The following is a 126,642-nucleotide window of genomic DNA, read 5'->3' as shown; positions in this document are numbered from 1 at the left end:
GCTACATCTCTCATAAACCCGTAGCATCCAATGATTGATCCCTAGTTACACTGCCGTTGCTCAGCACAATTTTATATTCTGTTTAATTTCCACAAACAATAGCTTCCTACATAGTTTCCCTTGAAATAGTGGCCATTTTAAAAACAGGGATGTCGGGTGTGAAACTCTGTTGGAGACGGGAAAGAGGAAAGAAGAAAATGCCAAGGTTTGAAAGCAATGCCTACTCAGATCTCTTTCACAGTTCGGATGCTAAGCGACTGGCAGCAAAGAGGCTTGGGCAGGAACCTACAAGGAACACACCTGTAGGCCATACCAAATTAGCAAAACATTGATTACTTCAGGGGTCCTGAGAGGTGTCTCCTCCAATATAAGAGGAAAGAAGGATTTGAACTGGATAGGCAGATGTTAAGGGATTCAGAGAAAATTTTAAGGAAGTGTGTCCTGGATTCCATATTGTCAGGACACAGGGGCAAAACAATAATTGGCAGTCTTGTGTTTCACAGGTCGGGAAAATTAAGACAGAATTCAAATTGTCGGTGTTAAAAGAGCTGACCTGGTTAAAGCGTGACCTTTTTATCTGTCCAGTTCCAAACAAGTGGCCTTCATGGGACATTATTTCTTTCCCATGAGTGCTATTTTTGTGTACCTGAAAACATCATGGCCTCACTCCCAGGGGGCTGCTTGTCACTTCCTTAGACCCTTCTTTGGACAATAGTAGTCATGCTGAGCCTGAAGGACTTTGTTCTCAGGCCATATGAGTCAGGACTCTGTTCTTGACAGCTGTAATGGTCGCCAAGGGACTAATTTTAGTTTGTCACAGATGAGTGCACTAGGGGATCCTGGAAGTCCAACCTGACATGTTTGAGACATGGAGTTTCCGCTTCAGAATTGCCTGTGTCCGTTGATAGCACTGCATTTCACCTATGTATGCCTTTTCTGTCAGCCAGGATTTCTGGAGAGATGTGAAGGCTCAGTTTTGGCTTCATTTCCTCTAAATTTAGCCTGTTGCTAAAATTCCAACAACTACCCCTTCTCCCAAGGTCTGATAGCAAATCGTGGCATTATCCCACTAAAGTTCCCTCTGGGGAAGCAGTGAGTTTATTGGTACTTCCTTACAGAGCATAGGTGAAGGGTCACCTACAGAGATGTTAGCCACCCACAAAGGGCCTCATCAGACCATCTTTTCCTATCAGAAACGACAGCTTACCCATAGCTACAGATAAAAAGCATCCCCTGCCTTATACCTCCCCAGCCTATATATACTGTAATCCATCCCCCAAAAAGCCTACTAAGGCAGATTTGAACACAACAATGCATACACAGGTGAGGGTTTGGTGACCCCCTACCTCTCCACTCCAGGAGGGAATGTAAACAGTCATCAAACTCAGCTGGAATAATCCTTTGGCAAGGGGACGCTGCTGAACTCTCTCAAAAGTGACAGCTACTTGGCTGAAAAGATAGTCGTGCGTACAGACAGCTTGTATATACTGAGTTAACTGGATGATGCGTCCACTAAAGTTAATGTGATTCAACTGTACAGTAGATGTGAAATCGCTCAGCAGTATTCAGGGTGAATAGGCAAACGCAGAAACGTGCAGCCTTCTGCCCTTGAGAGCTTCCCAGTGACTTCTCTGATCACCTCACTAGCGGGAATGAATCACAAAGATGCAATCTCAGACTGATAGAACAATAGCTCTCAGCTACGGCTTGCCACCTACGCCTTACCCTAGGCAGCACCCTTGCCTCTTAGATCTTCTGTGAATGATTACCTAAGCTCTGCCAGCCTCTTTAGAGCAGGAGAACATGGATGCTCCTCCATCCTGGCGGAGAAAGCCTTCACCAATGCATGCCCACTGACCAGAGCCAGTCACATCCCTGTAATACAGAGATTGAAGAGAAAATTTAAAAATTAAGAGCTCCTGTCCCATACTATGCTAAGCAAAAGAAGTGATCACAAAAGGGCAAACACAGTATGATTACATTCATGTGAAGTATCTAAAAGCATCGAAATCACAGCCTGGGCTAATTAGAAAGTCTTTCTCTCTCTCTCTCTCTCTCTCTCTCTCTCTCTCTCTCTCTCTCTCTCTCTCTCTCTCGCTATTATTATTATTATCTTTAATCCTTTTTACAGTCCAGTTGTTATCTGCCTCCTGTTCTGCCCTCCAACAGTTCGTCATCCCATTCCTCCTTCCCATCCCCCCCCCCCCCCGTCTCCAAGAGGATGTCCCCATCCCCCACCCCCCACCCCCCCAGACCACCCCACTCCCTGGGGACTTAAGTCTCTCAAGAGTTAGGTAGGTGCCTCTTCTCTCACTGAGGCCAGACTAGGCTGCCCTCTGCTATATATGTGTCAGGAGCCTCAGACCAGCTCTTGTATGCTGCCTGGTTAGTGGCTCAGTGTCTGAGAGATCTCAGAGATCCATGTTAGTTAAGACTACTGGTCTTCCTATGGGGTCGCCCTTCTCCTCAGCTTCCTCCAGCCTTTCCCTAATTCAACTACAGTGGTCCCTGACTTCAGTCCATTGGTTGGGTGTAAGTATTTGTGTCTGTCTCAGTCAGCTGCTTCTTGGGCCTCTCAGAAGGCAGCCGTGCTGGGTTCCTTCCTGTAAGCACAACATAGCATCAGTAATAGTGTCAGGCCTTGGGGCCTCCCCTCAACCTGGATCGAGGGGAGTGACAGTTTGGACCTGTCACTTGACCTCCTTTCCCTCGGGCTCTTCTCCATTTTTGTCCCTGCAGTTCTTTTAGACAGGAAAAATTCTGGGTCAGAGTTTTTGACTGTGGGATGGCCACTCCACTTGATGCCCTGTTTATCTTCTGGTGATGGATTCTACAAGTTCCCTCTCCCCACTGTAGGGCATTTCATCTAAGGTCCCTCCCTTTGAGCCCTGAGATTCTTGTCTCACCTCCTAGGTCCCTGGTACATTCTACAGATTCCTCCCACCTCCCACTTCCTGAGGTTGTATACTTCTATTCATTCTGCTTGCCCTCAGGGCTTCACTCCTGTTCCTTGCCCCCCCCCCATACCTGGTCATCTTCCCCATTTTCCCTATCCCCCTCCCCTCTCCCACCCATTCCCCTCCCTCCCTCTGCCCTCTGGTTTCTTCTCCCTCCCAAGTGGGATTGGAGAGTTGGCTCAGCAGTTAAAGGCTAGGCTCACAATCAAAACTATAAGACCCTTTCTCAAAAACAAAATCAAAAGCCATGATTAGTTGTTAAAAGCACTGGCTATTCTTCCTGAGGACCAGGGTTTGATTCCCAACACCCACATGGCAGCTCATCTATAGCTACAGTACCAGGGCATCTGATGCCCTATTCTAACTCTCATGGGCAGTAGGCAACTTGGAAGAAAAAGTTGTTTTTGAGGCTCAGGGTTCCAGAGGGTTAGAGCATGGGTGGCATCATGGGAGGAACCATGGCAGCCCGAAGGCAGGCATCATGCTGGAGCAGTAGTTCAGGACTCACATCTCAGTCCACAAGCACCAGGCAGAGAGAGCTACTGCGAATGATTGGCCTTTTGAAATCTCAATCCCCAACCCCGAGTGACACACCTGTCAGAACAAGGCTACACCTCCTAATCCTTCCCAAACAGTTCCCCCAACTGTGTGTGGGGGGGGGAGTATTCAAATATATGACCCTATGGCATCCATTCTTATTTGAACACCCACAACATAATAAAATAATAATAATAATAATATCTGTTAGTCTTTAACAGATAGAGTTGCCACTTGCAGAATAGAAATGCTCTGAAAATCACTTGGACAACAATGCCGGTGTTCTTTATGCTACTGAACTGTGTAGTTTAAAAGAAAAAAAGCAAGAGAAAAACAGTTCAAATGGAGCCACCAAGATGCCACACAAGCCTAAATGATTATTTGAGTTCAATCCCCAGAACACATATAAAGATGGAGGGAGAGGCCTGACTCCACAAAGTTGTTCCCTGACCTCCACATGCATGGCATAGCACATGAAGGCACATATCCATGTGGACACACACACACACACTTAAATATTTTTTAAAATCCCTCCTTGTTTTCTATGTCAAACTCTTGGATATTTTTTAAGTGGTCAGAATAGGAAATGAATAGGAAGCGAGACCAGCTTTACCCCTGTGCCACGGAGCAATCTGTGCACTCTTCTGAGGCTCTAGATGAAGAATGTGCTTTGTCTGGGCAGCAAAGCCCTAGATGGAGAAGCTAAAGTGTTCAAGCAGCTTTGTGAGGTGACCCACACTGTCATCCCAGCAGTGGAGAAGCTGGGGGCAGGAAGACCAGAAGTTGCAGGCCAGGCTGGACTACATCATAAAACCTTGTCTTAAATGAAAATTAATAAAAGACCAGCCAAAACTAAAAAGGAACCCACAGTGTAATGATTGAAATGGGTAATGTACAGAAATAGCTGGGCCAGTTTTTCTCTTGTTCAAAACTCTATTCTATTTGGGAGTAATTTTCTCCCACTTCAAGCTCCCTCATTATATACGCTTTCATTCAAAATGTTAATTCTTCTTCCTCTTGTAATTTAACCATCCACTAATCATTTCTGGGATGGAAACACATATTCCTAAGTGAAATTCTATTGAAGAGCTGAATTAAGCAGACAGTTTGTTTGTTTCTCTAATTTCTTGTCTAATGGTTAATAGAATTGCCAACGAAGAACTTTTTCAAAGTCTTAAAAAACTATCTGTGGTAATGTTTTTGTACAAGCTCAACTTTTTTGGCCAGACAGAGGTTTAAACCTCAATAAAATGAAAATGTGTGTGTGTGTGTGTGTGTGTGTGTGTGTGTGCACATACACACACGTGTACTCACACATAGCCCCCAAATGATATTTGCAAAAATAATGACTAGAATCTCTAAATGCAATGCAACTCATTTTAATTTAAGCACAAAGGAAATTAGATTCTAGTCTTGGGTTGTCTAATCGAGAGACCTTAGACAAGTGACTGAGCATAAGCCTTCATCTTTTCCCAAAATTGAGCCTGTTTTTAACACACAGGATGGACACTGGATGAAGAAACAAAAAGAATTTAATGGCAGGCAGGTTTTATCTGCAGGAGAAAAAAAATAACAAACCAAGTCAGACAGACAACCGAGTCTGGCTGGCTTTAGCTGTCATTCTGCTCTCTCCCATCCCTGCAATTTAGAGGACTATCTAACCACTGTAATTCATGGGCTCCTTAGCAAAACAACACTTTTAATGAAGTCAGCAGTGTACAAGATCAGCTAAGATTTTCCAGGACTTGAAGAGATAAAACAGCAATCAACTCCAAATTAGATCTTATTTAAACACTTTTAAGAGAAAGTCATAAGTCAACATTTTCCCCCCTGCATCCAATAGCATACTTTATCACTCTCAAAAAGAACTTTTGAAGATGGGAAAGTTATAAGTCTCCACTCCCTCCTGTCCTCATTCTGGTCTACAGAATGTAATGCATAAGTGCTAACTTAGATCCAAGACCCAGTTCTCCACTCCGTTCTGTATCCAATGTCTTCCATGTAAATGTGCATGTAGTACTCCCTCCCATAGCAGGTGTGAAGCCAGCTACTTGATTTATTGAGCTCAGTAAAACATGAAACTGTGTTGGAGGTAGAGAGAGAGTTCAGCAGAATTTTTGCTCTTGCAGAGGACCTGGGTTCGATCCTAGCACCCACATGGTAGTTCATAGCCATAATTTCAGTGCCGGGGTAATCCGACTGCCAGAGGCAGCAGGCACAGCTGTGCTGCACATACATATATCCAGGCAAAATACTCATACACATCAAGTGATATAAATAAATCTAAAAACATCCAAATGAAAATGTGAGTTCCCTCATTCAAAACCAGAAAATAGGTTGCCTTTATAAGATTTAATTTTTTAATTTTTTTAAAATTTCCTTATGACCTCCTCATACCCCCATACCCCTGCCCCTTTTGTCCCGTTGTCCCCTTCTACCTCCATATCCCCCTTCCATTTTCATGTCACATGTTTTGTTTTGTTTTGTTTTTTATCACCCATCACCTCCCTTAAAATCCCTTTCGTCCCATCTCCTAGGCCCCAGTGTAAGTAAAATCCTGACCTCTGCCTACACACATGCCCATATAACTATCCACCTATTAAAAATTCCAAATAAACACACATATGGGGATTAGAAACTGAGATCCACAGCCCATCAAGTGGTCCCTGATCTGCTGTAACTTGAAGCTCATTGGGAAAGGTTCTTTTTTTTTGGGGGGGGGGGTTCGAGACAGGGTTTCTCTGTATAGCCCTGGCTGTCCTGGAACTCACTTTGTAGACCAGGCTAGCCTGGAACTAAAAAATCTGCCTGCCTCTGCCTCCCAAGTGCTGGGATTAAAGGCGTGCACCACCACACCCGGCGAAAAGGTTCTTATCTGGACTCCACTTCATCCTTCCAGCCAGGTGTGCAGTGGCATCTGGACACCTTGAGGGAGGAAGCACACACATACCACATGTACATCTGCTTTTCTTTTCCCCGAAACTGACATGCAATGTTGTTCTCTGCTGCCTTTACACCCCTAATCCATATGCTTTCCTTCTTCGCCTCACTTCACCCCTCTTGCCCCCTTCTGTTCCCTTCAATTTGTTACTTAGTTTACCCCAGCCCTAAAGACAAAGGAAAAAAACCCACTGTGAACCCAACCAGTATTTTAAGTACCCCTGACCTCAAGCCTTCATAACTATTGATATATAAAATTTCTTCACTGGGCCAGGAGAGATGGCTCAGCATACAGCACTCATTGCTCTTGCAGAAGACCTGGGTTTGATTCCCAGTATCCACACAGCAGCTCACAGCCACCCATAATTCCAGTTCCAGAGGATCTGATGCCCTCTTCTGACTTCTGTGGGTACCAGGTACACAGTACACATACATATTCAGGCAAAACATTCATTCATAAATAAATAATATTTTAGATTAAAAAAATAAGCTAATCTTTCTTTTTATGTATGCTCTCCATGTGCGTGTGTGCATGCCTATGAGAAAGAGGGGGGGGGGAAGATTGTCTGTCTGTTTATTTGATCAGTTTGGGATTTTTCCTTTTGCCATTTTGGAAACAGGGTCTCATGCATCCCAGGTTGACCTCATACTCTCTATGTAGTCAAGGTTGGTCTCAAACTCTAGATTCTCCTGTTTCTGAGTACTGAGATTACAGGGATATGACACCAAGCCTGGCTCCTTTAGGATGTTTTCTTTTTTATTTGATTTTGTGGACCCTAAAACATTAGCATGGCTTTTTTTTTTTTTTTTTTGCAGTTTGTGTTTTACAAGAAGTGACATGTAAGGATGTAACATATGTAAGAAGATAAATACACTGCTTCCTTGCCTGATTAAGGATGCCTAAATTAGGAAAACAGTAGCACCATTCTCTTGAAATCCACACTATCAGGCCTGGGGCCTGAGACATAGGAGTAAAGCACAAGCTTAGGGGCAAAGGGACGCAGGGAAGAAGACAGGGAGTTTGAAACTTTTTCTTCCTGGGCCGCAGAAGTGTACAGTGACCCAGATTAAAACCAGGAAAATAAGAACATTTAGGGAGAGAGGGTTCGCCTAGCATGTGCAAAGACCTCGGTTCAGTCTCCAGCAATGAAAAGGAAGTTCACACAGAATCATCATAAGATCCTGCAACTCGATACCCAGCTGTATACCCAAGAAGACTGAAAACATGTGCACACAAGATCTTGTCATTAAAGTTTAGGGCAGGGCTGGAGAGATGGCTCAGCAGTTAAGAGCACTGACTGCTCTTCCAGAGGTCCTGAGTTCAAAGCCCAGCAACCACATGGTGGCTCACAACCATCTGTAATGGGATCAGATATCCCTTTCTGGTGTAGCTGAAGAGAACAACAGTGTGCTCACATAAAATGAATAAATAAATCTTTTTTTAAAAGTTTATGGCAGCATTATTCCCAAGAGTTCAAAACTTCAAGCAACCCAAGTTTTCAGCAACTGGGCTTTTTTTTAAGTGGTAGGGCCAGATAATGGAACACAAGACTATCATTAATAAGTAAGGTTCTGTCCAGGCAGTGCTGGCCCACACCTTTAATTGCAGCATCTGGATGGAGCTTTCCAGAAGCATAGGAATGCAGATCTCTGTGATTTAGAGATCAGCCTGATCTGCAGAATTCCAGGACAGCCAGGTCTGTTACAGAGAAACCCTATCTTGAAAAGCCAAAGGGGGCAGGTGGCTCTGGCTTGTGCTGTAGCAAAGATAAGCCCTTGAAAACACTATACTCAGGCAGACAAAGTGACTCATCCTTGGATCTGGGCCTGGGTGGTAGCTGAGTTGGTCAGCCAGCTCGCTCTCCCACATTCACACCCCCAGGGCCACATCACCAGGACCAGCTCTCTGTCTTAGTTCCTAGGCCAACTTTGGGGCCCACTCTCCACGAGTGCTGCAGCCAGTGAAGGGTGGAGCCAGCTTGGCACAGCCCACAGACATCGATATGACACAGGGTAGCAGCCCAGACCACGGATGTCCAAATGACCTTTGGTGGTTACATGGGCCACAGACATTGACACAGAGCCCGACATGATCTTCAGCAACAGAACTAGGCCAGGACCCCATCATGGCCTCAGGTGGCAGCACAGGCTACTAACATCAGCCTGTCCCTCTCCACCCTCCAGTTTCCAGTTCAGCCTCTCTACAGTGTGCACACCATTCCATGTCTCTTTTTTCTCCCATCTCTCCCTCACTTACTTGCTCATCGTAGAGGCACCCAGACCTCTGGGTGTTTTCTGTTCCTCCTGCATCACATGGCACTGGGCAGGGTGTCTTCTGGGCTGTAGCACACATCTTTAATGGCAGCCCTCGGGAGGCAGAGGTAAGCAGATCTTTTCTAGTTCAAGACCACCCTGGTCTAAGAAGAGAGACCCTGTCTCAAGAAAGAAAAAGAAACATAAAGTCAACAATGTAATAGTGACTGAGGGCATCATGTCTCCTGCAACTACAGTTACAGGCATTGTTAGCCACCATATGGGTGCTAGGAATCAAACCCTGGTCCTCTTGAAGATCAGCCATTGATGGCTCTTATCCACAGAGCCATTTCTCCAATACCCCAATTCACCAACTTGTATGGAAATAGCAAGGTACCAGAGTGAGACAGGTAAGTGCCATAACTCTCTAATTATTTGCTTTGGCAGTTCACACAGAGTTGAGCCAACACAATTAATAAATGTGCGTGGAGGGATCTGGAAGCAAGGGAAATGGAGAGCTGCTGCCAAGGGGATGGTCTCAGTTACACTAAATGGATAAACTCCAAAGAGCTGCAACCGAATTAATGCCTGTGCTTAGTGATATGGCATTTTACACTCAAAAAAATCTGTTAACACAGTAGATTCTGTGGTACATATTTTTGCCATAAAACAAAGCAGACAAAAACAAAGAGGCACAAGGAGACATTGAGAGGTGTTGAGTATGTCTATTATCTTGATGGTAATGATGCTATTGTGGAGTTTGCCTGTGTGCAAGCAAACTCATCGAATTATAGACATTCATATGTGCAGTTCTAAGTATGTCAAGTGTGTCTTAATAAAATTGTTTTCAAACTGTTATGTCATAGGCTGGAGAAAAGGCTCAACAGTTAAGAGCACTTGCTGCTCTTCCGGAGGACAGAGTTTGGTTCCCAGCACCCACATCATACCTGCCCGACACTCAAACTCTCGAGGATCTGACATCCTTGTATCCCTTCCTCAGGCTCCTGCACACGTGTGGCTAGCATGGAAGGACACATGCACGCATGCAAGCTCACACATACACACACCATGTACATATAAATGTAATTTTAACTTTTTAAATTTTTTTAATTTTTTAATGATGGTTTTTTAATGCTTTAATCTTTTTTGTAACCCACCAGAGGTAGTGGAAAAGAAAAGATACAGGGAAAGTGGACCTGTTTAGAGTTGGAGCAACTCCTGTCTTCACTTTCTTTTTCACTACCTCTGGTGGGTGGTGGGCTGTAAAGGAGGTTAAAGCATTTGAGAACCATCATTAAAAATAGGGTTTGAGGGCTGGAGAGATGGCTCAGCAGTTAAGAGCATTGACTGCTCTTCCGAAGGTCCTGAGTTCAAATCCCAGCAACCACATGGTGGCTCACAACCATCTGTAATAAGATCTGATACCCTCTTCTGGGGTGTCTGAAGACAGCTACAGTGTACTTACATATAATAAATAAAGAAATCTTAAAAAAAATAGGGTTTGAAAAAATTAAAATTATAGGTGGTGCCCAATGTGAGGAAGTAGACCTGTTTAGAAAGGTTCTTTGGAGCAAACAACTCCCATCTATGTTGTCTGGAAATCAGTAGTTCAATTCACAGATTAGTAGTGGCAGCTTCATCCCCTCACAAACACATTATGGATACACCAGCAGTCCAGTTCAGTAGAGTTGAGTTAGCAGCAGTGGTGACACGACCTAACAGAGACAGCCAGGCCTCAGCCTTGGCTCAAGTCAGCAGGAGGGACCTGGAGGGACACCAGGAGAAGTTCTCAGCTGTGCCTCTCTCAGGGAATCGAAGATCAGTGAAGACATGAGACTCACAAACATTGCACAGCTAGCTGTACAAGCAAGCCCAGCTCTGTCTCTGTCAGTCCATTAGCATCAAAGCGGGAATAGGGTAGCATCCAGGCAGGCATGGTGCAGGAGGAGCTGAGAATTCTACATCTTTATCTGAAGGCTGCTAGCAGAATACTGGCTTCTAGGCAGCTAAAATGAGGGTCTTATAGGCCACACCCACCGTGACACACCTACTCCAAGAAGGCCAAACCTACTCCAACAAGGCCATACCTTCTAATAGTCCACTCCCCAGGCCAGGCATATACAAACCATCACACCCTACAACATCACATGTCCTCCATGTGCCTTGCCTCAGCACAGGTCTTGCCTCCCCACGTGCATCTAATCAGCTCACAGTCCTTGGAAGCAGCAACAAACTGTAGTATCCCATCAGAAGCTTTTTGGTGCATTTCTCTCTATGGTGTCCTGACACATGCAGCTCAACTATGCAAAGTAAGGCAGACCAATACATGCATGTCGTTGGCAAAGAATCCTTCATCATGTGTCCTTTCATGTGCTTGTTTTAGCAGAACACCATCCAACCAACTTTCCAAAGAACCCTTAAGTTTTCACTTCATATAAATATAAGTAGAATAAATCTTTTTTTTTTTTTTGAGACAGGGTCTCAATATTCAACTCTGACTGAACTGGAAATGCAAACCAGAACTCAACCTCAACCTCACAGAGATTTTTCCCACCTCTGGAATAAAAATTAATCCTCTCTTAACTGTGTAATGAGACAAGTATGGGGTGCATGTTTGTTGTCCCAGCACGCGGGACACTGAGGCAGTAGGATCGCAAGCTGGAGACCAGCCTGGAGTACACAGCAAGAGACTCACAAAAAGCAACCAAGCGAGAACAAATTCCATTAGCAGTTTTGTGTTTCCTAGAAGAGGGTGCTGTTTCCTACCTTAGTAGCCAGACAGATGTTTTATTTGAAGTACATTCTGGGGTTACTGGACCCATATAACCAATTTATTACACCACTCTGATTGACTCTGATACGGCAGGTTTTATTTTACTCTTTCAGCCTAAGGCTTGACACTACAGCCTCCCCTGTGCTAAGCAAGCACTCACTGCATACGCTACATCCCTAGGCCCACCACGTCTGAATGTCAAAATTCATGTATTGCTTTTTTTTTTACCCCAACACAAAAACTTCTCTAATTGCTTCCTCTTTTGCTTCATCTCCTGTCCTGACTTGTCAAAGCACTGAAGGCCCTAGAAAAAAAACAGTAGCATGCCTCTCTCCTCGCTTCTGGTGGTAGCTGCCAATCCCTTACACTCCTTGGCTTGACCCAGCGTACAGTTCTCTATCTCCATCATCACATGGCCATTGCTTCTCCGTCTTCTCCTTTTGATCTCTTAAAAAGACATTATCATTGGATTGACAGCACCGCCCCCCAACCCCCGTAAGTCCAAAATACTCTCACTCGAGCATTTCATCAGTATCAGGAACTAGGCTGGTTTTTTTTTTTTCTTTCAAGACAGGGTTTCTCTGTGTCTCCCTGGCTGTCCTGAAACTCACTCTGTAGACCAGACTGGCCTCAGACTCAGAAATCTGCCTGCCTCTGCCTCCTGAGTGCTGGGATTAAAGGCATGCGCCACCACACCCGGCAGGAACTAGGTCTTGGATTTGGGGGTGGAAGTGAGGCTAGGATATGATTCAACCCACTATAGCTATCATCAGTCTGAGCCCGTTGAGATTAAGATTGTTTTGTCTATCATTTACCCTAAGTGCCTAGAATAGTATGTCCTAATGATAATGTCTTAAACATAGAAAGTGCTCAGTGGGCTTGATGAATCAATGGGTGGGTGGTGGCTGCTAGGATGAAGGCTATCATCTAACCTGGGAGGTGGACACTTGGTGTAGGCCAGAATTGGAACATATGCTTTAAGGACTCATGGAACTATAGGAACTTGATCATCATTCCAGGTAGGACTCAAAACTACAGTGCACAGCCCTAGGTGAAAAGCAGTGCAGGAAAGGATGCAGCGCTGCACACCTGTACTCCCCGCACTGAGGAGGCTGAGGTAGGAAGTGGGCCAGGAAACTAGACTAGGTCATATAGTGAAGTGCTATCCCAAAAGCAGTGGAGGTGGGGCAACACAGGACCCTTCATGTCTTCACAGCCACATAGTTTAGATTTGAAAAAAACAAAACAAAACACAATAACAACCAAAAAAAACCAAAAAGCAAACAAAAAATAATAATGTTTCACAAATCCTTGCAAATACATCCCAGATGAAGCATCTCCGGTCTTCTGAGAGTTGTTAGGTTAACTTGGCGAAAACCCCAACTGTCACAATGAGGATTGCCAGCCCGCTCTCCAATGTCTACAAATTACTAACTCTACTTCGTCATCCTAATTTGTCATTTTCCATGTGGTCTTGATTTCTTCCCTTGCCAAAAAATCAGGCCAGTTCTCACTTGTTGTGCAAGATTCCCCTAGCCCTCTTTGCAGTGTGAGTACATACCGCTGCATATTGCGCTAAACTTCTGAGATTTATAGAGTATCCCTACATTCTCCTCAGGGCCCGCGGACTCCATTTTCTTCTTATTCAATTTTCCCTTTCCTCTCCCACCCTGGTGTATAGCATGAATTCTTTCTGTCTCATGCTAAAGCAGTTCTTTTTTTTTTTTTTAATATTTTTATTAGGTATTTTCCTCATTTACATTTCCAATGCTATCCCAAAAATCCCCCATACCCTCCCCCCCACTCCCCTACCCACCCACTCCCACTTTTTGGCCCTGGCGTTCCCCTGTACTGGGGCATATAAAGTTTGCGTGTCCAATGGGCCTCTCTTTCCACTGATGGCCGACTAGGCCATCTTTTGATACATATGCAGCTAGAGTCAAGAGCTCCGGGGTATTGGTTAGTTCATATTGTTGTTCCACCTATAGGGTTGCAGATCCCTTTAGCTCCTTGGGTACTTTCTCTAGCTCCTCCATTGGGGGCCCTGTGATCCATCCAATAGCTGACTGTGAGCATCGACTTCTGTGTTTGCTAGGCCCTGGCGTAGTCTCACAAGAAACAGCTATGTCTGGGTCCTTTCAGCAAAAGCTTTAAAGCAGTTCTGTTCATAGTTAGCTACCACAATCACTACTACTCCCACCCCCACCCCTGGTCTATCACACCTTCTATTCTGAACAGGCTTGAAGGAGAGAGAGGGGAGGAGGAAGGGAGGGGAAGAAGAGGAAGGGAGAAGGGGAGGGAAGGAGGACACAGGAAAGAGATGAAGGAAGAATGGGAGGAAATAGAGAAGGAAGGGGTTGCTGGGGCGAGGAGAGAGAGAAGCAAAAGAATTACAAGGAAGGAGGAGGAGAAGAGAGTAATTAGGAACTTCTAGGAAGAACAGCCCACCAAAAGAATATGTTTTTATTTTCCCGTGTTTCATTGATAATAGGCTAAATTTTGAAGGTCTCTGGGTAGGAAGTAAACTTGAGCAAACATCTCCTGGGCCACTTGCTACAGACTTCTTCCCTTGGCTTTCTTACCAGAGCGAAGCAAGTCTCTTCTCAAGTTTATGTATCATTTAAATTGCAAACCCTAATGTTGATTTCCCCACCCCACCCCCGCCACTGCCTTGTGTATTGTCTTTTCTTGGCGAGCTCTCCTTGGCTCTGCTCGCCTGCTGTACACTGTGTACGAACTGCCGAGCTGCCTGCGCTATGTAACTGTGCCTTTTGTTTGTTCCCACAATCGGCTCCAAAACAGCTGTTGAATGCTCGTCCTTGGGATCTGGCGTCTTCTTTCAGAGACCTGGAACGGCAGACAGCGTCTTCTGCTTTTCATTTTCTTGAAGAAAAAGGAGATTTAAGAAACAAAGAAAAAGAAAAACAACGGGGAGCTGGGTAGATGCTAGTTAATGGCTTACTTCCTCCCTTTTCCTTAGTCAACAGAGTTCATACTCCACCAGCCACAGGGTTCCCTTAAGTTTCTCACCTAAGCCGAACTTCACAAGTCACTGAGGGGGTCCAGCTAAGCCAGCTTGGGAGGAGTGCCATTTGACACACTGGTGAGGAAACCATTGACAATTATTATAGTCCTGTGGTGCCCCCAGCTCCAGGAGGCCCCATCTGTTGAAAATTTCAGAATTTAAGTGTCCTTGGTAATTTGGGTATGAATTGGCCAGTGAGTTTTGCTTTAGGGCGCTTTCCTTATGGAAACTTGGCTTTCAGTGATGGACACATTTAGTACCTTGTGGCATGAAAAAGCACTCAAGAAAATCAAGACAAAGTGTCCTTTTCTGGACGGGAGCTATTGCTTAGTGTGGAATCATTGCTTCAAGGCTAACAGCTAATCAAAGCAGCCATTATTAAATGTCACGAGCTGTGTTTAAATTGCTTTTTGACCACTGGTTTTCTCACCACAGCTCTCCACGGGGGTCATCTAAAGGGAGCTTGGGAGGAGGGAGCCCTAGTAACACACAAATCCAGTGCCCCAAGCTTTGCTCCAGCTGTCCAATGAAGCCTAGGGAGGGGTTTTCAGTGTGCAGCCTAGAGCAGAGTCACTGCCTTATGAAAATCACGGCCACAGACAAGCCTTGAAAGCAGCATGTAATGTGTGGGGCGCGCCCAGTCTCATGGGTACCTGCCGTAAGTCACTTTTATAACTGTAAGCTCACTTTTGTAACTGCCTTTTAAGTAGAATTTCACTCCCTTCTGTTGGAGAGGCTTAGCCCATCACAAACCATCTTGGGCAAGCTTCGTGGTCACTTCTGCACTTCTCCCTCTCTTCCTCTTCCCTCTCCTCCATTCCTTCCTTTCTCCGACCCTTCCCCCTCTCGTTCCCTCACCTCCCATCCTCTTCCTTCCATCTCCCCACATACCCCCTGGAGATATAAACCTAGTGTTCAGTCCACACCATCTCTTTGAGACCAAAGTCCACCAAAGGTAGATCAGACTAGCCCAAAGCAGGAACTTCTTAAACCAATACATCTTCATCTGTTTAAATAAATTATGGTCCTGCCTGTCTCACCTCAGCCAGCCCTACAGGAAATAGGATCCTTAAATGGGAAATCCCAATAGCCCAGCTTCAAAAAAAAAGATGCCCCAGATCTATACTCTGACTAAGCTAAAAATGGCCACATCCTTGGTTGTTTTCTTCCCTAACACCACACAGTGAGGCTCTTGCTTCCCCACTGCTCATTCATCCAATCTGTAACTCATAGCTTGCATTCCCCAGCTTCTCCCCACACCCATGGTATTCTACCCATTCTATGTGCTTCTTGCCTCCCACCTTAATATGGCCGTTGCCTCTCACCTGCATTGACCTCACTTCAGGCCTGAATGCATTTGAACCAGTTCACACCCAGCAGCCAGAGGAAATTTTTTTAAACAGTCTCTGTTTCTGTCTGTCTGTCTCTATGTCCTTTTGTTTTGCTCAAAACAAGTTCTCAACAAGTATCCAATCTGGCCTCAGACTTAACTCTCGTGACCTCTGCCCCCCTAAAGCTGAGGTTCCAGACGTGCTGGAGGACGCTGTAAAGAAGTGGATTATGGACCACTTTTCTCTTGAACGCCTTTCAATAGTTTCTCATCTCCCATGTAATAAAAATCCCAACTACTAGCCATGGCCTAAAAAGGCCTCCCTGCTGTTGTAACTTATACCAAAAACATGCATTGCCTGCCTCTCCCAGGGACTGGCTGTCTGTCCCTGTCTTGAGCAAGCTACCCTACTCAGAGCTGCTCTATCAGCTTGACGTACCCTCTCTCTGGTACCTTACAAGACCAGAACCTTCACTTATTTGTATTCTGTCTCCCTCCACTAGATTTGAGAGTCCATGGAGAAGAGAATTTCACCTTATTTCCAGGTTATGTACTCATAGCCATAAGAACATCCCTGACACACTATAGAAAGACATGAAACATCTGGTGCTTCATTGTAAGCTATGGTGGTTCGAATGAGATCGGTGCCCACAAGCTCATATATTTGAATGCTTAGACCCCAGTTGAGAGGCCGTCCATGAAGGATTAGAAGGTATGGCATTGTTGGAGTAAGCATAGCCTTGTTGGAGCAAGTGTGTTGCCAGGCCCAGTCTCTGTTTCTGTCTGTCTGTCTCTATGTGTCTCTGTCTCCCCCCAAAATCCCCCTGCTTGCTGCCTGATGAGTAGGAGGTAAAGCTCTCAGCTATTTCTCCAGCCTACAGCCATGCTCCTCGACATGACGATAATGAGCTAAGCCTTTAAAACTCTGAGCAAGCCCCTGCCCCTGCCCCTGTCCTTTATAAGAGTTGCCTTAGTCGTGGTGTTTCTTCACAGGAATGGAATACTGACTAAGAGAGAGGCCAGCTGAGCTAGCTCTCGGGCTCACAACAAATATTTGTATCACTTAAATGAAGAACTGGGAATGGAGCAGGAGGATAAATCTGAGCAGTTCATTTTGGAGGTCACTCTCTCTGAGTGACCAGGGTTGACAAGTTTTCCCTTATACATCCACTGTGTCTATGAGCTGCTGCTGACATATTTATCCCCACGTCACTCTCACAATGTATGTTGACTTTCAAATCCAGTCATAAGTACAAGAATCAGAAATTAACTTGAGCTAAGTTAGCCCAAACAAGAATTTCTTACTGTATAGTAGAGACTTAGATACCCTGTCCTCTGTATACACACACACACACAAACACACACACACACACACAAGCACGCACAGATGTATGCACGATAATTCTGAGTTGTTATATCTCTGCTGCTCACATTTTCTGATAGATTCTGAATTTCGGATCCTCCTGGGCGTCTTAGGCTTGGAGCTGAATTGTGAGTTCCTGGAAAATGTAAAGTGTTAAACTGGTCCTGTAGGAGAGAACAAAGAGAAAAGGAAAAGTATTTGAATCTGTTTAAGGAAAGAGTAAGTATATTTTAAGCATCAAAGCATGATGCATTATTTCCAAAAGGAGAATTGCATTAAGAATAAGCACATATTTCTAGATATGGTGGTACATCAGATCCTAGAGCTCTTGGGGAAGCAGAAAAGGGAGAATTTTTGTGAGTTCAAGACCAGCCTACTCTACATAATGAGTTCCAGGGCAGCTAAGCTACAAACTGAGACCCTGTCTCATAAGAAGAAGGGGAGGGAGAGGAAGAAGAGGAGTAGGAAGCAGCATACATTTATTAGTACTGAAAGCTTAATGAGTTGTTTGAAGTTGTTGCCTTTTCAAACCAAATGACTCAGCCACCAGGCACTCCTTTCATTACCTGAACAATCTCACTCTGTCGCTAGTACAGCAAACTCAGATGATTACAACGTTATCTGACAGCAGCCTGTTTCCCTGTCCTGGTGCTCAACTTCATGGAGCATCATCTGCCCACAGGTGTTTGACTCTGTAGAAACAGAGCCATCCATATATTTTGAATTTTAAAAAATGGTTGAACTTTGGGTGTGAGGTTTTAAGTTTTTGTGGAATGATATCGTGTAAGTTACAACAATGGGCATATTCGGAAAAAAATGTGTATAGTAGTTAATATTCTGACTTTAGGGGCTGGAGAGATGGTTCAGTGGTTAACAGCATTGGCTGCTCTTCCAGAGGACCTGAGTTCAATTTCCAGCACCCACATGGCAGCTCACAACTGCCTGTGACTCCAGCCCCAGGGGATCCAGTGCCCTCTTTGGGCCTCTGAGGGTACCAGATACACACACACACCAGTGCACAAACATACATGCAGACAAACACCCATACATGTAAAATAATATGTATTTTCAAAATCTGGCTCTGTAGCCTAATGTTTCAAACCTTGGTTTCTGCCTCTTAATTGGTTCTATATAGCTTGATTTTTTTTATTATAAAAAATTGGATGTTAGCATTCCTTATATGAGGGCTCTGGAGAAGTCAGACTCATCGACATAGAAAGTAGAAGGACAAAGCCTGAGATGGCTCAGCAGGAAAAGGTGTTTGTTGCTGAGCTTTACAACATGAGTTCAATCCCTAGGTAGTTAGGAGGTCAGCTCAGAACCTTTGGAAAATTCCACCAGACCCCTCCCCTCCTGGAAGAGAAAGGTCATAGAGCACACAGGCACCCTCCCCTCTGGAAGGGAGAGGCTGACTACATTCTTCAGACTACAGGGGGTACCAACCTGCGGGTGAGGCTGCAGATGAGGGATGCCCAGAGCAAGCAGACACATTCCTCAGGGTCCTTGCTACCTCATTCCCTAAGGACCAATCAGTTTAAAAGTCACACTGTACTGCCAATCACATTGTGCCTAGTGGCTGTTGCTCTATTCTACCTCTGAAAGCTGTACAAAATTGTGCTGACATATGTAATAGTGTCTGGGTTTGGTGGTTGTTTATGGGATGGATCCCTGGGTGGGACAGTCTCTGGATGGTCTTTCCTTCCGTCTCAGCTCCAAACTTTGTCTCTGTAACTCCTTCCATGGGTATTTTGTTCCCCATTCTAAGAAGGAGCGAAGTATCCACACTTTGGTCTTCCTTCTTGAGTTTTGTGTGTTTTGAAAATTGTATCTTGGATATTCTAAGTTTCTGGACTAATATCCACTTATCAGTGAGTGCATATCATGTGTCTGACAGGACCCTGACATAGCTCTCTCTTGTGAAGTGCCTAGCAAATACAGAAGTGGATGCTCACAGTCATCTATTGGATGGAACACAGGTACCCTAATGAAGGAGCTAGAAAAAGTACCCAAGGAGCTAAGGGGTCTGCAATCCTATAGGAGGAACAACAATATGAACTAACCAGTACCCCCCAGAGCTGTGTCTCTAGTTGCATATATAGCATAGCAGAGGATGGCCTAGTCGGCAATCAATGGGAGGAGAGGCCATTGGTCTTTCTCGAAGACCATATGTCCCAGTACAGGGGACTGCCAGGGTCAGGAAGTGGGAGTGAGTGGGTTGGGGAGCAGGGTGGGGGGAGAATATAGGGGGCTTTGGGGATAGCATTTGAAATGTAAATGAAGAACATATCTAATAAAAATGCCTTAAATTTTTTTTTAAAAAAGTAATTCTGAGCTGGGAAAAAAACTGGCTGAACGGGCTGCCTGGGATTCCCACCTCTCCTTCGGGTACAGGATGGCAACCCCAGCACACTGGAACAATAAATTCCTCTTGCTTTTGCATAGATCCCAGGCTCCTCATTGTTCACTGGGAGGCAGGGGGGCGTATCCCTGGTAAGCTAAGACTCAATCTTATAGCCCCACATCACATATAGAAGAAGAGATCTGACTCCTCCAAGTTGTACTCGGACCTTCACACATGGACTGTGGCACCTGCATGCATATGTACATACGAATAAATAAGTATAACTTTTTATTTTGGTTAATTTCATTGTTTTATTCTTTTTCTATTTTTTTTATTTAGTCTTTCATTACACTCCAGATTTTATCCCTCTCCCAGTCCACATCCCACACCTCCTCCCCACCTCACCCAGTTTCCACATGGATGTCCCCACCCCCCACCCCACCTGACCTCTAAATTCCCTGGGGCCTCCAGTCTCTTGAGGGTTAGGTACATCATCTCTGAATGAACACAGACCTGGAAGTCCTCTACTGTATATGTGTTAGGGGCCTCATATCAGCTGGTGTGTGCTGTCTGTCTGGTGGCCCAGTGTCTGAGAGATCTTGGGGGTCCAGACTAATTAAGACTGCTGGTCCTCCTGCAGGGTTGCCCTTCTCCTCAGCTTCTTTCACCCTTCCTTAATTCAACAACAGGGGTAAGCTGCTTCTGTCCATTGGTTGGGTGGAAATTGTTGTAGTTCGTCACAAGGACCACAGAGACCGCCACCATTGCTGCAAAATGCATGAGGACTTTTATTGATCCAACATGTTGGGGACTCCCCTCTCAGCACGCAGGCCAGAGGAGAGACCCAGTACAAAGAAAGAACACACTTTTTATACCTTTGTAAGGGGCAGATTTGAGTAACAGGGTTCTCATTGGTGTAGCAAGGAACCCTTTCAGGCATTGGTTGGTTTGTATAGTGACTAAATAACCCTTTGGCCTAATGACTCACTTTGCTTGTCCCCATGGTGGGTTATTATGATTTGGTCAGCAAAGTAATAGTACATTAATGTCACAGCTATTAACGCCAGGGGAATTCTCACAACAAGGTCAGGGTGGTTTGTGGTCTTTGTCAGAATTCAGTGTGGGGCGGGGGGGGAGGGGGCGGGGGACAGGAGAATTGCTAATCTTGTTATGGTTATTTCTCTGAGAACAGCTAATATTGTTTTGGTAGCTTCAGGCTTAATCATTTTGACCGCTAAAACTATGCTTTTACATTTGTTTAGTCAGCCAGCTTCCTTATCAGGCTCTGCACTTGGCCTGCTAGAACAGTTTGGAAGGTCCTTTTCGAAGGGGGAAGGGACTGGGTGGTCTTGAATTCGTTTTGGATATTACACAAATATCTGCATCTGACTCTTTCAGCTGCTTGTTGGGTCTTTTGGAGGGCAATCATGCTAGGTCCCTTTCTGTGAGAGCTCCATAGCCTGAGTAATAGTGTCAGGCCTTGGTACATGGGAGCTCATGAAACTGGAAAGCTTCTGTAAGGCAAAGGACATAGCCAATAGGACAAAGCAACAACCTACAGATTGGGAAGTGTAACTTTTTAAGAAAGAAACGAGAGAGCTATCTTCCAGGGCTGATGGAATGGGCAGCTATTTAAAGTACAAAGTGACATTTTCACAAGATGAAGTGTCCAGGAGATGGGTGGTGGTAATGGTACACAGCAATGTGGATGTATTTAAAGATGCTGAACATGGAAATGACTAAGCAATAAATTCAACCACAATTTTTTTTTAAATGGAAAAACAATTACTTGGATTTAGAACACTCCCAAACAGAAACCATCTGTCTGGCTTTTTTGTTCATTCATTTAGTGTTGTGCTGTGATGCACTGTGTTGCATTTCATTGTGTTGTGTTGTGTTGAGACTATGTCACTGTTTAGCAGAGTGGCTGCAAGCTAAGCATCCTCCTGTCTTATCCTCCTTAGTGCTAGCATTAGAGGCATACACCTCCACCCTAGCCTAAAGTTGGCCATTTAAATATTCTAATACATAATAGTACTTTCTTTGATAAATTCAATAAATGTAATATATTTTGATTGACTCCATTAAGATTCTAAGCTTAACAAAAGAAAACAGGTTTAATGCCAAGACATAAAAATGAAACTTTTACTAAATTATTTCCAAAGAAATTACTTTCAAAAAATTTCTCCAAACATGCATCTTGCCTTAAAACGTCAATTTTCTCTTTACCAGCTTGCTGTTCAGTTTCCTCGTCCTTGGGAAAGGGAACTTTAGAACACATCTTAGTCATTAGAACACACTCTTGGTCAGCCAAGAAGCTCTGGGTTCCGCTGTAGCATTGTTATTGTGTCTCTGTCAGGAAGCATAGAAGAGTAGTTTAGAAATGGCTCTTACTTAGCAAATCTTCAGAGGTGCAGCCCGCTGAACAAAACTACACTCTAAGTGTAGTGGCATGGGACAAAGGGGGAGGGAGGAAGGGAGAAAAGAATGAGGAAGGGGCGAGGAGGAAGGAGAAAGGGGGAGGAGGAGGAGGGGAAGGAAAGGGAAGGAACAATCCTATAGCCTGGGGCTGGGAATGCAGTTCACTAGTATAGTGCTTCTCTAACATGCAAAAGGTCCCCAGCACTGGAAAAAATGAAAAAGAGGAGAGGGGGCATACATGCACTCATGTGCTCACATGCACACACACAGACACACACACACACATACACACACACACATACACACAAACACACACACACACCACACACCACACACCACAAAAAGGAGGTTGTGTACACACAGAAGCCACAGTTGGAGGGCTGCAGCCACCAGCTAAAGAGAGACGTGCTGATGGCAACCAGGAAGTTAAAGGTCAAGCAAGGACTCTTCCAAAGTTTCCAGCCCTGAAACACCTCCCCACACACATACACACACACAATCCAATGCAACAGAAGAGATTCCTGTCATTTGGAGCCAACTAACAAAAGCCAAGGCAGAAGCTGTACTTGCTTGGTCCCTTGTACATACTTCTTCATATGTCCCGCTCCACACTTTTATAGATTTCTCCATTTTCCATGTTATTCATTGCAAAGAAAGTTTCTGTGGCCTCTCTTCTCCCCTCCACCTCTACCTTTCAAGAGGTAATACTTCTTTTTGAGGTGACCCTTTCCTGACCCCCATCAGTCCCCAAATCAACAGGCCATTTTTTTTTCTGTTTCCACCTGCCCTCGGGTTAAATACAAATGCCTGTTATGTTAACAGAAAAGAAGAAAATGAGAATGGAACTGCAAGAAAGTTTGCCTAATTTGTAAAATGAAATGAGTTTCGATTCCAGCAGCTTATGTATTATTCTCGTGAGGACTGGGTTTACATCGATCATCTTTTTTTCTCCTGGCAGTCAAGTGTGGAATATGGCGGAGTGAGAAATGTAATTGTGTAGACATAAAAAATTGCATCTCGATACCCATCATCGGGACACTTTTCTCAAGATGCTATCTCGGTGTCCTTCAGAGCAATAACGATACCAATTGAGAACGTACAGAAGCAACTTAAGTGTTATGCCTCGTTTACTTCTGGCCTAATGTGCTTGAGAGCAGGGCTATTGCTCATGACATAAAGTTCTGTCAGAAAGACTGGAAACACTTCAAGACCATTAAAATAAAATGCCCGCCATTCCTGCTGTTCAAATATTCCTCAACTTCTAATTTAAGGCACCAACGTCTAAGAATGTAATTGTGTTATTCTCTCTGATAGCTGGAATCTATCTAAGCCAAATGCCTAGGAATTATGGACTATTGGGGCTACAGGAGTCCAGAAGACAAATGAGGTGGGCAAAACGTGTTATTTTGTACTGGCTCGTTCAACATTTGGGCTCTGTTTCCATTTATGTGTTAAAATGCAAAGACTAAAGTGTCTGAAGTGTCTTTCCTTGGCTCAATTGAAGAAGAGGTTGGGGAAATGGACAAACTGCCTGAAGATCGAAACTTAGGGGAGAGAGGGAGAAGACAGACTCACACACCTCTGCTCAGAATTATTGTCTGCACTACACTTTCTAATTGTCCTTTAACAAAAACAAAACTGAGAGTTATCACCTTAGTAAAGCAGTCTGCCTTGCAAGTGAAACTCCTCACCCTGATTAACCAGTGGGAGTGTGTGGGAGAGGGTGTGCTGGATCAGAAAAGGGCAACTCTAAAAGCAAATGCCTGGACAAGGTGACGCCTGTCCCCTTCACACGGGGAAAACCATTTCTGTCTAATGCCTGCCTCAGGAGAGATACTTTTTAGATTCAGGTACCCCATAGGTACATCAGGACTTTGACTGGGACATGATGCCAATTCAAAGTGTCACATAGTAGGAAAATGGGGAGAAATCTCAACTCGGTTTCTATTCTTTAATAGAAAGCAATACTGTAGTTTAAATTAGCAAGGCACCGCTGAACCCTTATTTAAAATGTGTTTGCAATGACATCCCAAGAAAGGAATTTTTTTTCTTGTTTAATTGCACTGTCAGTGTAGAACGCTTTCACTTAAAACCACTCTGAGGTAGACCTTTTAATAGAAAGTGACAATTTAAATTGCCATGATAGCAGCAGAAATGGTGCTTAAAGTCATTACTAAACTGATGTCGCAGTTGGCTCCAGACCAGTTTGTTAAAGCTGAAGAAAAGGTGTGGGGGGAAGGGAGGAAAGGAATGAACTGGTGAATCATTAATTCCTTTTGTATCCATTGTAATAACATCAGCTGTGATGAAGCCATCTGGCTCCCGGTGGATGGGATGTACATTTCTATTGAATTCCACATTATTCCACTCTAACGTTTACCCTGATTAATGCTGACTACTGGGGAACTGCTCCAGTCCCAAGCACTTTAGTTCTCTGCAGTGACTTTGTTTTCTTGTCTTCGCTCCCAGGGTCCAAAGAGAGGAGCTGTGGCTTCCATTTGCTGGCTGGAGTTCCAGAGCGCCTTTCTTTGCCCTTCCTAGAATCAGTCAGACTCTCTTGGCACTCCCCGCAGGTGACTCTCACTAGCTTTCTGGGAGGGCCATCTGCAGACTGAGTGAGTCCTGAAAGCCTAGGTGAAGGCCACCTAAGGGAGGCCACTGGTCAAACAGCATTGGGGGGTAGGGGCAGTGAATGGAATACTGTGAGTCAAGGTCGAATTTGAAACATTGGAGGTACAGGGAGGATGGCACAGACATTTGGAATGATGGATGACAGACAGACAAGGCCAGAAGCTGGAGCCCATCTAGGCACCGTCATAGTCTCTCACACATTTGTTTTGGAATTGTCTCTGAAACATACTCCCTTAAAAGGATATGAATCACTTGATTTTTCTAGAAATTACAGGTAAGTTAGCTTATAGGATTGCCCTTTGAAAACTATACTGCAAGCTACTGAGAAAGGCAGGTCAGTCCATAGGTCCTCAGAACCCACATTTTAATAAATAAATAAATAAATAAATAAATAAATAAATAACAAGGGCAGGAGAAATGGCTCAGGAGTTAAGAACTGACTGCTCTTCCAGAGGTCCTGAGTGCAAATCCCAGCAACCACATGGTGGCTCACAACCATCTGTAATGAGATCTGATGCCCCCTCTTCTAGAGTGTCTGAGGACAGCTACAGTGTACTTATATACATAAAATAAATAAATAAAAGTTTATAAAAACAACTTCTGGGCATGCTATCACACTTATCATCCCTTACTGAAGAGGCAGAGACAGAACAATCCATGAGCCTCACTGGCCAGCCCAGCTAGCCTACCTGCTGAGCTCCACAGGCCAGTGAGGTATGTCTTCAAAAAGGTATTGTTCCTCAAGGATGACACAGTCGAACACACAAGAATAAATTTTAAAAACTAGCTCTTCCACAGGAGGCCTACACGCGGCCGTCTGTGCCGCCGCCATGTCTCTAGTGATCCCTGGGAAGTTCCAGCACATTTTGCGAGTACTCAACACCAACATCGATGGGCGATGGAAAATAGCCACTGCCATTAAGGGCATGGGGCGGAGCTATGCTGGCTCATGTAGTGTTGAGGAAAGCAGACATCGACCTCACCCAGAGAGCTGGAGAGCTCACGGAGGATGGGGTGGAGCGAGTGATCACCGTCATGCAGAACCCACGACAGTATAAGATCCCAGACTGGTTCTTTTTTTTTTTAGATTTATTTATTTATTTTATGTATGTGAGTACACTGTAGCTGTGCAGATGGTTGTGAGCCCCCGTGTGGTTATTGGGAATTGAATTTTAGGACCTCTGCTCACTCCAGCTCACTCAGTCCCTGCTTGCTCCTGAACAAAGGTTTTACTATTATACATAAGTACACTGTAGCTGTCTTCAGATGCACCAGAAGAGGGCGTCAGATCTCATTACCGGTGGTTGTGAGCCACCATGTGGTTGCTGGGATTTGAACTCAGGACCCCTGGAAGAGCACTCAGTGCTCTTACCCGCTGAGCCATCTCACCAGCCCCCCACACTGGTTCTTGAACAGACAGAAGGATGGGAAGGATGGGAAGTACAGCCAGGTTCTGGCCAATGGTCTAGACAATAAGCTGCGTGAGGACCTGGAGCGGTTGAAGAAAATTCGAGCCCATAGTGGGCTGCTCCACTTTTGGGGCCTTTGTATCCGCAGTCAGCACACCAAGACCACTGGCCGCGGGGGCCGTACTGTGGGTGTATTCAAGAAGAAATGAGTCTCTGGGGCTTTGCTGTTAATAAATAGTTTATATACCTAAAAAAAAAAAAAAAACCCTATACACTGCAGCTGGCCATGGTGTTGCACACCTGTAATCAAAGCTGAGAGCCTGGGGTAGGAGGAATGCAAGTTTAAGGGTAGATTAAGCTATGTGGTGAGCCTGGACCATATGATGAGATTTTTTATAAAAATAAATATAGAAATATACACTGCATGCATTTTTATTATGTAAAAATTACCTCCAAGAGCCAGCAATGGTAAATGGGCTTAGTTTAAGGAAGCATACTTTGTGATTTAAATTTAAAACATACTGACAGGCTGGTGAGATGGCTCAGCAGGTAAAGGCTCATGCACATGCAATGCACACACACAAACCATTCTGTGCACATGCATAATAATACTGGTTTTTGGTTGGTTGGTTGGTTGGTTGGTTTGGATTTTCAAGATGAGGTTTCTCTGTATAGCCCTGGCTGCCCTGGGATTTGCTCTGGAGAGAGAAAGAGAGAGAGAGAGAGAGAGAGAGAGAGAGAGAGAGAGAGAGAGAGAGAGAGAGAGAGAGATTCATGTGCCTCTGCCTCCTAAGTGCTGAGATGAAAGGTGTGTGCACTAGTCTGCCTGGGAAAGGTCTCTTTACAAGATGATTTAAATGTTCTAAACCTGACCACTGAGAAAATACATACAAACAAACAGAACATTGGACTGTACTCTTCAAATGGGTGAACTGTTTCAATTGTGTTTCTTTTTAGCTGTTTACTTATCTTCTTGTACTAAGGAATGAACCACGGGTTCTGCATGTTCAGCACAATTGCTCAGCCACTGAGCTGTGTGTGTGTGGGGGGGGGGCAAATGTGTGAAGGTCAAAACACAAACTATGTGCGAGCCAGTGCTGGGTCCCAGGGACTAAACGCTGCTTGTCAGGCTTAGAGGCCAGAACCTTTACCCACTTAGCATCTCAACGGCACCCACAGTGGATTCAACGGATGGTAACTACTCTGAGGTAGCTAGAAAGACTAGGAAATCCATGGGAGCACGCAAAATGTCAACGCAAAGAGAGGAGAGAGCACACACACACACACACCTACCCGTATACAGCACAGTGTTTTGTCAAAGGGTAAGTGTGAGCTTTAGACTCTATTATCAAGTTACCTCCAGCCACCTCAGGAAAGACAATTCCAGGGGAAAAAAAGGCAGGGATCAATGTGATATAAATACACTTGCTGTGTTTTAGAAAAGCTAAGTCTTTCTTTTCTTTTCTTTTCTTTTCTTTTCTTTTCTTTTCTTTTCTTTTCTTTTCTTTTCTTCTCCTTTCTTTTTTGCACAAGTGTTTGTAAGCAGGCTTGCCTTGAACCCACCACTGCTCTAGCCTTCTAAGTTTTATTGGGGGAAATCCTGAAAATGGGGCAATGTAGGGAAACCCTGAGTGGGTGAAGTCCTGAGCAAATGTATATTTTGACATAGGCACAGTATGTTAAGGACTCAGACTAGATGGCCTATGGTAAACTGGCAAAACTGTTGCCCATATGACCAGGCTTGAGAGGGATCGCAAAACTTTTGGGAGAGGTCTGAGGATAAGGATTTATGAACATTGACCAGTGATACAAAGATTAGCAACCCTGGTTTCCCCCGGCCACGTCTAGAGCCTGAGACTGCATCCCTAGAAAGACACCCTACCAAGATTTGCTAACTTCCCCATGTGCTCTATCTAATAAACAGGCTGAGATTCCGGGTAGCCTTAGCAGTTAGAGGACCCAACCTGATCCCAGCTTCATTGCACGAGTGTTTATGTGTCTGTCCTTTCTCCATTCCCCTCAAAGCTCCTAGTCAAGGTTGCAGAACCCAGGCCTCAAAGGCTGAGGCAGAGCAGGCAGTCTCCTGTCTAAGAGTCAGAGAAGACAACCTGGTAGGTTTCAGAGAAGACAATCTAAAGGTTTTTCAAGAATCTGTGACAGAGTTAGACCTCCCTGTTGTCTTTAGGAGATATGAGATCACACAGACACACATACACACACACACACACACACACACACACACAAGTGATATTGATATCCCCAAGACTGAAACAGAAAAGCAAATAGATACCACAAAGTATGGACAGTGGGGTCAACGTAGGCCTGCTTTTATTTTAGGCTTTATTCCTGACTTTGGTTTGCAGCCAGCAGCCCAGGGTATTCACTAAAAGCAAACCTCCCTGCACATAGATGGGCTCAACAAGTAGCCCTGGACCACGGCTTTAACACAAGGTACCTCCTGGATGTTACAGATACTGATAGTTATCTGTGTCCTTGCGGGGAGGTTGTTTTACTTTTTCCCCTTTTCCAGTGTGTGTAGTGTTTGCATGTGTATGGGTGGACATGATTATGGAAGGCTAAGTGATGTCAGGGTCATCATCAATGGCCCTTCTGTCTTTCTTCATCAAGTCAGGGCCTCCCAGTCAAACCCAGAACTCACAGATATGGCTAATATTCCTAGGAAGTGTGTTCTGAAGCTGCCCTGCCTCTCCCTTCTGAGGCTGCAATCACATGAAGTTACAGGTGAGCTGCTACACTCAGCCAGCATCCTCATGGGTTCTGGGACTCTAAATTCTTATCCGCCTGCTTGAGTGTGGAATGGTTTAAGCACTGAGCAATCTCCACAGCCCACTGAGCTCAGGGCTGTTGTCACATCTTTAGCATTCCATCATATCTAGAATAAAAGAAGGGGTCAGGCAAAACACTTTCAATAAAGGCTGTTTTCTGTCAAACACACCAAGGGCATTGTACTTCCAGATCAGCCAAATCTGAGTTACTCAAATATTGGTTTTGGTTTTTGCTTTGTTTTTGTTTTGTTTTGTTTTTTGTTTGTTTTCAGAGAGATACCACCAATGGAGATGCAGAGGAAGGGAGGAGGAGAGGATGACGGTACAGTGGGGAAAGAGAGAAAAGAGGAGAGAGAAGGGCTCATGTGATGTGCACAGGGGGCAGGGAAGGCAGTGACTAGCCTGAAACCTTCAGCCAGGCAGTCTGGACAGTCTCTCCCAACTTGCTGCTGAAATCTGAAGACACTCCAGCCGAATCCCTTCTTCTTCAGAGCATCTCAGTGGTTTAGTCCTCAAGCCCTTTGCATGATTGTGCTCCAAGTTAGCTGAGAAGGCGCTGTTTGGAGAAAGCAGTTCTCAGAAAGCAAGCAAGAGCCACATAAACACGTGAAGGGAAGATCCCAGCAGAAAGTAGCCCTTGAGTTGAGAACATGCCAGGAACCTTGCTAAGTAACACTCACTGCAGAAATGGCTCAGCAGTTAAGAGCGCTGACTGCTCTTCCAGAGGTCCTGAGTTCAATTCCCAGCAACCACATGGTGGCTCACAACTATCTGTAATGAGATCTGATGTCTGAGGAGAGCGACAGTATACTTACATACATAAAATAAATAAATAAAGCTTTTTTTAAAATCTTAAAAAAAAAGTAACACTCCAGGGGGCAATTGTGATACTTCATACTGATGATGTTTCCCAACTAGTGCTCAGGTTAAAACCCAAGGCTTTGCCTATACTGAGCAAGCAAGCACTGCAGCACTGAGCAATAGCCCTTATAGGTGTGTGCTTGCTTGTTTGTCTGTTCTTGCTGCCTGGAACTCAGCCTCCCTAGTGCTGATCTTAGGACTGGAGTGTTCTGAATGAAATGGGGAAGAGTTTGAATAAAGAAATGGCATGATTTCTTTGGCTTATATTTTAACAAAATTATTGGTCACTATATGCAAAAGGGACTTTAGCTCTGTGCCCCAGTGTAGGGGAATGCCAGGGCCAGGAAGCAGGAGTGGGTGGGTGGGTTGGGGGAAGAGGGGAGGTGGAAGGGGATAGGGGATTTTCATAGAGGAAATCAAGAAAGGTGATAACATTTGAAATGTAAATAAGGAAAATATCTAATAAAAGAAAAGAAACTTTTAAAAAAAGAAAAGGGACTTCAGGAACTGTTGGAGACCAGACTATGGGAAGCCAGACCTTCAACAGCTCCCACCCTGAGAATCAATTGATCCTTTGTTGGGAGCCGAGCCACCCCCTCCTTCACACAAGGCTGATCATGAGAACCAACTGACCCTTGTCTTGGCCAGACACCTGGGGCTGTTTGAGCAGAACCAGCATCCAAAGATAAGCCACAAGATGTTTCAAGCCTGCACTCAGCATCCACCCCAGATGTCCATCCCTGTCTCTGTGCTTTGATCATTCCCCTTCAGCCCCTCCCTATTTCCTCTCATTGTATGCTTATAATCAGGCTTCCAGCCTCCATTAAAGGAGACCTTGACAACCCTTTGCTTGGCCTTGCTCCCTTTTCTCGCCTGTTTCCCTTTCAGGCTTGGTCCCCCTCGACCCCCCGAATAACTAGGTGCCGTGGGTCAGGATAAGTGGTGCCCAACATGGGTCTCAAGGTACAGACCCTCGCAGGACGGAGCCCACCCTCCAGAGAAGGTCTCTGCTATGAAGAAGCCATTTGAGGAACACTCTCGATGCTCATGAGAGAAAGACGTCTCGGTAACTTGACATTTCTCCATCCCATAGAAATGAGCCATAAATTGTCTAAAGCAGTCTTCATTGGAGACCTGAAAGCTTCTCTCAGGGAAAGGGGAGTTAAGAGTTAAAAAGAAAGATTTGATAATTTTTTTTTATTTTTATAGATCAGACATGCCCCTGGTTTATCATTGATGGGCCAGAGATCCACCATAAAAAATGGCAAAGAGTAGGCTGAGAATTAAATGAAAAATTGACCAGTCAGGGTCCCGATGCTGTCCCTGCAACTGTTTTCTCTTACTGGGGACTCATTCGTGATGGAGTGGAAGGAGCAACTGACGACCCTGATAAACAGCAACTTTTGTCAGTCACTGAATATTGTTTCTGCCCCTTGTCTCAGGCAGCCTCAGTGACCTCTCTTTCCTCCAAAAGGAACCCTTCAAAACCTTCCTCAGTCATTATAGACATATCTGAGGCCCCACCACCCAATCCCTTTATCCTTTATAAAGGGATTAGATAGATATAAAGGCTTCTCTTTATCCTCCCCTCCTGATGGGCCCATCATCCCCTTCTGATACGCCTTTAATTAATCTGGTCTTTTAAGAGACCCCCAGCCAAAGAGCCCTTAGATCCAGGGGACGCAGCCACCTTGGAGGAGGAGGCTCGTTACCATAATCCTGACTGGCTGCCACTTGCTTCAGCCCATTTCTCTTCAGGCTTGGCCTCCCTCGACCCCCGAATAACTAGGTACCATAGGTCGGGATAAGGAGCCTTCAAGATGGCTCTGTGAGTAAAGGCACTTGTCACCAAGACTGATGACCTGAATTCAATCCCTAGGACTGGGGCATTGTTGTCTGGCCTCCACACGTGCACTGTGGTTAACACACTCTCACCACTCTCACACAGATGCACACGTGCACACAAATAAAAGTAAAGGAAGTTTTAAGAGAAGGAACTACAGGTGGTCAAGGACAGAAGCAAAGACAATTTGGAGGGGTGAGGTGTATTTCAGAGATCCAGGTGAGTGGCTTGAATAAGCGCAGTAATAGTCCCAGGAAGAGAGGAATGTCCTGGTAGGAGGTCCAAGTCTGTTTATAGCTTGAAGATACCATGGAGTCAAGATTTGCTGACGAATGTATGGATGGGCTGTGAGAGATATGTGAGTGTCCTGTGGTTTAGGGCAGTTGTGATAGAGGAATCAGGGCAAAATCTAATCAGGGCTCATGGAAGAATTAAAAAAAAAAAAAAACGGAAAAATCAGAGGTGGTGAACAACAGAAAGGACCATACGGTTAGACATAGAAGCACTAGCAACACACCCATGTGCTGATGGGAGTGGTCCCGTAAACAGGAGCACAGCAGGGATTCAGGACAGGGGATGGAATTTAGCACACAAGTACTAAGTGCGCTTCCTGGTCAGGAGCATAAACGTCATTCACCCTTGTTAAGTAGGGCAAGGTGAGCTGCTAGGACTAGGACGCAGGAAGGAGAGAAAATGAGGAAAGCTTGAGGGGACAGAGAGAGAACAAAACGCTGGGCTTTGCCTGCATTTATTAAAGGCTTCTCCCAGTTCCCAGTAAAATCCATGTGCCCTGCCCCAAGTGGAGGAGAAGGCAGACCAGACTCCCAGATGTTTGCAGAATATAAGTGCTTGCCCGAGTTCCCCAGCGATGGGCCTCACTGTGAGGTCTGGGAGTGCCTCCAGGAGGCAGTGGGGGAAAGGGATTCTCCTCCATCTTATTCATTTGCTTCCTTCAGATCAAAGGGGCTATGGAAGATCAGGTTGCCAGAAGAGACATTGGTCTGTGCAGTGTCTGTGTCCCTGATTTTTGGGTTGCTATGTCCAAAATAACTGACAGAAGAGAAAGGGTTACTTAGGTTCAGGGCTTCAACGAGATTATTGTGATGAGGGGGAGTGGTTAATTACTTTTCTGTGACTGTGATAAAACACTATGACTCTTTTATTTGTAAAGATTTATTTATTTATTTTATGTATGTGAGGACACTCTAGCTGCACAGATGGTTGTAAGCCTTCATGTGGTTGTTGGGAATTGAATTTTAGGACCTCTGCTTGCTCTGGCTGGCCCCACTTGTTCTGGCTCAAAGATTTATTTATTATTATACATAAGTACACTGTAGTTGTCTTCAGACACTCCAGAAGAAAGAGTCAAATCTCATTACAGGTGGTTGTTAGTCACCATGTAGGTGCTGGGATTTGAACTCAGGACCTTCGGAAGCACTTACCCACTGAGCCATCTCACTAGCCCCAAGACAGTGACTTAAAGCACCTTACAGAGGAAAGAGTTTATTTGTGCTTACGGTTCTGGACTTTAGGAGTCCATCATGGTGGGAAGGTATGACAAAAGGCAACAGGCATGGTGATGGGCACTGAATGCTGAGAGCTTACAATCTGAACCTCAAGAATGAAGCAGAGAGCTGGAGAGATGGCTCAGGGGTTTAAGAGCACTGACTGCTCTTCCAGAGGTTCTGAGTTCAAATCCCAGCAAGCACATGGTGGCTAACATCCATCTGTAATGGGATCTGATGCCCTCTTCTGGTGTGTCTGAAGACAGCTACAGTGTATTTAGATGCAATAAATAAATATTTAAAAACAAAAAAGAATGAAGCAGAGAAAGCTGTTTTTTATAGCCAGGACCAGGTAGCCAAGAGCACAGGGCAGAATCAGGAAAGATTATAACCTTCAAAGTCCCACCTCTAATGACTTTGCCAGCTGGGTTCTACCTCTAAAGTGTCCATAGCTTTCCAAAACAGTGCCATCAACTGAGGAGCAAGTGTTCACATGTGATGCTTTGAAAGAACATCTCAGATTCGAACCATAACAAGTGCCCCAGTCTCTGAATGGCTGTTCTAGCTCTTCTATCAAAACGGGATGAGTATGTGTCTTAGTCAGGGTTTCAATTGCTGTGACAAAACACCATGACCCAAAAAGCAAGTTAGAGAGGAAAGGGCTTATTTAGCTTACACTTCCACATTAGAGTTCATTACTGAAGGAAGTCAGGGCAGGAACTCAGAGCAGGACCCTGGAGGCAGAAGCTAGTACAAAGGCCATGCAGGAGTGCAGCTTACTGGCTTGCTCCTCATGGCTTGCTAAGCCTGCTCTCTTATACAATCTGAGAACACCAGCCCAGGTAGACACCACCCACCATGGGCAGGGACCTCCCTTGTTGATCAATAATTGAGAAAATGCCTGACAGCTGGATCTCATTTGACTCAACAGCATTTCCTCAACGGAGGCTCCTTCCTCTCTGATGGTTCTAACTTGTGTCAGGTTGACACACAAAACCAGCGAAAGCAGTATGTCAGACATGGTTTGTACCTTTAATCCCAGCACTCAGGAGGCAGAGGCAGGCAGGCAGACCTCTGAGTTGAAGGCCACCCTGGTCTATATAGTGAGTTCCAGGATAGCCAGGGCTATGTGGAGAGGCAGTGTCTCAAAAACAAACAGACTTAGGGTGAGAACGGCAGTGTGATGGTGCAATGAGGAAAGAGAGACATCTTATGTTCTCCATGAAGTGTGCCTTTCAAGTGTGCCCCCACCTCGTGGCATCAGTTTCACCTGGGAAGGTGGTCCGACCCCAAACCCACTGTTATGATTTGAATATGCTCTCTCACAAATTCACATAAAAGGTCAGGCATGGTGGTATGTGCCTATAATCGCACCACTTGGGAGACTGAGGCGAGACAATCACAAGTTCAAGCCCCTGTCTCAAAAAGGGATGGGGTGACAGGGAAATTGGCAAAAGCACTTGCTGGCAACCTGAGTTTTATCTCCAGAACCTACAAAAGGTGGTAGAAGAGAATCAATCCCACAAAGTTGTCTTCTGACCTCCAACATGAATTCTCTCTCTCTCTCTCTCTCTCTCTCTCTCTCTCTCTCTCTCACACACACACACACACACACACACACATCAGACCCACTCATTCACACACTTAGGAATTTCAAAAACAACAACAACTGGAAGCCATAATAGATAGGCAGAGGACCCTGTGCTTGCTGCTTCAGTCTCTGTACGTTCACATGACCTTTGCTCAGTTCGTTTACTGGGTGGGCCTCGTTTTCGTCACTTCTCTTTGAATTACCCACTGTCAGGTATTTTGTTATAGCAGCACAAACAGGCTAAGACACTTCCTAACTCAAAAACTCTGAATGCAGGGCCCAACAGGCAGTGTTTTAGCAAGATCATTGCAATTCCGGGGAATGTTTGTGAAGCAGGGCTTCGAGGAGCTGCCTGACTAACTTTCTACCTGCTCTTATCCCGTACTGCCACCTATTGGGGAAGCTTGTCCACTTGCTGCAAGATAGAGGGAACCTGTTAAAACTAAAGGGAAACTAATTTCCTTGTATTTTTCTCTTCTAAAAAACTTTACAAACCAAACCAAGAAGAAAGTTTACGAGCTTTGGAATGCAAATACTAAATTTTACACTGTTATAAGCAGTATAATTGGAGCTTTTAAAATATTTGTGTGTTATGTATCAAAAGATGGCCTAGTCGGCCACCACTGGAAAGAGAGGCCCATTGGACTTGCAAACTTTATATGCCCCAGTACAGGGGAACGCCAGGGCCAAAAAGTGGGAGTGGGTGGGTGGGGGAGTGGGGGGGGCGGAGGGTATGGGGGACTTTTGGGATAGCATTGGAAATGTAAATGAGGAAAATACCTAATAAAAAATATTTTTAAAAAAAGAAGTTCCTAGGAGAAAAAAAATATTTGTGTGTGTGTGTGTATCAGAAGACAACGTGCTGGAATCTGTTTTCTCCGTACACCACATGGGTCACAGGAGTCACACTCAGGTTATCAGGCTACCAGGCAGATGATGCAGATAATGCCAATATTTGGAATTAATATAGCATCTCAGAAAATCTTACAAGTTTGTTATCATATCCCAAATTAGTCATTTCTTGTTTTATATGCTTAAGCTCTTTCCAGTTTTCACTAGTCATAACTAATAGCACAGGAAATATTTCTGTATGATAAGCTAGGGTAGTTATTTCTTTTAGGTTATAATCTCCAAACTAAAATCACTTTTGCTTTTATTTAAAGGTTTATCTGTTTTCATTGTGTATCATTATTTTTGCCTTTATGTGTTATGTGCCATGTGCATGTAGTGTCTGTAAAGACCAGCAGAGGGCGTTAGAGCCCATGGAGGTGCTGAGCTTTGAACCCATGTCCTCTGGAAGACCAGCCAGTGCTCTTAACCCCTGAAACCACCTGTTCAGTCCTAAAATTTCTTTTTAAAGTTTATTTAATTTGAATTTCTGTTGTTGTTGTCATTGTTGTTGTTGTTGTTGTTGTGTGACAAGAGCTGGGCATGGTGGCTCATTCCTTTAATCCTGACACTCAGAAGGCAGAGGCAGGAATTCAAGGCCAGCCATTTCTACATAGTTTCCAGGACAGCCAGGTATACATAGTGAATCCCTATCTTTTGAAAAAGATGACAGGGCCTCACTATACTACCCAGGGTGGCCTCAAACTCACAGTGTTCCTTTCTGAACTTTCTGAGTAGCTGAAATTGTAAGTATATACTACCACACTTAAAGTAAATGTCTCTGGCTCTAGCTATAGAGCATCAGTATCATTTCGTCTAAGGTTTTTGTTTTGTTTTACACAGTGTCTTGTAGGCTGGCCTCAAATTTTCTGTAACAAACCACCATGACCAAAGCAAGGTGGAGAGGAAAGTGTTAATTTGGCTTACACTTCCACAGCACAGTTCATCACTGAAGGAAGTCAGGACAGGCACCGAAACAGCGTAGGAACCTGGAGGCAGGAGCTGATGCAGAGGCCATGGAGGGATGCTGCTTCCTGGCTTACTTCCCATGGTTTGCTCAGCCTGCTTTCTTTTCCTTTTTTTTTTTTTTTAAGATTTATTTGTTATTATATCAAAGTACACTGTAGCTGTCTTCAGACGCACCATAAGAGGGCGTCAGATCTCATTACAGACAGTTGTGAGCCACCATGTGGTTGCTGAGATTTGAACTCAAGACCTTTTGAAAAGCAGTCAGTGCTCTTAACCGCTGAGCCATCTCTCCAGGCCCCTCAGCCTGCTTTCTTAAAGAACACGGGACCACTAGCCAAGGGGTGGCACCGCCCACCATGGACCAGGCCCATGCCCCACTGCTCAGTAATTTTTAAAAATGCCTTACAGTCAGATCTTACGGAGGCATTTTCTCAGCTGAGGTTCCTTCCTTTCAGATGACTCTAGTTCGTGTGTCAGGTTGACATTAAGACTAGCCAGCACAATAGCCAAGGATGACCTTGCATTTCTGATCCTTTTGCCGAGTGCCCCAGTGCTAAGGTTACAGGAATGCATTACCATGCCCAGCTGTGGTGGTCTGAATGAGAACGGTCTCCATGTACTTGAAAATTGATCCCCAGTTAGTGGAACTAACTTTCCAGTTGGGGAGGATTGGGAGGTTCGCCCTGTTAGATGTGTCACTGGAAGTGGGCTGCTTTGTGATTCATAGCTCTCTCTTTCTCTCTCTCTCTCTCTCTCTCTCTCTCTCTCTCTCTCTCTCTCTCTCTCTCTCTCTCCACACCCCCTTGTGCTTGTTGATGAAGATGTGAGTTCTACAGCAACCCTCTGTAAACCCCAAATAAACGCTCTTCTTTAAGTGACCCTGGTCACAGTGTCTTATCACAGCAACAGAAAAGCAACAAAGACACTGGTTTTGTGGTGCTGGGCATGGAACACAGAGTCTTGTGCATGCTAGCTAGGCAAGTACTCTATCAATTTGCTTAAGTTTAAAGAAAAAAAACTAAAAATAATCCAAATGTGCTCATGGAAGAGTTAGTAAACTGTTATAAAGCCAGTCCCACCTGTTACTCTGTAGGCATGATAAATTCTGCTTCTAGCAAGTGTCTTACAACATACTGTCAGGGGATTCTGCTAATGATCCTAGCTTCTGTGCACCTTTGGAATGCCCCTCTTTACTCTTGCCTCCCTGCTAGAAGTCAGAAGACCCTCTTTCTTGTTTCACTTGCAGACTTCACATACAATCTAGGACTCATCCACTGAACATCTGACTCAAGAGTGAGCAATGGAAAGGAGTGGGAAATGCACGGACTGCACTCTGTACTTTCTAGCAAGGGTAGCATTGGCATCTGCCATCCAGAGCTCCAAATCTGGTCCTCAGCATCACGGGTTCAAGTCATGGGCCTGTGTCCAGTACCTGGTGGAGTTCACAAATGATGTGGTGGTGTATGGTTAGAGCAACCCTGTTAGCTGAGTACTCGGCCCTTCAGCCTAGCATCCTGACCTTCCCAGATGTCTTTGAACTATTCACATTTTTTCTATGTCCATCTCTACCTGTGTGTTTGCTCCTCCTACTGTTGTTACATGTCAAATTTAGTGGATTATGTGAATTAAACTAGAATTTCTCAACATTCATGCAACAGACATTTGGGAACCAGATAATTTCTATTTTATTTTATTTATTCTGTTTTTTGAGACAGGGTTTCTCTGTGTAGCCCTGGCTATCCTGGAACTCACTCTGTAGACCAGGCTGGCCTTGAACTCAGAAATCCACCTGCCTCTGCCTCCCAAGTGCTGGGATTAAAGGCGTGTGCCACCACTGCCTGGCAATTTCTCTTTTAAAAATAATTTATTTTTATTTTATGTGCACTAGTGCTTTGAGCACATGTGTGTCTGTGTGAAGGTGTCAGATCCCCTGGAACAGGGGTTACAGAGGTTTGTGAGCTGCCACGTGAGTGCTGGAAATTGAACACAGGTCCTCCTTAAGACCATCCAGTGATTTTAAGTATCAAACCATCACTCCAGCCCCTAGGACCCAGATAATTTCTTGCAATGTGGGGCTGTCCTGTGTCATGTGGGATCTTTAGCAGAGTTCCTAGTCTCTGTCCACTATACACCAGCAACATTCTCCATCCCAAGTTATGACAACCAAAAATAATGCTTCCAGATAGTGCAAAATGTGCCATGAGGCTAAGACCTCCCCATGCTGAGACCCACTAGCTTAAAATGATCAAGTCTTGGGTCATGCCTAAGTCTATTCCCTAATTTCATGAAATAGTGGCTAGAGATGGGCCTAAGGAGGGCAGGACAGCTGGAGAATGGCTGGTATTATTTCCCTACTTAGTCTCAAGAGCTCTCCACATGTCCTATTCTGATCTGTCTTGTTTTCTGAGACAGGGTCTCTCTATGTCCTGGAACTTGCTAGGTAGACCAGGCTAGCTTAGAACTCACAGAGCTCTTCCAAGTGTAAGCCACCATTCTGATTATTGCATGTCCTTTTTGTATGGCCTACCATGGGCTTCATTGTAGCGTGGTGACCTCAAGTTACTTTAACTGTTTACATGGATGCTCAAGATCCCCAAGAAGATGTCAAAGAAGAAGAGGAGTAGGAAGAAGAAGAGAAAGGGGCAGAGGAAGAAAAGGAGGAGGAGGAAGAGGAAGGAGGAGGAAGACAAGGAGGAGGAGGGGGGAGGAGGAGGAGGAGAAGAAAATGCTTTTTTTAGGACCTGGTCTCAAAAGCAACATGTCATCATTTCTGCCATAATCACAAAATTCAAAGAGGGAACATGAACTCGACCTCTCAGTGGGACAAATATCAAAGTTACATTGTAAGACTGTGTGCAATGAGATGTTGTCAACACTTTTGAAAATCCAATCTGTCTCTCTGATCAACGTCACTATCCACCAGTGAAATGCAAATTAAAACCACTAGCCAGCACTACAAACCCACCAGAATGCCTAAAAAATAAAATGTGGATCAAAACTATTTTACATTGAAAGCGAGAATGCATGTTGGTTCAACCACTCTAGGAAAACTAGCTGCACCGATAGAGCCTAAACTCCTACGACGACTCAACACTCTCCTAGGTTTGCTTCTGAGAGACACGAATGAACATGCACCACAAAAGACATACAGGAGAATGTGCAGAGTCTTTTGGAATGGTTAAAAACTGGATGATGAAAATTTCTGTCAAAGGTCCATCTCAGAAGGGGATGAAAGATTTTAAGAGCCAGAGGTCAAGGAAGATCAATGCAAAGCAGTGTTCTCTGGACATGACAAGCCTGCTGCACAAAGCCTGCACAACGCCAAGCCAGTTAGCATTGGAGCAGAGAGTGGAAAAGGGTTAGAAACTCCCACCCCTGAGACACTGTGAACTTCTGGGAAAGGAGAGATCAGTTTTCTTTAAGGATGTAGCCCCTGGTAGGTAGACTACAATCCAGTAAATTGCCCCATACCTATATGTATATAAGCAGCACAAATTGGACTCAATGGATTGTTTTTCAAGGGTAAACGAAGTTTGAAAGAGGGGTGTAGCGGAACCAGGAAGACTTAGGGGATGATAGAGATGTGAATATGATCAAAATACACTGTATTCATCAATGAAATTCCCCCCATTTTTATATATGTATATAACATAATATAATAATAAATATACATATACATATATATATTTGGTTTTTTGAGACTGGGTTTCTCTGTGTAGCCCTGACTGTCCTGGAACTAGCTCTGTAGACTATTCTGGCCTCGAACTCACAGAGATCCACCTGCCTCTGCCTCCTGAATGCTAGGATAAAAGGCATGTGTCACCACCACCCAGCCCTAGAAATATTTTTAAATGTCTGTCAATAAGAAAATGGATGTAGGGACTGGAGAGATGGCTCATCAGTTTAGGGCACCAGTTCTTCCCAAGGACCCAGGTTCAATTCCCAGCAACCACATGGCAGCTCACAACTGTCTGTAATCCAAGATCTGACACCCACACACAGACATACATATGTACAGGCAAAACACCAATGCATATAAAACAAAAATAAATTTTAAAAAGGGAAAGAAAATGGATCTGGAGCCCAGTATACTGGTCCATGCCTTTAATCCCAGCATTCAGGGGACAGAGGTAGATGGAGCTCTGTGAGTTCGAACTCAGCATAGTCTATATAGTGAGTTCCAGGACAGCCAGAGCTACATAGGCTACATAGTGAGACCCTGCCTCGGAAAAAAAAAATGAAGAATAAAAAATAAAACAACAAAAAGAAAATAAAATGGATCTATAAGTTAAGTGTGATCTAGTCATAAAGCGCCACACTGCACTTTAACATAAAATGATTGTTTACACACCCAGAAGGAAAAGGGCAATAACCATTACATTTAACAAAGGAAGCCAGACACATACCATGTAATTCAGTGTGTGTAATATCAAAAACAGGAAGCTAATCAGTAGTAATAGAAATCAGAGGATGTTGTTACTTCTAATGAGAGGGGGAAATGAATACGGACAGGAAAAAAGCACAAAGAAGTTCTGGAAGGTTAGAAATAGTCTATTTTTGATCTGGGAGGTGGTAAAACAAGTGTGTGTGTGGCTCAATGGTTAAGAGTTTGAATTGCTCTTGCCAAGAACCTGGGTTTCGTTCCCGGTTCACATGCAGGCAAAACACCCATACACATAAAGTCATTTTGTAAGAAAAGAAATGGGCTGGAGAGATGGCTCAGTGGTTAAGAGCACTGACTGCTCTTCCAGAGGTCCTGAGTTCTATTCCTAGCAACCACATGGAGGCTCACAACCATCTGTAATGGGATCTGATGCCCTCTTCTGGTGTGTGTCTAAAGACAGCTACAGTGTACGCATATAAATAAAATAAAATTTAAAAAGTCTTTTAAGAAAGAAAGAAAGAAAGAAAGAAAGAAAGAAAGAAAGAAAGAAAGAAAGAAAGAAAGAAAGATCTGAGGGACTGATGAGATGGCTCAGTGGTTAAGAGCACTGGGTGTCTTGCCACAGGTCCTGAGTTCAATTCCCATGGTATCTCACAATTGTCTTTAACTGTTGTAGTCTCATGGGGTCTGATGCCCTCTTCTGATCTGCAGATATACACCCATACAGACAGACAAAAACCCATATACATACCTTTTAATAATAAATAATAAAATAAATAATTTTTAAGAAAAGAAACCTCTGAATTTTTCAAAAAATTACTTTAAAAAAAAAAACCTCCACAGACCCCCATACTATGAGCAACAAGATATTAGAGAACACTGTTGTTAAATATTGGGCTGATTCAAGATGAATGTACTGTCAAAGGTTCCCAGTTCTGTTTCAAAACTATAATGATATTGCTTCAGAAGACACTCAGGATGTATTTATTTTAAAAAACAGGGGGGCTGGTGAGATGGCTCAGTGGGTAAGAGCACCCGACTGCTCTTCCGAAGGTCCAGAGTTCAAATCCCAGCAACCACATGGTGGCTCACAACCATCTGTAATGAGATCTGATGCCCTCTTCTGGTGTCTGAAGACAGCTACAGTGTACTCACATACATAAAATAAATAAATCTTTAAAAAAAAAACAAAAAAACAAAAAAACAGGAACAGTCTGGCGAGATGGCTCAGCCAGTAAGAGCATTGACTGCTCTTCCAAAGGTCCTGAGTTCAAATCCCAGCAACCACATGGTGGCTCACAACCACCCGTAATGAGATCTGATGCCCTCTTCTGGTGTGTCTGAAGACAGCTATAGTGTACTTACATATAATAAATCTTTGGATCAGCGAGACCGACCAAAGCAAAGTTGACCAGAGTGAGCAGAGGTCCTAAAATTCAATTTCCAACAACCACATGAAGGCTCACAGCCATCTGTACAGCTACAGTATATTCACATACATAAAATAAATAAATCTTTTTTTAAAAAATAGGTTAAAAAAAAAAACAGGAACAGGGGGCTAGAGAGATTCTACAGCAGTTAAGAGCACTGGCTGTTTTTCCAGAGGTCCTGAGTTCAATTCCCAGCAACCACATGGTGGCTCACAACTGTCTATAATGTAACCCGATGCCCTCTTCTGGCATGCAGGTATATATGCAGCCAGAACATTCATAGCCATAAAATAAATAAATCTTTTTAAAAAATACTTTTTAAAATACCAGAACTAAAATAAACTACAAAAAAGGCGGTAATTTTACATATTTTTAATTCCAGCACTTGGGAGGCAGATACAGACAGATCTCTGAGTTTTGGCCAGCCTGGTCTACAGAGTGAGTAGTAGGACAGCTACCAAGATACCCTGTCTTGAAAAACCAGAAGGAAGCCGGGTGGTGGTGGTGGCGCACACCTTTAATCCCAGCTCTTGGGAGGCAGAGGCAGGCGGATTTCTGAGTTTGAGGCCAGCCTGGTGAGTTCCAGGACAGCCAGGGCTATACAAAGAAACCCTGTCTCGAAAAACCAAAAAAAGAAAGAAAGAGAGAGAGAGAGAGAATAAAAAACCCAGAAACTAGCCTAGTGCTTCTTGTCTTTAATCCCAGCACATAGAAGGCAGAGAGGCAAGTGGATCTCTAAGTTTGCGGCCAGCTGATCTACAGAGTGAGTTCCAGAACAGCCAAGGAGACATAGTGAGACCCTGTCTCAAAAAAAAAAAAAACAAACGCCGGGCGTGGTGGCGCACGCCTTTAATCCCAGCACTCGGGAGGCAGAGGCAGGCGGATTTCTGAGTTCGAGGCCAGCCTGGTCTACAAAGTGAGTTCCAGGACAGCCAGGGCTATACAGAGAAACCCTGTCTCGAAAAAAACAAAAAAACAAAACAAAACAAAAAAAAACAAACAAAAGATAAAATAAATTTTAAAATATCAAGCATAACAAAAACCAAGAACTAGAAAGAAAGAGGAAATTCCTGGTTATAGTAAGACGCTTAATGCATGGAACCATTGAAGTGGAAATCTTAATGGTTCTTTGGAAAGTCAGTTGTGTTGGAAGATGTTTTGCTGGGGCAAACACATGAAGGAACGTTTCGTTAAAGTGGCCACAAGTGAGAGACTCGTGAGGAATGTTGTGCGGAAGCAGACACAGGAGAGAGGATGTTCTGCTAAAGCAAGCACGTGAAAGGACACGTGATTCTTTGCTAACAACAAGCATGTATTGATATTGCATAGTTGAGCTGCAGTTTCTTGCCACTTCCACAGACTCAGGCTGATTGGCAGAGTGATGTCAGTTGAGACAGACATGTGTGCTGAAGGAAGACCCATGGAAGACACGAGATGTTTAGAGGGAATAAATAGGACTCAAAAGACAGTGACAGAGGCTGAGCTAGGCTTGCTTAGAGCTAACTGTGCAATGCTTGTGGGTCTTTTTTTTTTAACCTCACTCAGGATGATATTCTCAAGTTCCATCCATTTGCCTGCAAAATTCATGATGTCTTTGCTTTTAATAGCTGAATGGTATTCCATTGTGCAGATATACTACATTTTCTTTATCCATTCTTCAGTTGAGGGACATCTGGGTTGTTTCCAGTTTCTGGATTTTTTTTGTTTTGTTTTGTTTTGTTTTTTGTTTTTCGAGACAGGGTTTCTCTGTGTAGTCCTGGCTGTCCTGGAACTCACTCTGTAGGACCAGGCTGGCCTCAAACTCAGAAATCTGCCTGCCTCTGCCTCCCAAGTGCTGGGATTACAGGCATGTGCCACCACTGCTCGGCCAGTTTCTGGATATTACGAATAAAGCTGCTATGAACATAGTTGACCAAGTGTCTTTGTGGGATGATAGAGCATCTTTTGGGTATATGCCTAGGACTGGAATAGCTGGAACAGGCTATCCTCTGAGAGGGTCCACTCATCAGCTGATTCAGACAGATGCAGACACACACTGCCAAGCAGTGGAAGGAACTTGGAGACTTTTATGGAAGAACAGGATTAAGGATTGCAGCCCCTACAGGGATAGGAACTCCCCAGGAAGACCAACAGAGTCAACTAACCTGGACCCTCGGGGCTCTCAGAGATTGAACCACCAGCCAAAGAGCGTACATGGGCTGGACCTAGGCCTCTCCACACTTATGTAGCAAATGTGCAGGTTGGTCTTCATGTGGCTCCCAAACAACTGGAGCAGGGGCTATCCCAAAAGCTGTTGCCTGTATGTGGGCTGTGTTCTTCTAGTTGGGCTGTCTTGTCTGGCCTCAGTTGGAGGTGAAGCACCTAGCTTCACAGACTTGATTGTGTCAGGGTTGGGGGATACCTAGGGGGACCCTACCCACTCAGAGGAGAAAGGGGGGGGGGAATGGGGAAATTGTGGGAGGGGCTGACCAGGAATAGGGTAGTAAGCAGGATGTAAAAGGAATAAGTAAACAAATAAAAATTAAAAACAAACAAACAAACATCCCCCCCAACCTCAGCCATTTGATTTTACCAATGAAGACTCAGGAGCCAGACACTGGGGTGAAAGCCTGCTACCTCAGAGAGGCAGAGGAAGCACCCAGCTGCCCCTCCCGCTCCACTGACATCTTAGAAGGAAAAGCTCCTTCTCGTTCTCGATGCTGTCTTAATACCCTTCGACTCAGAACCCTCCTTTCTGTTGAGTTATGTGCATTCCCTGTGTGTTAGTTAGGGTTTTGCTGCTGTGAGCAGACACCATGACCAAGACTTATAAAGGACAACATTTCATTGGGGCTGGCTTACAGGTTCAGAGGTTCAGTCCATTAGCATCAAGGTGGGAGCATGGCAGTATCCAGGCAGGCATGGCACAGGAGGAGCTGAGAGTTCTATGTCTTCTTTCAAAGGCTGCTAGCAGAATACTGGCATCCAGGCAGCTAGAGTGAGGGTCTTAAGCCCATGTCCACAGTGACACACATACTCCAATAAGGCCACACCCTCTAATAGTGCCACTCCCTGGGCCGAACATATACAAACCATCACACCCTGTCAGCTTGGTTGCTTGCTCTATGTCTTTTTTTTTTTTTTTTTTTTTTTTTTTTGGTTTTTCAAGACAGGTTTTCTCTGTGTAGCCCTGGCTCTCCTGGAACTCATTCTGTAGACCAGGCTGGCCTCAAACTCAGAAATCCACCTGCCTCTGCCTCTGCCTCTGCCTCCCGAGTGCTGGGATTAAAGGCATACGCCACCATGCCCAGCTTTGCTTGCTCCACGTCTTAACCTAATGTTGATTTTATTTAGCTCTTGGATTAAAAGGGTATGCTAGGACTGAGCCATACTACAAATATGTGTTTGTAATACATAGAAAGCTCTTGGATAAAAGGTATGGACTAGGGCTGAGCCTCACCACAACAAGGCTTTTTTGTCGTTGTTTTTTGTTTTTTGGGTTTTTTTTTATAAGTAAATAACACAATCTTAGGGTTAACAGTATGATCAACAGTAATTATGTGATTGCTTCATCCCAGGACATCCCTGGACATCACTCTGCTCAGGACAAAATTCAGCGGCTCAGGGGAACATCATGATTTGGGACCCGGAGCTCACATGAATGTATTCCTGGTGGTTGCTTTGTAAACATTTCTGTCTTTTTCTTTGTCACAAGTACAAAGTTTTCATTTAGCTGGAGAACAGGAACCTTTCAGCTTGTTAAATGTGAACTTGACAGGTGGGACATTAACTTACTGTCTCAGCTTCCCTACTGTGACTCAGAGTGCTGGCTCCTCAGTCCTCCACTGGAGTTTCCCCCATGTGTCAGAAAGTTTAGACTTCACGATCTGTTGGGTCCTGGTCTCTATGGTCTTTAATTTTTTTCAAAACCTATTTTTAATGATGGTTCTTAAACATTTTAACCTCCCTTTTAGTCCACCACCCACAAGAGGTAGTGGAAAGAAAGGATATGGGGGAAGTGGACCTGTTTCAAAAGGTTTTTTGGAACAACTCTTGTCTGTGTTGTCTGGAACTCAGCAGTTCAGTTCACAGGTCAGCAGGGGCAGCTCGATCCACTCGCAAACCCTTCATGGACACACCAGCAGTCCAGTTCAGTAGAGTCAGGATAGCAAACAGGAATCAGCAGCTGTGGTAATACCTAGCAGAGACAGCCAGGCCTCAGCCTCTCAGCGTGAGTCAGCAGGAGGGACCAGGAGGAATGGACACCAGTGAAGCCAAGATCAGAGAAGATGCCTTTAATCCCAGCACTTAGGCAGAGGCAGAGGCAGAGGCAGAGGCAGAGGCAGAGGCAGAGGCAGAGGCAGAGGCAGAGGCAGAGGCAGAGGCAGAGGCAGAGGCAGAGGCAGAGGCAGAGGCAGAGGCAGAGGCAGGTGGATTTCTGAGTTTGAGGCCAGCCTGGTCTACAGAGTGAGTTCCAGGACAGCCAGGGCTACACAAAGAAACCCTGTCTCAAAAAGAAAAAACAAACAAACAAACAAAACAAACAAAACAAAAAAAAACCTCCAGAAACTGGAAATAACCCAGATGTCCCTCAACTGAAGAATGGATAAAGTATATCTACACAATGGAATACTATTCATCTATTAAAAGCAAAGACATCATGAATTTTGCAGGCAAATGGATGGAACTTGAGGATATCATCCTGAGTGAGGTAACCCAGTCATAAGAGGACATGCATGGTATATATTCACTTATAAGTGGATATTAGCCATAAATTACAGGATGCCCATGCTACACTTCACAGGAGGCTAGACAGGAAGGAGAACACAAGCAAGGATGCTTGAGCCTCACTTGGAAGGGGGAATGGAATGGACATGGAAGGAAGATGGAGGGAGGGAGCTGGGTGGGAGAGGGGATCAGTAGGGGAATTGGGGGGGTCAGAGTGCGGTGTGGGGAGGGACAGGGGAGATGGCTGGATGGCCATGAGAATGAATAAAAATCTGCAACTGATGGTGAGTGGGGCATCTCCAGGAAGAAATGGAGACCAAGAATCAATGGGGTGTCCTTAGCTGTGACTCACAGCACTGGGGATATGAAAAGGCCACCTCATGTAGTCAGGCAGGAACACCCATGGGCCCCAACCCACCAACAAAACTTTTGACCCAAAACTTATCCTGCCTACAAGAAATGCAGGGGGGGGGGGTGGCAATGGAGGAGCTAGGGGAAGTACTCAAGGAGCTGAAGGGATCTGCAATTCTATAGGTGGAACAACAATATGAACTAACCAATACCCCCTCCCCCTGGAGCTCGTGTCTCTAACTGCATATGAATCAGAAGATGGCCTAGTCGGCCATCAGTGGAAAGAGAGGCCCATTGGTCGTGCAAACTTTATATGCCTCAGTACAGGGGAATGCCAGGGCCAAGAAGTGGGAGTGGGTGGGTAGGGGAGTGGGTGGGGGAGCATGTGGGGGACTTTTGGGATAGCATTGGAAATGTAAATGAAATAAATACCCAATTAAAAAAAAAAGAAATGCAGGGACAGGGGATGGAGCAGAGACTAACCCTTCCTTTAAATTTTTTCCAAGTTGTTATATCTGTGTACCATGAGCATGTATGATGCCCACAGAGGTCAGAAAAGGGAGTTGGCTCCCATGAAACTGGAGTTACAAATGGATGTAAGCCACCATGTGGGTGCTGAGAATTAAACCCGAGTCTTCTGCAAGAGGAGTAAGAGCTTTTAACCATGAAGACATCTCTCCAGCCCCAACTTGGAAAAAACTTTTAAAGTCACTGAGAGATTATTTTTAGATTATTATTATTTTTAGATTCTACAAAAGGAACATCACTCTAGACATATCCAATAAGAGCCCAAAAAAAGTGTGTGGAGTTTTTTGTGGGTTTTTTTCCCCATGTTTGTTTGATTTTTGGAGGGGGAAGGGAGTAAGACAGATTTCTCTTTGTAGCCATGAATGTTTGGGACTTGCTATATAAACCAGGTTGGCCTCAAACTCACAGAGGTCTGCCTCTGGAATGCTGGGATTAAAGGCATATGCCAATCACACCTGGATAATAAGTGAAAATTTAGAAAAGGAATTTATTACACAAATGATAGAGAAGATTAGATGGTATGACATCTCAGAAATTAGATACAGCAGGAAGCTGCTGCCACCCTTATGGTCCAAGGGACAAATGAAGGAGGGTGTGTTACTAGAATCCAGCATTTACAGACGTCTGATAAGAGCCACAAGCAACTGTAGATGGAAAATAGCTTTTTCAAAAGTGTGCCTCTGTTAAATGTGCACAAGCGTTATGCTATATGCCAAACAATATAGCATGGCAAAGATTTACATAGCATTTACATTGCATTAAGTATTCTGAGTAATATAGAGATGGCTTAAAGTAAGTAAGAGTATAAGAGTGTGTAGACTGTAGCTTTGTTGGTAGCATGCTTGTCTAGCAAGCATAAAGCCCTGAGTCCAATCTCTAGCCTCCATAAACCAGGCATGTTAATATTAGCCTGTAATCATAAACATCTATCATGAGGTCTGGTGCCCTCTTCTGGTTTGCAGGCATCTACTCAGGCAAAACATTGTATATATAATAAAGAAATCTTTTTTAAAAAAATAGAGAGAAATGCTTAGGAAGTATGACCTTGTTGGATAGAATGCGACACTGGAGGTGAACTTTGAGAGTGGACTTTGAGAATCTAAACACTTGAGCTAGCCAGGCCTGGCACTGCACACCTTTAATCCCAGCACTCAGGAGGCAGAGGCAGATGGACTTCCGTGAATTTGAGGCCAGTCTAGACTTCAGGGTGAATTCCAAAACAGCAGAGAATATACAGAGAAACCCTGTCTCAAAAAGTTAATAAATAAAATAGATAATAAATGCTTGAGCTATGTCTAACTCATACTCTGTTTCATGTTTCTGGTTGAAGGTGTGAGCTTTTTGTTTGTTTGTTTTGTTCTTTTCAAGACAGGGTTTCTCTGTATAGCCCTGGCTGTCCTAGAACTCACTCTGTAGACCAGGCTGGCCTCAAACTCAGAAACCTGCCTGCCTCTGCCTCCCAAGTGCTGGGATTAAAGGCGTGCGCCACCACTGCCTGGCAAAGGTGTGAGCTTTAAGCTTCTGCTCCAGCCACTCGGCCTGCTGCCAAGCTTCCGTGCCGTAACAGACTTTGCTCCGTGGACTGAACAAATTCTTTATAAGTAGCTTTGGTAATGGTGTTTTATCGCAGAAATAGAAAGCAAGCATAGAACTTAATCATCCATGGATTTTGATATCCAAGAAGGCCCTGAAACTAATGCCCCGTGGTTACTGAAAAACACTGTAATAACACTATGATGTCTTATGAAGTTTAGTCACATGGCTAGAGAGGTATATAGTTTGGAGAAGGGAGTAAAAATAGAATCCTGTAGGGTCCTTGAACTGTCTGAGAAGTACACAAAAATGACAGTTAACATTAGACTTTAGGAAATCAGAGAGTAGTATAATCTCTATTACAGCTACAGACCAGCAGTCTTACTCCTAGGTAGATACCTAAGAAAATGTGTGAATATTTGCACCAAACGAGAAATGCAAGAACACTCATAGCAGCTGCATTGGAGACAGCCCCAGAGGTCGATAATTTGCAATGTGCTCAAGAAATGGAAAAAAAAAAAGCCAGCCAAGGCGCTCCAGAGCACCTCTGCAGCTGGTAAAACTGCACAGTCCCTCCTCCCAGCACTGCCTCGGGAATGAATAGACTTGCTTCACTCCGTTTAGGATTAAAAGATTAAAAGTTCCAGAAGAATGAGTCACCCTCACATACTTTAGGCAACATGCTGGCACCTTGGCTCTGGTGCAGAGATTAGAGGAAGAATCTGCCAGATGGCGCCTTCGGGGGCCTCTTTGGTTTCTGTTGTGGGAGTTCTGCCAGATTCTGGATTTATCATTCCACTGAGACTGCACACACCCTGGGAACTGCCCAGAAGCAATCCTGCCTGTTAGGAAGGGTGAATGAATGAATGAATGAATGAATGAATGTTAAATAGTATCTCCTTCTCCCACAAAACTCCATCATTTCAGGTCTGTTTTCTCATGTGCATATGTCCAAGAACTCTGTTGTCTAAAGTGATGTGATTTTCCCCTAGCAACATAAAATAGATGTGTTTCTCAAAATCTCCCCAGTTTCCACATCTAGCTCCAAGATTTGTTTGGATCTGATCTGTTCCCCCTGATTCCATCGCTATGCTGTAACCTAAGGTCCACACAGTGAGTTTATCCATCTTTATCTATATCTAGAAAGGGGAGCCAAGAAGACGAGAATGGTTTTATAAACACAAAAGCATACATATTTGAGGAAATATTTAGACTCAGCTAGAGCCTTTATTTTTGTAGATTGCCATCTAAGATCCAATCCTAAATTCTGTTAACTTGCAGGTGTGGGGTGTCAAAAATCCTAATCTCTGAAGGCCTAAGCCCTTCATGGTCCTGCCTGGCCAAACATCTCATGGTTTTTCATTACCTTTCAAGTAGATGGACCCACACACACACACACACACACATCCAGCCCCATACTCAACATAGTTTTGTATCAATCAGCAACAAGCCTCTACCTTTTACTTGGCCTTTCCGCTCTCAAATTGCTGGCCTACTGGATAAACCCAGTGACTCCTGCTGGATTAATGGTCTGGCTGAAACCAGCAGCTAGCTCTTCATCACCCCAGAGGGAGAGTCAAGCTGCATGTAAGCTCAGGTTCTCACAAGCTGTCCCAGTGCTATCAACACTAGGCAGCTGATGTTCTCAGAATGGGTATGGGACTTCCCTGAGTCCTTGGCACCAAGGTTGAAATCCCACTCCCTGCTCCCCACCCTCACACAGACACACTTGAACTCCTCTCACAGGGGCCCTAGAGAGAGGAAGAGGGCCTGCCAGGAGATTTTTTAAAACCGCATGAACAGGGGGAATGTGAGCTAAAAACAACAAGAAATCATGTTTCACCTCCTAGACTTGAAAAATATGACATCCCAGCAAGGCTTAAAGCTATCAGGCACTCTTGCTACTACAGGAAGTGTATATTGGCATGGCCATTTTGGTGAGTGACTTGACAGTGCGTGTAAGACTTTGAATTGTACATATTCTACGATTGAAGGTGTCTGCCCTAGCAAACACGCTGGCACAGGTAGGTGGGATGTGTTCAACTGAAGTGTTGGGGTGAATGAGGAGAACCTAGAAACACCCAAAAAGTCACCAGTAGGAAAACAGCAACATGTACTGTTCTCACTGGATAGTAAAAGATAGGAGTATGTTTCAAGTCCCTGTTTTTTGTAACCTAATCTCCAAATGAAGAGCTCAAGGTTCCTGTCACACTCTGTTCAAAACCAGATGAGATGATTAAGTGGGGGGAAAATCAACAAGTGAAAAAAAGTGAAGGTTATAGCAAGATGGGATCGTATTTGCAAAAATAAACACATACATTTGCTTCGGGTGTGGAAAGATTGACTCCAAATTCATAAGAGCACACAAGAGAGGTGGGAAGAAGAGGGCCCTAGATCAGGTTACTGTCAAAGAGGACTCTATTTATAACACACTTATTTCATAAAGAGAATGTGTTTGTGCTATGCTTTTACAAGTACAAATTAATCTAAAAATAATGTGTGCTGCTCTGGAAAGTGTGCTCAATAGAAAAGTGTTCATTTGCAGCATGTATAATAATGATTAGCCTGTTTGTTTTTTCAGATTTATTCGTTCATTTTATGTATTTGAGTCCACTGTCACTCTCTTCAGACACACCAGAAGAGCACATCGGATCCCATTCCAGATGGTTGTGGGCCACCATGTGGTTGCTGGGAATTGAACTCAGGACCTCTAGAAGAGCAGCCAGTGCTCTTAACCACTAAGCCATCTCTCCAGCCCTAGGCTGATTACTTGGAGAGTGTTTTGAGAGAGAGTAATTATCTTCGATTGGCCTACTACTCACTAATATAGCTCAGGCTGGTCTCAAACTCACAAACACTCCTGCCTCAGCCTCCCAAGTACTGGCATTTCAGGCGTGTACTACCAGGTCCAGCTAGACTTACCTTCTCTTACCTTCTCTAATAGACTTTTCACAGGAACAGAGACTGTGAATGGCTCCAAAAGCTTGTAGAATTTGTCCTCTGGAAAGTTTGCTTAAATATTCGAATGCAAGCCGGGCGTGGTGGCGCACGCCTTTAATCCCAGCACTCGGGAGGCAGAGGCAGGCGGATTTCTGAGTTCGAGGCCAGCCTGGTCTACAAAGTGAGTTCCAGGACAGCCAGGGCTATACAGAGAAACCCTGTCTCGAAAAACCAAAAAAATATATATATATATATATTCGAATGCAGTGAAAAAAATCTTTCCTTATATTTATGAAGTCAAATTCAAACAGGAAACTCTTGAAGTGTTTGGATTTTTTTGTTGTTGTTGTTTTGTCTAAGTAGGTGATCTGATGGTGGTCCCCGGATTAGCTATTTATATTAACTGCACAAGACATAATTCTAAAATGTAATGGAACAAAACAGTACAATTTTCTCAGTTTCTGTGACTCAAGTATCAAGATCTCTCACTGTAGGATATTGGCAAGGCCTACAGTCTCACCCAAAGACACCATGGCGGAAAGTTCCAAGTTCACTCATAGAGTTGTTGGCTGGATAGTGTTCCTCAGAAGCCATTGACTCAGGGTCTTAGTCCCCCCCCCCCAAGCCTCAGTTTCTCATGGATTGATGAGGAGAGCTGGCCATTCGTATCCATGGAGATCTCCAGAATGTAGGTAGCGACAGGGCAGCTAACACCACTCAAGACAAGCAAGCCAGACCAAAGTCCTCACTTTTTTGTTTGTTTTGGTAATCTAACCTCAGAAAGGACATCCTATGACTTTTATCATGTTGGGGTTCATTAGAGGCAAGTCATTAGTGTGGTTCACACCAAAGGCCTTACAGGAATCACCGGAATCCAGTCGGGAAACTTCTTGCCACAGCCTTGTGGGGATGCCACTCTCTGCTTACACTGTGAGATGGAGCCTGTGGGATGGGGAGACGGGAATGCCCTATGAATAGAGGAAACAGTAGCACCCAAAAAAGGATTCCTTGTGCTACTAGAGAAAATACTACTCAATCCCCCCCCCAGAGTAAAATTGTAGTAAAATGTTATATTTCCCAGCCATGGGTGGACCATTCACCTGCCAACTTTTACCCTTTCTTCCTATTATAAATTAAAATGTCCTAGCATCTTCCTATTATAAATTAAAATGTCCTAGCAGTTAGAATTACAAAACATCATTGTAGTGGCTATTCCTGGTTTCCAACTTGATTATATCTGGAATGAACTACAATCCAAAAGTGGAAGGCTCACCTGTGAGCCTAATCTGGAGGCTGGGGAGATACAAGTTTCTGACCTGGATCTTGGCATGGAGATCTTGAGGCACAGTGGCTATGAATCCCAGAAGATTAAGACAGGGAGATCTCTGAGTTCAAGGTCATCTGGGACAAAGCAAGTCCCAGATCCAGGCGTGGTGGCACACACCTTTAATCTGGGCCACACTTTCTGCTGGAGACCTACATAAGGCCATTGGAAGAAGGAAGATCCTCTCTTCTGCGCCTGCATGCCTTGTGGGACTGAGCAACTGCTAGATCCTTGGACTTCCATTCACAGCTGCTGCTGACCATTGTTGGGAGTTGGACTACAGACTGTAAGTCATCAACAAATTCCCTTACTATATAGAGACTACCCATAAGTTCTGTGACTCTAGAGAACCCTGATTAATACAGCCATCTAAAGGTCTTTTTTTCATATTAAAGAATGTGACATATTAGTGGGCCAGGAAATCAGTTTGGTAGGTTGTGCTAAAGGTTTTATATCACACTGAAATTTGAAATTATATATATAGAGAGAGATAGATAGATAGATAGATAAGTGTATATTGTTAATTTAACATTTTAAGTCACAATTCAATGGCATCATGTATATTTCAAGTGTTTATTTAACCATTCTGCATTTTTTTTTATTTTTGGTTTTCCCTGTGTAGCCCTGACTGTCCTGGAACTCACTTTGTAGACCAGACTGACCTCAAATTCAGAAATCTGCCTGCCTCTGCCTCCCAAGTGCTGAGATTAAAGGTGTGCAAATATCTATTTGGGCACTGGCTGCAATTCTTTGGGGTATCTATCTATCAATAGAATCACTGGGTCATATGGCAGTTCTATGGTTAACTTTTTTAGAGCCATGGAACTATTTTCCATAGCAGTGGCACTGTTTTACATTCTTACCAGCAGTGCCTGGGGGTTCTAATTTCTCCACCTCCTTCCAAACACTTGTTATCTCACAGGCTTTGGATGGTGGCCATCCTGGAGAATATAAGTAGGATCTCACTGTGATTTTCATTTGCATTTTCGTAATGACTAATACTATTGAGCATCTTTCCATGTGCCTGTTGGCCGTTTATATATCACCTTTAGAAAATGCCTATTTAAGTCTTTGCCCATTTTTAAATTGGATTGTTGACTCGCTTGTCATTGAGTTCTTTTGTTCCTTCTTTTTTCTTTTTTCTTAGTTAGTTAGTTAGCTTTTCGAGATGGGGTTTCTCTGTATAGCCCTGGCTGGTTGGAATTCACTCTGTAGACCAGGCTGGCCTTGAACTCAGAAATCTGCCTGCCTCTGCCTCCCAAGTGCTGGGATTAAAGGCGTGCACCACCACTGTCTGGCTCCTTTTTGTTGTTGTTTTTGTTTGTTTTGTTTTGTTTTGTTTTGTTTTTCGAGACATGGTTTCTCTGTATAGCCTTGGCTATCCTGGAACTCACTTTGTAGACCAGGCTGGCCTCGAACTCAGAAATCCCCCTGCCTCTGCCTCCCAGGTGCTGGGATTAAAGGCGTGTGCCACCACACCCAGCTCTGGCTCTTTTATTGAAGAAAACATTTTTCATACACTATATTCTGATGCGTTTCCCCTCCCCCAACTCCTTCCAGATCATAGAAGATGGAGAGGATCTGGGAGTTGAGTTCTTTCTATATTCTGTATATTAATTCTCAGCAGGTCTATGATTTACAAATATTTTTCTCATTTTGTGAGGTGCCATCTCTCGATACAGTCAGTCTGACCTCAAACTTCCAGTGTCACAGAATGACCTTGAACTTCTGAACCTCCTGTGAAGATGAGGGTTAAACTCAGAGCTGTGCTATGTTAGGCAAGCACTCTACCAACTGAGCTACACAGCCCAAACCTTTCGGTCTCTTGATAGTGTCCTTTTCACAATAGGTTTTCAGTTCTATTCAGTCCAGTTCACCTATTTCTTCTTTTGTTTCTTGGGGGGTTTTTTTTTGTGTCACATTGAGACAAACAGGTGACTTAATGAAATTCAATAGAAAATTCTCCGTTGAGCACTCAGAATCAAGAGTTCTTGTTCCATTATGTGTATTTGAATGTGTGTATAGAATATGTTTTCATGATGCACTTCAGTTGTTCTGAGAGGTCACAGTCAAAAGTGTGTGAAGTTCATTGATGCACCGTAATTTCCTACCATGTACGTGAATACTCTATACACACACACACACACACCACACTGTATTGACAGGGAGCTCATTCCCTCCTGAGGCCACCTTCTGGTGTGCCAATATGAATTGCAAACTAGTCCGACACACTTAAGTCTTTCCAAAAGCCCGACGTAACAGGACAAAATCAATTATTTGCATGCACCACCACTAGAAGGTACAAACGTTGCAAAGCAGACATGTTGAAGCACTCTTAAAGAGAAAATTACAAGGCGAGATCAAATCTTTGCGCCACACATACAAGACAGGAAGAAGGGAGGGCTGCCAAAGTCTCAAAGCTATGACGACACGGAGCACGGGGGGAATCGTGGGCAGTCTAGTAGATAGTGAATGTGAAGAGGAGATGCAAGTGCCTCTATCTCTGCCCCTTCCTGCCTCCCTCCCTCCTCCCCTCTCAACAGTGGACAGCAGAAAGAGTTACTCTTTACCTAAAACTTGCCCAGGAGCAGACAGTCCACACGAGTTATCCACATCTCCAGCCCCACAACCCTCAAAAAAAAGTCCCCCGTACCCAGACAGCACCCATAAGCATTAAGCACACAAGCACGAGCCCTCAAATACCAATGGGAACACACCAGAGAAACAGAAGGAAGATCTGAGGACACTCAAGGCCATTAGACAAGGCACCAAGCTTCAATCAACATAAGAAATCCCAGCATGGCAATTGCTGCTTAAGGGAGGCTCTGTGTGTTTTCTCCTTTGCAGCCTACAGCCAGTGAGCCCCCGCACAGCTCAAGGCTGATAAGAACAGGGAGGGTTTCCCAACCCTCCACTCCCAGCAGTGAAAACAAAATAAACTGATATGATAGCATATGTTTGTTTATCCCAGTGCTTGAGATGCTGAGGCAGGAAAACTAAGTGTGGGAAAAGCCTGCACTACACAGGCATCTCTAAGGCAGCTTGGTCTATAGAGTGATACCTTGTCTCAAAAGTCACAACAAAATGTAACTAAAAGATGAAAAGAACCCATGAAATCCTTAGGTCCAAAATGTATTCCAGGGACAAGAAATCTCCCACTGCTTCTGCTTCACTCCCATACGTGAGGGGAACCAAATGGCATGCAGTATACGTGGCAGCCTGTGACAAAAGATGAGACGTGAATACTAAGGCCCATAGAAGGTAAAAAGACCTTGGAATGGGTTGGAAAAGTGTCTCTAAGCCAGGCACAGTGGCAACTTGTTCATCAGTGAAAGAAGTCAGAGCAGGAACATAGAGGTGAGAACCGATGCAGAAACAGCACAGGACTGCTGCATACTAGTTTGCTTCGCTTGCTTATAGAGCTGAGGCCAATCAGCCCAGGGTGGTACTGCCCACAGTGGGCTGGGCCCTCCCACATCAATCACTAATTAAGAAAATGTGGGCTGGAGAGGTGGCTCAGTGCTTAAGAGCACTGATCGCTCCTCTTCTAGAGATCCTGAGTTCAATTCCCAGCAACCACACGGTGGCTCACAACCATCTGTAGTGAGATCTGCTGTCCTCTTCTGGCATGCAGGTGTACATGCAGATAGTGAATTCATATATAAGATAAATAATAAATCTAAAATTAAAAAAAAATGTTCTTCAGACCTGCCTATAGCTCAGTCTTAAAAAAACAAAAAGCATTTTCTTAACTGAGGCTCCCTCCTTTCAATGACTATAGCTTATGTCATGTTGACATAAAACTAGCCAGCACAGTGGCTCCCAGCAGTTGGGAGGCTGAGGCAGGAGGGAGAGAGAGAGAGAGAGAGAGAGAGAGAGAGAGAGAGAGAGAGAGAGAGAGAGAGAAGATGAAGATTGGGTGCGCATGCTTCACCTTTTCCCTCTCTGAATTTCCACAAAATTTCGTTCCCCAAGTACAAGACAGAGAGGCCGGATGTGATGGTGCATGCTTTTAGTCCCAGCAATAAGAACCAGGCAGATCTTTGTGTGTTTAAGGCCAGCCTGGTCTACACACCGAGTTCCAGGACAGCCAGAGCTGCATAGTAAGACCCTGGAAAGATGGGGGGGGGGGCTAACTTCCACTGTACCAATGTCCAGTTTCTTCAGACAGTGAACTTGTCCCTTGGTGGAAACAGGAAACTTAACGACTGCCGCTTGCCTAGGCTCTCGGGGCTCAGCAGATCGGGTGAGGTTTGTGACAATATGGGCTTACCAGAAACAGCTCTTAAAGTCTCAGGGCAAAAGACTTCACTCTGTGGCTAGAGCTGCCAATGAAATCGTACAGGGTGGGAGCCCAGAGAACTGGGCTTCCATTGACTCTCATGCGAGAGTTCTTCCCATACCCTTAGGTCAGCAAAAGTAGTTTTTGCAGACCACCTCATACCCTTGGAGAGAAGAGCAGCTCGGACAACTGTCCCAATCCATGTGCCAGTTTATCAGTGTGTCAGTGGGACGAACAGAAGACACTCCCTATTGCTGTAGACTGGAACAGCTCTCAGCAGGCATCATGGCCACAGATGAGGAGGGCCAGAACACCAACAGAGAATTCAGTCTCTACCCCTTCCCCAATGTCTTTAGGACCATATTTTGAACACTGGTTTTTCAACCTTGGCTGCACGTTCAACCATCTGGGGAGCTTTGTAAATAATATTAGGGTCTGTGCCTGTATCCTAGAGAGTCACATTCTGGTGGCTTGATATGACTCTTGTGTGGAGGGACTTTTAAAATGATCCCCCAGGAGTCTGACTGATGTGCACCTAGATTGGAGAGCCTCTACTGTGGATTACAGACCTGGAACCCTGGTTTCCAGGCAGGATTATTCATTCATTTTAGAGCTCATTCTGATTTCCACGGCTCCCCAATTATTTCCTACAATACTAAAAGCTTAGACAGCATTCTAGTATGGAGCCTAGAGTAAGGAACCAATCCAAACTACAAATTAAGGTAAAGCCTGGTGATATGTGCCTATAAATCCCAGCATCTAGGAGGCCAAGGAAGGAGGATGATGTGTTCAAGGCCAGCCTGGACTACTTAATGAGAGCCTATCTCAAAACCAAAGCTACAAACTAGACTGATGAGCAATATTAAAGTGGTTTGGATAAGCACAAAATGAAACCTGGATCCATGTGTACTGGTTAGTTTTGTTGTTGGTTGTTGTTGTTGTTGTTTTGGGGTTCTTTTCTTGTCAAACTGAAGTCATCTGGGAAGAGGGAGACTCAACTGGGAAAATGCCTCCATTAGATTAGCCTGTGGGTAAATCTGAGAGTCATTTTCTTCTCTTTTTAAATGTTTTTAATTTAATTTTGTGTCTGAGTGTTTTGCCCACATGTCTGTCTGTGCACCACCTGAATGCCTGGTGGCCTCAGAGTCCACAAGAGGTCTTACAGATGGTTGTGAGCCATCAGGAGGGTGCTGGGAATTGAACCTTAGTCCTCTAGACTCCTCTAGAGATGGCTGAGCCATCTCCTGGGGGGTCATTTTCTTTATTTTATGATTGTGGGAGGGCCGGGCTCACATCCCATCCCTGGGCAAGTGGTCCTAGGTTATATTAGAAAGTTAGGCTGAGCAAGCCACAGGGAGCAAGCCAGTAAGCAGCATCCCTCCACAGCCTCTGCATCAGCTCCTCCAGGTTGTTGACCTGTTTTGAGTTCTTGTCCTGACTTCCTTTAATGATAAACAGTGATGTGGACAGGTTTTTGGTTTTGTTTTGTTTTCTCTCTCTCTCTCTTTTTTTTTTTTCCGAGACAGGGTTTCTCTGTGTAGCCCTGGCTGTCCTGGGACTCACTCTGTAGACCAGGCAGGCCTTGAACTCAGAAATCTGCCTGCCTCTGCCTCCCAAGTGCTGGGATTAAAGGCATGCGCCACCACTGCCCAGAGAGATGTGGGAATGTAAGCTGAATAAACCCTTTCCCCTCCATGTTGCCTTTAGTCATGGCCTTTATTACAGCAACAGGAAGTAACTAAGACACTACCCGCCTTCCAAGAGCTCAGTGGGAAGACTGCACCCTCTAATTTGCTTCAATTGAATGGGATAAATTATGATTTTTTTTGAAAACCCAGAGAAACATGAAATGAGACCTAAAATGCTGATTCCAAGCACTGAGCAGTTCTCAGGTCCGGGCCTTGCTTCAAGTGGTCAAGAAAGGTCACTCAAGCAGGACATGATGGCCTGCTCTTGTAAACCCAGCACTCCAGGAGGCAGAAAGAGAAGAGTGTTAACTATAGGCCAGCCTAGGGTACATGCTGAGACCATTGTGTCAAAAGCAAACAAATGAAGCAAACAAACAGAAACATTAAAGAGCCTGGGGAATGAAGCCAGAAAGCCTGAGTTTGAGCCCCATGACCCAGGTGGAAGGAGAGAACCAACTGCTAAAAGTTGTCCTCTGAACTCCACAGGGCAAACGGTGGCTGGCATGAATGTACACACACAGAGACACAGCCAGACACAGAGACACAGCGACACAGCCAGACACACACACGGGGGGGGGGGGGGGAGAAAGAGAGAGAGAGAGAGAGAGAGACTAGTAATGATAAATAAAATAACTTTTAAAAACAAAAAAGGCCATCTATCTGACCAGAGCCTGCAAACTTAGAAATTTGGTGAGCAGCTCTCTCCACAGCACGTACAGGGCGGGAAGTGTCGAATGTCTGCTACTTCCTGACTCTAAAGCTTAAGGCAAGAACTCCTGGTGAATTCAGAGAGGCTCAGCAGGAACTCCAGGATACGAAAATAAATAAACAAATCTTTAAGCTCACGCCAGAGAGAATAAGATGAGGAGTCAAGTGGAGATGAAGGAGTTTCTGGGCGCTGCTATGGAATACTGGAATTGCATTTTGAGAGACTTTCAAAAACTTCCCTGGAAGAGTGTAAGTGAGGGGAATCCTGTAGGAAGGGTCACGTTCTTCCCCTCCTGGCATTCAGTTTCTAAAGGAGAAACAGTCTTCCTGCTTCAACTCAAGAGCTTCCTTTATGGTAGAGAATACACAGGAAAATCGACCAAAAAAGAGAGTTAAAAAAAAAATCTCTGCAGATTCCAATAGGAAGGAAAGGGCCAGGGTGGGGGTGGGGTTGCTGCACAGATGAGATTTCTGAGGGGCCTTCAAGAGGGTAATATGGGAGAGACTTTTCAGAGATACATTATCAGTGGTATAATCCTTTAGAGAGGTTGAGGGAGGGGACACTGGACAAGTTAGGTGGGAATTAAAAATGTATTTCTTCTTGGGTTCTTCTCAAGACATTAAAATGAAGCTAGAAAGACCTGTGAAGAATTTTAGCCACTGACCTAGATTTCTTTGGATGGATGCCTTGCAATAAATGAAACACATAAGGTCCCGACTTATACGAATGTTCTAAAGAGTAAATGTCGCAAATAAAAAGTTCAGTTAGAATTAATTATAACTAAGATCTAGAGAAAGATGGGAGAGGCTATCTCGACCACAAAACAGGAATTAACTGTGGAGGACAAACCTATTAAGACAGAAATGAAAGTTTTGATTATCACAACTCTAGCTGGGGAAGTTTTTCTGAGTCACTTTCTTGGAGCATCAGGCAAACAGGAAACAAAGGGAATTAAGACACGAGAGAGAAGCTGAGGGAGCAGGCAGAGACTGAGCAGTGCTAGCCCCTCACAAGTGCTCCTTCACGGAGAGCCAGAGAGATCACAAAAGGGAAAAAAAAATCTTGAAGTGACATGAACAAACATACACCGATTTCCCTCCTTTGGAGCCCCTCAGGGGAGCGAGACAAATGCTCAGCACTTAAGAGTGATCTTTACTACTCTTGCATAAGACCCAGGTTTGGTTCCCAGCACCCATGTCTGGTGATCCCCAACTTTTAACTCCAGGACATCCAATGCCCTCTTCTAGCCTCCTTGGGTGCCAGTACACACCCCCCACACACACATACAATCTTTAAAAGTCAGTGAACACACAAACACACAGAATAACTCTTTAAAGGTCTAATTCAAGGAAGATATAGATTTTAAAATATAGGGCTAGTGAGATGGCTCATTGGGTAAAATGTTTGCTGAGCAAACCTAATGACATTAGTTGAATTTCTAGAATCCACATAAAAGCAGCAGAATAGAACTAAGTCCAAAAAAAAAAAATGTTCTCTAACCAATACATGTAGGTAAGGCATGTATCCCACACACATACATCCCCCATACATACAATAGTGCATTTTAAAACTTATAAATACTTGAACCTACCAACGCTGAACATCAGAATGCCAAAAATAAAGAGAAATCAGGTGTTCAAAGAAGAAAAGAAGAAGAGAATTCTCCCTAGATTTCTCATCAGTATTTCCAAATGCTGGAGGAGAGCCGGGATAACATAGCATCGAGTATCAAGGGTGAGAGCAGTGTAAAGACACTTTCAGACATGAAAGGGATTAAACTTTGCCTTCCCAAACCCTTTTGAGGAGTTTAAAGGATCGGCTCCAGCATGTGCTAGGACATGTAACCTAGAAAGAGAAAGGTGTAACAGCAAAACAGTCCATGCAACCAGGAAACAAGAAGTCAAGGAGAGCAGCTGCACAGAGGAACCTGGAAAGAAATCAAGATGGCTGGAACACGAGAAAGAGAAGGGGGAGGAGGGGGCTCTGTAAAATCCATCCAAACAAATATTGAATCACAGTAAGGACTAAAAAGTGAAACAAATGAAAGTTGCAGTGACCTGGGATGAACATTTTCCCCATATAAATTTAGAACTTGCACCATACGGCTGTGGAAACTAGGACCACAGCACGAAATGCAATAAGAAACAATAAACAGAAACAAAAAAACTGAAACGTTGCTTTTTCTATTTGCTGCAAGAGTGGACTGAATTCTTGCCTCTCCCGCTAAGCAAAACCAGAACAAACAAAACAGCCAAGAGAGTGTCTGAAAATGTCTCCAGGAGTAGCAAGCAGGCTATCAAGTCCAAAGGTGCTTTGAGAGCCGGGACCTGAATCTGCTGCTGCTTTTCTCTGCATTTGGTAGATGTGAAAATGCAGCTGAGAAGCTGGGAGCTTAGCAGACAGACGGCGCTGGTGACTCATACACAGGAACTGTGCAGCGCTTCCAATGGTCTCAAAGGGACTGGGAGGTGCTGTGGGCTGAATGTTCCCTCCAAAACTCATGTTGAATTGATTGCTTTCATAACTATATTAAGGAGGTGGTTACATCACGAGGGTTCTGCCCTTAGAATATCCAGAGAAAGTTCTGATAGCACAGGAGTAGATAGGTTACTTCTTGTGAGTCTATCCTTCAGGATTCTCTCTCATTCACTTCTACTCCCTGCTCCCCCCTCCCTTTACCCTGCCCCTCTCTCTTCCTCCTTTTCTCTTTCTCTGTCTCCAACTCTCTTTCATGTGTTACTCTCCACATTATAATTGCAAGTGTGGCCCCTCAATCCTGTACTTCCCAGCACAAGCCAAACAAACGTCTATTGTTTATAAACGACCTAGTCTGCTATTCTGTTGTAGCAGTGAAAAACAGACTAAAACAGAAAAATAGTGCCAAGAACTGGGCTTGTTACTGTAGCAAATATTTTCTTTTTTTATTTTCAAAAACTGAAAACTTGGCCAGGTTTGGCGGCTCTGTGCCTTTAATCTCAGCACTAGGGAAACAGAAGCAGGTGGGTCTCTGAGTTGGGAGCCCATCTGGGCTACATAGCAAGTTCCAGGCCAGCCAGGGTAACTATAAGACCCTTTCTCAAAAAACTTTGGGGGGATGGGGGTCACTTAGACCCTGTTTCAAAAACAAATGCAAAGAAGCAGAACAAGATCAGCAGTGACACAGAAGTGCCTGTCAGTCAGCATCGCTCCAGTGGAAAGGGGTCAGGACAAGAGGGGCTGAAAACTGCCAATTTTAACATTCTTAAGATTTATTTTGATTTACTGTGTATTGGTGTTTTGCCTGAATGTATGTCTGTGTACCATGTGTGTGCTGGGCCAGGGGAGGCCAGAAGCAGCTGTCAGACTGCCTGGAACTGGAGTTCCAGGAAGCTGTTAGCTCCATGTGGGTGCTGACTATTGAACTCAGGTCCTCTGGAAGAGAAGTAACAAGTGCTTCTAACCACTGGGCCATCTCTCCAGCCCCTTCAACTTCTGCTATTTCCAATTACTATGGGAGTGGGTAATGTGCACGTGAAAACAGGTCCTGGAGGAGGTTTTGGATGCCCTAGAGCTGATGTTACAGATGGTAGAGAGCTGCCTGGCATGGGTGCTGGAACTTGCACCTTGCTCCTCCCTCTGGAAGAGCAGGAAGTGAGCACTGAGCAGTTCTCCCTAATTCATACCCATATTAAGTTCAAAAAGCTTCTAAAGGCACAATTTAAAAATTGATAAGGTACTATGGTAAAAAAAAAAAAGTAGGTACATGGAAATATATATAAATCAGGGCTGGTGAATACTTGCAGCCAGGCCTGACAAACTGAGCTTAATCCCCAGGACCCGCATTCAAGGGGGACAAACTGAAAACAAATGTCTATCAAAGGGGAGCTGCGTGATTAAATTCTGGAAGAGTCCGTGTATGAAAAGTGACTCAGCTGCTAAGGAAAATGAAGCTAAGCCTTGCCCATTGCTCCAGAAGAGTGAACTCAAGATATTATGTAATATGTAAATATGCATAATTTCTAACCATTTTTGTAAAAACAAAAACACCCAAAAACCTTGAAATAACTGGGTACAGTGGTACACATCTGTGTTAGTTCAAGGTCTACAAAGCAAGACTGTCTAAAAAATAATCTATCTATCAAGACTGCCTTGAAATCAGGTTTTTTTCTCTTTTTCCCAAAGATTTATTTATCATTATACATAAGTGCTGTTGCTGTCTTCAGACACCAGAAGAGGGCGTCAGATCTCATTACGGGTGGTTGTGAGCCACCATGTGTTTGCTGGGATTTGAACTCAAGGACCTTCGGAAGAGCAGTCAGTGCTCTTAACCCGCTAAGCCATCTCGCCAGCCCTTGAAATCAGTTTTTATGTACTCGTCTGCATGCAACAGGTCAACACACGACCTCAGCAGATGCAAATGCAAGTTTTTTTTTTTAATATTTTTATTACATATTTTCCTCAATTACATTTCCAATACTATCCCAAAAGTCCCCCATAGCGCCCCCCACTTCCCTACCCACCCATTCCCATTCTTTTGGCCCTGGCATTCCCCTATATTGGGGCATATAAAGTTTGCAAGTCCAATGGGCCTCTCTTTCCATTGATGGCCGACTAGGCCATCTTTCGATACATATGCAGCTAGAGACAAGAGCTCCAGGGTTCTGGTTAGTACATCATGTTGTTCCAACAATAGGGTTGCAGATCCCTTTAGCTCCTTGGGTACTTTCTCTAGCTTCTCCATTGGGAGCCTTGTGATACATCCAATAGCTGACTGTGAACATCCACTCCTGTGTTTGCTAGGCCCCGGCATCATCTCACAAGAGACAGCTATATTTGGGTCCTTTCAGCAAGATCTTACTAGTGTATGCAATGGTGCCAGCGTTTAGAAGCTGATTATGGGACGGATCCCTGGATACAGCAGTCTCTAAATGATCCATCCTTTCATCACAGCTACGAACTTTGTCTCTGTAACTCCTTCCCTGGGTGTTTTGTTCCCAATTCTAAGAAGGTGCACAATGTCCACACTTTGGTCTTCATTCTTCTTGAGTTTCATGCGTTTATCAAATTGTATCTTATATCTTGGGTATCCTAAGTTTTGGGCTAATATCCACTTATCAATGAATACATATTGTGTGAGATCTTTTGTGATTGTGTTACTTCACTCAAGATGATGCCCTCCAGGTCCATCCATTTGGCTAGGAATTTCATAAATTCATTCTTTTTAATAGCTGAGTAGTACTCCATTGTGTAAATGTACCATAATTTCTGTATCCATTCCTCTGTTGAGGGACATCTGGGTTCTTTCCAGCTTCTGGCTATTATAAATAGGGCTGCTATGAACATAGTGGAGCATGTGTCCTTTTTACCGGTTGGGACATCTTCTGGATATATGCCCAGGAGAGGTATTGCTGGATCCTCCGGTAGTACTATGTCCAATTTTCTGAGGAACCGCCAGACTGATTTCCAGAGTGGTTGTACAAGCTTGCAATCCCACCAACAATGGAGGAGTGTTCCACTTTCTCCACATCCTCGCCAGCATCTGCTGTCACCTGAATTTTTGATCTTAGCCATTCTGACTGGTGTGAGGTGGAATCTCAGGGTTGTTTTGATTTGCATTTCCCTGATGATTAAGGATGTTGAACATTTTTTCAGGTGCTTCTCTGCCATTCGGTATTCCTCAGGTGAGAATTCTTTGTTCAGTTCTGAGCCCCATTTTTTAATGGGGTTATTTGACTTTCTGGAGTCCACCTTCTTGAGTTCTTTATATATAATGCAAGTTAAAGAAAGCCCTGGATCAGACAAAACCCATGGGTTGATGGAGGAGGGGCCCCCTCCTGGCAACCATGCTTGTTGGGAGAGGGAGAGGAAGGCACTTGAGAGGCTGCCCCCAGGCTTTAGCAGATTGCCCTACACTGTTACACTACATACTGTTGGCGGCGCTAAGTGGACTCTGGGTTTAAAAAAAAAAAAAAGCGCCAAGCACAGAGGCACACACTTTTAATCCCTACACTCAGGAGACAAAGGCAGCTGCATCTCTGAATTCATGGCCAGATTGGTCTTCATAGCAAGTCCAGCCAAGGCTATATAGCAAGAAGACTTTGTCTCAAAAGCCCCTCATAATAATTGTAATAGGGAAGGGGGGAGGGCGAGGAGTGGCAGTAGTAGTAGTAGTAGTAGTAGTAACAACAATTGTGGGGGTAATTGTGGCAAGACTAGGGAAGGATTTAGGAGAGGGAGTGGAGGCAAATCTGATTACAGTACATTGTGAGCACATATGAAACTGTCAAGCAATTTAAAAACTCTTGAAATACCATGAGCTTTTTTTGTTTACCCAGCTTTGTAATTATGTGCGCATGTAAGCAGTCCATGGCTGTTCACTCCGATCCCCTCAAGGAAATCAGTTTGCAGGGGCATAGGGGTAAGATCATTAAGCTATGTTTAATGCTTGTTCTGTATTGTGAAGTATTTGTTCCAATAGCATTTAAACATTTTTTTTTTTGAAAGGCCCCATGCAACTCAGGCGGGCCTCAAATTCCCCCTGTCGCCAAGACTGACCTTAGACTCCTGGTCCTCCTGCTTCTATCTGTGGATTAGATTAGATTGGGTTAGAGCTCTCTTTGTGGGGGCTAAGGGGTAGACATAGCGCCACGACATGCATTTGGAGATCAGAGGGCAAGGTCTTCCGCACTTCATCCCTTCCACCGTACTGAGCCAGCTCTGGTGTTTCTGCTGCTCCGTGTACGAACTCCGGGCTGGCTGGCCCACAGGCTTCATGGTGTGTGTAGGGGTTTCTCCTGTCTCCACTCTCGTTCTGCCTTAAGACTTGGGATTACAGGTACACGTCACTGTGTCCAGATTTTCACAATGTGGGTTCAGGGGGTCAAACTCAGACTGCTAGGCTTGCATGGCATGTGCTTTTACCTGCTGAGCAGGCTGCCTGGAGCAATGGAGACTTTGTAAAGGACAGCTGTGTTCTAGGTAATGGAGCTGAGGGGGCAAAGTTGGTTTGGTTTTGTTCTGTTGTTACACTGTTCTGTTATTTTCTGTATTTTCTCCAAAAACAAGTACATTTTATAAGTGTCTAAAGGCGATCAGTAGGTTTAGAAAGGCAGTTAATGTTTGACATAAAAAAAAAAATCACTGTCAGGAAAGGTGACACTCATGCATAATCCCGGCATTTGGGGGCCTGAGGTGAGAATGAGGGTTTGTTTTGTTTTGTTTTGTTTTTCAAGACAGGGTTTCTCTGTGTGGCTCTGTCTGCCCTGAACTTGCTCTGGAGACTGGGCTGACTTTGAACTCAAGAGATGCACCTGTCTCTCTCTCTCAAGTGCTTGAACTAAAGGCATGTGCCATCACTGCCCAGTTTAGGGTCAAGTTTGAGGCTAGCTTGAACTACAGTGGTTTGAAGGTTAGTTCAAACCACTGGGTTACATAGCAAGACATCAAGGATGTAGGTCAGTGATCGAGCTCTCTGTGAGCAAGGACAAGACCCTCAGCTCAAGACAGACAAGGTGCTGTGTTCCCAGCATTTGGAAGGTCAAAACAGAAAAATAAGGAGTCAGCCACCATGCTCAGCCTCATACAGTTAGACAAACTGTGGTGGTGGTGGCGGCCGTGGCAGCGGCGGCGGTCCCTAAATTGGAGGCCTTAAGTTCAATCCCTAGCACAGAAAATAAGGAAGCAGGGAGGGGAGAGGGGCAAAGGGAAAGGGGGTGTGAGAAGGGGGGAAGAGAAGAGAGAAGGAAAGGAAGGGGAAATGACAAAGGAAAGGAAAAGAGGAGGGGAAGAGAAAAGAGGAAAAAGGGAATGCTAGGGAAGGGAAAGGGAAGAAGTTACTGATAGAATCAATGCTGTGGTTACAAGTTGGATGGATAAGAGATCTATGTCATGGTCTAAGACTGGGCTGGCAGGTCTAGACAGTGGAGCATTTGCCTAGCACATATAGAAATGGAACTCTGGGTTTGATTCCCAGCACTGCATAACATTGGGAGTGGTGGTCTGAAGTGGAAACTTAAGGGTTCTATGGAAAGTCAGTTGGATGGAGTTTTGCTGGGGCAAACACATGAAGGAATGTTTCGTTAAAGTGGACACAGGAGGGAAAGACTAAGGCAGACACGTGAAGGAACATTTAGCGGAAGCAGACACAGGAGAGAGGATGTTCTGCTAAAGCAAGCACGTGAAAGGACAGGTGATGAAGGATTCTTTGTTAACACACGCATGAATCGATCTGCCTTATGTTATGTAGTTGAGTGCATTTGTTGGGACGACAAAGAGAAAAATGCAACCAAAAACTATTGATGGTGTACTGTAGTGTGTTGTCGCTTTCAAGGACTAGGGCTGATTGGATACATGTGGTGAGACAAGACGTGCTGAGGCAAGGTACATGGGGGACACGTGATGTTTGGAGGGTATAAATAAGATTTCAAAGTGACAGAGACAGAGTTTGACTTGTTGGTACAGCTAGCTGTGTATCTCTTGTGGGTCTTGTGTCTTTGTTATCTTTGCTTTCCTGAGAGAGGAACAGCTGAGAACTTTTCTGAGAACAGAGGCTGTGAAGCCTGGCTGTCTCTGCTAAGTCGTGTCACCACTGTTGCTAACGTGACTCTAGTGAACTGGACTGCCGGTGTATTCATGATATTCATGAAGTGTTCATGAGTGGATAGAGATGCTACCGCCTGCTAACCTGCGAACTAAATTGCTGATTTCCAGCCAGCACAGATGGGAGTTGTTAAAACAGGTCCACTCCCCCTGTCTCCTTTCTTCTCCACTACCTCTAGTGGGTGATGCATTACAAGGAAACTTACAGTGGCCCCTATCAGTAATTTCAGCACTCAGGAGGTGGAGGCAGGAGAATCAATTCAGTGTCACCTCCCATTAGTGAATGCATTTGAGGCCAGTCTTAAGAGACAGGGAGAGAGGGGAAGGAGGTGTGGGGAGGAGGGTAGATACACTGACTATGTAGACCAGGATGGCCTGAATTCAGGCAATCCTACTCCAGCCTCCAAATGTTAAGATTAAAGGTGTGAACATTTAAGTCTGGCTTATTTTGCATGCATGCATGTGTGTGCATGTGTGTTGTTTTACCACTAGGATAAATCCTCAGCCCTAGATTTGCCATTTGTGGTTATTTTTCTGCCAAGAACTATATAGGTCTGTAATCCCAGCACTCGGCAAACAGAGACAATGTATTCTTAAATTTGAAGCCAACCTTGGGCCAGTGGATGGCTCAGTGGATAAAGGCACTTGCTTAATCCCCGGGACTCACAAGGTGGAAAAGAACCAACTCCTGAAAATATATGATCTCCATTTATACAGTGTGTTGTACGCACACATGGCCACCAATAAAATGAAACAAAATTGTATGTAAACTGAAGCCAACCTACATGATATATTATGTAATAGTAAGTCCCTCTGTCAACAAACAATAAAAAAAATCTTAAGAACTATCAAAATATCCTGCTTAGGAGAAATAGAAAACTAAAGCGTTTAACATGTTAACCATCCCCCCAGAAGAGTGGGCACATACACACATATGGCCAAAGGGAAGACCTTAGAGGTATTCATGGGCTAGTGCTGGGGAGGGGAACTGAAATATTGGGATGGCACAAAGGAACCCTCTCTCCATCTTGCCATGTCTTAGTTTCTACAGTAGGCGACAGTCAGCCAGTGTTTGTGACTCAGTGTGGAAGGCTACTGGCTGCAGTTAGTGTTCCCACTGGGTAGATTTGGAGATAACCAACCCCCTTCTAGGCTCTTTCTCTCCCAATTCAGCATTGCTACCCTGACAGTCAATGTTCGGATCTTTTCAATGTTCGGATCTTTTCATTATTTTTCAGGATTTTTTTTTTCAGGTTTTTATCTGTTTATTAGGCTGCTAGGTCTGACATGGGTGGGCAAGGAATAGCTATTTGGTAGGCTAAAGGGCACCCAGACAAACTGTAATTTGGTCTCTGAAACTGTGACATCCCAACCTTTCCTTCTTCCCTGAACTTTTCATCCATCTATCACTCAATCTTGCACATGTATTCAGGCTTCCAATAAGACATTGATGAATAAGTGAAGAGATGCCTTGTCTCTTCCCTTAAGAGTTAGTCCAGTTAAATAGGTTAATTGCTTGCCTGAGGGACCAACTGTTAGGATGTTTGGTTGACCTTACCAAAGCAATACTAAGTGATAGTAGGAATAACGAGACCTGTAATGAAACCATGTACTCTTCCTCCATGAATTCCCATCCTGGAGTTCAGTTTCTTACAGGGCTGCCGGCAGTGAGCTGTATAAGTCTGCCCACATTTTTCAGGATTTTGATGTATGTGTATGTGTGTGCATCTGTGTGAGTAGATATCATGTATGTGTCAAGTGCCCTTGGAGGCCAGAAACAACTATCAGATCCCTGGGAGCCAGTTACAGCTGCTCTACCTAGGGAACTGAACTCAGGTCATCTAGAAGCACTCCAAGTGTGTTTAAGTACTGAGCCACCTTCTCCAGCCCCAACATGGGGTTTCTTGTGCACATTCCCAACACAATTAAGACTCAAGAAGGGAGGACAGGTGTAGCAGAACCTCCAAACCCTCAACATAGATCTCTACCATTTCCAAGAAGCTCAGGTAAAAGAAATGGGCTCAGCAGGGCAGTGGTGGTGCACACCTTTAATCCCAGCATTCGGGAGGCAGAGGCAGGCAGATTTCTGAGTTCGAGGCCAGCCTGGTCTACAGAGTGAGTTCCAGGACAGCCAGGGCTACACAGAGAAACCCTGTCTCAAAAAAAAACAAAAAACAAAAAAAAAAAAAAGAAAGAAAGAAAGAAATGGGCTCTGCATTAAATCAAACACAAACATGAAGCAATCAGAAATTGCCTCCTTCTAGAAAGTGAATTCACACAAGCCTAGTTCATCCAAAGCTCAGATTTCTGTGGCAATCCACATAGCTCTATGTCATCTAGAACTCATGCTAAGTCTTGGTAATAGGGTACCCTAGTGGTCTGCTGTTCTCCAGAACCAACAAGACAAAGTGGGAAGGGAAAACCAAGCAGAAGAAAATAATTCTTGATTTGCACCCTCAATTTGATCAAGTATTTCCATCAGAGGTCAGGAAACTATTTTAAACCCCAAGTAGGGCTGGGGAGAGGGCTGCCAGTAAAGTGCCCAATCACCAGCACCTATGGAAAATTCCCACAATGACACATGCCTCTCATCTCAGGCTGGGGGAGGCAGAGTCAGGAGCATCCCTGGAGCTTGCTGGTCAGTCAGGCTAGCCAAACAAACTTCAAGTAGTTACAGGTGCTCTACTTAAAGCAACAGTGGTTCCCTTGAAGGTGAGACGTGTGTAAGTGAAGGGGTCACAGCACACTGGGCTTCTAACAAGGTGGGGGTTGGTTGTGTGGTCCAAGTCTCATTTCTGTGTGCATGTGTGTGACATGTGCTCAAGTGTCCCATGTATGCCTTGTCTATAGCCAACACTCCACTAGGGTAACTTAAAACAAAATAGGAATTTATTTACAATAGCAAAGATGTCAAAAATAACAGGAACAATATATAACAAATCCAAGAATTATTTTATGAAAAAGGCAAACAATATATACATGAAACAAAAGATAAAAACAAAATCCATAGGGCAAACTTAACTTTGACCTCCTAAAAAGTTGTAAAATGCAGCAAAATGTCCTTTTTAATATGAATTACTTTATTAATTCTGGGCCAATTAAACACACAAGAACACACAATTTTCAGTCCTTCTCTTTACTTATCAAGTCTTCCTACGTTGGAGGAATGCAACACTGGGGGCTATGTAAGAGTAGGAGGGACAGGCTGTTCGACGTGCACTGAAGGATGGACTTAGAGACTGACAAGACTCAGGACTTTTACGGAAAGGCTAAAGGCAGTCTCTGGATTATAATGTATTCTCACTGTGCCATCTCTAGCTGCTTTTGCTGAGCCCCTTGACAACTACACAAAACATCACACGAAGTAAACTTTCTGTTCCTCAAGTGCTCTAGGATCGCTTTCACTAACCTTGAGCCTGCAGCAGAACCACCCGGGGAGCCTGCTGAAACACAGGCCACTGCGGCTCATGCCTTGTCCCAGCTCACTGGGGACTGGACTAAGAGGGCAGGCTACCTTGCTGACAGGCATCATTCGGACATGGATCCTCTTTAATATGCTGACTGAGCTTGCATTTCCTTACACAAATGTAAGATTTTGCATGAAATTAATACCGAGATCCCTGGTGACGATAAGGCAGCATATTTTAGCAGAACGGGTGAGATCAGGTTTGCTCAGACTCACAACTGACTTCCACCACATTCTTGTGGACATGTACCTCAAGGTTTAGTTATTTGTCACCTCATCTCTCAGACCAATGCTGGTTTCTAGATTACAGAATCTCATTGTTAAAATCAAAAGTGCTGCACATTTCTCAGGATTCCTGACTTTTATCCAACTTGCAATTTTCACTACCACAGTGACCATCCTCCAAGATTTGAGTCTACTAGAGGCCTCCAACCTGGGCACAAATGGGTAACTAAAAGGTAGGGCCTCAGATGAAATGTATTGTGAACTGATAATAAAACAAATCTTAAGTGCTTTCAAACCCACTTTATGGATGGGTAATTTATAACAGGAATCAGAGATGCTAATAAAACAAATCATTTACAAAGATAAAAGAAAAAATGAATTTCAAGGACATGCTCATCAAAGGACTCACCAATCACCTCTTAACGTCTCAATGTTACTTGCAAATTCACAGGACTGAAATACCAGTATTTGCATCCAAGTCACAAAATTCAAAGCAATCAAGCATTTTGCATTCCACTGCTGCATAAAAGGAATTAAGAAATAGGGGGATGAAAATAATCCACTGCTTTTGATGTTTATTAGGTTTACAAAAACTGTACATTTTCTTTCTTAAGAAAAAGCTTTAACTTAGTACTGGTATCAAATAGACTGAACATTCGTTAACAGGAAAATATTCTGATTTTTATTTTTGCACGTTATTCTCAAGTACACAATTACAATAATGTCACACATCCCCTATATGATTTTCTTTTTATGTATTTTACTTTTTTTACAAAGTATACAGAGGGAGGGACATACAATATTTAATAGGATATTTCTACAGAACAATAACTTATATTATGTCCTTGTAAAAATCTGTACCTCTTTAAAACATTTAACTGAAACACCCTTTTTTAGCTTTGCTAATCAAAATTGTTTTAAGAATTAAAACTAGGTTGTAACTAATGTCAGTACGTAACAGTGACTACTTCATTTTCTTTGTATACAGACACATTTTATATTCACTTGACCAAACCCTTAAATACCTTTTAAAGGCTTCAATATTGTGCTTTAAAAAGAAAAGAACTGTGTGGTTCCAGATTATGTAAAGAGAAATATAAATTGTGTAAAGTGTTCCTTATCTTTCAGTTTATTTAAAAAAATATATGTTAAATAGTCCAATCATTTGTTCTGTACTGATTGTAGATTCTTAAATTTCATAAATTTCAATGTCAGGTGTTTTACATTACTTCTGGGGAAAAAATGAAGTAGGTTTTAAAAGTTCTCACAAAAAAAGACAGCTTTCAAGAATAACAGGGCAATAAAACAAATCATAGTTGTGATGTATTTTTTAAAGCACATTGCGGAGGCTACAAAGGTAAAAGGAGTCCCTAGCGGATGGGAAGCCTAGGGAACCCTGCCTTGGCATCGACTGGCATTGAGGATGGACTTCATACCAGCCTTAAGAATTTGATTTAGAACTAGACTAAATCAATCTAGCACTTCAGAGGTTTGCCAAACACCAAATACTCAAGACATCTAACCCCAAAAATATAACTTTTGAATACAAATCTTGATGACAAAGAGAAGGATGGAAGGTCAAAACTAACGGCACGAAAGGGATGGAGCACCATAATGAGGCAGCAAGGCAGCTATCGAGTGGGAAGAAATGTCTAAGTCTCCCGTGATGTGCCAGACTCGTGTGCCAACAGCCAATTCCAGGGACTCTAGAAACGGTTTTCCAAAAAGACATTTTAACAAAAATCTTAATATCCAACTTATTTTTACAAATTTCATCAGCGATCAGACCTGTATGTTACAAATTGCCAGCTCTCAAAAACAAAACTGTGAAAGACTTGGTAAGGATCCAAGTGAGGCCTCAGACTGTTCACACACTTGGACCACACCTCTATCGTGTAATCCAAGACAAGCGAGTGTTAAGTTTTTCTAGTTAACTAAGAACTAACAGAGCAGGCTCAACTGGCCGAGTCTAAGTCCTCCTTAGCACCCGTTCACTGGTCCACGGAGCCAATACTCCCTTTCTGTCCCCCTCGCTTGGTCAGACAAGAGTTCCCTCTCCGGCTTATCAGAGAGAACTGGGGGATTCATGTCTGGATACCCATTAGCTTTTCAGAAAAATATAAAGGCATGGAGTTGAAACTGTATGAAAACATTGTATCTATAAACATCTTAACCTCTATTTTTCAATTACCAAAGATATTTAAAAGAAAATACCTTTACTCTTTAAAAATACTAGTGTCCTTATTTTCCTTCTAATTCTTCACCTGAGTAGTCTCTCTGAAGAGCAAGACTTACAAAATGCTCTCTCTTGCATCCCTGGATCTTTCACGTTACTGTAAATTTAATACTTTTCATTATAGATTTTAAAGAACTACTACTGGGGGTTGTGTGTATAAGTATGTAAAATAAGCAATACACACAGATACATGTTACATATATATGTGTATATATAGATAGATATATATAATTCAGGGTACATTTACATATATAAAGTTGCAAAAGATCCTATGAGCCACAAGTTACCCCTAGGAGATTCCAAAATGCAGTCTTCAGTTAAATTTCATTTGGAGCACACGACCATTCAAGACAAAGCAGCACAGATAAAATAACCAAAATACAACAGGATCAAGCAAAAATTTTCAACAAGGTTTTCTAAAAGTTTACTACACTGACAGAAGATGTAAAGAAAGAGTCTAAAGAAAAGAAAGTATATTTTCTCCACTAAAAAGGAAAAACAATCAGAAAGAAAGGTAAACACAAACCCAGCTACTGCTCTTCTCCACAGCGATGCCAGGGACACAAGAGTTCATAGGAAACCTTTCATTGTCATACAGTCTACAATACTAAGCAAGACAAGTAAATGACTTCCATGTTACGAGCATGAGACCTCACCATACAAAAATCTCCCATTCCATTAGATGTCTCTTGACGATTTAATTGTGAGAAATTTGTGAGACAAAAAGTCCACATGAATCCTTTCAGTTACCAATGCAGAGTTACCATGAGTTAACTGGTCTTACAAGAGTACCATCAAGGTAAGCAAGGTAAATATTTTAAAATAAATATAAAACTTCTAAGATAGAAAACTTCAGTATAGAATCAGGGATTACTTTAGTAAAAGCAACTAGCGTGTTGCTGCTTTTTCCCATGTATTAAACAAACTGAATAGAATTCAGAACACACTATTGAACAAAACGTAAAAACAGTCAACTAGAAGCAATAATCCTATTTGTACACAGCATAAATCAATATACAGTATTGTATGTGAACAAGACTGATTGGCTTTTAAATGAATTTTCTGTTTCAAGGCCAGTTTCTCTACAAACAGCTATGAAGAGTACTGTTAGGGCAGGCCAACTTCTTTATGATGTCGCATTATGTGCTGGTTCTTTTCCGAGGGTCTTCGGAATCCTTTCTTGCAGTACTCACAGCGGTGAGGATAGTCTTTCGTATGAATGGAGATAACGTGCCGCTTAAAGCCTGAGGCATCTGTAGTGCTATATTCACAGTACTCACACTGATACACTTTCCGGCCACTGTGGGTCTTCATATGCTTTTTAAGCTCACTTTGTTGCCGAAATCCCTTTCGACATCTCTTACACCTAAATGGAAGGTCCTTTGTATGAACCGAGAGAATATGGCGACTTAGTACAAACGGATCTGCAATCTTAAAGTCACAATGTCTACACTGGTGCATTTTTTTACCCTTGTGGGCAGCCACATGTTTCTTGAGTTCTGAAGGCCTATGAAAGCCTTTATCGCACATGTCACACTTATGAGGATAGTCCTTCGTATGAACTGAAATTATGTGTCGTTTCAAATCACTTGAGTTTGAACTCTTGTGGTCACAATGCAAACACTGGTGAGTTTTGCTCTCTTGATGGATAAGAGCATGTTGTTGCACCTCTTTGGTATCTGAGAAAGTCAGAAGACAAATGTCACACTTGAATGGCATCTCTTTACTATGCTTAGTTTTTACATGGGTTTTCAAGTTAGAAGAATCTGCGGACCTGTATTCGCAGTACTGGCATTCATAGGGCTTTTCTCCAGTATGGATTCGCATGTGCTTTTTGAGCTCTGACGGATGGCGGAAGCCTTTGCCACACTCTACACAAATGTGAGGAAAATTCTTGCTGTGGACTGCCAAAAGATGGCGATTCAATAGGCCTTGTTCAGCTGTTTCATATTCACAGAACTTACACTTGTGCATTTTGTTGGCTCCTTTTTCCTTATGCACCATTTTATGGGTAAACAAAGCCCCAGCATGAGAGAAATGCTTTCCGCACTCATCGCACTCTATGGCTTTCTCTGCCTTGCTGGTTAGCTTGTGGCTCTCCAGGTGATTGTGTAAACTTATCTTCTTGTTGGTAGTGTAATCACAGTCAGTACAGCGGTACTTTTTCTTGGCAAGGTGTTCAGGATGGTTTTTCATGTGTCTTTTCAAGAAACCTCTCGATTTAAACTTCTTGCCACAAATCATGCAAGGGTAGACAGTCAGAGGATGTCCATCTGGGCCAATAATTATTGCTAAGAGAGGAAAGGAGCATAAGTGATCAAAACATGCTGATTTAGTTTCTTCAAAACTCTGAATGTGTGCTCTGAACACTACAGTCAAGGGCTCCTCATTTGCCTCCATGCTACACATTCTTTTCTTATTTTCAAGCTAAGATACACAACAACCTGGCCCTAAAAACTTGGACTGCATAAAACTAGCCTTTTCCATTTTAACAAAAATCGATTAATAAATATGTAATTTCTATTGAAATGTAAGTCTCATCAGTTTAGAAACCTGTGGGAGTTATTCATATAAAGTTTTTTAGTTAGAACATTATGCTAACTTATAATAAAGCTTAAATATACCAATAAAAGTCATAATATGCAAATTGGTATATAAGAAATAAGCTACATCATACAAACTCAAGTACTTATTGTGTTGCTCTGTCAATCACACCCATTCAATGTTGAAATAATCATTCTTTAATATTAATTTTTTCAAAAATGAATAACTGCCAACATGGATAAAAGGATTCCCTTTCATTTTCACATAATTCAAGTTTTAAACATTTTCATCTTCTTTGAGCCATTTCCCACTCCTTTTAAATCAATAAAATCATTCATGAATATCACCGAATTCTGAAATTCAATACACAAAAGCTCCACATAGTCTAGCCACTAAAATGCCCTCACAGTACCCCTGTGGATGCACACTAGCATTGCCTGAGAGCTTGCGGAGCACGCTGCACTGTGGGACTCGCGCGCGCCCTCACCTGTTTGGTACTGCCTGGAATCAGGTCTTCTCCTTTTCTTTGGTTTTTGTTTAGCCAGTCTGCCGAGGCCAGCAGACTCATCTATGTGCAAGAGGGCACTTGCAGTGCCATTCCGGTTTTCAATTCCATCAGAATTATTACCTAACAATGTGTATTAAAAAAACAAAATCATACAGTATTATAAATTATAAAGAATTAGGAATTCTTTATTAACTCCCACAATGAAAAGCCATGATACTCATGAATGACAAAAATACCCGAGTTTTATGAGCACACTCATTATAGAAAGACCACTGGAAATGCCTAGCTTCCAAAGCGGAAACATGCATCAGAATTTTCCCACATGGGTCCCATGCTATCCCCCAAGATTTTAAAGGTATGGACCTGATACAGTTAAGCTGAAACATTCCAGCTTGAAAGCCTGTATGCTTCATACAGTTTATTTCCTTATATAATGTAAACAGGAGGAAATGCTTGTTTAAAGTCAGGACAAAAAATAGTTTTATAATCCTCCTCTGCTCTTGTTTAAATCAAATAATCCTTATATAGTACTAACATTTCAGATTTCTAAACCTAAAATCACAAAAACTGCTTTTCAATCACAAATTCATGTCCAAAGAGTGGCTCTGTGACTTACCGTAAGCAGCTGCCCATGCAATCGGCATGAAGGTTTTCATTTCGTTGTCCTCCACTTGCTGTTCATGCACTGCGGCTGCAGCTGCAGCTGCAGCATCCTCCTCTCCAACAATCACTTCCATATAAACTTCATCAGCAATCTCAGCGACATCTAAGTAGAAAATTAGATGAACTTCTCTGACCGGGTTCTCAGAGCTCATAGGAGAGATACTTTCATTTGAATTCAGCTAATATGCAAATGGGAAGCTAAACATTAGCTAGAATACAGCTTTTGTAAAATAAACACTTGCTGAATAACTCTTCTTTTGGTTTTCACCATAATCTAGTTTTACAGTAGCAAACATTCTAAACCTACATGAGTGAATACTGATTCCCTGAGAACATGGCAGCATAGTAATTTTTTCTCAAATGATGCCGCTTACTTCCTTCAAATACTGACCATTGAAAAGAGACAGAGAAAACATTAGGAACACAGAAAGAGCATGTACTTACTCAGTTCTTCTTCTTCTTGCTGAGAGTCGTTAACAGCCATATAAACCATCTTTTCCCTGGGAACGCGAATACTATTGTTTGGATCAAGTAGTTCAACTCCATGCTCATTCTCAGGCTCACTTTCGACGATATCTACAGTTCCACCTATCAAGGAAAACAGCAGCTCTAAGAATCGATTTTAAAATTTCATTTCCACTTCTTCCTTTTTCAAATATATTTCTCTGATACTATGCTAAACTTATTTATCTTCAGAAAAGACTTCACATCTTCTCAGTCTAAATAACGCAAAAACAATTAGACTGAAGCACTGCTCAGCACTGCTCACCTAAGTCATCTTCTCCAGGATCAGCTTTAAAAATGTACACCTTGATGACTTCAGGGCAAGTGCCATCCACTTTACAAGGGTCAATTTCTGTCTCGTTGTCCATAGTCAGTCCAGATGAACCATCATGTTCTATTTTACCAGCATCATCCACTAAGCAAGCAGAAAATACAGCTCAAGTAATAATAGAAACTGCTTAAACAGAAAGTTACTGTTTGAGTTCTGCTAACAAACATTCTCTTTCACTTGAGTCACATAAAATTGGATGATTTTAACCTAGACAAGTAGACGGTTCAATAAATACTAAAGACTTTTAAAACTGAGATCAGATATTTAAAAAAGTATTACTCACAGAAAAAAAAATGCCTGGTAGCCTAGAAACTGTAAGTAAAAGGACGTATTTAGCTTTTGCTAAACACAAGTAAAAAGCACTCCTACATTTAAAATTATCTCTTAATATTTAAGGTCTTCACCTTAAATAATGTTCTAGTAGTAAAATGAAAACCATGATCTTCATATGAATATTTCATAAACTCAACTTCATGGTTACTATTCTTAAATATTATTTGATGTGATCCATTTTCATTAGAATAATACGTTTAAAAATAAAGAAAGCATGACTGCCAGAAAGGATGGAGAATGAAAATTCTAATTCAAACTGCTTAAAACTTATAAAATGCTGGACTCAATTGCACATACCTTTAACCCTAGCATTCAGGAGTCAAAGGCAGGCAGATCTCTATGAGTTCCAAGGCCAACTTGGTCTACATAGGGAAACCCTGTCCCCCCCCCAAAAAACAAAAACAAAAACCCTAAAAAAAAATAAACAAGAACTTATAACACATCTTGTGTAAGTAACACATATATACAATTTTAACTTGTGACTTTAAGTCAAGGTCCTTGATGGTAAATACAGCAATATATAAATTCAAACACACTCTGATATGCACATCTGTCCTCTTGAAAGACAAAAAGAGGCCATAAGAAAAAGAGAAGCGAGAAACAAGGGAAGAAGGTAGAAGATAGGAAAGTGTTAAACAGCAAACTACACTTTTAAAAGCTTGCTAGAAGTCACCAAAGTAATCGGTGTTGTGAATGATTTGGAAAATAAAACACAAGAAAAATGATGTCAAACACACTCTAGATCTAAAAAAAAGGGACCAAGAATGTAATTGCCATTATAAGCAACCTTATCTCACACATTAGAGGCATCTCGGGCAACACAGAAAGTGTAGTAAAGGTTAATAAAAACTCAGCACCTAGGACAATTTATCATAAAAAGTTAGACTTATCAATGTTAAGCCTATTAAAGAGACATGACCTGGATGTGGTGGCACAAGCCTTTAATCCCAGTACTTGGGAGACAGAGACAGGCAGAGAGATCTCTGTGAGTTCAAGGTCAACATGATCCAGAGCAAGTTCTAAGACAGCCAGGGCACTGTACAAAGAAACCCTGTCTCAAAAAAAGGAAAAGAAAAAGGAAGGAAGGGGAAGGAGAGAGGGAGGGAGGGAGGGAGGGAAGGAAGGAGGGAGGGAGGGGAAAAGAAAAGAACGAACCATAAAACTGTTCTTTCTGCTCTGAGCTCAACTAACGGGAGTGGCCCAGCTTGCCCCAAGAGAAGGGCAACAGGTCCAAGTCCAAGGTCTATAAAGAAACCTTAAGGGAAGCGACAAGTCTTTCCCTTTCTCTTTTAGTTCTCGTTCTGGTGTTCTCCCACATACATCTGTTCTCTTTCTGGCTGGACATTTATGTTTTACTCAATTCATTAAATGGTGAATTGAAATTATACATCATTAAGATCTTACATTAGGTATTGGGAAATACCAATCTGACAGAGTAAGTCTGCACTCCAGTGGGAGACTACTTTAACTGGAGCAATAATAAATATAACTACTGTTTACTGACTAAGTACTACTTACAACAACCTCGTGAAGCAGACTACAGTACTGTTGACATTTTACATCAGAGCAAATAGAAGTCTTGAAAGGTTGACTATTTGTAGTTACACTGAATTTAAATCTCAAACCACATGAGACACCATCTGTGTTTGTTAACTTTTGGACTCTAGAGTTTGAGATTGATATTAGCAAAAGCAATTACATTATATCAAAAACTAGTGAATGAGCCGGGCGTGGTAGCACATGCCTTTAATCCCAGCACCTGGGAGGCAGAGGCAGGCGGATTTCTGAGTTCGAGGCCAGCCTGATTACAAAGTGAGTTCCAGGACAGCCAGGGCTACACAGAGAAACCCTGTCTTGAAAAACCAAAAACCAAACCAAACAAAAATAAAACAACAGCAACAAAAAAACTAGTGAATGGTTGACCTACCAGAAGATATTTTGTCAGCAGAAATGAGATTTACATATGTACATATTTACTCCTTAGGCAAGGCACTTAGGATTACAACAAGGCTAGATGGTGGTGATTCTGATCACTTTTTAACACTTTAAAAAGTGCACCATCTCCGTTTTTGTTTACAACCAATATTAATTAAAGCAAGACAGGACTCATGCTTGTGGTGTCTGAAAGTCCTGTCGTGTCCTCTAGCAGGTTAAAAATCTGCATTTACCTAAGCAAATCCTTATACACAGACACACACACAACAAAACAGCAAAAAAAAACAGCCAGGCGGTGGTGGCACACGCCTTTAATCCCAGCACTTGGGAGGCAGAGGCAGGCGGATTTCTGAGTTCGAGGCCAGCCTGGTCTACAGAGTGAGTTCCAGGACAACCAGGGTTATAGAGAGGAACCCTGTCTCAAAAAAAAATTTTATTTTCAAAAAAGGCAAGAATATACTGACAATTTGTCAACAAGATTTTTGACTTACATAGAATTAAGACATTTTTTAAAAAATCTTTAAAAATGATCTCTTTAACAAAACAAAACGGCCAGGCATGTTGATGCATGCATGCCTTTACTCCTAGCACTCAGGAAGCAGAGGCAGGTGGACCTCTATGTTTGAGGCCAGCCTGGTCTACAAAGCTAGATCCAGGACAGTCAAGGCTACACAAAGAAAATCTATCGTTAAAAAAAAAAAAAAAAAATCCATAGACAGCCAGAGTTCTATGTGAGACCCTGTCTCAAAAATGACTAAAATGTTTATGTGTATCTTCTTTTTATTTTATGTATTCACTATTGCTCTCTTCAGACAGCACCAGAAGAGGGCATCAGACCCCATTGCAGGTGGTTGTGAGCTACCGTGTGGTTGCTGGGAATTGAACTCAGGACCTCTGGAAGAGTAGCCTGTGCTCTTAACTGCTGAGCCATCTCTCCAGCCCGTTTATGTGTATCTTATTTGCTGATAAATTATTTTGCTTTTCCTTGTGTCATTTAAACAAACAGAAAATGAAGGTGCCTTATGGAGAAAGGGCAAACACCTGTGAACTCACATTATAGGAGGAAACAGACGCTAAGCTCTCTAATCCAATCTTTAATAAGAAGTTCATATAGAACATGAAAGAGGATCAGCATCCAAAATGATAGTGCTTCGCTGTACACTAAGAGGTTCTAGCAGGGAGATAGTGGCACAGGCCTTTAATCCCAGCGCTTGGGAGGCAGAGGCAGGCGAATTTCTGAGTTCAAGGCCAGCCTGGTCTACAGAGTGAGTTCTAGGACAGCCAGGGCTACACAGAGAAACCCTGTCTCGAAAAAAAAGAGGTTCTATGTAGACAAAGAAGAGATACCTTACTGAGACTGAAACAAGGAGAAGGGCACTTACTTCATTCAGGTAAAAGACAAACTATGAACACTGGTATAGAGACAAGAAACTGTGTGGAAGGACCGAAGACATGGTGGGGAATACTGCCAACTGCTAAACTGAAGTCAGATCACAAAGGGCCTCTTGCCCATGGCAGAGAGGCTCAGACTTGATCCTGGAAAGCTGGAAGTTTTTCAATCAGGTCAGATATTAAAATCTCTTGGGGAACTTGAGGGCAGGGGTGATTCGCTAGCCAAGCAATTCTACATAACATAATCCAAATATAGGGACATAGGACCTAGAAAGAGGAGAAAAGGGGGAGATTGATTTTAGAGGTACCCTAAAGCCCTAACCCTGATCAGAGGCTTGAAAGCATCTGCTCTAAGTGATGAGACATCTTGAAGCAACGATGAGATCAGAGGCCTATTACTATACCATCTTGCTAACCTTGAAAACGGGGATGAGCTGAACTCAACACACAAAGCAGGGACAGCACATATTAGTCTGCTATAGCAGATGACAGGCACCAAAACCTTCAATAAAAACAAAAGATAGTAGGTATAAGGAAGAAGGCTAGGTTGGCTACCTACTTGGGATGAGCAGGATTTGGGGATTTGGCTAGTAAGCTACTTCCAGAAGAATATGACAATGGAATACAAGTCAGGAGGTTGAGTATACAAGTGGATGAGAATGTAACAGAAAAGAGGAAAAGAAAGGCTCTTTTTTATTTGTTTAAGACAGATTCTTACTCTGTAGCCCAGCCAGGTGTGGAAGTCTTGATGTGGCCCAAGCTGGCCTTGAATTTGAGGCATCTGTCCTGCCTCACCCTCAAAAGTACTGGCATTAAACATCCTGTGCTAGGCTATCAAGATGGCTCAGCAGGTAAAGGTGCTTGCCACCAAGCCAGATTTTGATCCCGGCAGAGAACCAACTCCTGCAAGTTGTCCTCAAATTGTGGTACAAGATATGTAAATGCACCCAGACACAAACACAGAGAGATAGAATTTCAAAAAAAATTAAAAATCAATAAAAGCATGTGCCAATGCTGATACCATAGCATATACTAGCAAGATTTTGCTGAAAGGACCCTGATATAGCTGTCTCTTGTGAGACTATGCCAGGGCCTAGAAAACACAGAAGTGGATGCTCACAGTCAGCTATTGGATGGTTCACAGGGCCCCCAAAGGAGGAGCTATCCAAAAAAAGTATCCAAGGAACTAAAGGGATCTGCAATCCTATAGGTGGAACAACAATATGAACTAACCAGTACCCCCCAGAGCTCGTATCTCTAGCTGCATATGTATCAAAAGATGGCCTAGTCGGCCATCAGTGGAAAGAGAGGCCCATTGGTCGTGCAAACTTTATATGACTCAGTACAGGGGAACACCAGGGCCAAGAGGTGGGAGTGGGTGGGTGGGGGAGTGGGTGTGTGAGGGTGTGGGGGACTTTTGGGATAGCATTGGAAATGTAAATGAAATAAATACCTAATAATAATAAAAAAATAAATTAAAAAAAAAAGCATGTGCCAACATACTCAAGCAGTGGATAGTATAATTAAAGTAGTAAGATTTTTTTTTTTTTTTTTTTTTTTGGTTTTTCGAGACAGGGTTTCTCTGTACAGTCCTGGCTATCCTGGAACTCACTTTGTAGACCAGGTTGGCCTCGAACTCGGAAATCTGCCTGCCTCTGCCTCCGAGTGCTGGGACTAAAGGTGCGTGCGCCACCACGCCCAGCTAAGTAGTAAGAATTTAAATATTCTTGTAGAGTGGTGGATACCTTTAATCTGAGCACTTGGGAGGCAGAGGCAGGTGGGTTTTTGAGTCTGAGGCCAGCCTGGTCTACAGAGTTAGTCAAAAGGACAGTGAGGGAGAAATTCTTGTCTCAAAACAAAACAAAAAAACAAACAAAAAAGGATGATTTTAAATATTCTCACAATCTAGATAACTGAACCAATGGTCATTTTCAAATTTCAAACAGTACCCTGAGAAATCTCACCAATCTATGTAGAGGAGTCCAGAATACATGGGTATCACCATCGGGGCACTTATTTTTTTTTTTTAAGATTTATTTATTATTATATGTAAGTACACTGTAGCTGTCTTCAGACACAGCAGAAAAGGGTGTCAGATCTCATTATGGATGGTTGTGAGCCACCATGTGGTTGCTGGGATTTGAACTCAGGACCTTCAGGAGAGCAATCAGTGCTCTTAACCGTTGAGCCACCTCTCTAGCCCAAGGGGGCACTTATTTTTAAACAGTTCAAGAATGATGAAGTTGACCTAAGCTCTAAGCCAAACTTCACAAACTGATCCTAAGCAAGGCACTCAGAAAGCTAAAGCTACATAATGAAAAACTGTCTCAAAAGTCAAAATCAAAACAACAAAAAATGGGCTGGAGAAAGGGCCTAGCAGTTAAGAGTAATTACAGCTCTTCACGAGACACAAGTTTGATTCCTAGCAACCATGTAAGGTAGCTCACAACTGCCTGTAGCCCTAGCTCCAGAGGATCCAACCCTCTTCAGTCATCCTAGCACATAAGTAACATGCACCCAGACATACATACACACTTAATAAGTTAAATAAAATCATTAAAAAAAAAGAAGCAACAACAAAAATCCCACTCAATTTTAACTGGTACTAAAAAGTCAGATATCCTTCTGGTTGCAAAGAGCAAGGCCAGACTTACTGTTTTGACATGTTAGCTTGTCTGTCAGGACCCTTATAAAACCTTCAATGACTGGAAAACCTAGCCATGTTAGAACATGCAAATTGCCATACACTCACCTATAATACAGAATTCAAAAAACCTGTTTGCTTTCATAAATAGATGGGAAGATGCATTTCAAATACCCTGACTTCCCTGATAACAGCTATTTCTATTACTATACAAAAGTAGAATTGACCTTCAGATTTTCACCTTGAGAGCTTGCCCTACTCAACCTGTTAAATTATTCTGAATATAAATTATTACAGAAGAAAAATTTTTTAAAGAACACTTTGATGGGTCTTGTTAAGTACTCAGGATTTCATTGTAATTTTAAAGCTTCTATTAAAAATGAAATTTCTAAAAACAAAGAAAGCTTCGATGAAGTTGAGTCATCCTATGTATGATTTCTGCCTAAGTGTCTTCTTTAGCAGTCATGAGAACTAGTACTTTAGAATAAGGCTTCTCTAAAATAGAAATGCATAATTTTTAAAATTAAAATTACTTCTAATAATAACTACCATTTGCATTGCATCTTGCTATTTCTTTCATGTTTCTATGAAAGATTTTTGCTTCATTTCCCAGATAAAGAAACCAAGGCAGCTGGGCGTGGTGGCGCACACCTTTAGTCCCAGCACTCAGGAGGCAGAGGCAGATGGATTTCTGAGTTCGAGGCCAGCCTGGTCTACAAAGTGAGTTCCAGGATAGCCTGGACTATACAGAGAAACCCTGTCTCGAACCCCCCCCCCTAAAAAAAGAAAGAAAGAAAGAAAGAAAGAAAGAAAGAAAGAAAGGCTCTGAGATGGTGTATAACTTGGTCAGAAGCCAGTTAGCTAGTGAAAAGAGAAGAAATCAGGAACATGCCTGTCTTTAGAACCCAGGCCTTTATTTTCATCTCCTAGTAGATACAAAAAAAAATGTTTAGTGTCTGAAACTCAGTATTTAAAAAAATTATCAATAATCCCAAGCTACCCAGGAATTCTCTCACTTAAATTTTTTTGTATTTTTTCTTCTATTCTAAAAATTGAAACTAGCAAATTATCATCCCATCTTGTCCAGCATTTGACCTAAAAACTGAAATAAAATTTTGGGGAATAATTTCATTACTAATAACAGAAGTATAGCAAATCTAAGCATGCTTTATTCAGGACCAAGAAAGCCTCAGTAAACCCATATGAAGAGTGAAAACTAGGAAATGATTCCTTGCAGTGACAATAGACTGAAAAAAAATTACAGTACACTGAAGTCCATAATCCAGTAATTTATTGTAGATGCCTAATTTAGAATGCCTACACAATATTCTCCCTCCCTCTCAGAGAGAAAGAAAATGAATACAGGGCTGGAGAGATGGCTCAGCCGGTAAGAGCACTGACTACTCTTCCAAAGGTGCCAAGTTCAAATCCCAGCAACCACATGGTGGCTCACAACCATCTGTAATGAGACGTCCTCTTCTGGTGTGTCTGAAGACAGCTACAGTGTATTTAGATATAATAATAAATAAACCTTTTTTAAGAAAGAAAGAAAGAAAGAAAGAAAGAAAGAAAGAAAGAAAGAAAGAAAGAAAGAAAGAAAGAAAGAAAGAAAGAAAGCCGGGCAGTGGTGGCCCATGCCTGCCTTTAATCTCAGCACTTGGGAGGCAGAGGCAGGTGGATTTCTGAGTTCAAGGCCAGCCTGGTCTACAAAGTGAGTTCCAGGACAGCCAGGGCTACACAGAGAAACCCTGTCTCAAAAAAACAAAAACAAAAACAAAAAAAAAAAACAAAAAAAAAAAAAAAAAAAAGAAAAGAAAAGAGAAGAGAAGAGAAAAGAAAAAAAAAGAAAAGAAAAGAAAAGTATGTCTATTTCTTTATAGAGATGCAACTTAGGACCAACTCTACCTGTGAATTTCATCTACAGAAACAATTTCAGATAGAGGAGCAAAAAGAAAAGAAAACACTCTGAACAAGCTTTAAAGATGCAGTTTTAAGGTGATTCTAATAACAATGTTCTGTATACATGGAAGTAACTAAAGAAATAGATCTTAAGTACTATCAAGACAAAGAAAATAAATATGTAGAGTAATGCAACTTTACTGTTCAATGTAACCATCCCACCCAGTTCCTCTACTCGCTTACTACAAAACCTCTGCCATTCTTAAAGGTCTGAAGTCAATATAGATTTTATGTTAAAATACAGCTTTATGAACCATCTTTGCAAGAGGGTAGAAACCAAAAAAAAAAAAAAAAAAAAAAAAACACTAATAATTTCCAACACGTTACAATGGCTTGATTCCAAAAGTGGATTGTTTAATATTATCTCTCTTTACTTTGAAGAGAAAAGATGATGATGATAAGGGTGAAAAGTTCAAAATGTACAATAAACATACAATAGACGTAATAGACAAAAATGTACAATAAAAAAACACAAAAGGCACAATCTCTATATTATAGCAATAGGACAAGAACATGAGCCTAAGCCAGGCATGGTGGTGCACGCCTTTGATCCCAGCACTTGGGAGGCAGAGGCAGGCAGATTTCTGAGTTCAAGGCCAGCCTGGGAGTTCCAGGACAGCCAGGGCTATACAGAGAAACCCAGTCTTGTAAAACCAAAAAAAAAAGAAAGAAGAACATGAGCCTAGATAACTGTTTAATTTAAATGTAGCTTTACTTTCTTTTAATATATATCTTTTAACAAGAATAGAGTGAATATAATATTGAATATATTTAACATATAAAACATTAAAATATGTCAAAATATATTCAAATACGTTTATTTCTGCCCATATTTACTTTTTCAGGGCCATTAATACTGACTTCAATCAGAACCCTAGGACCTAAAAGACATCTAAATATAAATAAGAATTATTTTTATAGCCTGGATTCTGCAATACTATAGCTGGTCTCAATCACCACTAAACTTATCCATTTTAAAATTTGTCTTCTAAAGGTGTTCTAAAAGAGCAATAAAAGTCAAGCCTTACCCCTTGGTAAACCCTTAGAGGACAAGAAGGGTGAAAGCCAGAGGGCAGAAAGCAGAAAGCAGCCCGAGTGCTGTCCCCTTCACAATCTGGGAGATAGCCAACTATTTCCTCTAACGTTGGTGCTGACTTGTCTAGTCTTGTTATAGAAAATCTGGCACTGGCATTTAAAAATAGCGTTTTGGGCCAAGATGGCTTAATGGGCAAAGGCCACCATTAAGGCTAACAATCCATGTTCTATGCTTCGAACCTGGACAATAGTAATTGTTACAGGATATTTGAACCTATGTCTTGTTAGGATATGGCTCAGCCCTTAGCACACACCTTTAATCCCTCTGGCCAGAATACAGACATACCCTTAGTTCACATCTTTAATCCCAAACAATGAAGGTAAAGTTAGTTTATAGAAGGAAGCACCCATGTTTGAAAGTGATGTATAATTGGGTGACAGAAAAAGTGACGAATCAGAGAAAGATTTGGTAGAATAGGATATGCCCAACACTCGAGGAGAGGAAAGGGAAGCTATTTAAGGGAGAGACAGACAGTACAGGAAGGAGAGTACAGTACAGGATACAGTAGAGTTCACGGAGAATATACCATAGAGTAGAGAAGCCCAGAGAGGGAGGAGGGGGCAGTTTTACCTGGAGTTTTACAGAGACAGACTGAAGAAAAGAACAAGCTAGACACATATAAAAACAGAAGGAGCTAGAGAATGAGGAAGGAGCAAGAAAATTAGAACATGCCGGGCGGTGGTGGTGCACGCCTTTAATCCCAGCACTTGGGAGGGGGAGGCAGAGGCAGACGGATTTCCGAGTTCGAGGCCAGCCTGTTCTACACAGTGAGTTCCAGGACTACAAAGAGAAACCCTGTCTAAAGTTAGTATGAGGCCAAGTGGAACCATTCAGGACAAAAGAGAGAAGCCAGATTGAATCACTCAGCTTGCAGAGGAATTTGAGCCAGAACAGCTGAGTTGAACTTGCCAATCAGAACTCAGAAAGAACTAGAAAGGGTGAGTTTATTCAGAAGTCTCAGAGGCTGAAAACATTCCAGGCCTAGATTAGATTGTATGGAGGCTAGAAGCTTTCAAGACTAGACCTAGACTAGCCGACAGGAGCAGTAAGCCTCCCAAATGACAAATACACCAGGCAAATAAAAGATACTTTTACTGGAAAGAACAGACTTCCACAAGATGTCCTCTGACCTCTACACAGACACCATGGCACAAGCACGCGCACACACACACACAAATAAAATATTTAAAATGAAATTAAAGGGGCTGGAGAGATGGCTCAGCAGTTGAGTACTTCTTGCTCTTAAAGAGAATCCATGTTCTGCTCCCAGCATACTAACAGCCATCATAGCTCCAGTTCCAAGAGACTGATGCCCCTTCTGACCAGAGTGGGTACCAAGCACATACATGGTGTACATATATGTACATGCAGGCAAAATACTCATAAAAATAAATCTAAAACTTTTAAACTAAAATAAAAGCATTATTTTTATTATCTTTATACTGCAGTATCTTACTAATGATTTACTAATTTTTATACTAGAGTATCTTCACTCTTCAGCTGGCTGCTTCTTAAACTAGCCCATGTCCATCAACCCTTTATCACTATCCTGTGGCTTTGGCTTATTCTTATTCTGTATTGGTAGATATGATTATTTATGTATTCTTGGCCCAGGGAGTGGCACTATTAGAAGGTGTGGCCCTGTTGGAGTATGTGTGTCATTGTGAACGTGGGCTATAAGACCCTCATCCTAGCTGCCTGTAGAACTCTCAGCTCCTCCTGTACCATGCCTGCCTGGATGCTGCCATGCTCCCACCTTGATGCTAATGGACTGAACCTCTGAACCTGTAAGCCAGCCCCAATTAAATGTTGTCCTTTATAAGCCTTGGTCATGGCGTCTGCTCACAGCAGTAAAACTCTAAGACAGTAGATGAAGATGTTCCACAGGGAAAACAGCTGTCACACCCAAACATTCCTCTAATCTTCTGTCTTTTAGAGAGGATTCTCAATTCTACTAACATTTTATCTCTCTGCCTAGGACACAACTAACAGCTCTCCACTGTGACCCTAAACACCAGTCCCTTCCTCTTCTCTGCATCTTATTCCACCTATTAGCCTTTATTGTCAAACTGGCCCTGTCCATTAATTAGTTTGTCCCTGTACCCATAAGCATGTCTGAGATACATTCACTAACCAGCAAAAGCCATACTATTGCTTCATGTCCCTTGACTAACCATAATGGCTTATACAAAGTGTTTACCCCTAATTTCTCAACCCATTATAGTTCAATTCGTCCATCTCCTACCCACTCTCTCGTGGTAAACTAATCTAAATACCAATATCCTTAATGCCAATAATCTAAATACCAATAATCTAAATACCAATATCCTTAATGCCCACCAAGAGTCTTTCTTCTCAGTGGCTGACACATGTTTATGGCATTCTCTGTATCCTCCGTAGTGTTAAAGACTCAGTTTGTTACCGTGTCTTCTGAAACCTTCAATTTTCATTTCACCTTACCTCCTTCTCTTCTTTCTAATGAGACCTTGTAGCCTAAGCTAACTTCAAATGCCTACAACATTTTATATACCAAAGATCTATACTGACACTCTTGTCAAGTTAGCACACAAACCCATGGGTTTCCTTATGGCATTTCATACACAGGCATAATACTATTATCCACCCCACTCCCTTATGACCCACTGTTGCTAGCTGCCTTCCTCTCTCCAAGTAGTCCCCACTTCTGCTTTCATGGCATATGTATTCCATTTTCCCTTTTCCCTTCCATTTCCCTAAAGAATTTGTCCTTGGGGCTAGAAAGATGGGTCAGTGGTTAAGAGCACCCACACAGTGGCTCACAATCAGCTGACCCAATATACCTTCCTCTGACTTCTATGGGCATATGTCACACACACATACATGCAGGTAAAAAAAATCATATACATAAAATACCTATCAGTGTGGAGACTCACACCTTTGATCCAGGCACTCAGGAGGCAGAGGCAGGATATCTGCATAAACAGTTTCAGCCTCAGAACAGCCAGGGCTACATAGAAAGACCCCATCACACACAAAAGCTCGTCCTCCCTTCTCGTGGTCTCTTTCTATTTTTTTTATGTATTCATTTTATTTATGAGTGCTTGTCTGCATGTATACCTGCATGCCAGAAGAGGGCATCAGGTCCCTTTTACAGATGGTAATGAGCTACCACGTGGTTGCTGGGAATTGAACTCAGAACCTCTGGAGGAGCAACCAGTGCTCTTAACCACTGAGCCACCTCGCCAGCCCCCTCCCTTTCTACTTTTATGACCTATGACCTACTCCATACACAAATTTCAATCTGTAATGTAAACATGAGAGAAAATGTAGTTATTTGTCTGAGTCTGACACACACATCTTAACAAGATGTGTGTGTCAGCTAGCTTCATGCATTTCCCTGCAATTATTTCATTTTTCTTCCAGCTGAAGAGCTACCACTATATTTCTACAACTTTTCTTTATCCATTCATCTGCTAGTGGACATCTAGCTAGTTTTATTTCTTAGCTCTTATGGTACAGCAGTAAACTTTGCCATGTAGGTCTCTGTGGTACAGAATCCTTCCTTCGTGTAGATACCCAGGAATGAATGAATGAATGAATATATAAGCATTACACACATATCACTCAAGTCCATAGTAACTACATCACATAGTTAACACTCTTTTTCTACAAGCATTCTCTAGAAAACACCAACCACTTCTATGAGATACTTTCTATCTGTTACCTAACCAATTTCTCCTCACTCTAAAATGTCAAATTTATATTTTCAACTACCTAGAAAACAAGTATGAGACTGTCTCCAACAAGGAAGCACCTCATATTTTTAGCAAATCCTAAATCATTCTTACCCCCACAAAACCTACTACCTTTCTTGAATGATTATCATGACCCAATCTGGCAACCTAGAAACCTTAAGGTTATCTCTGCATTATCTTTCTCCATCCAAGTCCCACCCAGCTCATTTGAGACTAACTCTCATCCATTTTATTTTCTAATCTCAACTTCAACTCTCCTTGATCTATTAAGGTCTTTGGGATATTTATTGTCATTTTGTTTTTGAGACAGGTCTTCCTGGCCCTAGAACGGAATAAGTTCTGGGATTACAGAACTACACTACCAAACCCCAACTTGAGGTACTCTTTTTTTCTATGTGAAAAAAGACTTCAACTACTGTCTATCCCTAGTCTCTTGTTCACTTAATCTCTATTGCTACAAGGATTACATTACAAAATAAATTTAAAATTGAAATAAACTACATCACATATTCTCTTACAGACCAGCAAAAACTTAAAAAGAAAAATACTGCCTTGTGTTGGTTAGAATACAAAACAAAATAGATAATCTTATAATACCAGAGGACTTATATTAAATAAAACATTGAGGTAATATAACCAAACTTGTAAATATGTCTCATCTTTTCTAAATTTGTATTATTCTCTGTGTGTCTGTTTATGTATTGGGAGCACATGTGCGAAGAGAGGGAAATTTTGGGAACTCGGTTCTCTCCTTCCACTGTGGATTCCAGGGACTGAACTCAGATCACCATCAGGCTTGTACGGCAAGACACAAACATTTTTGCCTGCTGCGCCATCTCACTGGTCCTAAATTACCCAGTAATTCTATTTGTGGAAATTCATTACAAGGAATGAAGTACAGAGATGTCAGCACATCTTAAGTTTCTAGGAAAGGCCAAGACGGAAACCATATATGAACAAACAGGCACACAAAGAAACATGGCTACCTTTTTTATAATACATGTGATATGCATGAGTGTAAGAGTGTGCATGTGCGCATGCGTGTGTGGAGACCCAAAGTTGGTATCAGGTCTGTCCCTCTGATTGCTGTCTACTTTATTTATTGAGGCAGGGCCTTTCTGAACCTGGAGCTCACTCATTCCCACTAGTCTACTTAGTCAGCTTGCTCCCAAGGAACCTGCTTCTTTGCCTCTTGACTAAGATCACTGTTGGCTACCATGCTTGCCTGGATTTTACAAGGTTTCTGAGGCTCCAAATCCCATTCCCCACACTTAAATGGTAAACACTAACCCAGTGAGCCACCCCTTCAATCCCCAAACCCTTTGTAAAACATAATGTCTTCCACTCACCCATACCCTTTTCCTTCATCTTGGAAAGCTAAACTTCATCCTTGACAAAGGTAGGCTACTCCAGTCTTCACAAGAATTCAGTCACAACTCTGCATCACTCTGTAACCTCCCTCCTACAGTAGACTATAAGCCCTGCCCCCTAGAACAATGACTTTCTCTACTTTATGTATTTAGGACTCATCAATAACTGGAGCACCTACAGCAATGTAAACAAAGTCCTGTAAATACATGCTAAATAAAGGCTTCCTTTTTACAAAGACCATGTATTTCAAAAGTCCTATCATAACTTGTTGAGATGGTAGTTTATTTTGCAGCCCAGGCTTATTTCAAAGTCCTCTTTCCTCAGCCTGTTTAGTGCTGAGATTACAGATATGCACATACCAGGATGAGAATATCTCAATAACTTTAAAAAGATGGTTTTCTATAAAATGCTGGTAGACTCCATTATATGGTATACTAATTTCATATATGAAAACAACTGGGCAAATTTATAACTAATTTGCCAGTTCTTGTTTATGGGAGTTTAGTGCCTTAAGGAGTAAGAATTTATACTGGGTTAGAACTGTAGTCTACCTAACCTAGAACTTGATATCTGAAAGTAGTATCAAGAAATGTTTTAAGACATCTATTCTCCCAGATGCCAACTTAAAACAGTTGGAGGTATGCCACCAAAACACCTTAGTTTGCTTCAGTGCTCTAATAAATTCATCATGCTTGAAATCATGTTGCAGTACTATGTTCGTTCCCATTCTGTTCCATAAACAGTACTTTTCATACAAAGTACATTAAGTATCCAAGAACCTAAGTTCATATTTCAGGCTTTCTCTGACCAGTAGTTTGTTTCCTATACAAGAATACAAGTATACAAGAATATAAGTAGTTTGGTCATGTGTCTTTCCTCTTTCCAAGTTGTTTGAGGACACTAAGGAAAGCTGGTGCACGTGTGTGTGTCTATCCCTCCCTGCCAAATGACATCCTTCATTATTTCAAAGTTGCAGTTTGTCTTTCTATAACTGAAGACACCCTCTTTCTATCACATCTTTATATAGAAACACGTCAACTATTTCACTCTTCACAAATTTCAGTCACCTTACAGACTCTAAACCAAAACTCATTTTACAGAGATGTATGTCGTTTTGTTTTGTTTGAGACAGGGTCTCACTATGAGTAGCCTTAGCTGTCCTGGAACTCACTATATAGACCAGGCTGCCTTCAAACTCATAGAGATCTGCCTGCCTCTGCTTCCCAAGTGATGGATTAAAGGTATGTATCATCACACCTGGACAAGGTATTTTTATACATTTAATTTAATGGACATTTAGTTTCACCCCTGGTGTACGTTAGATAAACAGCCTTCAGAAGTACCTGTGAGAAACACTATACTCCCCCCAAACTTACAAGAGATCATAAGGTAGTCCTCACAGTTGTTTTTCTCTTCATCCTGCTGGTTCACAGGGATCCCGTTGGCATCTATGACTGCTTCAGAGGCACAGTCTGCTACCAACACTTCTTCTGAGACAACATCAGCAGCCAGAGGATCTGGGACGATTTCTGCTTCTACTACACTATCATGAACCACATGTTCAACGTGACCAACATCAGACACATGTATAGATTCACTTGTCAAGACATGTTCTGGCATAGATATTGAGGCTGAAGTAATATCAGAAGCTAAAACATCATCTGGAACTGTGCAATGTGTTAAAGAAACTTCTTCGGTTACATCTGAATCCAGCACTTGTTCAGGGATGATGACTGTTTCCGATACATCTGCTTCGTCCATGATGTCTGTACACTGGACATCTTCTATAACAACATCCTCAATGACATCCTGGATTACAACTGAATCTGGGTCATCAGGAACATAGTTATGTACGGTTATGTCGGAATCCACAACATCTGACACATAAACCGTTTCTTGAACTTCCACAACAATTTGATTACCATCCATGTGTGTAGCACCAGCTCCTAAAAAATAAACAAACTCCTAAGTGTGGTAGTTTAAATAAGAACGGCCCTATAAGCTCATATATTTAAATGTCTTCGAGCAGATTATAAGGATTAGGAGGTGTAGACTTGTTGGAGGGTGTGTGTCACTAGGTGTGGGCTTTGGGGTTTCAAAAGCTTATGTCAAGCAGCAGGCCTAGTGTGCATTTGTGCATGCAGGTGTGTGTGTCTATCTCCTCCTCCTAACTCTGCCTGTGGATCAAAATGTAAAGGTCTTTGCCTATGGATCAAGATGTAGCTCTTGGCTACTACTTCAGCACCTGCCACCATGATGATGCCAGACTAAACCTCTGTAACTATCAACAAGTCCCCAATTTAAATGCTTTCTCAGTGAGTTGCCTTGTTCATGATGTCTCTTTCCAGCAACAAAATAGTAGCTAAGACAGTAAGTAAAGAAAATCATGAATTTCAGCACTAAATAAATATTTCAACCAGCAAAATTATTGTTCAACTTCTCCCAAAAAGTAGCTTCTCACTTTTCTCAAACATTTAGATTCCCTTTAACCTATTTTTAAATAAAATTAGAAAGACACTTTTTAGAACACTCTTATATATTCATCTCAAATCAATAGATAAGGAAAAATCTATGATAATAATACAATTGAAACAAAGAAAAATCTCAGTAAAACTCTGGGCATGCTGATACTCATTCAGTTACTTGAGGCATGATTATAAAAAGTAATGTAACTATGGGTGGCAGATAGCTCAGTTTTCTTTTTCTTTTTTTTTTTTGGTTTTTTGAGACAGGGTTTCTCTGTATAGTCCTGGCTGTCTTGGAACTCACTTTGTAGACCAGGCTGGCCTCGAACTCAGAAATCTGCCTGCCTCTGCCTCCCGAGCGCTGGGATTAAAGGTGTGTGCCACCACACCCGGTAGTTTTCTTTGTTATATGTGTTCTTCTTGTTCTACCTCCCTTCCCTGAACTTGTATTTTTTTTTTTCTTATTTCCATCTTTCCTATGACTCCATTTTTTTCCTTCACTTCCTTCACATCCTTCTTTTGCTCTGGTATGATGAACATTCTCTACCTATGACTACAGAATTTTAGAATTTGATCTCTATTCTGGGACATAAGACCAGGGTATACACAAAAAGAAGGACCAGAAAATTTGGTGTGTCTCTGTGGACAGACAGTGTATAAGTGGCACTGCTGAGCGGCAGTGGGACAAAGGTAGGTAGCAGAAGGAACCTAACCACAACTTCAGCAGGGTACTGGATTCTTTTTAGCCACTTCCCTGCCCTCACTCCCCAAAGCAGCTCCTCACAATACAAGAAACCAGAGTCCATTTTAGTTAAAAAGAATGACAAGAGGTGAAGTCAATTTTTTGTCTAAAGAGATTAAATGACTTAACCAAGATCATAGTTTGCACAGTATATGATGTGCAGTTAATATTGCTCTCAATAAATGCTGCAAATGGAACAAATTATACATCCTTATGAGAAATACAACAAATCTAGTATCTTGGCTGCCAGTCCAGAGAACAAAGAAAGTCAAAAAACCAAAGTCTTCAGAAGATGCGTGTTTCTGCCTGGTTTTCAGAACAAGCTAAATCTAAGTAGGTACCTAATTCAATCACTACATTCCCCACCCAAACACTCAATAGCAAAACAAACAGAAGATAGCATGGTCTCTGTGAAGGCCCACAGCTTTACTGCCAGGACCCCAGCACTCAAGAAGCAGAGGCAGGTGATCTGTGAATTACAGACCAAAGCTGTTCTAGGACACAAAGAGAAACCCCGTCTCAAAAAACAAACAAACAAACAAGCAAAAAATGTAAATCACAGATGAGGGTTAGACAACAATGAATAGTTTTGTGATCATGAGCAAGTCACTGAAAATGAGAAAATCAGAAAATGAGAATAGTATGTGCCATGCATACTGTACAAGATTGTGACCCTCAAATGGGAGTATATGGGAAATGTTCTGAAAAACTGCAATGAGACATTTCATTATGATTATGACATAAAAAGGGAGGCCCTGACAGATTTAGTGACTTGCTAAGATAAACAAATACCTTAAGTGCTAATCAGGACCAAAATGAAACAGTCTTTCACTCTACCACTCAGGACATTAGCTAGGTTTCCTTGTCACAAGTAAGAGCAAATACACACTGTGGATTTTTCTCCTTAGTTTCTCTTCCAAGAACAATAATTATGCTTCATGTTCTAATAAAGAATTACAAACTATCACTATCAAAAGGAAATCACCAAACTTGAAAGCCTATCCTATGAAAAATGATGTCCTCCCCTACTAAATATAAATAGTTCACTTTCTGATGAACTTGTTATTTAATATACTACAACCTGATCATTGAGAGATGAATGAAAAATTAGTTAATACTTTCTAATAAAGACAGTTGAGCTGTCCCCACGTCAGGGTTACAAATTACCCTTGCGCACGCTGGGCAGTGAAGCACAACTGTCTTCCTGTACAGACTCTTTGAGGGAACCTATGAGAAGGCTGTGAACGGAGGACAGTGTCAGGCTGTGGAGGACCCTGGGTTAGACCTTACCAGTTGGGTGAGAGAAAATGTGTAAATCACATAATCCACATGTGTGGTACGTATTCTGATGTAAGGAATAAATGTCATTGCCAACTAAATATGAGACGAGAGACTACATGACAGGAGAATCAAGTGCCGAGGATGTAGTCAAGGAATATTTTTTTCAAAGAGAAAAAGAACAGAATTCATAACTGAGCAAGAAGATAATAACTAAAGAAAACACTAAGAGGCTGATATTACTGTTGTCTGAGACTGAATATTCCTTATGTAAATAAAATGCCTGAGACCAGGACAGGCCAGGAAAGTAGCACACACCTGCCGTCTTCGAACTCAGGCGGCTGAGGTAAAAGGATACAGAATTTAAGGCTCAACCTGGATTTTAGAGGCTATGTAAAAAACTAGAACAAAATGCTTGAGAACAGGGGTGTTTAGCATAGCAGACTTTTCACCTTTTAAAATATTCATACATTCATAATGTATCATTGGTAGAGATCCAAGTAGAAATGTGAAATTCATTTCTTTCATATATGTTTTACATATATAGCCTAAAGGTCATTTTACACATTACTTGTTCATATGCATGTGCCTTTACTTCAACCCATGGCATGATGTGAGGTATGGAACTTTCTTCTACTGTGGTGTCATGGCAGTACTCTTAAATTCTGGAGCATTTAGGATTTTCAAATTAAGAATATTCAATTTATACTGACAAGAATATTAAAGCTCCTTATGAAAAGGCCCAATTTAAGAAGAGAATGATAAATGTGCTCATTTTCCATTTGTAGATTTTGAAATCCAAGCATGACTAACAATGTGAGAGTTTAGCAACTGGAGCCATAACAACCTCCCAATATGGTAGATAAAAAAGTACAGCAACCCAAATATACCTGTTGCATCAAAAAATGAGTTTGGTGCTTGTTGTTGTAATTCAAGTCCATCTTCATCCATGGCCTTTAAATTCTCATCAGCCAGAACACCTAAATCAAGGGAAGCCAGTATTAGTTTTGGTATCCTTTTGTTAATGTCACATTTTCATTTCTGAATGGCTTGAGTTATACAACAGATGAACATCTACCTAATATAAACATATAAATCAAAAGGATCACCTTTATCCAGGCTCATTTTAAATTGAGATACATGCCAAGTACACACCTATAATCATAGTATTTGGGAGACTATGGCAGGACACTCACAAGTTAGAGATCAGTCTGGGCTATACAGAGGGCTCTAAATCAGTCTTAGCTACATGATAAGTGAGGCCCTGTCTTAATAAAATAAAAATAAATTCAGAGCTGGGTAGTGGTGGTACGTCTTTAAAACTAGCACTCCAGAGGCAGAGGTAGGCAGATTTCTGTGTTCAAGGCCAACCTGGTCTACAAAATGAGTTCTAGGACAGTCAGGGCTAATCAAAGAAACACATCTTTAAAAAAAAAATCTTACCCACTGAGTCACTGTGCCCCAGATCTAAGTGCACACATGTTGGTAAATGTTCACATAGATGGAAAACCTTCATCCTAGTTGTAATGGTACACACCTGTAATCCTAGAATTCAGGAGAACCCCCTAAATATTCAAGGCCAAACTGGGTTACTTAACAGGATTTTTATGTTTCCCTTCCCTTCCCCAAAAGCCTTTAGTCACTACCCAGGATCAAGATATAGAGCATTTTCAGGACCCTAGCACTGTCATGTGAGTAAGTGACATCATCCTCTCACAAGATTACTTAACTACTTGTTTTGTTCATGTAGCCCTGGCTGTCCTGGAGCTCACTCTGTAAACCAGGCTGGCCTTGAGCTCAGAGACCTGCTTGTTCTACCTCCCAAGTGCTGGGATGAAATGTGTAAGTGACTGCTGCCCAGCAACTGATTTTTTAAAGGTTTAACCAAATTCATTCTGCCATGGAAAATTTCTGCGCACGTTTTTGCATTACTTCTCTAAACTTATGCAGTCTTTCAAACACTATACTGAACAATCATAGAATCACAACATCCATGATTATAGTAAATACAATTATAGTAAGCACTTTTCTTAATCCTCTCATTTATGCTGGTTCAATTTTCAGAGTGTATTTAACTCTTTTGGCCAAAGGTGATTGGAACTAGCTATGAAATGGTTTAAAAAAAAAAACAGTAAGTACATTTTTAGTCCAATAAAATAAAATTTTTACCCTTGAAAACCTGAAATCATGAGCAAACATCAGTTAGATGTTCCTTTCACCATCCCTTTCTCTCACTCTCGGCCTGCCTCCATCACTAACTAGGTCTAGGCTGCTAACACAGGAACTGAGGAAGGTCATTTTCCTACTCTGGCTTAGACTAGTAAAGTCAAGTTTACAAACAAACAAACAAACAAACAAACAACTCAACTTAATGTCCTGAGAAAATAGATGAAGCAGGAAGGCTTACCAACAGATTTCTGGATCCTGAACACAGAACTTCCTAAGGCCCCACTTTATCCTCCTCCCTTGGGATCTTTTAAGACATCCCAATGACCTTAATTCTCCTTTTCCTACTTTAGCCAAAAACAAACAAACCCTTAACATCAAGTAACGTACCACCTAATATCATTTGATCAGTATTTCAAAAGATCAGACGTCACAGATTTTATTTGCCCATGTTATAAATACTGCAGAAACCTCTTCATCACTTTCCCCATCTCTACTTTCTAATTCAAACTAAATGGAACTATTAGACACATCTTACTTTGACTTTTAGTCCTTTGTTAGTAAATACTATAAGCTTATGAAAAATTTAACACAAATGTAATTTCTCTAAAGCATCGTTTCTCTGTTCAATGAAGGTTCAAGCTCATACTATCTTAAATTCTAACTCCAAACCACCTTTCCATCACTATCTTTCCCAACTTTCTCCCAAGTACCTTTCACCACCACACATGCACACGTACTCCAATAAACAAAAATGCCAGAACATACCAACCCCTCCCAGTAAACTAGGGCCCATCAGTAATTCTACTACTCAAAGACAGACAGGAGGATTGCCAAATTCTAAGCTAACCTAGCTACACAGCAAGACTGTTAGAGAAAGAAAGAAAGAAAGAAAGAAAGAAAGAAAGAAAGAAAGAAAGAAAGAAAGAAAGAAAGAAAGAAAGAGAAAGAAAGAAAGAAAGAAAGAAAGAAAGAAAGAAAGAAAGAAAGAAAGGAAGAAAAAGAAAAAGAAAGAAAGAAAGAAAGAAAGAAAGAAAGAAAGAAAGGAAGAAAAAGAAAGAAAGAAACAAACACACACACACACGTCTAACCTCACAAAATATGCTGAAGACCTAGCCTCTGTCTGCAGAGCTCTTTCCTTGTAAATGTCCTCCCCTACAATCCCAACATATACACAATAGCCTGAAGTGTGCCCTCCCTACTCAGAACTTCCAGAGCATGTTGTTATCTTTCTTAGTATCCTGTTAACCATGGCTATTTTATGTCTTGCTTAATGTACTGAATTGTATTTGCATGTACTGAATTCATGCATGGTCATATAGGTAGGTGGGCTTTGGTGTGCATACAAGGGTTAGAGGTCAACCTCAATTGCTCTCCACTTTGTTTTTGTTTGTTTTTTAAACTATTTTTTAGGTTTCCCCAAGGCTTTTCCAAACATCCTTCCTGTATTTATCCCCATCCCCTCTTCCCCCATCTCCAGTTTAAGCTCTCATTTTCGCCCTGTTTGCTGTCTGCTACCTTGGCTTCTATGGTCACTTCAGGTTATACACTGAACCCTAAAGATATGATTCTAGGATCCACATCTGTACTTTATTTTTTGAGGCAAGGCTTCTTACTGACTTGGCTAGGCTGGCTGGCTAATGAGCTCCAGTGACTGGTCTGTCACCACCTCATCCCAGATTTTATGGAAGTGTTGAGGATGCAAACTCAGGTCCTCATGCTTATTTATGCAAGAGTCACTTTACCAAGAGTCCAACCCCTATTAGTTGGATATGCTAAATTCCACGGAGTCCTTAAAGAAATATCATGAGAAACCCAAAACTTAATTTTTTTTCAATGTGCTAGCAATGGTTCTATTCATTTTCAAGAAATGGCTATGTTTGTGGTAAGAATTATTTGAAATTAAAACAAATGGCTAGATTAATAAATAAAAAATGGTTTAACCATGAAAATAACTGTCACTACCACTCCCTAAAGTCAACTCTGGGTATAATTATTTTCTCTTTCTAAAAAAAAAAAGCAATTGCAAAATGATAAATCTATGTTATCCTTATAAGCATAAGGAAATGTTAGATGAAATTAAGGCAACTAAGGTAACAAAAGGGACACATACATTAAGGGACATCTGTCAAGTCTCCCTGTATGAGACTAATTATCACCCAACTCTAAAAATTCTCAACTTGTAAAGCAACTACTTTTACTTTACTCAGCTCTAATCTTCCTTGGCTTTTCTATTAGACTCTGACAGATAATCAATTCCACTGATTCTAAGTTCATTTCAGCCTATTCTTTTCTAAGTGCCACCTTAGCTCCCTCCCCTCCCCTTCTCTAAGCAGTAGCTGCCCTACTCCCTTCACATTACAACAGAGCAAGGCCTCAGTCTGGTATACTTACTCCTTTCTCTTACTGTTTTCTCTCCACTCCCCTGGTTTCAAGTATCATTTGTACAGACCTCCAGAATCTACATGCTCAGAGCAGCACCTCTGCTTCCACCAGACTTAGGACTCTTTAGGCCACTCTCCTCTCTTCCTTCTTCCCCACTCACATTCAGATCTTGTCAACTACTTCTCCACAGGACTCCTCAGCAATCCATCCTAGTCCTTATTATCTCCAGTCTTATTATTGTCCCTCAGCTTCATACTTCCTGATCCCTGAGGCATGAAAATAGCCTCTTAAGTGGCCTTGCTTTTCTACCACTCCCATAACAAATGACTAGGGACCCTGAAAGACTAAGAGCTAGTGCCAAGGTCTGAGGCATTCCTGCTATCTGTGACTAATCCTCCTTCCACTGCTTTGATCAGGGCACTCCCCTGGGCTCAGAATACTTCAGCAGCTCCCCAACATTCGGGACTCTACAATACGAACCCAGTATGCCAGGACAGAATTATTTGCTGTTACTCTCATCTTCTTATCATAATTTAACATTTGAGCAAACATGGAAGAGGGCCATTACAAAACTCAGTCAAGTTTATAAAAAACACAATTTGTCCTTACAAGCAGAAATCACTATACCTAGGGCTTTACAACCCCTCTGACAATGAAAATGAAACTGTGCTGTTAGAATGGAAACTACTTAGAAAAATGGGATTAAGTAAGGGTGGTTAAAAGGGGCAGGGCAACAACACAGAAGTGTGTGCACTGGGGAGCACGAACAACCCCCCCCCAAAAGCTAGACAAATAAACAGAATGCTTCAGAGCACCACAATGAAATACAGATGAAAAAATAACATTGTTGTTGCTTGTCTTAAACACTCTCAAAACTCTTCTGAGACTGTCACCCCTATTTGGAAAAATATCCCCTGCTGGTACAAAAGTCATGATTCTGAAAGAATTCAAAATGAAAAAAATTAAGTATTAAGAGAAATATTGAGGGCTGGAGAGATGGCTCAGCGGTTAGGAGTACTGACTGTTCTTCCAAAGGTCCTGAGTTCAAATCCCAGCAACCACATGGTGGCTCACAACCATCCATAATGAGATCTGATGCCCTCTTCTGGTGTGTCTGAAGACAGCTACAGTGTACTCACATATAATAAATAAAATCTTTTTTAAAAAGGGGGGTATCGCTAAATTTTCCTTTCATTTAAATTTCAAAATAAATTTTTCTAAACCGTTTAAAAAAAGAGAAAGAGAGAAATATTAAACTAGGTAAAACCCAGGAAATGCCCCCCCAAACTTCTTTTCTTCCAATCTTTAAAACAGGGCAACATAAACACCCCCACCAAGTCAATAGGAAAAGCAATGGTACTTCCAAGTCTTAAATTAGGAATTTTGGATAGTTTACTTGTTTTATTATTTCTTTAATTTTCTTTCTAGAAAGAGAGAAAGACAGAGTCTTGCAATCAGTCCAGGCTGGACTCAAATGCATGGCTATGTTCTATTTTCATATACCTACACAATTCTTTGACTACTCTTAGACAAATCAAAAGGATTCTTAGATATTCACATTGCTAATATGCAAAATCACTTTTTTTTTTTGCTTATGGTCCTCCAAAAACCTTGATTTAATAAAATGTTATGGCTGACTAGTCTTTTCACTACTACACTCAAGAGAATTAATTTGGCCAGGTGCAGTGGCATACGCCTTTAATCCCAGCACTTGGGAGGCGGAGGAAGGCAGATTTCTGAGTTCCAGGCCAGCCTGGTCTACAGAGTGAGTTCCAGAACAGCCAGGGCTACACAAAGAAACCTTGTCTCGAAAAACCAAAAAGAAAAAAAAAATCTAATTAATACCTTCCCTCTGAAGTTAAAAAAGACTTTGTTCCCAAATCTTGCCATGTTGTTCAATACTAGCCAGCCATCATTTCTCCAAATATTCTCATTTCTCTTAGGTTAACCCACAAAGTCAGCTATCCTTCTTAATTGTTGAGACAATGAACTATGTAGCCCTGGCTGTCCTGGAACTCACTCTGTAGACCAGGCTGGCCTCAAACTCACCTGCCTCTGCCTCCTGAGTGCTGGGATTAAAGGTGTGTCAGTTTTTAATTTATTTTCACTGCTATCACTGAGTTTTTATTTATCAGTAATAATCAGTTTTTATTTATTTTCACAGTGATCACTATAACAAGCACTTTTCAACTAACATGTACACTCAGTGGATCCTTCAATCAAGATTTGAAGAATGTAAGCTGGGTGTGGTGGCACACGTCTTTAATCCCAGCACTCAGGAGGCAGAGGCAGGCGGATTTCTGAATTTAAGGCCAGCCTGGTCTACAAAATGAGTTCCAGGACAGTGAGAGCTATACAGAGAAACCCTGTCTCGAAAAACTATAAAAAAAAATGAAGAATGTTCTTAAATAAAGAACATTTTCTTGGATTTTTGGCACTAGAAACTTCAAGGACCTTCAACAGAGAGCAAATGTTCTACCACTGAGTTTTCACTCTTTTCCACCTTTTGAAACAATTTCACTAAGTTGTCCAAACCAGCCTTTAACGTACCCTATCATGCCAGGCAGGCTTTAACTTTCTATCCTCCTGCCTCTCAGTCTTCCTAGTGGCTGGCATTACCTATTGTGATGGTTTATACACTCGGCCCAGGGAGGAGCACTATTAGAAGGTGTGGCCTTCTTGGAGTAGGTGTGTCACTGTGGGTGTGGCCTATAAGACCCTCATTTTAGCTGCCTGGAAGTCAGTCTTTTCCCAGCAGCCTTCAGATGAAGATGTAGAACTCTCAGCTCCTCCTGCACCATGCCTGCCTGGATGCTGCCATGCTCCCACCTTGATGCTAATGGACTGAACCTCTGAACCTGTAAGCCAGCCCCAATTAAATGTTGTCCTTATAAGAGTTGCCTTGATCATAGTGTCTGTTCACAGCAGTAAAACCCTAACACATATCTATGTCATAAGGTCCATCTAAGTTCTTATATCTTAGGTATTTCTTACCTTTTCTCAGACATTGCTAATACACTTTATTTCTCAGAACCAGAGACTGATTCCAGCTAGACCTAGTCCATGTAAGATTAAGTGCTCTACCACTGAGCTTTAACACCGGCTTCTATTCTCTGTAGTCTGTCTTTGTTTTTGAAACAGGGTCTATGTAACAAAGGCTGGCTTGTAACTCATGCAGGCCAGGCTAGCCTCAAACTGGTGACAATTTTCCTGCCTTAAACTCCTAAGTGCACTCTGCTGACTTCTCTAGCACTCATTAGACTGTCTATTACAGGATAAGTACCCCTAAATTTGTCCTCTATTATTAATAACTTTCCTCTTACTTGCTTTTGAATTATGAATGTATGTGCGTGGGTACTAGTATGTGAGTACATGGGTATGAGCATGTGAGTGCAGATACCCACTGAGATCTCCTGGAGCTAAAGTTACAAGTGGCAGTGATCTGCCCAACGAGAAAACTCAATTCCAGTCCTCTGTAAGTCATATATATGTGTTCTTAACCACTGAGCTCTCTCTCCAACCCCTGACTTTCCTCTATGTATTTACCTTTCTACTAACTTTTCTGTACTGGCTAACTTGATCATCATAAATCAGATCTTTTGTTTTATTTTGGAGACAGGGTCTATTATGTTATCTCTGCCTGTCCTCAACTAGAGATCCACCTGGATTAAAGGCATACACCACCACATCTAGCAAGAGATCCTGTTTTGGTTCCTAATAACTTAAGGTTTTTTTCCATAGCAATCTTTCAATTTTTCGGTAGACAAAATGCCTTCCCAGATACTTCTGAGACCCCAATGGTTATTCTATACCAAACATTATACTGTCTTCCCTAGTGTTTCATTTCTCAGTTGGATGTTTTGGACGCCTCTTCCAAACTGCTGCTTTTCCTCAAAAGCATTGATCCTTTTGCTTGTCCACATTTACAGACAAGTTGCTAAATTAGTTACACTTGATAGCTGGAAGACTTTCCTCAGCCCCAGAGAAAAGTTCTGCTTTGCCAAGAAGTGAACTTGCATTCTAACAGTCACAAGCATCCTTTCTAGTATGAGTACACAAGATGAAATATGCAACCAGTCAGGCTTTCCTTTAATGGGGAAAAAGTATTACACTTTCCAGATCCAGTATCATATCCTGCAGAATGACTATAAGCCACCTAAAACACTGCCCCCTAGCTAGGTCTGGCGGCACAAGCTTAATCCTACCTACTTGGGACATTGAGGCCTGACTGTACCACAAAGCAAATTTGGCCTCAAAAAATAAAAGAGAGGGTGGTGCACATCTTTAATCCCAGCACCTGGGAGGTAGAAGCAAATGGATCTCGGTGAGTTCAAGGCCAGCCTGGTCTACAAAGCAAGTTCCAGGACAGCCTGGGCTACACAGGAAAACCCTACCTGGAAAAAACCAGAATGAAGTAAAAATTAAAATAAAAAGAGGGCTTGGAAAATAGCTCAGAAGTAGAGTACCTTGACTAGCATGCATATGATCCTATGCTCAATCTACAGTATCACAAAGTTAAACAAACATTATCCCACCCTTTCTTGCCACGGCACCCATTTTGTTCTTTCTCCTATGACCTTTTATAGGATGCCAGTTTCTAGTATATGACCACAGATTCACTAACTCTCTTAGTTTTCTCCCCTGACAGATTGCTTTATTCAAGGACAAAGTGTTCTGATGAAAAGTACATTTCAGGGTTCCTTGGCTCTGGATTTTTACTCCTTTTCTTCAATATGATTTTGAAAGAAAAGAAGAACAAAGGTATTTGATGTTTATTCTATGTTAAATTGGGGGGGGGGCTGGGGTTTACAAGACAGGGTTTCTCTGTGTAGCCCTGGCTGTCTTGGAACTCCCTCTGTAGACCAGGCTGGCCTCGAACCCAGAGATTCGCCTGCCTCTGCCTCCCAAGTGCTGGGATTAAAGGCGTGCGTCACCACACCCGGCCACTATGTTAAATTTAAAGTCGTGATTTTTAATGTACCACAGAAAATGGAAATGTGTAAGTAAAGCAAAACCATCCATGAGACAGAAATTTTTAAAAACCAAATCACTAGTAACATGTTATAAAACAACACTCAACAAAACAAATATTCTTAGACATAAATAACTCATCAATTCAAACCCTAGTCCATAAGAACAGATTATACCAGGTTACTGTATTTTCAAATGATCTTGCTCCCCTCCTCTGTCAATGAGAAAAACGCCTACTGTTGTTACCTCCCTCTTTCCTTGCCCTGCCCCACTTGGAACTTCCGTATGTTTCACTCAGGAATTAAGTCCAAGTTTTTGTTACAGACTAGTTTTTCCATAAAACCGTTGTGTGCCAACTGGTAATTGCAAGGTTCTATTTGCTTAAAGAGTCTGACTATCATAATCTATTAAAAATTGGCCCTAAAATGACAAACCTAAAACCCTTATTTTTCCAAAGCCCCTATTCCTGCTCAGATTAAGAGCTGGCCAAAAATATCCTCTGAACTTAGCTATATTTATAGGCTAACAATACCACACTATGTTAAATGTTTTTAAGATTAGCCTGATGGCAGGAACAGAACAAGCTTTGCACTTGTTTTCAGATATGTAAAGCAATAAACTCCCCTTTATAAAAGCATCGCCCTTTAAATGCACCCAGTAATTGACCAATCCACTGTTACCATAACATTCTACTGTTTCTAATAATGGAACGAATATAACAACTCTTTGTTTCACCCTTTTTGACTTCATAGTGACAATTTTTAAGTTGCTTTGTAACTTTTGCTGAGATTTTCAACAGAAATACTACTCACATGTCTGTTTTTAGCTGTAGGTGTACTGGAGTGGAGTGTGTAAAACAAGGATAAAGATAGTATGTAAATATAATATAGACTGGAGATTAATTTAAATTACATTAGACAAGAATACGTGAAATAAAACCATTGTAGGTAAAATTTTTAAAATGTCACTTTCCATCAAATACAATGCAGGGTAAAGAAATGTTGGTGTTATTTAAAAAGGGCTCCCTTACAACATTGCTTTGTTCCTGTAATTTCTGCCAATCTTTTCACGAACCAAGCATTTAATCACTGGCCTAGTCATTTTGGTAGTTGTTAACTTAGGGGAGTACCTTTCTCAATGAATGATATATACCCTGCCTTTAATCCCAACAAGGAGGCAGAGGCAGGCAGATCTCTGAGAGTTTGAAGTCAACCTGTACAGATCCAGGACAGTCAGGGCTATACTGTCTCGAAAAAAACAAAAACAAACCGCCAACCAACAACTTAGGCTAAGTGATGGTGCATGCCTTTAAATCTAGCACTGGAGAGGCAGAGGCAGGAAGATCTCTGAATTTGGACTACAGGGAGAGTTCAAAGAGCGAGGGAACCTACCTCTCAAAATAAAACTAAATAAAACCTCTTCTAGTACATTAGAACTTAAAAGGACTTTGAGTTGTTGGTTTTGTTTTTAAATTTTTCATTACAATTATTTATTTAGTGTTTCTAAGTACATGCATGTGAGTGCACATTCAAGACCCACATTCTCGTGAAAGTCAGAGCACAGCCTCATATGAGTTAGTCATCTATTTATACCATGTGGTTTTCAGGAATTGAACCCAGGTAATCTGACTTAGCAGCAGCCATCCTTACCAGGTAAGTCATTTACCACTGCTGGGTTTTGATTGTTTAAAAAGGGTCTCATAATCCAATAGCCCAGGCTGCCCTTGAACTAACAGCAATCCTCTTGCCTCCACTTCCTGAGTATTGAAATTACAGGTGCTTAACTACTTTATCTGCCTTACATTTTTAGTTTAATGTAATCTAACTTTCAATTACTTTATTCAAACTAATTCTTTTCTTAATTGTCTGGTTTTTTAAATCACATATTGTCACTTTGTACTTATTTATAAACTGTGCAGAGTTAGGTGTATGTATAGTTCAGTGGTAGAATGACTGCCTAGCATGTTTGAAACTGGGTTCTACACTTAATACCACAAACAAACTATGAACATTTATTTATGTTTTCATTTATTATTTTTAATTGAATTTCTGAGAAACAGTATCTCTATGTGGTCCTAACTGTCCTGGAACTCCTCTATAGACCAGGTTGGCCTGGAACTAGAGATCTGCCTGCCTCTGCCTCCCCAGTGCTAGGGTTAAAGTCATGTGCCATCATGTCACACTAACTACAAACACTATCACCGTCCTACCCACTAACACTAAAAGTAGCTAATAGTGACTGCATGCTATACCTTACCTACATAAACATATGATTTCTATTACTGTTATTCCTAAACATATTAATACTACACAGTAATGGTCTCCATGCATCATAAACATTGGCAAGAATAAAAGACTGGGCCTTTATATAACAAGAACAATGTTTTCTAATTGGCAGTTGCAGAACTGTAGAGTGTATTTCTGTACTTAGGTTTTATTAATACAATTAGCAATAGGCTTTGCAATATATAATTTAATAAATCCTTGAGTCATTAAACAAAAGAACAGGCTGGATTTGCCATACAAGACCAGTAATAAACATACTCCAAGCTGACTATCAACAAGTGTTTTTAAACTATACAATCTTTCCCTGGAACTAAAGAATCAACTATTTTAAGGAATGAATAATCTAAGGGTTTTTTTCCCCTAAAAAATATGAGGACAATAAAATACTACTAAGCTAAAACCATAATGATTAAAGTATGGGGAGCTGATACAAAGCCCCTCCCCCCACCTTTTATCCCAGCACTTCGGAGGCAGGGTAAATGTTCAAGGCCAGTCTGTTCTAAGAGCAAGTTTCAAGACAGCCAGTGCTACACAGACAAACCCTGTCTTGAAAAAGAAAACCCAAAACCAAAACAAACAAAAGCTACAGTATGTTTTGGATTTACTAAAATGTATTATATGTTATTTGATCTTATTATAAATTATCCTTGTCCTAAATTTGATTTTCAAGTTGCTTGCTGTTGGTATAACTACAACTGAGTTTTGTTATTAGTCAATGTTCCCCAACCATGACGCAATAAAGTTAGAAACGAAAAGCCAGAACATAGGTGCAGTGTACATGTCTATAAACTCAGCACTTGGGGAGACAGAGGCAAAAGGATCAAGAGTTATGACTAGCAGCAAGTGCTATATGAAACCTTGTCCACAATAGAAAAATCATGAAAAGGACAATGTATTTAGAACCACTAAATACAAAAATAACAAAAATAGAGTATCAAAATCGTAAGATCCAGTTATCAGAGAAAAAAATTCAAATTTCAATACATGTAGTTCAAAAATCGGTTAACTACTAGTGAGCAAGCCTCCAGCTTAATTCTTTTTAAATGTCAGATCACACAGAAACAAAGTTGAAGGAAAGACATAATAGTGACAAGCATAGAAACACAAAAAATCCAGAAAATGAACAGTCTGAAAAATCTGATTAGTACAACGCATAAGAAAATGGAAATTAAAGTAAATTTTCTAGTCATCAAGGAAACTGTATTTTATGTCAGAATATTCGAGAGTTTATACGTTTCTAAGAAACTTTATTTTGTATCAACTACCCCCCCAAAAAAACCAAACTCAAAAGCAAAATGGATATACCACAGGAGAAAGGGGGCTATTACTAATTCAAATCCACAATCTACAAAAAAGAAGGAACCAAGTACAGTATTACAGATGGAGTCTGTCTACCTTTCAGTGATCAGACTCTGCAACAGACCTGTTTCAAAAAAGAGGGAATGCTCCCCAATTCATCTTACAAGGTTAGCTGGGCACAGTTATACGCACCTGTAGAGAGAGAGAAAAAAAAAAGACAATTAATAGGACATCCTATGTCATCATCTTGAACTTTCATTTAGACTTACCAAAATAACTTTTGGAATTATTTGGGTAGGGTTTTTATTGTTTTATACACATATGCATGCACACACACACACACACACACACACACGCACTCACCTATGTGTAAAAGAATTAGTAGGGTATTCCCAATTTACATTGAGGGTTCTACTATACGTTGCTCTTCTAACTCAAACCTGTTCAATTGTTTCTAACAAATCTATTCTCTCAGCATGTGTTTGTAATGTAGTTATTTCCTAATATGCTTTCTTATTGTCTGTAGGATTTTCTTTCAAGGCAGACAACCATTTAGCAATTCTGTGTTCTGTTGCACTGTTTGGCAATAAATAATATGCCACAGTGCACATATTCTTTTCTTTAAAGTGATGGCAAAACATAATTATGTGCCGGGCAGTGGTGGTACACATCCTTAATCCCAACCCTTAGGAGGCAGAGGCAGGCAGATCTCTGAATTCTAGGCCAGTCTGGTCTACAGAGTGCATTTCAGGACAGCCAAATTAACACAAAGAAATCCTGTCTTTAAAACAAATAAACAAGCCGGGCGGTGGTGGCGCACGCCTTTAATCCCAGCACTTGGGAGGCAGAGGCAGGTGGATTTCTGAGTTCGAGGCCAGCCTGGTCTACAAAGTGAGTTCCAGGACAGCCAGAGCTATACAGAGAAACCCTGTCTCTAAAAAACCAAAAAAAAAACCAAAAAACAAAAACCAAATAAACAATTGTAACTATATAGTGGCAGCTGCCTGGGAAAGTAATTATATGATACTATCAATTGAGGCTCTATTTTTAACATGTTAAAATGTAGGAAGGAAAAGTATATCTCAGAACCCATAACACATGGTCACCAGAGTTCAGCAAGGTTGTAAAATCAATGCACCATGCTGCTTATAAAAAATAAGATAGAAAGTAAAAGACTGGTTTGGGTCTTTTATACATCTGCAGAGTCTAGCTAGCATGCACAAGATTATGGATTCAATCCTCAGCACCATTTGGAGGAGAGGTGGCTGGTAGTACACAATTGGCTTACAAATTCTAGAGGCTGAAGGAGAAATAAATCTCAAAATCTAGTCTAGCCTGGACTAAAGAGTGAATGCAAGGCCAACATGGGCAACTATGTGGGAAAAAATAAACAACTAAAACACCAGGACTGAGCCGGGCATGGTGGCACATGCCTTTAATCCTAGCACTCAGGAGGCAGAGGCAGGTGGATTTCTGAGTTCGAGGCCAGCCTGGTCTACAAAGTGAGTTCCAGGACAGCCAGGGCTACACAGAGAAACCCTGTCTCAAAAAAACAAAAAAAGCCGGGCGTGGTGGCGCACGCCTTTAATCCCAGCACTCGGGAGGCAGAGGCAGGCGGATTTCTGAGTTCGAGGCCAGCCTGGTCTACAAAGTGAGTGCCAGGACAGCCAGGGCTACATAGAGAAACCCTGTCTCGAAAAAACCAAAAAAAAAAAAAAGAAAAGAAAAGAAAAGAAAAGGAAAAAAAATTAAAAAACACCAGGACTGAAGGAGCTGAGGATAGATGTAGTCAGTCTGCTGGCCTAGCAAACATGGAAGTCTTAGGTTCGATCCCAAGCAGCACTAGCTAAAGAACTTGGCATAATGGTACATGTCTATAATCTTAGCATTCTGGATAGAGGCTGAGGATCAGAAGGTCAAGAGTCATTCTTGGCTACATACTGCTAGTTTGGAAACGGCCTAGGACATATGAAGGGGAAAAAGGCGAGAGAGACAGAGACAGAGAGATAGCAGAGACAGCTTTGCAGAACACTGGTCTAGCATATGTTAACCAGTTTAATCCCTGGTAGAAGCAAAGGGGGTTCAGGGTGGAAGGACAGAGAACAAAGGAAAAGAAAACTTGGCTTACAATGGCAACAAAGATTACAAATCGTGATTAGTGTTTCCAATAGAGGTAAAGGCAAATACAATAAAAATCTAATCATTTTTCTCAGAAAATGAAAATCTAACCCTAAAATAAGTAGAGACAAAAACAGCTAAAATATTCCTTTAAAAGTGGGCAAGCTGCCAAGCGTGGTAGCTCACGCCTTTAATCCCAGCACTTGGGAGACAGAGACAGACGGATTTCTGAGTTCGGGACCAGCCTGGTCTACAGAGTGAGCTCCAGGACAGACAGGGCTACACAGAGAAACCCTATCTCGGAAAAAAAAAAAGTGTGCAAGTCAGGACTTAATTATAAAGGTATCATCGTGAAATTAAGGCGGCAGTGATAGAACTAGCCCAACAGGTCAATAAAAACAGAAACAGAAACTAAAAGCAGATGTGGAGCCAATGAGGTGGCTCAGCGGGTAAGCCTAACAACCTGAATTCAATCTCCAGGATCCACATGGTGGAGAGAGCTGACTCCTGGTCATCTGAACTCCAGACATATACACAGAAATAAATAATGTAATTAAAGCTTAAGCAAATAAAATGAAAGCATGTGCGGATGCATGTAATGCAGTATACTTCAAACTATGTGAGAAATGCAAAAATAAATGAGATCCCTACATCACCCACCAGAGAAAAAATTCCAGATAAATTGTATATGAAAAAGTACACAGCCAGGCTGTTAATCCAAGCCTTGGGGAGGCAGAGGCAGGCGGATTTCTGAGTTCGAGGCCAGCCTGGTCTACAGAGTGAGTTCCAGGACAGCCAGGATTACACAGAGAGACCCTGACTCAAGAAAAAAAGAAAAGAAAGAGCTGAAGGGGTCTGCAACCCTATAGGTGGAACAACAATATGAACTAACCAGTACCCCCAGATCTCATGTCTCTAGCTGCATATGTAGCAGAAGATGGCCTAGTCGGCCATCACTGGGAAGAGGCCCCTTGATCTAGCAAACTTTATATGCCCCAGTACAGGGGTATGCCCCAGTATAGGGGAACGCCAGGGCCAAGAAGTGGGAGTGGGTGGGTAGGGGAGCAGGGCGGGGAGAGGGTGTAGGGGACTTTTGGGATAGCATTTGAAATGTAAAGGAAGAAAATATCTAATAAAAAATTTTTTAAATAAATAAATGCAAAAAAAGAAAAAAGAAAAGAAAGAAAAAGAGTGTGGTATCATGATTGCCTTTGAGTAAAGAATTTCTAGAGAAACACACACACACACACACACACACACACGGGGGTGGGGGGTGAGCACAAGTGCAAAAACTGCCTACCATCACATTAAGACCTCCAACACAAAAAGTAAAGCTACAAGAAAAGCCACAGAATAGGAAGATATTTTCAAATGTATAATCACATATCTTTAAGATCTACAATATTAAAATATCCACAAATCGTAAGAAGGCAACAGTCCAATACAATAGTTGATCAAGGACTTATGCACAAACAATTCCCAGAAAATTCAAATGGCCAGTAAATCTGGAGGGAAGCGATCCAGCCAACTCCAGTAGTAACCAAAGACATGGAGAATAAACAGCAAAGAGATTGAATTTATACCCAACAAATCAGGAAAACAGCAAAATCTAATCTTTTGGCAATGATCTGGAGAACCAAGCTCAGAAACAGCTGGTGAGTGTATGCAATTTGGCTTTTGGCAATTCCCAGTAAAACTGACAATGTACAGACTTCCTCAACACAGCAACTGCACGTCTTCTACAATATCAAGAGGGAGAACTGTTTGAGGATGCTCACGGCAGCACTGCTGGAAATTGCTGAAAAGTGCAAACAGCCTAATGTGTCCCCCATTAAAAATAAATAAATCAGTGTTTTTATATATTAAAATACAGTCTTAGTGAGAGCTTGCTTAACACCAAAAGGACCTTGCAACACTACTTGTCCCACAAATAATATGAATGAACTACAACAGTAGTTTTCAAACTTTTTGGTTTCAGGACTCTTAAGCTTTCAAAAATATAGGAGCATAAGAAGTTTTTTATGTCACTCATACTTAGAGAAATTTAAATTAAGAGACCAGTATAGTGGCACATTGCCTGTCACCTAAGGACTTGAGAGGTTAAAAGGACATTGCCAAGTTTCAGGCTCCTCTGGAACTGGAGCAAGATCTTGTCTTTTTTAACATTTAAAAATATTAGTTTATTAAAAATCTTACTATATATAAGCATGAATAACATTTTAGAAGGTTAAGTTTTTATTGCAACTATTTTATAGTCTGTAAATCTAATGAGTCACTTCACAGAGGAAAGATAAATTCCAACTGTTTCTGTACTTACTCAATAATGACATCATGAATCATGAGGTCTCTAATGCCTGAATAATATGCAGGTGAATGTGGATGAAAAGGGCAAATGATAGCATTATGAAGATAACTTCATGAACCTCCTATAAGAACATTAGGGACCCAGAAGAATTCCTGTAGCCAGTAAACTGGATCTTTAAAACTATGCTTGGAAGTCGGGAGGTGGTGGCACACCCCTTTTAACCCCAACACTCAGGCGGCAGAAACAGGCAGATCTCTGAGTTTGAGGCCAGTGTAGCCTACAGATCAAGTTTTCAGACAACCAGAGCTGCATAGAGAAAGCCTCTCAAAAAACATAAACAAATAAATAAATAAATAAGCAAACAAACAAAACATGTTCAATATCTACAACAATGCACAATAGATACAGTTAAGACACTTAAGGCAATACCAGATAATACTTAATTTGCATACATGTTAGAGCAATGGTTGCATGTGGAAAAAGAGGAATGGGGCTACATACATTAAGGCCATTTAGTTTCTTTAAAGTGTACTTCCTGCTGAGCAAAAAAAAAAAAGTTTTAAGATTACATGGATTTTAAAAAATGCTGTCTGGATAAACAATTTGGCAGGAATAAGAGCAGGTTGGCCATATTCCAATCAGATATGGGGCAAGGATAGAGGTTACTCAGCACCTGGGTTTGACCTGCCGTCCTAACAAGATAGGTGTGCCTTAAAATGAATATCCCTTGGTCAAAGAACATACTGGATAAATAACTGAATTTGAATAGCTGGAAATTATTCAACTAAATCAAATTTACTGAGCCCAATAATTTAGATAATTGTCTGGGAAGATGATGATCATGTCAGGTACTGCTTGGGGACAAAGACAAATGAGGACCTGTGTCTACATTCCATTTAGAAGACAAAAATAAAAACATACATTAAAACATAGGAGATTGTGCCAGGCATGGTGGCACATGCCTTTAATCCCAGCACTCAGGAGGCAGAGGCAGGCAGATTTCTGAGTTTAAGGCCAGCCTGGTCTACAAAGTGAGTTCCAGGACAGCCAGGGCTATACAGAGAAACCCTGTCTCGAAAAACAAAAAAACAAAACAAAACAAAACAAAAAGCACAAAACCATAGGAGATTAAATGCTAAAGATGGAACAAAAAATAACAACTCAGGAACATTGATAGAGCTAACAGAAAGAGTAAGAAATGGGAATTCTTTGGGGTCCCTGAGCTTTAAAAATAATCCTATAATAGTACTGTTCATCTGTGCTGAATACGTTTGTTTTCAGCTATGCTATGCTATGCTTCAAATGCTGGATTAGACAGTAGATACGTGGGTATGGTAAGAGACATTTAACCTACAGAGAAGATTCCAGAGAGAGAAGCCAGCAGATAAACCTTGAGGGAAATCCCACTATAGGAGACAGAAAAAGCAGAGTGTGAAACAGAACACTTGAACAACTTTAGCATGTGGTAGAAATATCCTGACTTGGCAATTACTAGATTTAGTAAAACGTGAAGTGGAAAGTTAAAGCAAACAGAAGACAGGGGAGGTTTCTGTACAATGAGCAAATCAAAGAACACTTGTAAGGATAGGGAAAGGAACCAGCAAAGTTGCAGGAGACCAAATTAGGCAAGGTTAATCCCTGCACTCAGAGGTGAGGTCAGCCTGGTCTATCACAATGAGTTCCAGGACAGCCAGAACTACATACAGAGAAGAACTCTGTCTCAAACCAACCAAAAGGAGTTGACAAAGCTCCATCCCAAAGGAGGCAGGCCAATGTTTGGGCTGACAGCAAGACTAGATAGAGGTAGGGCGATCCTTACATAGAGACAAAAAGCAAAGCAAAAGCCTACACGGGAAAAAAAAAAAAAAAAACAAGACTAGGAAGAGACACTGACAACCAGATAACTGGTTAGACTTTCAGTTAGGTTAAAACAAAACAAAACAAAACAAGGAATCTAAGCCAGTTGTGCTGATACACATGCCTCAGGAGGCTGAGGCAGGAGGATTTGGAGACTGAAGCCAGTCAGGCTTCTTAATGTGATTGGGTCTCAAAACAAACAAAAATTATTATCTTTGATGAGGGTGAAGGATTTCAGGAGCCTGTTAATTGTTTTTTCATCTTAAAAAATGAATTGACACTGTGATAAGCATAATTAACACATTATCAGTAACAATGTTGGGAGACTATAAACATTTTTAAGCAATGGAAGGAGAAATCTCTTTGAAACAATCTATGAGCATGTTTTTTGAAAAAAGGAAATTGCAAAAAAAGAAAGATATCACCATCTACCTAGAAAGTGGACATAAATCCAAAAACTAGTATCTTGTTTACCCAAGACTGACAAGGTAGCAATAGTGTTCCACCAGTCAGTTCTCCAGACTATCAGGGTCTGTGATCTTCAAGGTAAAAAGAATTTTGTATATAACCATTCCTGGCGGAAACTATACACTTACCAATCTTCCTAATTATACAACCTGACTCTTATTTCATCTTAATCCTGAATGTCCACTATCTAGCTTTCTGCACTAATTAAACTGAAGACTTTCACAGTCTCTTCTGCACTGATTGCTCTCAGCCCCACCCACCCCGACACCCAAGAACTGAACTTTAAAAGTCTTTTTAAAGAGAACTTTTAAATGTGATTTTCTTTTTACTTTTTGAGACTTGGTCACAGTATGTAGGATGGCCTCAAACTCACGAAAATCTCCTGTCTCTGAATGCTGGAGTGAAAGGCATGTGCCGCCATTGTCCAGCTTAAGAGAACTTCTTTAGTCAAAGCTTGCCGTGGCCTCTAGGAAAACCACTCTCTAGGAGCAAGATTTCCAACCTGTTGCTGTCTATAAAAGTGAAGACACTGAGAGTGAAGAACTATCTAACTGTGAGACACATTTCCCACATAAGCATCTAGAAAAGTCAAATATTAATCAAAACATGCAGGAAGGCTTGCTTAGCAAATAACCTTAGTTAGCCTCTCAAACAAAACTCTCAGCAGGGAGCAAAACAGATTGCAAAGGGCAACTGAAGGCCACTGCTTTTTAATAACCATCCTTCCAAACACATTTTCAAAACTGACTTCCTAAAAACATCATGGGAACACTTGTAGGAAAGTTCATTTCTCATCTTCTTCGAGGAGCACCAGGATTCATTTTCAACAATGGGAAATGAACTCATAGGAAACTCTACTGTTTACTACAGAAATATCAACAACTCTGAGCAAAACGTTATTTACAGTGAATATAGAAAAAGGACCAGGTGTCTAACAAAAATGGATCATTCAAAACTGCAATAAAGCATTTTAAAAGGGGTAATAAAATCTGGCTTCTGACCACTCTTTGTAATTATCACTATGAAAACACTGGTCAGCCTACCACACAACCTACTTCTTTCAAACTTGTCCTAGCCCAACCGAGCCGATAGCTATCAAGCACAGATCCGGGTGTCGTCATCCGGGAGTCGGAGAGCTCCCGCACTGCTTCCCACGGAGCAGAAGCCCTTACCATTCGCGCTGCAACCCACCTTTGCAAGCCTCTACCTATACTATCCATTTCAGACAAACAGTAAATACTTGTTCTCTAAAGAAACTTCACCCTTGAAACGCCCTTTGCCTGTCTGGACCATAAGGCTTGTAACCTCAAAATGCCAACTATTTCAGGAACTCCTTCCTGATGCTTCAAACAGAAACCATGTCTGCTCTGAAACCCCACTTTTACTCGGATGTAGCCTTCCCGCGGCACTTCTTACAGTTCAACATTTGCTCTTCTACTTCTGAACAACAAGCCTCCCACAGCCACCACTTACAAGAACCCTCCTTACTCTTTCTCAGCACCTAGCACAGTGGGCATGGGACGCCGAGGTTACCAGCAAAGTTGTACCGGGTGAGATCGAAAGAAATTTCATGGGGTGCGATTCCACTCTAAAAGCCTCGCAAACGGGCTACCACAGCGAATCAACGAAAGCTAATACGTCACATTACATCGTTGGATAAGAAAATAACTTTCTGCCCTTTAATTTACCTCAAATAAATAAATAAATAAATATACCAAAATTCAAACGCAGCCTCCCAAGAAACTTGTTTCCACAGAAAGGAACACAAAAACTTCCCTCCGATATGTTAGTCTTCCGCTTTCGTAGGATGCCTTTTCCCCCCTATTGGTCAAAAGAGTGGTGAGAACTTTCCCATCACTTTTCTTTCTTTATTCAGAGTCATGAAAGCAACGATTGGCGGAGAAGCACCGCACCAGGGTCACCCTAACGGCCACGTCTATCTACCTCTGAGAAAATAAAGTCCTAAGAAAATGTCTCCGGCTCCACTACTGCCACCGCGGCAGATCACCCTGAAGCCGCAGCAAAGCGCCGGGAAAAGGCTCGGAGCCCCGGGGCCATACAGATGAGGTGGCTCCGGCGCCAAGACGGCCGCGATGGCCGCCTGCGGCAGCTCAACTGAAACACAGCGGAAACAGCAGCCAGTCACGGGGCTGTGGGAGGCTGGGCAGGAAGGTGGCGCTGCCGCCAAGCGCCTGGGATCCAAGTGCTCATCATGGCGACGAGGGCAATGGCCGCCATGGGGAGCGAACACGCCCCTGCGCGCACACTCGACGCCGCGCCCAGGCTCCGGTCCCCGTAGCTAGCGCCGCCGCGGCCCGCTCTCACACCCCCCCTCACGGGCTGTAGCGGAATTTTCTCCTCAGACGCCGCCTTCAAAATGGCGGCTCCCCCTCCCGGCAACCCCCTCCGTCGTAGCCTGCAGCAGGCGCCGGCCGGACGCCATCTTGTCCCCCGTCCCTCTTTCCCCCCCCCTCGCCGATATTTACATAGCGAAAATCGGCCGGGCCGGCCTGCGGCCTTCACCTCATGCCTGCAGCCTTAGCCTCCTCGCCAGGCCTCGCCCCCGCACGGTGCCCCGGGTCGGCCACGTCGCCCACCCGGGACCCCTCAACCGCCTCCCCAACCGCCGGGCGGCACTACCCCGGTCCCCGCCCGTTTCCAGAACGCGCCTCGACCGCCTTTCTGAGCGCCCGGGCGCCACCCCGGGCCTAACTGCGGCCTCCTCGGGGCCTGCTCGGCGTCGCGCGCCACGCCGCCCGGCCTAGCGCGGGAGGGCGCCTTGCGGGCCGCCGAGCAGGCCGAGAGCAGGCCGCCGCGCGCGCACCAGGCCCTACGGCCGCAGTGGCGCCCCGGACTCACCGGACGGTCGTGCGGCGGTCGGCGACGGTGGCGGGTGCTGCAGGCCGGCCTTTCTCTGGAGCACTGGGCCGGGCTCCGGCTGGTGGGGCGGGCGGAGGGAGGGAGGAGGGGCCGAGCTCGGAGCTGACAAAAAGCGGCCCAGCTCCCCGGCACGGGCCCGCCGTCAGCACGTCACGTCACCGCCGGGGAGAGAGACCCAGGAAAATGCGGAAGGGTAGCTGGGCCCCCTCCTCCGCCCGGTGGGTCCCGCTGACGCCCCGGGTTGGCGCCCTTCACGCCCCGCAACCGGGGAGCCCAGTGGCCTCGCTGCGGCGGGGTCTCCGGCGGCCCGAGTTTCCGTGACAGCGCCCCCCTTCTTTCCACCTCCGCGCTCCCGCCCGCCACCGCCGCCACACACGCGCCGCTGCCGCCGCCGCCGCCGCCTCGGCTGTAAAATCCGCACGAGGCCGTGGTCCGCTGACACCGTCAAGAGGCGGGAGGCCCGGGCCACCCCCCACCATGTTTGTGGGCCGCGGCCACCCCCCGGGGGCCTTCGGGGACACCTACCGCATCTCAGCGAGGGTCCCGGCCTGAGGCGGTGGCTCGAGTTGTTTGCAGGCCCGCAGACCCCCCTCCCGCCGTAAATGTGTGTGTGTGCGGTGTGTGTGTGTGTGTGTGTGTGTGTGTTTTTTCATCCCCGGTGCCTGGGGATGAAGATAAATTTAGCAACCCTCGCCGTCCCCTGCCTTCCCTTAAAAAAAAAAAAAAAAAAAACAACTTTGAAACAAAATGAAAATGGCCTTGCCAATTTGAATGGTGCAGGCTGAGTGTTGGGGGGGAGGGGGCTACCTAGAATAACAACCAAACCCGGTAATTTTTTTTTAATAAATAAGCTTTCTGTCGGGAAGCCAAATTGGTCTCTTTTTTATGGGGGGGGGGGCGGGAGTAGGTACATTTTGAAGCCTTTAGCACACTGCAGAGAATAGAGATTTTTAGTGCTATAGAAACTACACGTGTGTTACACTGGAAGTCTATGGATCATAACTTTTATGTATGTAACAATGCTATACACTCTACAATTATCTAGATTTTTTTAAATAAAATTCTTAAGTCTCTTAAACTTTAAGAAGATAAAGAAGTGAAAGTATCTGATTCGACAAAATATTTATAAACTTAAAAATAGGAGTTTTGTGTTTTTCTCAATCCAGATCACTATGTGGCATTTTTTTTTTTCCAGACAGGGTTTCTCTGAGTAGTCCTAGCTGTCCTGAAACTTAACTTTGTAGACAAGGCTGAACTCAAGAGATCTACCCGCCTCTGCCTCCCAAGCGCTAAGATTAAAGGCATGGGCCACTACCACCCAAATATGTTACATTTCTATGCTGAATTGGGGGCTAAAACAATATTAAAAGTTACTAGGAAAACATTAAAATATGTAGTTTGTACATTACTGTAGACTCTAACATGATATAACTTTTTGTGGTGTACTGGGGGACATAAGACAGTGGATATTTGGGAATATAGCCAATTTCTTGCCTCGGCCTCCCAAGTGCTGGGATCACAGACGTGTGCTCAGACACCCAGCTTGACATATTGGTAGAGACAGTGTTGATAGCTGTTTTCCCATAGTTAAGACATCTTTAAAGAACAAAAAGGATAAAGCAAATAGCAAACTGGGGTGAGATGTCTTTAAACATGGGGATTATGTATTTTAATTCCAAGAATGTAAATTGTTTCATCAGCTTACAATCATAAAATTGTTTTTAAAGGGGAGACAGGCATGATAACTCAAACCTGTAATGTCCACAATCCAAAAAGGATTTTGGCAAGTTTCAGGCCAGACTGTGGTATTCAGTGAGATTCTGTCACACACACACTCTCACACACACACCTAAGGGCCTCTACTTAATGTGAGCACGTGCGCGCGTGCGCGCGCGCGCGCGCGTGTGTGTGTGTGTGTGTGTGTGTGTGTGTACTCTCTTAGGTAGAGCCTATACTAAGAACAGAAATTAGCATGAACAATGGGAGAAGATGGCATAAATCTGTAAAATGTTCCTTCATTTTCCCCTCGGATCTACTAGAAATCTAGTAGATCTAGCTGGTAATCAGATAGTCATTTTCTTATGGGGTTTTAGCTTCCTGCCATCAAAAAAAAAAATGTCGCTGGGCAGTGGTGGCACATGCCTTTAATCCCAGCACTTGGGAGGCAAAGGCAGGTTGATTTCTGAGTTCGAGGCCAGCCTGGTCTACAAAGGGAGTTCCAGGACAGCCAGGGCTATACAGAGAAACCCTGTCTCGAAAAACAAACAAAAAAATGTCTTTCAAATATAAATGACATCTTCATCATTTATAGGAAATTTGGGCTATGATACAGGCTGTATAGACATAAAAATAAAATTAAGCAAGAGTACTTTAAGTTGGGAAATGAGAAAAGATCAGGGGTGGCACATGCCTTTAATCTCAGCAGCCAGGAGTCTGAAGCATGGAAATGAAGATGTCAGGCCAGCCTGGACTGCACAGGAAGGCCATCTCAAAACACTGGGAAAACTTGGCACACAGGCACTGCATGTCTAGATGCTCTGGAAACTGAAAGGAAGGGCTTCTTTTCAGTCTGTCTTGAAGACCAGCTTCACCTCAAAAAGTATGGGGAGGGGAAGGATATAGAGTCATATTAATACAGTTTTTTTAATGATAGCCCATGTTTAAAGTACTTTCTAAGGGCCTCTACTTAATGCTAGGTTTGCCCAGAGGAAACCTGCATCAGCCACACAACCATAAACAGAAAGGCCAGTGTCAGCACTCTTGTCAGGTTTTCCCTCCTTAACCACCAACTACTCTAGCAGTTGCAAAGCACTTAAGAAAAGAGCGTTCAAGGAGAATAAAGAAAAAAAAAAAAAAAAGATGCTGCCTCAATTTACAAGATCACACAAGTTATTGGGTATTGAGTGTCAAAGAGCTCTATGTGATTACTTGGCATATATTGAGAAACTTTGACTGAAAAAGGGAAAAGACAGCCTACTTCTGATGCTTAAATTAGATATATTTCTATTAAAGTGCAATGAGAATCCTACTGGTGATTACACAAATAGAGTCAAGTGTATTTTTATTTTAAATTTTCAAAACAGGAAAGGTAGCAGGGATATAGCTCCGTGTGCCTGTTGTGTGCAAGGTCCTGGATTTGGTAGCCAGCACTGCACACAAAAAGGAGGAAGAGAAAGTGAACTATCATTTAAAAAAAAATAACCTCCATCACTTATGAAAGTGTACTCAACCCTTTAGTGTGCTGAAGATTACTGAAAAGCATTTCTCAACCAAGCCTTGGGTGGTTAAGCATTAGACACCTTGTACTTAATTTCTAATAGTGTCAGTGACTATACAACCTTGGCATCACTTCTCTGCCTTCTGGCTAAGATGGAGTGTAGAATCTTGGTGAAAAGAAAGAACAAGGATACAAAGGTTACCCTTGCAAAATATTTTTGTTGTTGTGTTTGTTTGTTTGTTTGTTTGTTTGAGATGGGGTTTCTTGTGTAGCCCTGGCTATCCTAGAACTCGTTTTATAGACCAGGCTGGCTCCAAAATCACAGAGATACACCCGCCTCTGCCTCCTGAGCACTGGGATTAAAGCTGTGAGCCACCACTGCCTGGCTTGCAGAACTTGTAAAAAGGAGGATGTGTAGAACGATAAAAACATTCCAGAAAACTCAACCTTAGGTTGCAGACTTAGAATCTCAAGCAATGCAGAGCTGAGGCAGATGGTGCTGAATTAAGGCCAGCCCAGGATGCATAGGTAGACTCTGTCTCGAACAACTAACAAAAATACAGTATTTTTGTTGTTGTTGTTTTGTTTTTTCGAGACAGGGTTTCTCTGTGTAGCCCTGGCTATCCTGGAACTCCCTCTGTAGACCAGGCTGGCCTCGAACTCTAGAAATCCGCCTGCCTCTGCCTCCCAAGTGCTGGGATTAAAGGCATGCGCCACCACACCCAGCCCAAAAGTACAGTCTTGAACTGCTTTCATTTTTCTCAGCTAAGTAGATCCAAAGTAAGAGGAAATTTTATCTGGAGAAACTGAGAACAGAATATTTCAAAAGCCTATATTAGAAATATAAAATGACTGATTTCAAAGTAGTTAGAATTTTGATGGTATCCTTCAGAGCTGTTCAATGTTAAAAAATGTCCGACCATATTTTGGATGTTTCAATAACAGAATTTCTCACATATTTATAGGTGCTTGAACCAGAAGCCACATGAGGCCTTTTGATCATTTCCCCAGAGAAAGATTGGTGCAAAAAGATTTGCACTCCACAACTGTCGCTAGTAGGAATCCAAACAAGATGCTATATTTCTGCCTTATAGGTAAATACAGACTTTCTGGGATAAAGTTGTGATGATGCATTTTATATCCCAACATTTATTTTAATTTCCCCTAGGGAAGCTATATCTTTATCTGAGCATGCCCTATAAGAATTCACCAGGTGTCTGATACTTGCCACTTAAAGTATACCTAGCATGAGCGAGTTGCATCTTCTGAAGAGCTCAGTTACCTATAATCAGTGCCAAAGAAGAAGCTTTAAGTCTCCAAGCTGTGTGCCTTCCCTGAGGAAAATAATTGTAAACTAATGACTGAAAAGTAGGGGATGTTTTAAACAATGTTTTTCATATGAATCATCAGTTGACTAAGATATTGTATAATTCCCCAAACTCACCAATGACCAAATTCTACCTCAGGGATTATAAATAACAGGACACAGCAGACCAAGTAGCTCCACTGAAGAGGGAAAAAAATCAATACAGTGGCCTAGAAACAAACAGCAGTAATCAGGAACACCCCTGGTGCCCAGCCTACAGCCACCACTGTTTCCCACTGAAGAACTCAGGGCTCCTCAGAGAAATGACTGAAGACTAGACAAGCACACGACGAACCAGAACACCTTCTACAGGAAAGCAAGAAAAGAAAGCAGCCGAGTTCAATAATGGTGTGTAGGAAAGGTCCCAGGGACCAGTTCAAAGAGCCCAGCTGGCTGAAGTTCGGGAAGTGTGGACATCTGAAGGATATTAACTTCTCCGGATCTAAATGTACTGGATATGTTCATGAGTTTGTGAGGTCTTACAGAGAATCAGCTAATGGCGATGCTTTCACAACTTAGTAAAGAACTAGTAAATTCTACAGTTGAGCTACATCCCCAGTCCCTGTTTTTTTGTTTTTGGTTTATTTTTGTTTTGTTTTGTTTTGTTTTTTTGGTTTTTTTTTTTTTTTTTTTTTTTTGAGATAGGGTTCCACAATACAGCCCAGGCTAACCTGGGACTTAACAACCTGCCTGCCTTTACCTCTTTGGGTTATGCTATCAGGTTCACCACTCTAAAATGGTGATTTTGATGGTATACGAATTATATCTTTCTTTTTTAAAAAATGACCATGTTTGGAGACTGCTAAGGGACTCACTCGTTTTGTTTTGTTTTGTTTTGTTTTGTTTTGTTTTGTTTTGTTTTGTTTTGTTTTGTTTGTAAGCTAATGAAGGGAAAAAGGAATCACTTGTCCCCTAAGAACTGTTCCTCAGATTGACCAAATGGGTTCACTAGGGAACTCTTTAACTAGAAATGGTCCCACTAATATCAAAGGACACTTGATAAAATTAGCCTTAGCCGGGCGT

General features: G+C 42.4%; 1 protein-coding gene and 1 pseudogene across 7 annotated transcripts; one reads left to right on the top strand and one right to left on the bottom strand.

Moving 5' to 3' along the window:
* The first annotated feature begins 25,372 nt into the window (after positions 1-25,372).
* LOC110287242 (small ribosomal subunit protein uS13-like) lies at positions 25,373-26,189 on the top strand (annotated as a pseudogene).
* A 45,615-nt stretch (positions 26,190-71,804) lies between these two features.
* Zfx (zinc finger protein X-linked) lies at positions 71,805-121,656 on the bottom strand. 7 transcript variants are annotated; one of them, XM_029473147.2, is made up of 9 exons: positions 121,562-121,656; positions 111,533-111,600; positions 99,193-99,282; positions 95,194-95,763; positions 79,288-79,437; positions 78,963-79,106; positions 78,472-78,621; positions 77,835-77,975; positions 71,805-77,094 (listed from the first exon to the last, which is right to left on the bottom strand). In XM_029473147.2, the coding sequence occupies exons 3-9, from the start codon at positions 99,251-99,253 to the stop codon at positions 75,911-75,913; spliced, it is 2,400 nt and encodes a 799-aa protein (XP_029329007.2). In that variant the 5' UTR covers positions 99,254-99,282; positions 111,533-111,600; positions 121,562-121,656; the 3' UTR covers positions 71,805-75,910. The 7 variants fall into 7 exon arrangements, with proteins under 7 accessions (XP_029329007.2, XP_029329010.2, XP_021008963.2 ...); XM_029473150.2 differs by lacking the exon at positions 121,562-121,656 and adding an exon at positions 121,016-121,328 and having other exon boundaries at positions 111,505-111,600; XM_021153304.3 differs by lacking the exon at positions 121,562-121,656 and adding an exon at positions 121,016-121,327.
* Positions 121,657-126,642: the final 4,986 nt, after the last annotated feature.

The sequence above is a fragment of the Mus caroli genome, unplaced genomic scaffold, assembly GCF_978045245.1.
Source record: "Mus caroli unplaced genomic scaffold, Mus_caroli_1 scaffold_5, whole genome shotgun sequence".
NCBI lineage: Eukaryota > Metazoa > Chordata > Mammalia > Rodentia > Muridae > Mus > Mus caroli.
Note: the sequence above shows the minus strand (reverse complement) of the source record. Positions and strands in the feature narration are given on the sequence as shown.

Bases quoted from the DNA above. Each gene is read 5' to 3' on its own strand.
- Zfx (XM_029473147.2), bottom strand. From the start codon at position 99,253: ATGGATGAAGATGGACTTGAATTACAACAACAAGCACCAAACTCATTT. The intron at 77,976-78,471 runs GTAAGTCACAGA...ACACATTGTTAG, and splicing joins TGCATGGGCAGCTGCTTACG to GTAATAATTCTGATGGAATT. The intron at 77,095-77,834 runs GTGAGGGCGCGC...TTCCTCTCTTAG, and splicing joins TTCCAGGCAGTACCAAACAG to CAATAATTATTGGCCCAGAT.